Genomic DNA, 144,179 nt, shown 5'->3' with positions numbered 1-144,179 from the left:
GAACAAAAAACAATTTTTTGAAGAATAGCTTTACTTTGGAGTAAAGAAATCTTAAATTTTTGTAATTTTTCTTAAAAATGGAACGGCAACGTAGCTAGAATAGTATTTCATTACTGTGGATATGCAGGCTGCTAGAAATTGAACAAAAGTGCTCACATCTTCTTCAGGAAGAGCGATTTTTTTTTCTAAGTATTTACGAGCTCCACTGGGTCCTTTCCTACCACGCTCTGAATTCGGAATTCGTCAATTTTGAAACACCCTGTACACTGTAAATTTTGTACAAAATACTATTTTTTTTTGTTTTAACCTTTATCTAGCTTTTTTTTTAATAAGTTGATGTGTTGTACTTTCTTCAAGGCACTTTTGCTTTTTTTGAAAGAAATTTAACATTCTGTCGGCGATTTAATAAATGTTTTTTTCCTTTTTGTACCACGGTCTTATACACAATTTAACATTTGTAGCATGAATAACAGATTGTGTCAAGTAGGAATGTAAAATAAGAGAAAGCGAAATATTATTTTATCACCTTAGCAATTTCTTCTTTTTAAAATATAGTTTTTATTGAAAGCTATACCTAGGTGAAATTAAAATCGGATTTAATCTGTTTCAGCGTGTATATTAAACGAATTAGGGATAGAATTCATGTTACTTCCCAATTATCAGTCAATTAATATTTCAACAGAGCTCTGCTATAGTTACCCTTACCAAACACATTAAATCTTTACAGGCATAACCATCAACATCACTTGTCTCATGCCTAAGACGATAGTGTTTCCCCGTTCCGTACGTCTTGGATACAAGGAAGCGTCACTCCAGGACAAAGGGTGTGTTCCAAAGATGTGTCGTCTGGAGAACGCATATGTTACATCGTCTTAAAGCGTTAAAACATTTCACAACTTCCTTCCACCCTACGTTTAATATATCATTCATTGCTCCTGACGCCCCTTATTTTTATTTATGCTACGTATGACAGATAGCACCCCTTCATGTGAGCCGCCTCACATAAACAAAACCATTGTAAAAATAAATAATTCATGTCGACGGTTTAACTTTTATTATATCGTCGGAGTTATGGAACATTTTTGGGCAAATTGTGATGTCGCTAATATCCACCTCGGCAGCACCCCATAAAGTAAAAGTTTTTATTAAGGCCAGCCTGTTTGGGTATTCAGCTTGATCATAACATATTATTGCTTTGGTAGTGAGCCGTTGCGCTGTACTTTAAACTAGGAGTGAGGATTTCTGGCGTGAAATATTCGTAAAAAAGACTTCTAGTTCATGCCGAGGGTAGTCGAGTACTCAGTTTTTACAGCGAAGCTCAGTTTAAACAGTCGTAAACTGTTTTATAGGCTAGAGCTTTCAACGTGTGCACTTTAATGTGCTTTTCAACCATCTTCATAATTATACTTTGTCTCCAAGGAACTGTAAATTGCTCATGATTGTTAGCGTCGCTTTACTCGCGTATTCTGTCATTTAAGTCATTAGTGCTGTAAAGAAATTAGGAAGCGCAATTTAAACTATACATTTACTTAAGCTGACGTTTAATTTCATTGAGACTCTTTACAAATTAAATAAAAAGCCCTCTTTCGTCGATGGCTTTATTAAAAGGAGAACGATCTTTATTTTGAACGTTGAAAATCGTACGAAGATTGAATTAACGACTCTAATAATTTTTAACCGTCTTAACGAAGTTGTTGCTCTACAAAAGTGTCAGCTGATCATTTTATTTCAGAATAAAAAATGCTTATTCTTATTAGTTTTCAGCTGTTCTAGTTTATTAGGTGTAAACGTTGTTATATGGTCATAAAGGCAAATGAAGAGCAAGTTCTTTAAGAAATACTTACCCAAGAGACAAATAAAAGCTCTTATTATTGTCAAGAGAATATCTCGTTTAATGCTTTAAGTAATTTTATCTATAAATTACAATTAGGTGCCTCGTAGCAAAGTGTTGTAAATCTCTAGTTCCCATCCATACTGAATGACCTACACTGTGAGTCGCACCAGAATACTCTTTAGTTTCTTTTCTGCCATAAACGACATAAGAAATAAAATATTTTGTGGAAATTAATCCAATATACTTAAGTTAAAAGTGTATTTACTTCAAGAAGTTGTGCAAAATGTTGTTGATGATTAGTGCCCCTGAAAGAATTATTCGTTTATTTGTTCAATAAAGCAAAACAGTTTGAGATGGTAGTTTTATTTTTATTAAATCCAAGAACAAACCTGAGTGACAAAATATCTGAGAAATTATGTTGATGGAAACTAGCAAGACGAGGCGGAGTCAAGCAGTCATGTGGTATGATGTGATGGACAAAGGGCAATCGTAACAGCCATCGGCAAACTATTGGATAAAGTTAATGAGATAATACCAGTGAACGGAAGGGTTATTGCCGGTGCCGTATCAGCAAATTTAGGCCTACAATTCCATCAAAGTTTCGGAAGACAATGTACCATACAATTGGAACATCAACAATTTTAGCGTGGAGATAGAAAGGTTCTTCCTCTCTTTGATTAAATTGTACGTGCCAACTTTCGTAGCCACGATGTTAATAAAATTCCTTACACAACATTTAAATGTTCGTTTATTACTACGAGATATTCCGAAGTAAGTATCAAGGTGATGGTCCTGACGATTGGTCGAGAGAGCAGATGCGCAAAATAAAGTAACAATATTTTTCCGTTAGTGGCATTTTTATTTGACCATCAGTGAAACCGTGACTATGAATGAAAAACCCCATAAAAGCTCGTCTGATGGCGAAGCAGAGAGCAGGTTTCCCTCGTCTGTGTAAAATCGGCGCGTTCTGTATCGTTTCCCCTAGAAACCTCTCAATTATGACGATATATCAGAAACCCATAAGGAAGAAAATATACGTTTTAGCAGAGATCGCGAATAATATAAAGTGCAACGGCGTTGGGTGAGCGGGAAAGATTGATGGGCCAATCTAGAGAAAAGCATCAAAGCTTCCGCATAACGAGGACGCGCGGCGTATAGTTAGGGTAACGTGACAAGACAAGTGGTAAAGATGTCGGAGAATCGGTGATGTAGTGAGGTGAGGCGTTGATAGATCAGCCAGCAGCTATACAAGATCGACGTACATCACTTAACCCGTGTACGAATCTCGTCGGATTAGACCATCCTTCACTTATTTACCGAAGACGATAAACCCATTCCAGATACGAGATTATGTCGTTCAAGGATAAGGACGCACGAGGGCTGCAAGGACGTGTGTGTGATTTTTGTGCGAGCGCCAGCATCCGAACGACGCCACAATAACACTTAACACCGGAAATTCTATCGAATTTTCTGTATCAACAAATACGTTTCATTATTTTTTTTATGTGTCTTGAATGGAGCTAATTTGGTTTTTCATAAATCTAGTGAAAAATTTTGTAAATAGCGAAATAAATTCTATGGCAAGAAACGGTATTCGTACTGACGTAATCCTTTGGACATTTTAAACTTAATATTTTATTTTTTTGGTAATATCCGGCTCCTTCCTAGGGATTTGACCGGATGTACTTCCTTACGAAATTGTGCAGAAAAAAATTATTTTGAAGTTGAAATAAAAAATATTTTTTGAATTTCATGAAACACACAAGTTTCATTACGTTTTGTTCGTTTCTTTGGTCCTCCTGAACGCGATTTATTTATTATAGTGCTATAAAAAAAATTGAGTAAGCTACGATTATCAGTTGGCAGCGCTACTTTAAACATTGCTATCGTTAAAGATACATATTAAGATATCAAAATTTTCACGGCATAATTCGTCCCGTTTTTATTAGATCACAGGGTATGAGAGGAATTTAAAATATTTCGTTGTAATAGTGTGGATTCGGATTACTGTTTAGATATTTTTTATAAAGAAATGCCAGACACGAACCCACAGGATTTTGCTAATTCTTAGAAAAATGTTTTAGTGCGGGTGACATCGATTTAATAAAAATAAACTTTAGGGCAGCATACCAATTCTGAATAGTTTATATAAAAGCCTATTACATTAATGGAAAGTCATTTCAGAAAAAAATATAATATGAAACCATATTCAAAATGTAATGGATAAATAACAAATTAATCGAAACGATTACAACGCGCTGGCAATGAAGGAGAGAGAGGCTATCGTGAAATGTGAAGAAAAAAGTATTGTTAAAAACTTATGGCAATTAGGCAGCCAACAATGCTAGCTGTCCTATTTTTAAAAGCAACCTAATTCTTCCCGAAATGATTTTAGTTCGAGTAATGTTTTATTACATCTTATAGAAGCTTCATATTTCACATTTTAATTGACTTACGAGTACTAATTTAATTATTTTAAAATCAACAGTGGTCCATAATAACAAACATAAATATATAACATATTCATATTAATAACAACAATACGAATCACATTTTTCCAGTTAGGTATTGCAAGTTCTAAATAATTTTCCCGTTTTTAAAATTCGTCGTAGGTCGGATACTCAAAAGACAATAAAATTATTTCTCCTGAGTTGGTTCTTAAGAAGAGTAATTTTCTTTGTCCACTCTTTTGAAACGCGGCGACATACAAAACAATTCCTTGATAAATCAATGAAATTGTTCGGATAATTGAAATGTCTCAAAATATTTTCTTCCAAGTGTACCTAAGCACTGTAGATTCTAAAATGTATTTTTTCCATAACCACGATTGACATTGGAAAATTCTGCTATACCCTCATTGTCTCTCTTCTTATGAGCTGACAAATATTTTCTAAAATTGGTCGATTCATCCAACATTTCAAAACAAGACTCGACCTTATGGATAGACTTTGACGTAATGTTGAAAAATATTTTAACAATATGTTCAAATTTTCTATACAAAGTTTCTTCGTAATATTATGATTGCTTAAAAGTTGTTCAGGTTCTGATTCCTCACTTAGTTCTTTATAGGCGTAATTTTTGAGAATCTAATATAAATCCTTTAGATTTTGACGCTATATGTATTTCACTAATGGTTGAATTTAATTCTACAAGTTTGAACACTTACACACTTTGAACACTGTTCCCATCGAGATTTTCCAAGCTGGCCAAACAGGATCTAACCACTGGTTGTTGGAGTTTTGTCATTTTGTCCCATACCATATTGTGTAAATCTCCTTTCGTTTTACGCTTGACTTTGTGGCTGATAAGCAGTCTTAGGACAGAATAGTCCCGGACAAGTCGACCAGTACAACTTTGCGTAATACCCCGCTCACATATAAATACGATTTAGTTGGTTCGCTTTAAATAACAGGCGAACCAGCTGAATCGTGTTAATGTGCGAGCGAGGAATTACGCAAAATTGTACTGGTTGACTGTCCGGTGCTATTTTGTCATAGTCATAGTCATAGTTTTTTCAATTTGAAGATTCTCTTATGAGCAAATGTTTTATGAAAATTTAAGAAAAAATTAAAAAAATATTTCAAATTACCTTCTGCAAGAATTTCTATTACGATGCCTGATTTTAATGTTCATTCTTTTATATTTTTATTTTTTTAGATATAATTCCATTTTATAATCATTATGACCAAAATGATAAACAAACCGATTCGAATATTCAAACATTCCTTCGATATGGTTTATAATTTTCGATCATTCTTGTGATACTATGATTTCTGAAAAATTAAATAGAAAAAAATTCTAAATATTGTTCCGATTGTTTAAATTCAGTAGAACTGCTAGTTAAAAGATGATAAAAATATCTATCCTGACTTGGTTCTTAAAACGGAGTATTTGTCCTTGCCACTCCTCCCTAGAGGCATGACGACATTCAAGACAGTCCTTCAATAAATCAACCGCATTGCATGGTTCCTCGTGAGTTGAGTAATTGTAATATCTCAAAATTCCTCGTTTTAAAACAATGGAAAAAATCAACAACAATCTATTACTTCAAACTCATGCAACACGTTGAAATGAGATTTGTAGATGGTGCAGTTCTTACAGAAAAAATCGCTACTTTTGTATTGTTTTGCCTACAAAATTTGCCACACAAAAAAACACAGTGATATTAAATTCTAAGTATAGCTTGATATTAGAAATGTCAGTTGAACATAAATATCAGCTTTTCTTTTTCAAATTCAAAGAAGAATATTTCCATTTCAAGTGGCTCTTCATGAAATACATTGTTTGATGGGGACATACAGGGTGTCCCAGAACTCGCGGATCAAACTTACAGTGCGTTTTCCTTGGTGATAACTGAAAGCAATAGCGTTTTAAAAAAAGGACAGGGTATAACCGATTTTTTGTAATGAATAATTAAAGTTGACCAATCAGAAGGACGCTGTATATTTGAATTTCACGTGAATTTAACCAACGGTTTGAATTGCCTAGCAACATAATTCTAGTATGAATGGTATGGAATTTCAAGTAAATGTTTGGGCAACTGTGAAGATTTTGACAACGTCAAGTTATAATTTGATTCGAAATTGTCAAACTTCGTATTGAAATCATGTATACAGCTGCAGAGTATGCCGAAATGCTCATAATTTATGGAGACTGCCGGCGCAATGCACGTGAGGATGCAATACGTTTTCCACGACGTTTGCCAAATTATAACGTATTTCTATGGTTGGTGCACCGTGCTCGAGACACTGGGTCCTTGGTGCCTACCTGACAAGAAATTGGTGGTCTCCCGCGAGAAGTTAGAACGCCAGAGACTGAAGATGCTGTTCTTCAGTCCTTTGATGACGACGGTAGAAGAAGTATATTTGAAGAACTATATTTACCGCGAACCTATCAATATTTTAGAAGAACTAAATGATCAAATTCACGAAACACTGGCTACTGTTATTCCTAATGTGCTTAGACTGGCAAGGGAAAATTTAATAAAACGAGCTCGCCTATTCCTTCAGATGAAAGGTGGTCATTTTGAATACTTGTTATAAATTATTTTTTTTATTTTGCATGTTTTTTATTTTATTTGTTGCATTCTACATCATTTAGTTATAAAATTTGACCTTAAATTTTTACTAATAATGATGCTAAAATAAATAGGTTAGTTCAATCCAGTTTTGTCTTCTTTCTTTCAGAACTGCCACTATGCTTGATTTGTTGTTCAAAACCTACGTGTAACTTCAGCTTTTTTTGCAATGTCAAGAATGTTCCTAAAAGTCTTTTCTTTCATTTCGACGATGAAAAGTCCCGCTCGTGTAGCTGCGCTAATACGTTGCAGATGAAGAATGTATGCACAGGAGTCAGGATGAATTTCTTGTGATTCCGATTCACTTCACAGGCATATTTCACTTTTTACAAAGAGTTTTAAGGTAGTAATATTACTCACTTGACGCTACGTCGCCATTTTACCTTCCATCAACAAAGGTTCAATTCATCATATCCCTCCCGTCAATTTGCCATACCCCTCAAGGTTACAATTGCTCTGGAAATTTTCACTCATAACAAACCATATCATATTTCATTCAGTGCCGGAAGAAGAAACTTCTTGCGTTCTCTGATTTGGATTTTATACATTTGTTCACCTGCCTTTGGCGAAATTTCCCATTTTTGGTTATTTCAAAAGTAGCTGTCACTTTTGACGTCTGTTTCGACAAGTTGACCAGACAAATATTGAAAATAATTTTATTATTCATCGAATTATACGTTGCTTGGCAATTGAGGGAAGGTACTCAATTTTCTCATAAAGGGAAAATTAGATCGAGCTCTATTGGTCAATTTGATTAATTCATAACTAAAAAGCTGTTGCACCCTGAATATTTTTCTAAACGTTTTTTACCTTCATTACCATCAAGGAATATACAGTTTCAATTTGATCCGCGAGTTCTGGGACACCCTGTATAAAGTTGAGGATTTTGTAATTATTTTCTTACACTCGTTAGATATATTTTTATCATGTAGGATTATATTTTATTTTAAGTATCGTTTAAACGTACGAGGAATGAACGAATATGAGTGTAGGTGGATGCTTACATAAATACATGAAACCTTTTTATTTAGTCCGTGGGTAAAACCTTTTGATGCTTATTTTGAGTGGGCTATTTATTGGATTATCTACCGAATTTCCATCAAACATGATTTGGTTAATTTGTATCAGTTGTGGAACAATGGCTGCTTTGAAGACTCAACAGTGTAAGCACGTCCAATTTGAAAGCAAGAATTTAGCTGCTATGAAAAAAAAACTGAAATAATGTATATATACGGGGTGATCAAATAGGACTGTTTAAGTTGGTAACACTGAATTGTATTTTAAATTGTATAACAGGAGTAACTTTCGGTTGTTGATGGCTTGTCGTTGTTAATGCTATACCTACATCAGATATTTGTCAAATAAACCAACAAAACATACCCGGTTGCAGTGTTATAAATAACCGAAATATAAAATTTTCTTAATTGTACTGCCAACTTAAACAGTCCTTTTTGATCACCCGGTATATTTGAGAAAAGTCAGAAAGTAACAAGGATTGTCAATTAATGTCATTATTGATCATGATAATAATTTAAAAACTATTCGTCTAAGAACAAATTCTTGTAACTAGAAATGCCTTTTTAAATGTTGTTTTCATAAAATGTCAATTGGAAATTAGAAAGAAAGGATAAGCTAAACCGTTTTGAATGGCACACGTGCCTTATGTACAGTGTGGAATAAAATGATTTATTATCTGTTCACTTTGATTGTGACCACAACGAAAAACATAGTAGGCGCTGTTTAGCTGTGTGCTGCATACGTTTTACACTAAATATTTGTGTGGTGTGAACATGATGGTAAATGTCAGAATTGTCAAAACTTGACCATGGTAGTAAAGCAATGATTTTTATGTATTTATCAATATTAATAACGGAAATCAATATTTGAAGTAGGAGAAACTAAAAACGTCTGTCTGATTCTGTGATCACGTCTGTTGAAAAGTGGAGTTATATCCAGGTACAGATTATTTAACGTAAAAACTTCGAAATCACCTCATGCAATTCTCGATATTAATGAAGAACGAAGGAAATGGTAATTTGGCAGTAAGACAAACGCGAAAAATGCCTGGTATAAAGGTAATCAGAACTTTCAATTAGCATTGATTAATACAAATATTTTCAGATAAAAACTAATCAGACAGAAAGTTCAAAAAAATGATTTACAGGGGATGAAAAGGCAGAAGATATCAAACTACAACACTTACTAGCCAAAATGTACAACAAAAAAGCACAAATAGAGTTAACTTTATTGGTGATGTTCATTTTTGTGAGTTGTTTTCCCGTTGGCTTCAATAAATGTCTCGAAACAAGTCAATATTAACCGTTTGGTCCCAACTTTGAGAAGTCGACGTGTCATTTTCTTTTTGAGTTGTAAAATTTTGTACCAAAACTCAATTTTATAGATATGCGCACAGTGTACGTTGAAAAACGTTTGCGCAAGTCGTTCTCCGTTCTGTCTTCTGTGAGCGTGACGTTTCTGTCAAAATGGCGCCTCCGAGAGTTGCCAACTGCGACTGGATTTAGTGTTATCTAAAATTCCCTATCAATAACCTAGCAACTGAAAAGTTACTAGGGAGTGGTCACAATCAAAATGAATAGATTATACATCTAGTTACCTTTGCATTACCCTTGTAAAAATACGAAATGCCGCTCTACAAAAAATAGAAAGCCTAACCTCAAAATATATATCCAAATTACAAATGTGATTTATTGCGGAGGGATGATATGAATGCAAAGTTAAGATTGAAATTAAAAAGGAGCTAACAAAAGCAAGTCACAGCTAGTGTTGAAAGTGGCCACCAACGTTTGTTAATTCAATTTTGTAAATTGTAACAATTGCCAATTCGATTGATGACATTTATTGACAGAACTAATAGTTCGGACTTCGAAAAAAAAAGGTAGAGCGGTACAGGAAAATTTACATGTGCAAAAATTCTAAAGGTAACTAGATGTAAATCATTTTATTCCACACTGTACATAAATCGCTTGAGAAAGTACCTAAGCTTTCCTGGCGCGTCTCATGTGTAATATGTATAACATATTTGTACCATAAATAATTATTATTTTGGTAGTGTTAAAATAAATTTACAAAATCATTGTTTCAAATTCTTTAATAAAACTAGGATCGACATTGTAGATAAAATTTATTCGACTGTGGTAATAACTTAATAAGGTTACACTATTTTTTGGGTCCAGTCCAACAAATTTATGGCCGCGATTTAATGAATAAATTGAAGTTAAGTGGTTATCCAATTGAATTTGTCCACAATAAATTTAAGAGGTTATAAAGACCCTTGTAATTGATGCGCGAGGGCACAGGCAAATATAAGAAGAGTGCCTCCACCACCATACGTTGGTAGTTTCATTCAATTTGGTGCAGATGTATTTTTCCTTTTGTCCCGTTTGCTTGACTTTGGGGAAGACATTTATCTACGGCACGATAAATGGGGGAAACTTTTAACAAGGTTTTCATTACCGGACTCACCTTCAACTCTCGCTTATAATACGGATCGTACTTCTTACTTTATATTTAGTGCCCGAAAAACTCCCACTGATTTTTGCAAACTTCATCAGACTTCGATAATTCATCATGTCAATAGAGGGATCCGGGCGCAGATGAAAAATGTAAATAGGGGCTTTTTTGTACTGTACTGAGTGATTAAAACTATAATCCACTTTGAAAAAAACAATTTTGTTAGACGGCATTGAGTCGTAAATCACTTTATTGACAGTATTGACACCATTGGGAGAATGCAGTTGCAAATGTATTTATTATTACATCTCCAATATGCGCCTGCAAATAGTTCGTTTATAAAATAAATTGGTATAAATACAAGCGCAACAATGAAAATCCCAGGTGATGAGTTACAACGGCATAATTTATTTCGAAATGTCCGCTTACAGCACATATGTTATCCACATGTCAAATATTACCTTTTGTGTTTGACAATAAACAATAGCGAAACTACTAATTCCCAATTCGAATAACATAATCAATCAAACGTTGTTCTGGCAGTTATCGGTTCAACGAAATATTAGAATAAATGATGACAAAGCTGCTAAATGTGTAGCTGAAGGTTGCCTACCAATAAGTCACCTGGACGGATCTAAAGAAATTTCATAAACTACAATTTTATTGTTTTCGAACAGTGATAATTTAAACTTTCACATAGTTTTCTGTTAGTGTAAGATTCGATAAATTTGATGGTCAATTATTAAAGCAACTCTGCAGAACCCTAATATTGAATTAACTGATCGAAACCACAATTACAAGATCTTCCCACGATAATAGTCATTTTTGAACTCACTACCTTCACAATGACATTTCGCGACCGCAACAGTGAACCGCGAACGTAGATTTCGCGCACTAGTGCTTCAAAATCATCCAAAATAATTGCACTCTGAAAATAATTTGACTCGATAATAATAAAATCTGGTTTACAAAACGCCATTTATTCAATTTGGATGTTGAAAATTTCGGAAGAGTGAAAATAAGTCGCTATTAATTCGATTGACACTTTGGCAAGAGCCATCTATTTACAAAGGGTACACTACAAATCAGACATAATGTTCGTTTCAAAACATATTGTACAAACTTCGATGCGCGAAGACGTATTCGGTACATTCGCTCAAATGAAGAACTCGTTCCTTCGTCGCTTGTGCCTCAAATAATGCGCTCATGCGTAAAAAATGTCTTCACACTCGGTTCGTAAATAACTTTTATGCATAACGCAGTACTTGTTATCGCGAATAGAGTGTCTGACAGCACGAGCCGTAGGCGAGTGTGGCAGTCCCATTCATACATTATTTTTTCCACGACTGTCTGAATTTAAAAAGACAATCAAATCTAAAATTTGAAGCTTCTAATGCTAAGTTGGTCAGACAATTTCTATTTCTATTTTTTATCCATTAATTCATTTTTTTTACTCCACAACAATCTTCTTAAAGAAGATAATTTTGTTTTGGGTTGTTTAGTTTAACATACTTGTGAAGTTATTTGTAAAAAAAGATAATATAGTTCATATTCTTTCCCAAAATAGACATCAATGTAATCACTGCAACAGAGAGAATGTCAGATTTTCAATGCTTTGTGTTTGATCCGCCCTTCTTTGAAATATTCGTTTATGCTATAAGCGGTAAGGAAAATTTGAATAACTATTTTATACTAAAGCTCTGGAATTTTCTTGTTAAATTACATCAACAGGTAATTCTTAACCTTTATAAACCGCTTTAAACATTATTAATGATCGGTAAGTAAATAGAAATTTTCTATTAAAGTCGATTCAATGCCTGGGCGTGAGAAATTAATCATTTTGACTTTGATTACAAAATAAGAAACAAAGTTTTGGATAGACTAGTGCACTTTATAGGAAACAGTGTACCATGCGATAAGAAATTAAGAATTCCCAGGAAAATTGAAATTATCAATCCAATGCAGATTAGAGCTCAAAATTTGATTCTGATAATTTTAAGTAAGTAATTAAATATGAATTTAATTATAAGTTGTATTTAGATACGTGGGACACAAATATGTTGCTGAATCTAATCTAAGAATACCTTTGTTATTTTATTTCTATACAACATTCAATAACGTGCTTTCAAAAAATGTATGTAAGCGCAGATATTTTTGAAGGCACGTTACATTAACTGTGCCAATATATTGTCGTGATAATCTTCTTATCTTCTCATTAACTGGTTCTTTAAGTTGAATATTTCACAGCATTTTGTTTTAGATAATTATTATACGTACTTACACAGTGAAAGTATCTTTTTCTAAGAATACTATTTAGTTCAATTATTTCGTCAAATTACATATTTAAAGGTTTAGCCTTTGAAACCTTAGGCCCTTGCTGCAAAGAAGCCATCGATTTCATTAATGTCATCGGAGAGCGACTTATTGCGGAATCAGGCGATTCAAAATCAAAGAAATTCCTTTTCGAGAGGAAACGTGGAAACGCTGCAAGTATTCGGGCACTTTTCCAGATTCCGCATTATTGTCGAAAATTTTTGTTATGTGCTTAAGTTGATTAATATATTTCTGTTATTTAGGCGAAGATATTTTTTTTTGGAAATGTGGTTTAAATCTATAGACAAATAGAAAAAGAAAAATGCTCACATAATTCTCGATTTAGAATTTTCTGTTGAATTTTTTGAGTTTTTTAGTAAATTTTAATTTTACTACTATATTTTAAGAAATAATTCTAAGTGAAAAAGCTAAAATGGTTTATTATATTCTGAATTGTCAAAAAATTAAGGAATGCGAAAGAAATTTTGTAATTACTTATTATTTGTCCTACAGTTTTGCCATTACAATAAAATGGGTTAGTGGTAGGTTTTTATTTTGTTTGTTATGATGTACGTTCTGCAGGGCCAAAAATATAAAAATGTAGAAACCCTCTTAAAGTTTCTTGTTTAGAATAATTCTAAAATTGAAATTGATAGAAAGGCAGAAGTTTAACTAAACGGAATATGAAATTGTGTAATGAAAGTACCTACATAGGTACGTGACGAATTATTGGTATATTTCTAAAATCCCAGAAGAGCAATTTTTTGAGATCCCATAAATTATTCTTGTAATCTATCAACCCAACGAGATTTCTTCTCAATTCCGGAAAGCAAACTTATGAGAACTATCAGATGGAATTGCATTTGTGTTGGGCTAAATGTGACGTGCAGTGCCATCGATTCGGCGGAAGCCTTTGTGATCCGCTTCTACTTTAACCGTAAAATGCATTAAACATGTCCGCGTAGCGGTCAATAGTGGCCCGTATTACCGGCTCAAGTTTGCCAATAAAAACATACCCTCCCGAGAATACTAAATGTCAACCAGATTTGTTCACCCCCTAAAAGTATAGATAAGCCGAAATATAAAAGTTGACAGGGTTTTTAGCGTTGCTTTCACGCCGGAGATTCCGGTAAGTGGTCTTTTCGATAATTATTTGACAACAAAAGACTGCCTGGCAAGAATGCAGGAAGGACATAAACAATTGGGTACGTAAAGTGACAGGGCAATCTGTCCTGCTGACGGTGCACCGTCCTGCTGTTTACTACGGTTCAGGAATATCGTTGCCAACAGGAATCACTTTGCAGTGTTTTCTCGTCGAGACGAGTTTAGTGCATCCGGAATTGTTAAAAAATTCAGGCGAATGCACTTAAGATTATTAATGCGGAAAAACTCCTGGTTTTGACTGTTTTGAATTCAGGACCAGGTTTTTTTGCCTGCCGAAGAAATCAATAAAATAAATACATCAAAAAATTGTTATTTATGCACCATGTGTAAGTGTAATGCACTCACGGTTTTCAGCATTTGGAAATCTAAACGCACGAGCGCAACGAGTGTTGTAAGCTCACATCTGAAAAAGGTTTCGCACACAAGACAAATCAATCATTGTCAAATAAAATTATTACGCAAGAATATTTAATACATTTTCAAAATACGAATTAGGTAGTATTAATTTTCTACTCTCATTGCCTAGCTTAGGTAACGAGCTAAAAGTCCCTTACCATGTAGAATTTTACACAATTCAATTTTTTTATCTGCCATAAATATGTACATAACATCAAACTTTTTAACATTTATTTGAATGTCATAATGACATGCTTTACCGCATTAGTGTGATAAAGTGACACTTTGCCGCACTATTCTAGTAGTCCTGTCCTGCAAACTATAATTTTTGTATTGTATTTGTGATTCCGGCGGAATCAGAGTTGCAACAGCTGCATTTGTTGCAATCTCGATCTTTGAGGAAATACATTTTCGTCTGTGTCGTGTACGAGCTATATTTTCTCCCGTTGTGTCAGCAGCATGACAGAAATAGGAATTAACTCTACTATACTCTGTTTCTGAACCCGATGCCGCTAAGCCATCAAACGACCGAAGGGCTGACAGATTGCAGTGCGTCCAAAACATTTAATGAATAATTAATTATAAGCAGCCTAGGCCATTATATTGGTATGTTACAATGTTACAATTCACCTTTTTGGATTTCCTGCTCTAAAGGATTATTCCTTACCTGGCATCTTCCAAACATCATGTTTTCTCACTCTTACGCCCGCACACAGCTTTCAGAACGAGGATAGTCAATTTGTTAACGTGAGCCGAGCACAAGTATCTTCCCGACAAAAGAAACTTGCTTGTGCCTATGTTAAGAAGTGATTATTATTGATTTATGACACTCGGTTTTACGACTTACCAGCATCGAACTCAGAAACGGAGTGTACCGTTTAATTTGTGTAATATTATTTTCTCTCATTTTCTAATTATTTCTTATGATAATTGACACAAAATAAAACGTTGTACAACATTTTCATCGTAACTTCATATTAGGATACACTTTGGGTTATTTCATACTTATGTAGGAAATAACTATTTAATAAATAACTATCTTGTTTTCAATACCTCTGAGCAAAGTTAACGACGTTCCAGAACTCTTACAATTCAACCTTGTAAATATTTACATTTATTTAGATGAGAAAATCATATGAAAAATCGTAGCTTTAGATTCACCACCACAACCGTAGTTCTTACGTTGTTTGTGTCGCTTGATTTATCGCGCATAACGTTCCATTCATATTTCTGTCTCTTTATCAATTCTTATTTATGATTGTCGCACGTGTTGTTCACTACTACAACTTTATTGGACTATATGTTAGCCGTTATTTACAATGCTAGGTTGCATTTATTAATATTGCACCAAAACTTTTATTTATACAAGCGAACCGAGACAAAGCTGGGAAAACGTCTTGAAAATGAATCTCTGTCTCGTTCGCTTAGATTTTCTTGAGGGAAGATGGATTTAATCAAAGACAATTTCGCTTGGACTGTTTTATTGATGAGAATGTTAACACATGAAACAATTAGTTCATGCCGTGGAAACCCGTTGACAATATTACAGTTTTGATTAATTATAATGAGCGCGCAAAACACTGGTTCCTATCGAGCAAATCCTTCAAGGAACTAATATGTTTTACCTTAACATCAACAAAAGCAAGGAGTTCAAAGGAGGTTTAGTAAGAGGTACTTTTGCTGACAATTAATGTGCCACTCTCATTCTATCGGTCCTAAGTATATGTAAATTAAAAAGTAATTTTGAAAATAGTCAATGAAAGTCTTATTTTCAGAGGAGTCTCTACATTCGGTTATAAATTATTAGAAAATGAAGAAAAGTGGGGAACGCAATGAGAGCATAAAAAAAACTTCAAAAGAAACTTGAAATATACCTAATTCAATGTAGTTTCTTTATAACTAATAATTATTATATCATCATAAAGTAGTATTTTTTAATTAGGTAGATTAAAACTTCGGACACTTAAATAAATGAAGTGATATTCAAATTAAATGTTGTAAATTATTATTAAATAATATGTTTTCATATTCCATTTGACTGTTAATTTGTTAATTATAACAATTACTTATTTGTTTATTTTACTGTTTTTCCCACCTCAGTAGAAATGATTAACTGTTGTGTACCAAATAAATAACAACAAAAAATTGTGTATTTTAAAGAAAATCTCAATTAGTCTTGTAAAATTACATTAATTAATATACTTGTATTTTATTCCGTTATTCTTAAATGTTCCATTCTTTAACTTTTTATCTGATAACTTTCACTCGGTCAATTCAACTTTGCCTTGAAAGCTATGATAAAAGTCGCATTGCAGACTTGTCCTTAATTTTTATAAAAAGCTCTGCAATTAATGTTTCGCTTGGATATTATTGTATAAACTCTCATATAGTCATACAAATCTAGATCACACATACATAACATAAAAATAAAAATAATTGTAAGCAAAGAAAAGCTATCGAGACGCTCCTGCAACTCTCCAGGATCGGCACCTGTGTCGCTGACGGAGATGATGGAACTGAGAGAAATGACTACATTTTCGGTCAATCATATCTTCATATCTTCTTTCCGCTACTCGTTGTTCATCTTGGAGGCAACATTTCTGCGCAAAGAACCGTTCGACGCGAGTTTCACAGTCCTCCAGATTTTAATGTTTTCTCCCTCAAGAGAAGCAAATTCAATAAGCCATTAGCTTGCAAATTATATTTACATTTGTTAATATTTTAACAGTTGTGACAAAGATCTGCGTTCGCAAACATCATCAACTGTATATAACAGCTTGACAAAAAAAGTGTAGTTGAAAAACATAAAATAATTAACAAGATCATAAAACAAGCCAAACACTACCGTCATTTAGGGAGATAAATTCATATGTATTACATGCACCTGTTCAGTATGCAACGTGTGTTTAAAATGTAGTTAGCGAATGCAAAACGACACGCACGTTCACGCACAACTGTTCGTTATCGATACACGTTTGAATTTATCGAACCATTGAATCACATTTTAACAAAAAGGAAATTGCATTTTATTAATCAAAGTTACTAACATTATTACTAAGAGAATTTTTCTACATAATTAGTGACTGCAACAAAACATTTAATTAGTGACTGCGATAAAACATTACTGCATCACTAACATTTTAACTTATAACTAACACATTTTTGGTGTACAAAGCTGAAACAAAAAGAACAAAGTAAAAAAAAATACGTTGAAGTTTGGTATGTAGCAAACACTTCTTGAAACTTTTCTTGAGTATTTAACTTTTTTGAATTTTACATATGTAAATGATAATTAAAATCTTATTAAATTGACGTCAGCTTTTATGATTAGCAATTAACTAACGCATTTTTAAACCGGCATATTTTGATTTTAGTGCCCGGTTTCTGAAACGGCCGAATAACTAACTGTCCAGTTAAATCAAGCGTTGCTATAGAAACGCTAGAAAGTAACCAATCACATTACATGATTTTTGCATTTATCGGAGAGTTAACTAACTAGCCAGTTAAATTTGTTTCCAGAAACCGGGCCTAAGCTTGTTAGTTTCATAAGAAATAAGGGGAAATCCAGGGTGGCATTTAATTCTTTGATTACGCTTGTAATCAGGTCACCTAGGTACTACGTAATATATACAGGTAAGCTTTAACACAGGCATCTACTGTTACACAATATCTAGTTATTTTACAACTGAGTCATCCTTAAAGACGTTCCTCATCAACGTAAGACGTGCTGAAGTTCTACATCCTAATAAAACTAAAATTAACGCAGTTAAAAACGATTGGTTTATTATAAATGCTATTTTCTATTATTAGTTATTGGGATTGCTTTTGTCTGTACTTTCTGTCTAATTCTTAAACCATAAATGAAATTTATTAGGGCGGTGCATTTAAAGAAGATACATGCATAGTTTTAATTATACAGGGTGTTTCTGAAATACGTGTGTTAATTTTAACCAGTGGAAGAACTCGCCAATTTATGAAACTTTTTTCTATAACATTTTGTAAAATTCGTAAAAGTATTCCAAGATTTTTTGCCCCACAATTTTTACCAAACGAGTGGAACTTTTTAACAAAGCTCTGTTTCTATCACAACAGAAAAAATTTTCTCCCTTACCCATAGGCGGGTATACACTCTCATGGTTAATTTATTCCAAATTTTAAATCAATTTGTATTTTCGTAAAAATGTTATAGAGAAAAGTTCCATGATTTGGCGTGTTCTTCCACTGGTTAAAATTAACACACGTATTTCAGAAACACCCTGTATATTGCGAAATAATTTCAAATAGAAATTAGTTAGTAGCTAATAAGTTACAAGCTATGTTGTCACAGGTCGAAACTAAAGTTTGTGTAACTGAACAGTAAATTGCCAATGTTAATAATACATTTTGTGAACACTCATTGAAGAGTACGTGGAGTTGAGGTATTGCAGCCAGGTCTCGAGCACGTTCGCTAACTGGTCGGGAGATGGTAAGGTTCGAATCCCACTACCGCCTGCACTCGTGTTGGACTTTTTCTTGGGGTTTTCTAAACCTTAAGCCTTGGCTGCTTCACAACCTTAACAGGCGAATATCGGACCAATAGACAATTTCCACAGGAACACCCCCCAAACAGTGCCACCGGCGTCGAACTCGGAGTCGTTTAGATCAAAGACATACATAGTCCCCTCAAGTTTGGACGGCGTGAAGCTTCGCTTGTAGTTCCTTGGTGCGATTCGTCTGCTATACTGAAATTGCTATAATGAAAGTTGTCTGAAGAATTTAAAATATTTTAGAGATTTACTTTTCGTTAATTACAAAAACTCGACGAATTTTCTTTTTAAAGGAAAAATGAACAAATTAAAATGATTTTTATTAGTGATTGGTTTCTACTTGGACAGTTTTGTCAAATCTGATACATATCTGCAGGAGTGAGAGATATTGCTAGGACATAATTTATTCAGAAAATGTTGATTCAGTCAGTCAGTAAACAGTAAACACGACTCCAATATTATGTCAACAATAGGATTAACAATCATTAAAATAATCAATAATTAATAGGATGTAAACAAGTAGATATGAAAAAATAGAATATACATGCTGAAAACAGAAGAAAAGTGTCGTGACTGTTCTATTTATCTAGTAGAGAGGAGTGCGTGCTTCCATGTTTACATTTATTCTAATGAATTCACAATCCAATAAAACAGCGATCTGTGTCAAAAACCATTGATTTACGGTAAAGATCCATGTCGAACCGACTCTCCCATCTCTACGGCAATAAATTGAAAGTAACAATGTAAGAAGAGTCTAATCTAACGTGTTGACAACCGTTCGTCATGCTCCGATGTCAAGCGTTTGTTAACATCGGGGTCGGCGTGTTTGTCACGTCTGCACACCTGCTGTATAATGATGACATTTAGACATGCCAGTTTTAATAAATATTTGCTTTGTTGAACGCGTTCCCGCTGATTGCCGTTACAAAGCAATTTGTACAGATTTTCCGAAATAAACTTGTTAGAATAAATGACTTGATTGCATTTAAAAAAGCGAACCCTCTGTTCGCAATTCGGCGGCGGCTGCGGCCGTGTCGGCAACAATTTTAGTTTTGTATTTAAATTTCGTCGCGGGAGGATATCATGCTGATACGAAAATTATTCCGGAATAATTCCGTAATAACTGGATTAAAATTGGAACATTAGAGCGGTCTTACGACGCTCTAAAATATTTCTTAAGGACTTAAGTTTCTCTTCGCATGCTCGTAAACATTTAGAAAGAAAATGAATTTATTAGCGTGCCGTTCCGTGGAAAAAAAAATAATTAAGGGGAAGGGGATAGTGGTCGTTTTCCAGCAAGCGCAATGGTCATGTTACATGTTTTGTAGTGGTGAGAGATGGGTTTTTAATTATTGTGGTGGTCGAGACCGTGACGGTCCCAATTTGGAAGTCAAAACAGGCCGGGGAAATTAGAATAAAATTAATAAGGCATAAAGAAAGGTCGTTGAAGATTTTAGGTGTGGTTAATAGCGAGCTTTCAGTCGCAGGTGTCTCTGATTGGGTTCCTCGAAGTCAGGCTCTCCGATACAAAGTACTCGGAGTTGGTGGTATCAGCCCTGACAATTTGCATATTTAGACTGTAATGACACAGTAAAGTTCACACGATACTTGATCTCAGATAGGGATCTCTCGTGATGGTTGATTTATGGAAATAAAGCGGGGGCTAAATGATATGTTTGCAAAAGTGTGTTTTAAATCATCCACCGCCGTCCGAATTAAGACCTCTTCGTTGGCGACCTCGATGGAATAATTTACATGTCAAAGGTTGCCACATAATCTTGCTGCAGTGCGCTTTATTTATTTAAGGATTTGTTTCGGAACGAGGCACTCTGTTGGTCGTTTCGTCGACGAAAATTAAAATTTTAATTTGGGAGCTGCGGAAATGTGCATTCTGAATGGAATGTAAACTGCACTTGTTAAATTAAATCGGATTGCGGCCACAGGTGACACTTTGTTTCTGCAAATGGACACAGAATGCACTTTTGAGGGCTCCTTAAATGTTCTCATATTATTTGAAACATCGATTTGCGCATTCGTTTCAGTCCTTTCAAAGTTTTTAGATATTGATGGATGTGTAGTTTGTGGTTGTTGTTACAGAAATAATGCTTCTTAATTTCAATTTCCTTTCATTTCGTTTTTAAACGCCTTTAAATTTTTTATGATAAACAAATATGTAACTTTAAAAAATAATAACAATATAAATACATACTAGAAATAAAAAATTAAAACTAACCAAATAACAGGATTGGGAAAACACACATTTCCTTCCAATTTTTGCTTTCATGTTTTTCTTGCTTCCTTTGTATATTTATTTAAAATGCAACATCTTAAATCTTAAAACATTCTTAGTGAATTTTTTATCATCATTCTGATGATAACTGATAATGAAAAAAGTGGCACGTAAATGCTTTACGTGTCACTTTTTCTTACTTAAACTATTCCTTCCTTAAATCCTACTTGATCTTCACTCCTCCATATACATAGAATCTTAGTCAAGGAATTAAAAAAAAATCCGTACCTAGAACAAATTTAATTCCACAGCGATATTTCCATATCCGTTAGAAGTGTTCTAGTGATTTTACTCCTAAGAACATTTGTTTCAACGAGAAAATATTGATTTATTTATTTATCTACGATGAACTAAGCTTAGGATGTTTTTTAGGTAGCGTAAAAAAGGTAATAAATTAGGTTCAAAAATACTGCGTGCTGAAATAGTAGATTGATGGGACCAGTCACAGCCTTTTTACCGGCAGCCGCTTTGCGGACAGCCATTCCAGCGACAGCCTTTTTACCGATAGGCCTTTTAACCGACAGCCTTTTGACCGACAAAAATTATGGTCATTGAATTGAATGAAAACTGTTCTGAAAAGCGCGAACAAAACGTCATTAATATTAGAAGTGACCGTTTATAATGAATTAAAATTGGACATCCGCTTCAAAAAGGCACGATAATTTTTTTTCAAAGCTGCCTTGGCCCGACAATCATTTATAGATACCCTGTATATTCACTTGTGTGTCTGTTACGTTAATTTGTTCTGTGATTGGCTAATTTTAATTTTCTTATTTTAATAGTCAATTCAAACCGCTACGGTCAGGGGACAAATAAAACTGGGACACTTAAAATTTAATCTATGTAAATCAGACCATTGAATTGTCAATATATTTGTCAGTGTCTATGTAATATGTCATACCAAAGTTAACCTATTTGTGATAAAGCCGTAATTAAACGATGCAAATTTGTAAATTTTGACTTATGTGATTGCCATTTTTGTCCCAGTTTTATTTGTCAATCGACTGTACGTTAGTGTATTGTTCTTTCTATAAATTATCTTAATTTTTGTCGGTCAAAAAAAAGCTGTCGGTAAAAAGGCTGTCGGTAGAATAGCTGTCGACAAATCGACTGTCGGTAAAACGATCCACACCCAATGGGACCAAAGCAGATTTGTACTGGAGAGACGACTTTTTTGAAAAATTTTAGCTAATACTTTTGGAATTTTGACGAAATACTTTTGATTTGATTCTAAAGTGAAAATGCATTAATAAACTCTTGTGGTAATGGGTAATGATAATTAAAAAAATAACATCAGGTGGGTAATCAAATGAAATGGAATATAAAATTGTAATTTTCGTGTGGGAATTGAAGTGTCATCAAAGTTAAAATGTTTAATGTGGTGAACACATCACATTTTGTAATTTGGTAATGACCAATAATGTTATGCTATTGACGTGGTACTGAATATTTTATTACAGTAATTATCAAATGATTACAGTGCATAAGTTTCTACTATTTTTAATCAAAAAGTTATTTACATTAATTCCACAACGACACAACTAATGAAAATTTAACTCCGATAGATATTTGTTTTCCAAATACATATAAATTTTTAAATTACCTACTAGAATAAAATTTAAAAAATTGTTCCTGTATACCTACTTATACAGGCTGATTCACGTAGCCCGTTCATTAGAAACTTTCTGATTTCCCCAAATCATATTAATATGAAAATTGGTAGTTGACTATAATCGATTACTCCAAGTTCAAATGAAATATTTTCAAAATGGTGGCACTTCCGGAAACACCGGAAATCGACGCCATCTTAATTTTTTTAAATCTAAAGGCCTCATTTTGACTTCACATTTCGATTCTACGTTAAATTTTGAGTTTAGAGCGTCATTTTGTCAACACTTATCTGTCATCATTTTTGACCTATGTCATCTTTTTTGCAAAAAGCGAGGTTGCAGGGCTTCATTAACAAATTTATAACTCTTGAACCATCTGAAATAAATAATAGATTTTTTTTAGTTGAATTCCTAAAGACCTGGCCAATCTTTTCCGCCATTAATGAAATTTTTTTAATGTTTCATACGCCTACTGAAATTTTTCAAAATTGCTAACCAAAAAATTCAAAAACTTCATTTTTTTAAATGGCAACCACCATTTGTGACACTAGATATAAATGTAAAATTTAATTCTAAGCCTACTTTTATTAACATGGTGTATGCCTATTCCCAGCCGTTTTGGCGTAATTTCGATTTATTGAGTAAAATATTGTTTTTTTTTATTAAACAATTGTTTTATTTGAATTTTTATTCAAAAATCACATGCAATAAACAGTAAATAATAACGAAATAATAAAAAATAAGCAAATTAACAAAAAAATATTTTCATTGAATTCATTAACATTAAAATATTTTTTTGTTAATTTGCTTATTTTTTATTGTTTTGTTGTTATCTAATATTTATTGCAATGCTATTTTTGTATAAAAATTTAAATAAAACAATTGATTATAAAAAATAATATTTTATTCAAAAAATTGAAATTACGCCTAAACGGCTGCAAATAGGCATACATAATGTTAATAAAAATGGCCTTAAAATTTAATTTTACATTTATATCTAGTATCAGAAATGGTAGTTGCCATTTAAAAAAATGAAGTTTTCGACATTTTTTGATTATCAATTTTAAAAAATTGCAGTAGGCGTATGAAACATTAAAAAAATGTCGTTGATAGCGCAAAAAAGCGGCCAAATCTTTGGCAAGTCAGTAAAGTAAAAATAAATTATTTATTTCTGATAGTTCAGGAATTATAAATTTTTTAATGAAGCCCTGCAACCTCACTTTTTTGCAAAAAAGATAGCATAGGTCAAAAACGATGACAGATAAGTATTGACAAAAAGACGTACTAAACTGAAAAGTTAACGTAGAATCGAAATGTGAAGTCAAAATGGGGCCTTTCTATTTAAAAAAACACAGATGGCATCGATTTCCGGTATTTCCGGAAGTGCCGCCGTTTTGAAAATATTTCATTTGACCTTGGAGTAGTCGGTTATAGTCAACTACCAATTTTCATATTAATATGATTTTGGGAAATCAAAAAGTTTCTAACGAACGGGCTACGTGAATCAGCCTGTATATATTAATTCCTACTGATATCTCTTTTCTATTTACATCTTCATCTACAATGTGGATTTTATATATACATATAATTAAAATTTTTCCATAGATATTCATTTATATCCACTTTATTTTTTTTTTCTAATGTCTTGAGGCATACCTTTGGGTGAGAAGGTTAAAATACAATTCTTAATATGTGAAAAAATGTATGTCTTAGCAAAGTTGCTAAGTCAAAAGTGTAATAGTTATTAATTAACATTAGAGTACGGTAGGGGTGTTTTACGGTGCGAAAACTATATATTTAGACACTCGGCTTCGCTTCGTGCCTGATTATTTGGAGCGCTGTAAAATACCTACCGTACGACATTTGTATTAGACTTTTCGGCTTACCAAATATTTTATTTTGCACTTTTACAACATATTACCTATTTAAAACTATGTACTATAATAATGTGCTTATTATGAGTACGTGTTGGATAAAATATACTACATATATGCCATTCACGATATTTTGGCATAAGGGGAGGCCATGGAAAAAGTGCATTTAAGTTGGCAGTAAAGCTGTCTGTTGAATTAGGTTATGTTTTTCTAAGTTTGAGGTTATAAACTGCGTCATTGTCTAGTGCATTGTTGTCAGTTTTACTAGTTTGCTATATAAAATACTCACACATTTTTAATCCAATTTAACAAAACAGGAAACTGACTTGAACAGACTACAGAATAGTAGGGACCGGGACCGAAAGATGAAATGGCTCCTGTTAATTTATGCACCACTTAGATAACCCACCTATACAGTGTCTTAACCAACCAGTTAGTAACTTCTCAATGAATTTTTCATTTTAACCAAAACATTCCTAGAACTAGATTGTATAAAATCTTGTACCTACTTATTAAGCCTTACTTTATTCCAATGTTTCTGCAAAATATTTACACACCCATCGTCTATGACAAAAAAGAACAAAACTATTCAACTTCCATAATTTCATTAGAAAATTCTGAATCATCATTACCTGCATCAAAATCCCAATCAAATTCCGAGTCAGATTCTCCTAATGAAATTATTAAAGGAAGAACGTTTTCAAATGAAAGATTTCACATTAATTTTGCCCAATCTTCCGAAATAAGTTCTTTACAATATCTACAAAAATGTTGGCAAATTTCAGGAGTACGAGTACATTTCAAAATAGACTCAAGCCATAAATTCACAACTCTAGCGCGAAGTTGTAATAGGTCTTACAAAACCCCTGTGCCATTTCAATTGGGTCGTTGTTTCTTCCTTCACTATCCGTGCTACATATTTATCTTGTACTCACCTACGATTTAATTTATACAAAAAAAAAAACTTGACTTTATTGTAACTTACTGAAAATATGTTCTGCAGTCTAATACAAACACCATCAATACGTTTTAAAGTCGCTTAATTATGATTACGGTAAATTCGGCAACATGCTACTTTCATTTTGATAGGTCCGCATGTCAGGCACTCTAGTGACAGTAGAGATGACAGAAATCAAACATGTATCCAACGTTAAAAAATGAAATCATAGCCTCCCCTTATGCCAAAACATCGTGAATGGTAACTCTGTCCACTCATAGATTGCTTGACATAAATATTACTAAAAAAGTTCACTCTGCGCTACAACAAATAGATCTGGCGCGAAATTTAAAAAAATGGGAAGAGTAGGTTTACACGTGATGTTTTATTATTGTTCTGCATGTTTGCACTTAGGAAAGACGAAAGAAAACTTCAGTATAGTAAGAGTAATATATTAGGTTTTATTAATACAGTGTATTTCACGAGTGATAATAATGTGCCCGACGGAATTAAAAATGCAATCCACAATACATTTACGAATTCCGAAAAAAGCTGGCTAATGAAATTAAAATATCCTGCTTTTTTCGGAGATGGCTAAACACAAACAAGAGATTAATATTTAATGCATGAACAAAAATTACCTCGGTATCATTTTCCATGGTTATAATGTCACTTAAAGTGTTCATTATGCTAGATTCTTGAGGCACGCACTCACTCACAAAAAATCGCAACGGAACAGATCAAAACAGCAACACGATCAAAATTAATAATTTTTAAAACCAGAGAAATGCAAACCAAAGCTGTCAAGATGAAAAATCCCAAATCTAAATGCTTAAACCACTTGACAGCACTGACAGTTTCAAATTTGAAATGTCATATAATTTATTTTTCGCGTGGGTTTTATAACAACCAATGAGAATCAGTGGCGCGAATATTTCAAGATATTACCAACACAATCTATGATACTTTGTTAATATTTCAATGTTATGGTTTGGGGATTTTGTTATCTAAGGATATTTAAAAAACTGCATTCTATCAGTGGACGTAGTCTATATATTTATATTATTTAAAAAAAACAGAATGAATAATTCGACTTGAAAAATGTTGAAAGCAGCCGAATAGGCATTGCTCAACTTTGAAATTAACAATTTTAACGTTTGTGCTAGTTATTACGAATTTACTCTTGCGTCAACATGCTCCATTGAAAAATTAAACCACATTTCATGGTTCATTTGGTGGACCATTGTAGATCACTGACATCTTATTGACGTTATTTACACCTACATTATTGGCAGTGATGGATGTCTGAGCATGTCCAACTCATTTTTAAATGTTGAACAACCACAAACAGTGAGTTATTCATCGAAGGCGAGTGCTAAAGCTTGTTTCTACCAAGACAAAGAGGATCTTGTAACGCACAAACATCACTTTCATTTTTATTATTTAGTTTCTATTCTTTAAAACAAATATGACAACGGCTATGGCCACAAATTTTGCAGTATTTTAGAAACAACAAACATAAATGATGGAAAAATTCTTCCGTTACACAACGTATGTACAAATTAAACTTTTTGGTTGTATTGAACAGTTGTGCGGTGTAAACCAATGAATTGTCTGAGTTTCGTTATTTGAAAGGAAAATTTTACGTCGGGGAATATAAAATTGCCTCAGTTGCAGCTGCAGTACAATGAGCGCTGAGAAACCGATGTGACCAACCACTGTTAAATTTCTCTGCTTATGGTAACTTTATCTCATCTAACTAGTACTTACAATTGAATTCAGCACGTAATTTAACTGAGCTCAACTTTCGAGCGGACACCCCGTCAGGCAATTGCACAACCACTGCAACAAAATCGCCAACTTCACATATTCACGTTCAGCAAATTAAAACATTTAATTAACAACCCTTAACACGTGCTCCTTGCATAGAGCGCTTCTAACTTCACATCCCTGAACTCAATTAGGACCACGTCTTTTAGGTAAGAGTTTCTAGCTCTTCAGGTTCCAAGTTAAGTCAATATAGTTGACAATTCGATCTCAAACCGGACATTTCAATATTGTCCTGGAAGTTTCCTATCACCTAACATAATAATCTGAATAAGAAGCTTCCAGAACCCACGTGAGCTCTTCTAAGACCTAACTGATCGGAGTTTGCAGACACTCCAGTCTCATCCTGGCAGCATCACAGGGGTTTATAAATCTAAATTACAGAACTCCTGTTTACTGAACTCCGCTTAAGTGGTTGATACATCGATGACGCGGTGGTTAATTATTTGCGAGTGCTTAATTACCGAAACATGATAATCATCTCATCATACATCTTCCTCTGGGTGAATGATTGATCGTTATTTTGTCAGAAACTTGCGAATTAGCGATTAATAAAGACCATTTTCATCGATGTACGTCGCTCATTAATTTAAATGTGACAAAGATTAGCCGAAGAACGGTTTTCGACAATTAATGGGAGAGAAAGTGAGTTTTTACGGGAAATTTTCAACGACATCTTTAACGAGGTATTTGGACGCGGTGATGATGCCGTAATTAACATAGATTGACACGTGCAGCGTTACCGCGAAGCCAAAGTTAATCAAAGGAGGCATCATAAAAAATAAAAGGGTAATTAAATTGTGAATAAACAAACGCTAAAGATTAAATTGATTAAATTAACGAGTGGATACATAAAGACATATTTAAAAATGAACACTTTTAACAACATTATAAATTTGTGTCATTTTCACTGAGTGGAAAGCTGTTCATTAAATTTTAAGTTTTCTTAACAAGGCTCTGAGCAGGTGACTGGTTTTGATTTAGCTTAGTGACATCGTCTGTATTGTGATAATGAATGATAGTAATAAGAATGATACAGTGTCAAAAAAATCGAAATTGATAGTTGGTGACTGAATAGAAGTTAGAAACAATTTTTTTTCTAGTAAAAGTCTTTTTGTTTTCGAAATATAGAGCATTAAAATTTGCTCGAAATTTCCAGTACCTTTTTTCTTTTTTCTCAATTACTTCACCTCAGTAGCGTACTCTCAGTAGAGTACTCAGAGTAGAAGGTCTTTTTGTGCTTCGCCCAGTTGCCGACCTTGACTTCGTCTCTATCTTCAATCTCTGGGCTTAGCACAAAAAGTCTCACTTCTACTCTTAATGATATAATCTACAATTTTCTATTTATGAAATGCACATTAGCACATTTAGACTCACAATCTTTACAGTTAAATAGATCTTTGCAGCAAGCTAAAAAATTACGATTGTCGAAGTAAACAACAAACAAAAATATTTTCCCTTTCGGTAAAATTGTGTTTGTTAATTTTTTAACTGAAAACAAGCATTAGATTTTGTTTTGAAAGCTTTGCCGGTGAATATTGGATGTCACCATTTTCGGTTGTTTGTGGATCAGGATAAAATCATTTTCGAAATTCTGACATTCCTGGGGCGGGATTTTATATTTGTTGCCGCTTTGATGCAGGTTTGGGACAGAGTGGCCTGATATTAAACGCGACTTTCGTATTCCAAGTGTAGCGGACAATGTGACAATTTATTATATAAAATATATCCAAAATTGCAAACTAGTGGCAATTGTATTTGCATTTCCCCGTCGGTGGTTTTAATTCCGGTTGGCGTTTTCATAAATACAAATTAAAACCAACGATTTAGTGCCCACTTCGCGTTTTAATTGTAAACGAGGCCGTAATGAGACAAATTACAAACATTAAACTTCGAACGTTTTCTAACTGGAGACAGATTTATGCATCACAAAGCGGAATTATTGCCTAATTTTTCGGACATTTCCATCGACGGATTTGAACAGTGTCATCGATCTCGCGTTGACTTTTCGCTCAAACGAAGATGGAAAATTTGTGATGCGGATTCCACCAATGGGAAAATACATCTGTCACCGGAAGTGACGTATTTTTGTTACTGGCACGCCAAAATGAGAATATACACTCGGGTGAAATGCAGGAAGTTCGCTGTTTTATATGCGTTAACAATGAGTGCATATCTGGATTATCGCTGATCCCAGATCCTGCGGAGTTGGACGGCCTCCAGGGCCTGATATAACCAGGACTTGTTGATGAATTATCCTGCTAAATTAGAATTCTCTCTCAGACGCATTACGCAGAGCCTCCGCTTTTTATTCGTTTCACTTTTTTGGGTGGAGGCAAAACAATGCAAAAACATAATCCTCTTACAGGGAAATATAAATTTGGTCGGAGAATTTTTCGAATTTAATTTCGCTTAAGCACACTTGAAAAATCGCTAACGTTTCTCAACTTACAAACCGACTAAGCCGACCTCATACGTAATTTTTGCAAAAAACTTTCTTCACTCAAGAGTAGTTCGATCCAATCATTATTTATTTAAACTCAATCAATTGCTTTTATGGAACCTATAATTTTTCTGAAAGGTCATATTTTTTTAACTTTGTTTTTTGTTGTTTTGCGCGTTCAAGATGAATTTTCAAATGGAGCGTTATATTTTTTTTATAAAAGTCATATTCCCTTCGGTTATTTTTCCTGAAAATTGATTGGATAATTGAAAACAGCAATAAATTAATTTCTCTTGTTTATTTTCTCTTTTCCAATATTATTTCTATGCCAACATATCCAAACCACACCAGTTAATAAAAAACTTTATCCAAGAAATTTGTTCCTCCGATTTCTCTTCTTAAATTTTTGTCACGATGTTTTTGTTCTATTTACGATGTAGGTACATTCCAGAAGCTAAAACCCTTTCGCATAAAGAATCTTAAGACAGATTTTTTTAATTTAAAAAAGCGTGTACTTTTGTCATAGTAAATTTTACAACAAAAGCCTAAATGAATCTTTTCATGCCAAGTGTAAATTTATTTCACAAGCGCTTCGAGCGCAACAATTACACGAGGGATGAAATGGCACCTTAGTCCCGTGGTATGTACGCTATATTTTCCACGATCTAACAATTTATTAGTAAAAGAAATTTGTACAAAAATATACAGCAAAACAGGGCACACTAGAGTTTTCTTCTCGGTAAATGTAGTATGTACAGGGTTATTATAAATGATTGTAGTCGAAGTAGACCATTCCCATGTTATGAAATTTTTGCCGCTTTCATGTGAACTGTCAATTTTTGTCGCTGTTACTGTCATTTTTTAGGTGAAAAATATTGATTTGTTATGGACCCAATTTACCTCCTGTGTGTGAACTGTGTGTACTCACTTATTTTGCATTATTTTGATGTTTTTTATATGGAGCGGCAACCATAAATTTTACATTCAGATTTAGGCCTATTTACTTGGACTACAATCATTTATAATAACCCTTTATAACTGTCAATGTGACCATTATTCAATACAAATAGGTGCGCTAATTGTAAAGCAATATTCATTTTTGTTCTATCGAACATGTACTGTATGATATTTTTAATTTTCTTGTTTATACATTAATTTTTTGTAATGTCAACACATTATGTCAACGTAACAATCCCACGATCAATAAATTAACTTGTGTTGTGCTTTTACTCCCAAGGGACTAAAATTGCTACTTTGCCACCTCTTCTATTACTTATTTATTCAATTATTTATTTTATTATTACTTTACCGTTTGAGAAACATTCTTTATTGTTCTCATTTGCATTTAAATCATTTTATTTATTTTTTATATTGGTTAACACTGCTTATCTATTTATCTATTTTACTTGCGCCGAAAGCACAACCTCCACTGAAAGTGTAAAGTTGTTTCGATCTGAAATAAGCCGATTCTTTGACGTTGAGCTGCAAGACTAAAAATTTTGAAGTTCCTTTCAGCACCTCGTTCGGCTCACATATCTTTTCACCTTCGAAGGCGGAATGTCGTATAAATTCCATGTCACAACATCTAACGACAAGCTTTATCGTCAAAAAGCTCCTTCCTGGGGCAAAACTGATAACAACTAGGATCAAAACGTTCCGAAAAATTGTATTTCGACCCGACAATTTTACAGAAAATTAGAAACACGAGAGAGTGTGCTGACAAAAAGCTTTGATTTTATTATGTGAGGACAAACATGTTTTGAATAAACAAGTTCTGTATACATATTTTGTTTGTTTTATCGTTTTTAACTTTGTTTTTTGTTTAAACAGGATACAACAAAACCAATGACACTAGACGTAATTTTATCAAAATTAGAACATGTTGCGGTTTATTATTGTAAAGCAGTACATATTTGAATATTTTAGATGGAATCAAACATGGTGTCTCGGTTACATTCACATATTTATTCAAATCTTACTCACTATAGCCGATAAATACAGACAAATTTACGAGTTGTATTAAACATATTACAACTTTATTGCAGTGTGAAATGACTGTTATACATAAAATTTTCAAAATTTATTTGAAACAGGAAAGTTTATGATTGCTATTACCTGCAGGGAAAAAACAACTTACGGCCACATTAAAATTAATTTATTTTTTATTCTCTACATCTAAATTAATTCTTTTTTATTATTCACTGCTTTAACTACAAAGCAGAATATTCCACGATGATCAATATTTTTTATTCATGTAAACATAATAAACACCACACGCTCCTAGCCTTATTGATCATTCATATTCATAAATTATGTAAGACTGTATGTGTTACTGAAAGGATTAACTAGCTAGGTTTAAACGTTTCTCAAAGTATTCACTTCTAAATATTGACGCTTGTTACGTACATTATTTAATAACAAATTTCATACATTTTATTAAATTTAGAATTTACAATTGTTCTAATAGCACTAAACATCATAATACGCAAGTGTATATAATTCTTACAAAATAATTTACTCACGAGTGATGGCTATTGCACTCGTGTACACACTCGCAAACTTCATCATCGAAGCTAATAGCGGTCATTACACGCACATTGCGTAATATACTTTTACTTTTTGAACAAAGTACAAATTAAATATGTCAATAGATTGAATAAAATTACATCATTATTAGATGTTTCGGTTCAAATCTTTCACTAATTTCTGATTATCGTAATTATTTTATATTAAGGAGTTTTCGCAATTTTCTTGTTTTGGGTTAAATTATGTAAAATTAAGTGACTGTAATTTCAGACAGACTGGTAATCGCTTGCAACGCTTTCGAGACGTAATGAACCGCCTCATTTATATCGATTCATCGGCTCCTAAGAACAAACCTGACGTTCACGAAGACTTATGATAGACTTCAAGTTTAATTCTGGCTTCTATCTCTTCTACGTTTGAAACAGCACCACTGGCCAAAGGTTCATTTATCAAAGTCTGATAACTTACGAACCTACGTACTCCACACATTACGTGCCCTCGCTGTTAAAAACAAATAAATTCCAAACGAACGCAGTTTGTGGAATTGCTCCAAATAATCTTGTTCCATTATAGCAAAACACTAGATTTTTATTCAAAGTGGTGTGTTCCAAGAGTAATTAGGTCGCCGAACAAGACATTGCTTTTTCGGAAGTAGCAAAATAAAATTTTAAACGTCAGCAAATACGAGTATTTCAGCTAAACAAACTTTAAAGTTTAAGTATCTGAAATTGAAAGGAAATACTAATGTTTGCCGAAAACTTCATCAAAGAAATGATCATGAAACGTTGAGTATTTTATATTAATGCAAGTTTGGATTAAACGAAAATATTCGTTTTATTTAAAACTTTGTATCTCAATATCGAGCGACGATAAATTTCAGTTCAATTTGAGTAATTAAGAGAAAGAAAATAAGGTGAATTCGATTATACGAAAACAGTAAAATAACTAAAGAGTCGTGCTTAGGAGTAAAGGGAATCGTTGTTGACTCGTTTTATACCTTCCTCTTTTTTCCGGCTGTTCCTCTCCAAATTACTTCTCTGATCCTAAAACGCTTTTAAATGTATTCAAACAATTTATTTTACGGGCCCCATTTTAATCAAATTTCGTATCATCTAGACGTCAATTGGATCTTAACCGATAATCGTTAAAACAAAATTAATTTTAATAGTTTTCACCTATTTGTAGATTTATTATTCCTCTTTATGGTTAAAAGCACATTTTTACTCGAGACGCTCCTTCACTTAAAAACTCCTAAATAAAAATTTAATATTTACTAAAAATTATTTCTTATTAAAAATACCAGGTTGTGAAGTCTAGAAATTTCCGAGATGTTTCTGGTGATATTTACAACCTTCTTTAATTTAGTTCCCTCGACGTACAATAAATTACGTTACAATGAGACTGTTTATTTTTTATTAATTAAAACGGATCTTCTTTAAGCTTACTACGACTTACGGATCCTTATGTTGATTAAATGTTAAACAATTTTAATATTCTGCATTATGCACCAGTCTTAATTTCTATTATTTTATGACTTGTAGAGTACCTAGAAACCAACTCTATCTACGAAATGTTTATTTTATACTACAACAGTAGTCTATCCCCAAATTACCATAGTGTAGAGTTTCTGCAATCTTAAATAAACATATTCAATACATAACCAATTAAATTAAATAATTAATTCAATATTCAATCAAGGTTGTGTGTTCTTCATCCTTTGCAAAGCTTTGTATTCAAACAATAATTGAATAATATTAATGTCATTTGTGGTGAAATTGATTAAACTGTAAATTACAATTTAAATTAGTTATATGTAGACGTGATTAATTTTCAATTTATGAGTACACAAGAAGTAAATTAATATGTTTGCGTTAATAGATTATTATTATGAACATGTTGGTTTTGCAAGAGTTATATCTGCTATTTTACAAAAACTTGACGTCATGGAACTTATAAACACATGTTTCATTTTCCCCAAGAAACAATGTTGTTTTGTGGGGTCTTTTTAGAAAAAAGAAAACAAATCAGAGCAGGAGTTGTAAATGATATCGGTCATGTCGTAGTGGAATTCTATGCAAATCATCCCTCAATGCATGGGCGTAGACAATTTGTGGTCTCAAACGCTACTTTATAATGAATTTTACACGTTGCAATTGTAATTGTGCATTTCATTATTATTATTATTGTCTGATAATGGAGAAAATTTATAAAATAATCAAGAGCAACATTTTACATTCGTAAGAATGGCTAAATTTACCAGCTTTATTGCCAAACGCGACGCCACTGGTAAGCAGATTTTTCCCCGGAAATGTCAAAGTAACGTCCACAATGTATTGTTGTTAACCTAGAAATCAACTTTCCGATTTCGCCACAGTTTACAGGCGTTTACTGTAATTGTAAGCAACAGTTATCCCAAAATACTCGTACGTGGTAAAATGGCTTTTACTATTGAAGACAAAGCACTAATTATTATTAATAATAATTAATTACTTTTTAATAGATTTAAAGAGGCAACCCCTAGAGAGGCAGGCAACCAATAAAACGACTGTGCACTGCAAGTATATACAGGGCAAGTCACATAAGGCTTATTTGTGAATTTATTTTATACGCAACCAAAAATACTAATGACGCTGACTACTTGATACCGGTTATAATGTGATTTAATTCAGTAATCAACGTAGGTATGTAATTTGGCTAAAAATGTCAAAATGACAGTTGATGAATTTAATTTTTGATTTCATTAATCAGGACAGGATAACGTCATTTTGACATTTTTAGCCAAATTACATACCTACGTTGATTACTAAATTAAATCACATTATAAACGGTATCAAGTGGTCAGCGTCATTAGTATTTTTGGTTGCCTACAAAATAAATTCAGAAATAAGCCTTATGCGACTTGCCCTGTATATCCGTATACGTCAGTCTAAGACAAACGTTTCGATAAAACAAAAGATGAGGTAGGATAATTTGTTTTCTTTTTGATCACTCGGTATATATTTCCATTGTTTCATAAAAGTAAGTGCACTCATTATAGGTATTCTTTCTTGGCACGTGATGAACATTCATTTTCTATTTTTGATCATTACTTGATTATAGCATCTACAATGAAAATGATTCTGGCATGAATGCCGTGCGCGGGTACGTCTAGAGATAGAAGCGTGTCATGATGATAAGTAATAAAAGAAATTATAAGATAACATTATGAAACCCCAGTCGGCGAGGCAATGATGAGTTCGAGCCTGCAGCTTTCATTTGGAAAGAAATCGAAGAAAGGTTGAAACGTGGAAGCGCACATGCCAATAGTCATTACGTGTGTCTCATTACAGTTCACGTTGACTACAAGCTCAAGGTGGGGTTTCACGGGGATGGAATAATGCCATCAGCTGTCAGTGTGAGTGTGACAAGGGATGGAACACATTCAAGATGTGAGGTCGCGGCTTTGTGACACGATATCCTCGCCAGCGATAACAAAGTCCGGACCGAACACCTCGATCCAACTTAGTTCTACGATCACTTTCAGTAATCGCCAACCCGGTCAGTCGACCGCCAGTCTGATCAAGAGGGCGATGCTTGACATATTGTTCACTTAAATTCTTTATCGAACCCATCAATTTCACTTTTTGTCGCGAGATGAACTCTGGTGGTCGATTTTTTGAAGGGCGCTACCATTTTTATCAATCAGTTATTTAGCGGGTGGTTTGCCTATGTAATTTACATCACCCCCATTTTAGATCAGAATCAATACCGAGTGATCAAAAAGAAAACAAATCAAAAGGGCTACCTCATCTTTTGTTTTATCGAGAAGTTCGTCTTAGATTGAGTCATACGCATAGGTATACTTGCTATGCACAGTCGTTTTATTGGTTGTCTACCTCTCGAAAAATCTATTAAAAACTAATTAATTGATAATAATTGATATTTTATTTTTATTTATTCTTGAAATCGAAAAGTTGTTTTCCAGGTTAATAACAGCACATCGTTGACGTTTCTTTGACATTTCCGTGAAAAATCTGTGGCGTCGCGTTTGCAATAAAACTGTTAAATTATCTATTCTTGTTTATTTTATACACGTTTATAAAGCGAAACGTTTGAACAAATGCAAAATAAAGATCATTCCAATTTTCAAGAAAGTGAGCTTTTGTTGGTTAAATTAACGACTATTTCAGAAGAAAGCAAGGACTTCCAAATCATCGGAAATATGAAATCGTTAATAATTTATTGTCCTAAAAGATGAATAATTTAAATGTGCATCGTATGTACGAGTATACCAATAATACGTTAAACTTTTCGAGTTGTCAATAATTTAAAATACATTTAATATTTATAACAGTAATCTGCGATGCAATCCACTTGCTAGATTTTGATGGTTTCAACGTAATTACTTTATTCTTTGATAACATTTGAGAAATTATTACCAATTACACATTTTGATTGTATTCATTAGAAGTTCTTCATGCTCTCTGATATGATATTAAACAACAAGCCAGACAATGTGAAGTGTTGGACTAACATAACTCCTGCAACTTTTTGTTGTTTTATCAAATAAACACGCTTATTAACAAAACAAATTGGATAAAATTCCTGCAGCTCTGGAGAATCTATTTTAACTATTGTGGTTCCATAAATGTAGGACTAAAGTTACCTGAAACACGATAAATTTATTTTTTTGTAGTTTAAAACAACGTCCTCTAAAATTTAATGAGAAATATTTCATTATATTTTCCGTATAAAGCTATCTCTTAGTTTAAGGGAAACAATGTCTAGTGCACCAGTTTTTTTTATTTTGTTACAAGGTGTTGAGAGATTTTCTTACATTTTTGATCTGAAGAGGAAGAGTAAATCTGAGCTCTGTAGGACACACACTAGATCATCTTCAAGTCCATTTCTGAACTTTATTTTATTTGCAAAAATCGGCGTGTAGCTTAGTTACATGCACTACTCGACAAAAAGAAGCGAAGTACCTAGAAGGAATTGAAATACAAATTCAAAATTTACACAGTTTATTACTTTCGTTAAAATAAATTAAAATACAATCTTCGTCAGTAAATTAATAATGGTATCGGTTCTTACACGATTGTATCCATTTACGCGTCGTGACACGCTGGAAATAAGGTGATCGATTTCATCTTGTGGTATCTCATCCCAGGCAGTTTGAATTTTATGTTTTAGGTCTTCTAGATTGCCCGGAGAATTTGGTAGGCGCTGCAGTCTGCCTTCCATCATGTGCCGCACGTCACGCTGTCAAAAAGTTTGCGAATAGTCTTCAACAAACGCTAGAGAAGATGACCTGATTCTGGAACGCCAAAATAAAAATTCATATAAAAATAATAAACAACCAGTCTTTTAGAGAGCCTTTGGCATTATAACTTAGGAAATGTAACTTGTTTTTAATCTACTTTTCATATTTTCAGAAATCATTGACTAATAGAATACAAGAAGTGGTCAGTCCACACTTTAATCAATTGATTTTTCTTTCACTTTATTTTGGCCTCTAAATAATTTCTAGATGGGTTTAACCATCTAAAGTTTTGGAGAAGTTTTGAATCAGTGCCATTGTGTGTCGCTGCAACGTCCCAGCATGTAAAGGCTGTTTTTTAAAATTTGGCGTCGAAAGTGGCGTTGAAGAGTCGATTGTGAATGAACCACTCGTCTCAAAAACACTGATTTTTTAAATTGCAGATTTAAAACACAAACAACGCAAAAAGTGAGGTTAGATTTAAACAGCTGATCAGAGTTGTATTCCGGTAGTGCGTTCACAATCAACTCTGCAATGCCAAACCCGTTACAAGCGTTATACTTTTATTAGCATCTTTTGATAGACTTTAATAAAAATGTAATAACAATAAATTTGTAGATATGTATTTGTTCCTTGTTGCGTAAATTAGAGTCACATTACGTTTTGCATTTGGCTGTTCTGCTAATACGAAATAACTTAATCTTTCCGACATGATGCAGCAATTTGAAACTTTTCGGATTGTTCAGATTAGTTAAATTCGCTTGTCGGGAACCTTCCGATCTTTCCAAATCAACTTGTCATCCATCGATTCCAGACCGCATCTGACCGAGCCGCGACATAAAAATAATAAAATGTTCAATTCAATAAACTGGCAGATATATCCGAATCATGTTTCGGTGAGCAGTTGTTTTACGAGCAAGAGCGGCCAAGGGATTCATTACATAAATAAGTTTCACGGGTTTAGGACACGCCAGGATCAACATTCCTCACACGTATCCGTCTGCGCGATCGATTTTATATGACCAGTTGAAACAACGTTAAACGAAATTATCTTCTTTATCGCGAAACTAAATAGAATCCTCGATACGGTTTAGCAGGAATTCGCGTAAGGACGAATTTGCGAGGAGAGATATATCGGACGTCGATGGTCCAGGATTTGGCTTTGTTTGGCCAGTTTCGTCGCAATAAAAATTATTAATGCTGTTTATGCGTAGCAAATTGCATAAAAATGTTATCTCCCCTTTATTTCGACGATAAAAATTCCGTATATTGTTCTACAAAGCTTTGTCCTGCAAATGGTCAAAGCCTCTCTATACAGGCAAAAGGAAGCATTAAATTATACCCTTGGGTAGTTCCAAAAAACTTCGCAGTTTATGACAGTTATTAACGATATTTTATAACGTCTTTTCTCACATGGAGGTAGAGCGCTATCATAAATCTTGTTTTTAAATGTAAATATCTTACAAGTTATTTATGATTTTTATCGGATACTTCTCTTTGGAAAATCTCTAAAAACAATATCGCTTTTGTCGAATTTTTACGTCTTCACACCACAAAACATTAACACTAATGAAACCCCACCGTGATCATCGCTCAAATGCAACATGCATTCCTCCTCAATTACGCCCTAAATTAAATTCAAATTAGATGTGAAGAGACATTAAGTAGCAACTTTAGTGCGGTTCTTTATGAAAGAATTTTACATTTAAGTAAGACACGCCAATGGAATCACGCGATTCTTGAATATTTTATGCACTTACTATTTGAAACATATTTTTACAATATTCCGTTGCGGACAATATTTCGCCAACACGATATTTTAAATTTTAACACGTCGTCACGAATTTTATGGGCGCGAGAAAAGGGTGGGAAAAATCCGAAAATTTTTCATAAAGGGAGGAGCGATTCAGGTCAAGAACAAAAGATAAGAATAATCCTGAAAGCACGGCGATATTATTGTTTCAGCATCCTGTAATAATTATGCAAATTTAACGTTTCCTGCCAGCACTGGGCCAAGATTATGGTGCAGAATATGGTCTAAGTTTAGGAGAATCGTCGCTTATATTAAGCGACATCCATTTTCATAATGACACAACTAATAAATTTTCATTCGTTGCTAAAGTATGGGGAGTTTTGAAATCTGATTGGTGTGCCCTGCTTTAATGCCCTGTTATTAGCTTAATAGTCATGCGGGGAAAGCATGTTCTACATAAATATGACTTGCATTTCGCCCTCTTAAATTTTACTGAGCAAAAATTCATTTTTAAAATTACTTTGAATAACAGTGCTTACCAGGAAAAATCAAAAATAAGAGAGAGCTTTAACCTACTTTGCACTAAACGTAGTTCTAAATTCTTAAATTGTATCATTCATAAAGTTATTATCTCCGCTAACGAGCGGCAGATAAAGTAAACTAGCTACATGCTTTGGCTGGTTTGTCCGCCGCACTTCATTCGGCAGCCTCAGCACATAAAACTTCATTTTTGCTCTTAATAACATAATATACTATTGTGCCGAGTTTTTGTATTTTCATCATTAATTCTGTAAACACGTTATTTTTCTTTGCCTGTTATGGATCTTACTTCCGTTGAACGTACTAAATTATAATTATTAAAAATGTTATTATCTGAAGTTACAACGGAACGTGGCGACCACCCATCCAAATATTGACCGCACCCAGCGTTGCTTAACTTCTCTGACTGACCGATAAATTAGTGCTTTTAATGTGATTTATTATTAGAAAAATTATTATTATTATTATTATTAAACGTGAACACGGTATTCGGCATCGAGGCCGAACTTACTAAATGAACCTTTCATGACCAAAGTTCTGCATAATTCGTTGCACATTAGTTTACATAAAATGCTAAAATTTAAACATTTATTTAATAATCTAGATGAAGTGGTATTTTAGAGATAGTAAATTTGTGATTAACTGGACAATTAAATGAACGCTGTAGTAATTAAAAGTGCATTCTCGCATAAATCTGTAGCAGAACTCGATGCAAAAGCTCCACAAAAAGGATAAAATTGAGTCAGTAACGTTGTGCAAGTCGAAAAAAAAATCCATCAAGCTATATTAGCCCAAACGACCGTTTTGTTTCATTTTGGGTAGAAGTTGGAAAACAATATAAATTACATTTTTCTGCAGAGTCCTTATCGTGTTTTAAACATAAAGAATGTCAGTCTGGTGAGTTCTTAACGATAAACGGGACGTGCAATGAGCGGAAGTTCCTGATAGCACTTAATATTCTAGTTATTAGTTGTTCTCGCGAATTATGCAGTCAAGTGTATATTGGATGGGCTTTTCAAACTCTCATTAAAAGCCGTGCCTACTGGGATTTACGGTTTATGCTCAGTTATGCCTATTACTCATGTTCAGAAAACATCAAATGTTAGCCCCCTAAATCATTCGCGGTAAATACATAACCTACCCAAACAGAATTTGTTTGCCATAATTACACTTACCCAATTATGGAATATGTTCGCTCGGGACTAAAGGGGATAGTTCATTTTTTAATTAGCGTGTATACGAGTGCCGTTTTCGGTCTCCAGAGGAGAATACGGGTTTTGTCCCGTGTCGCATAAACTACCCCTATGTCGAGTCACTTTCAGAAATTATTAAACGGCATTTTTTAGGACTGGCGCACGCTGCGACTTTCATCCCCTTCGAGATGAAATATTTACCGAAAAAATGCTATCACTGTGAGCTGCTCTGGCAAAGAACAATGATTTCGGATAAGTGTAGTTTGATAACCAACAAAAACCAACCAACAATAGTGCAACAAACCAAATATAAATTACCAAAATAAAGAAATAAATTAAGAAGAGAAAATAAAAGGCAGTTATAAATGTTACGTCTTAAAGGTAAGTTGATGTGTGTGATTACTTGGTTGCTTAAAAGCGAGGGGCTCTAAGATAATGTAATTTAAAGCTAAGTGTAAGTTTTTCCTGGACTCTTTAAACTGTCTTCAATCCTTAACAGCTTCCCAAATACAAATCTGTTAACAACATCTTTAATATGGACTACCAAAGTCGTTTTCTGATTTAGAGTATTAATTCTTACAAAACAGCACTGAATAAGTCCACTTATCATTGTTAAAGATTTCAATAAAAAGGCATTACCTACAACAAATGTGTCCTATTCCAGGGAATAAAACATTTTCACTTTCATACTAAAAGTTTTAAGATTTACTACTTCCTATAGTAGTCTTGGAGAAAACCCTTTTGCTTCCTCTTCTCTCTATTCTCTATTCAGAATGTCTGAGTTGGTACTCTTGAAAATATCAAAACGATAAAAACTGCAAAGTATAACCTTATAATATAATCTAAAAACAGAGGCCATAAAGCAATTTTGAAAAGAAAGAAAAACAAACTTTTCACTTTTCCCCCTAAAAGATATCAATAAAATTCTAGCGATAAAATTTTCGCTATTCATTTACTTGAAAGTGTACAAGTTTAAACCCCATGCCCTTATTTATGACGAAAATTGTTCTTGTTGACTTTTATGTGTGATCGTTTGTTCAATTTCAGGTTGCAATTTTCTAAGTAAACGTAATTCATTGTGTCCCGTAAGTTAACACAACAGAGAGGGACGTCTGATTTATGAGCGTGCACTACAAGAAAACATAATGTACTCGTACATAAAACTGATCAAACTGCTTTGTATCTAAATGAAGTGAAGATCCTCGGTAATGGTTCGCTAATAAATCACTTTAAATATTAAATGGAGCAAGACTTAAAAAATTAGGATGTGTCTTTTGTACGTTTTGGAGCACATAAAAAAGTTGTGAAAATTTAAAAATACCACACTAACGAGAATAATACGGGGGGAAATAAATACAATTACTGTAACAATAAAATGAAATTTATGTTTTTGGTTATTAAAGTACCGCCGGTCTGTGTGGCGCGTTTAGGCGAGGTGTTTTACACAACCCCCAACGCTTTATCAGAGGATTTTATTAATTAAAAATTTAACACAACGAATTGCCTGGTTCGCATGTATGCTGTATAAATGGACGGGATTTGTCTCTAAATCTACACAAACCGACTACGGACATTTCGGTAACGTTTCTTGTTTTATTTACTCGGTGAATTATTAAGCGAATCGGCTTTTACGATAGCTTCCTTGCCAACATCGATCTTAATCGAGGGGTAAACAACGAGCTAACATCGCTTTCCGCCTAATTAAAAAAAATGTTCCAATTGAGAACGTAAAAATTTGAAGAAGGTGGCGAATAACGTTTCGGTGGCTCAACGTTACAAAATAAGTCCTGAAACAAAAAAATTCTCTCTTTTACTACGCACATCGTAAAATAATCAAATACACTCCAAGGATAAGTGTAATATATCTGATTAACAAATCTACTACCTAGTGTAGAATAATCATAGCCTGTCAGAAGTGTCCAAAATAAATTATTTTCTGTAAAGGGGTTACACTTAAAAAAGTTTTGTTAGTTGAGCTGTCTGATTATAAATAAGTAATTTTGTCTAGCTTATAGTGATTAGTATTTACTCTTGCAAATAACAACTTTCGTAGTACTGATTTCCTCATATTCTTTTTTGCTTGTTGCTTGTAATTTCTAATGGGTAGTACATTTGTTATTAGTTTCCTTGATTTTACTTGTTTTGGATTACTAATTAGTCCTTTTTGGTTCAAAATTTTCTGTACTTACTACTTGTACGAAAGAAAATTGTAGATTATATCGTAAAGTGAGTCTTTTTGTGCTAAGTCCAGAGATTGAAGACCGAGACCAAGCTGTTCACTTGTTGGTAAAAAAAAAGAAAAATGAACCTTCATTTTGTCATTATTTTTTTATTAAAATTTTTGGCTAAATATACAATTCTAAAAATATACCTGAGGAAACACATTTCTAATACAAAATCTTTAATGGGGATTTATTTAAAAATATAACCTATTGTTGTGTCTAAAATAAAAGAAAAAGAATATGTGCTTAGAATAAGAGTAGTGACAAATTTGTGCAAAACACAAATTTTACAATTTATGAAAGAAGAAAATTAAAGTTAACCAAGAATATCTAGATGACTGAACGTTTCCTACAATTATTACAAACATTTTGAAACTCTAAAAACAACAAGTTTTTAGAGCAAAAATATACATATACACATGCTTTGTTCGATTTGAAGAAACGAAGAAAACGATCACAAGTGTGACTTTATTATTAACAATAAACGCACACTATAAATTATTTATCAAGAAGATGAATACAAAACAATCAAGTTGAAAAACTAAGACTCTCCGTATACTGAATGCACAATTAATCTAGCTAGAATAAAGATGGATGTGTAAGAGTAAATGACGTTTAATCGAAAGGATTGAATATGTAAAAATTTTACACCCTCAAAAATCCGAAAGTACAAGCCATACATCAAAACTCGTGATGGGAAAGCTGTGAACAATCGGTAGGAAATATGTCACAGAATAGCCGACGGCCCTAAAGTTCATATGCTTCGGATTGTAGTCCTGGGATTCATACAAAACTCCAGTTAATATAAACAAGCTTATAGGTAAACAGGTGAACTTGCTAACAAGTTGTCGTAGAGAAACTTACAAAAGCAAACGAACGACTCTATTCATAAACTATGTAATACTGTTGCTGATGAGAAAACATTACAAAAAAGTTGTACTTTATCGTCGACTGAGTTAACAAAAGTTCTATTGTTACTACAATAAAAAAAATCAGTTCCAGCTTAATACTAAGAGCTTAACCCAAATATACAACTATTTACAACATTTTTTGGCCTCTGGAATGGGACGATGGGTAGCCAAGATGATCAACCGGACTCACCTCTTCTCTTCCACATGGTTCCGGTCAATACTCGGAGTTTTGCGGGGAAAAACTCACAGGAGCCAGGATCAAGTCAGGTCCTGAAAAATAAAAGCTCTGAATAATTCGCGCTTATTGAAATTGTTTTTTAATATCGATTCGTAGAGAAAATTCCTCGTCACAAGTTATAAAGTTTCACGCAAAATTTCATAATTTTGCGTTAGATTCGCCGAAGGAAAATAGAGCAAGACATCAACTTTTTTGTCTGAAAGGAACAAAGCGTTATTAGCAAGTGCTTAATTAATATTTTTTACGCGAATTGGTTTCTTATTGTTAACGCGCCTTTCGAGGATTTTTGATGATTACTTTGTACGGAATAGTTAAGTTGCAAGAGGCTTCAAGGACTAAATAAGTTCTCTTATTGTAAAGCAAACACTGTCGGCTGGTCGCACAATTGATTGGAATTAATCAATACAAAAGGAAGCTTTAGATCTCTTTGTATGCTAAAATGCGAACAATAGACGCTTTTATTTTTATACATTTTTTTGACTGCTAGCCCGGAATTTATGGAGCGTACCATGCTGCATTATAAATTGCTCTGTTCGCTGCAATAGATGAACACAAGTTCGTACTATTTTGTGTTACAATTTGGTATGAAAATTACTTCCGCAGAGAATTTTCAAAGCTATATCAAATGTGAAAAATCGTAACGTAAATAAATCACTTGGAAAAGAATTAGTTTTCATATGGAAAAATTATTGTTATTCATTTTTTTTCTCTTTTCTCTCAAATATATTGGCATCTGACGAGCAGACGAGCGACAGATAAACTTATTATCTCCGCTGACGAGCGGCAGATAAAGTAAACTAGCTAAATCATTTGAAATTCCTAAGTCAAATTTTAACTAATTCGTTTCTGAATCTGACATATTGAAAGCTGAACTCACTTCGTTTGGCAGCCAAACTACCAGCTTCAGCACATAAAACTTCATTTTTGCTCCTAATAACATAATATACTATTTCTCAAACTGTTACATAAAGTTAATTATTATTTAAAACTGTGGATACATCATAATCATTATTTACAGGATAGTCCATATTAAAAAAAGTCTTCTGTAATCAAGTTTGCAAAGGAACATAAACCATATAAAGTAAAAATAACATTTGTGCTAAATGCACACTACCACATAAATAAATACTTCGTTAAAGAATCTAACAAACCCTGACAACCGTAAGTATATAAATACCGACAGGGTAGAAAAAGTCATGACTCGATGCGACGAGGCAAAAACCTGTCTATTTCACAGGAATTCGGGCTTTCGCGATATTAATCCATAATAAAAGTCCCGGAAAATTTATATGCTACCCGAAGTATGTTGTTTTGAGATTTTACGACCTGAATCAATCCATTTATTTTAAAAAGCCTACTCAATGAGAAACGAAAAATATTGTAATTCGATTTTATATCACAGACTCATAAAAATCTGGGGTTTGATTCACTATAGCTGTAATGTGGAGACCATCAACTATCATTACTTAATATGTAAATATTTTTTGCTCCACGGAATTGAAGAACTAAAATGATATGACTCGTGAAACCGTAGCAGCACATCGTTGAGTCGCTGTAGAGCTCGATTTAACTTGTAGATATCAGCTATGATATTATCGCTGAAAACATCCTTGTAGAATTTTGTTGGGATCGTTGTTTAAAAAATTCTATTATCACAGCCTCTGTAGCAAATAAACATAAAAATGAGGAATGTGCTCAACGAGCTATCCCTTGAGTGGCTCATATAAAATTTCCATTTTGCTAGTAAATTGCGTTCTCCGATCACAAATCGTGGGAAGTAGACAGGACCATCTAAACAAACCATAAGTCTTGGTCCTGAAACGTGTCTGATTCCTCTGGGAACGAGAACAGTTATACCCTGTTCCCTTGTATCCCGCGGGTTCCTCTACATACGTAGAAACCGCAAGGAAACGCCAGAGATGCCCGAAGAACGCTCTTTCAATAAATCCGACGATTAATAATTTCGCATCAACTAATGCTTTTTCTGCTGGAAGAATTTAATATTCAGTTGTAGTGGTTGCGGTGCACGCCATTTAACGATTAATTAGGCGATTTTATTTACGTGCGAACTCTCAGCAGATCGAGCCATTCCAAATAAAGGAGGAGGATTTGACGACACTAACACAACACATGTACTGAAACAGACGAAATTCTTTAGTAAACCGAAAGCGAACTGCGGCGTATTCCGAATTAGCAGGATACAAAGCCGCAAAAGCCAACTGGATTCCTTCGATAAGGCTGAAAGATTTACCCTCGATCCATTTTGGTATAAACGTGCCCTTTCATTTGCTTCACTGGCAGCGCTTAAAGACCGTTTGATTTACCGACCAAATACGTAAATGTGAAATACATTCATTCTAGGAAAAAATTGTGCTATTGGATCTTGCCTCGTAGATAATAAAGGATCGCTGCACTTAAAAAAATAGGTTCCTTTCTCAACCGCAACTTTATTGACTGCCATAAATCACGAAAAAAATACAAGATTAATTAGGTTCGCTTTTCAAAAAAGGGCTCTCTCAACATATTGCATTTGCATGAGGAGGGAGTAATGGAAGAGATTTATACACGCGAGACCGACTAAGTTTATCCGTGAGGAAGTCTTTAAAACAAACACCACGAAATAAAAATTATCAAGATCTCGCTAAACAAGAACCAAAAGTCAACCACTAAAATTACGATTTTAGTAAATTTGATCAAGTTCAAATAACTTTATGATTCAAGAATACTCCGGGATCTTGGTTAGAGAGAGTCTTAAGAAAATAACGCAGTCAGGGGCAGTCTACATTTTTTCGATAAAATATTTCAAAGCAAAAGCATTTTGCCTTTGAGGTCTCTTTACAAAACAGCTTTAGAAAAAACTTAAGTGTCTTATTAAATATTTCTCTTTGTTTTTACATCAAAAATGCCTTGCCACGCTATCCATATGCTAATACCATGTACAATGGGCAGATAAGATACTCAGCAAATAAATTACAACTTGGCTTTTACAAGATAATAATAATTATTGTTGGCAAAATAATTTCAACTATATTTGAAAAAATAAAAATAATGTTTTGTCCACGTAAAACAACGCTTCCGTTTCAACGTTTGTTGTTGTTTATGAAACAACATTTAAAAAATTATTTGATTTTTATGTGTAAAAATACAATAAAAACAAAACCAGGAGATACCGTGAAGCTGCCGCTGATAGCTATTTTTATAAGCTGCAGAAACACACTTGAAAATATTTTGGAGAGCAACAAATATGAGTAGCGCCAAAATTGCCGACAATTTCATTCGCTCCAATAGTCTTTGTCATAAAAATTCATCGCAAAAAGAAAAATAATATCGTGTTATAGCCAAGTCAGAATAAATAGTCCAAAAAGAGTATTGTGGTCATGCAAGGCGGACCAAGTGAAAATAATGTATCTATATACAGAGTGATTGAGGAGTAATAATGAGCCTAACGAAATTTGTGATGCAGCCAACATTACATTTGCTCCGATTATGTGGATTTAAAAAACATAGCTTTCAGTGGTGGTTGTTCATAATTGACACGTATGAACAAGTTGTACCAGATATTTAAAATTAACAGGAGTGTAATTTCTGAATAACATTGAACAAAATATTGTAATATATATTATAATTCAGAATAAATGGCATCGCGGTAGGCGTTGGAAATTCAAATTTACGTTGGCAGCAAGACCCTTGCTAATAATACCCTAGTTTCAATGCTGTTATTGCTGTTGGTAACCTTCGCTTTTAATTTGGCCTTGATATTATCAATGGAATCGTTTTGTGTTTATTTTCTTGTTATAATATTTGGAATTTCCTTCTTTCATTTATGAAAAGTGTATTATTTTTCTGGGGGTATCTGTGCTGTGGGCGAAAACCATGTCAAAATGATGTAACGCATAACCTCAGAATAAAGTAATGACGGTTTCACATGTTTGCAAAATTTTTTGACATAACATAAAGCTCGCTTTAGAGAATCAACGCCTACCGCGATGCCACTTATTCTGAATTATACTATACCTAATATAAAGTAGTAAATATGTGAACATTTTAAGAGTATGCAGCCAGGAAAACAGGCGAGTCGGTGACGGTTGTGTGGTTTCACGAAGGTCATTATTCAAAATACTTCGACGACTCAAAAGGCAGCTTTGGAGATAACACAGTTTGTCTTTTCCGACTGATATGGTTAATAATTGTGGTATCTAAAGTTACGTTATTTGAAGACTTTGATACAATTAATATTACTTACTAAAATGTTACATTCCTAATATTTTAAACAGATGTCTATACTATATAGAAAGTGTAGTCTTTACAACATCTTGACGGTAATTTTGCTTCAGCTTCTTGATGAACATCGCGTTGTTACTTGAACCACGGCTGCACACACATTTGTACAAAATGTCAAGAAACAACTTCCTAACCTTACTTTCTTGCATTCTTGCGTTCGTGTTCTCGTGGTATTTACTTTAATTGACATAGTTTTAATCATAAGACCTCTTCGAGGACCTCTCCCTCACTTTTGTTTCTTTATTTTATTCAATCATCGACATTTTCAGGGCCAAATCGATAACAAAGTATCTTGATTACACGATTTCACCAAGGAATATATGACTTTCAGCTGGTTGCTTAAATTAAGACCGCAGAAAATGTGTGCTACCTAACTCATATTTTACGTTTTTATTTTATATTTTTTGTAATAATTTTATATCACAGAGACACTAGTGATGTTGGAAAAAAAAAGATGGTTGCCTCCGTACAGTGCGTTGTAAAAATTCCTCACATTCGTTGAGTTTTTGTAAGTGGGGCGTCTGCCGACGAATTCCTTGTGCGTCTCCGGTGGCGGACTAATTGGTTCATGGTCGCCGGCATGAAATGATCGAATGTCGGAAGGCAGGCATCGGTTTTTGGATTTGGTATTCCACCCTCGACCAGGTTAGTCGCAACGGTAATCAGAGAACTAAATGCCGCCGGTCGGGACTCGGCAGACACACACGTGTTCATAACTGCTTTCGCGTCAGCATCCCTTAATGCGTCGACTCGCGAGACCTCAGACGTATCCTGCATACAATGCGGATCGTCCTGGCTCCGACACACAACTATTAAACTATTAACGGTACTTATTTGCATACGTGTGCCTTTATCCTCCGCCCGACCGTTGTTCTTGTCATTCGACGATATTATTTCTATCGCTGTAATTGAGCGTGTTAGTTTAGGACTCGACATCTACCCCATTACCCTCGTCTGACGGCGGCTTTTCTGCGATTATTAAAGCCTCACACCACAATATTTAGCTCGTTTGATTAGATTTTTTTCAACTACGACCACATTATTTTCTTTCTGTCTGTCCAGAGTTTACATGTTTTACATCTATTTTTCGCTTGTTTATGTGGATGTAGACAATTCTTGCAAAAACACGAGGTGAATATTTCCACTTTTCAACACGTTTTTGCTCTGAGGCCACATGAAACCAGTAGTTATACCATCTACGGGATATGAAAGAAGTCTGGTCCACACAGATCGTTACAGCTTCCTACCTAGTTGGCCATGGTTGTAATAGAGAGAAGGTACTATCACAGAATTTATCTTTGGGAAAACGTGTTCGCGAAATTTAATTTCTTTAACAGTGGACAATTTAACCTAGAAAGTGTTCCGCACAAGACCCAAGATCTACAATAGGGAAGTTAGTACCGAATAGTACCTACCACATAAAATACAATAGTAGAAAAGTAAAACCAGTCATTTTAGGTATTCCAAAGCTGCAACGCACACAAAAAAAACCGTGTTGACCATATGGTGGGATTACAAAGAGTGTGAGTTGCTTCAAATAAATATTGTTCTTAATGGAATCGGCTAGAAGCGACCAAGAGAAGGACTTTTCGCTATATTCACCTAACTTATGTACGTTCTTCAAATTTTTATTTAGATCGGTCTTAAAAAAAAATGTTGTCTGAAAGATTTGAGAATACAAGGCGACAGATTTTTTTGTATAGAAACCACAGTTTTTCGAGAAAAGAATTTTTATGATATTTCGCAATAAATTATGAAAAAATGTTGTAAAATGTCGTAAAATTAACGTATTCCAAGTCGGGGGGTCATGTAGGGAAAAATCTCAGGAATCTCGAAAAAAATATAAAATGCAAAATATAGGGGGGTCTTTACAAAGATATATGGGTCGGAAGGTTCAAATTTTTCATCATGTTTTCTTCAAATAAAAAATATAAATGGTTGACATTCATTTTGAAATATGGTGAGGATGATTATGTAAAATATTAAAAAAAAGAAAATCTATATTAATAACATAATTACATAAACATTTTTGTTTTATAATACAAAAATTTCCGATAATATTGCGGAATCTGGAAAAGTGCCCCGAATGCTTGCAGCGTTTCCACGTTGAATGGCAAGGGAAATTCTCTCCAAAAGGAATTTCTTTGATTTTGAATCGCCTGATTCCGCGATAAGTCGGTTTCCGATGACATTAATGAAATCGATGGCTTCTTTGCACCAAGGGCCTAAGGTTTCAAATGCTAAACCTTATATTAAAATATAAATGAAAAGACATTTCTTGAAAAAACAGCTTTATCTCGAAAAAATAAAAGTTTTATTTTTCCAATTTTTGTTCAAAAGGGAAGTACAACATTGCTAGAATATTAATCAGGTACTTTTGAACAAATATTGGCAACTTTGATATTTTTTTCAAAGTGACAGCAATTTTTTTTTTCAACATTTTTACTTGGTCAACAGGATGTCCCCTACTAAGCCCTGAACTCGGAATACGATAATTTTAAGACACCTGTAGATCCAAAACATAGGAAATGCTAAAAATATAAAATAAAAGTTTGCAAAATTATACAGTGCAGCTCAACGAAAATTGTATTATTTGGATTATTTGGAAAACTACTGACTTACATGGAAAACACCAATTATGAAATTTATGATAATACAAATTATAGAAAACGCTGACAACCATAATGAAAATTATCTACACTTTTAGCAAGATACAGCTGCTCCATATAACACTACTGCGGAACAGTTTTTGCACACCTGAATTTCTGGTCAGTAGAGATAAATCCTTTAGATTTATTTGTTATGGCGACGCTTGAAAAATATATGTTATGCTAGACAGCGTGCCAGAATTGCAGAATTGCGTAAATGTGTGTCGTAGAATAACTTCCGAAGTACTGCAAAATGTTATAAATGCATTTGAGCGAACACATTATTTTTGTACTTGTGCAAGAGGTTTACGTTTTGAATGTTGAATAAAATAATATTGCATAACGAATAACTAGATTATGGTATCTCAGTTCAGAGAAGCGAAATTGTTTTAAAACGATGCATTACTCAAGCACTGTTCCCGATGCGATCTTTCTAATAAATATGAAGTAAAATCCAGCGATTTTGGTACCGTTGCAAAGAGAATTTAAAATTCTTCAAAGTGATATATCGCTCGATCTCCGGCCTGGAGTATGAAGCAGCGCTGCTGATTTTGTTACTATTATGTGTCATCCTCAATATCAAAAGAAACTTAAGTCTGTAATTTTCAAGATACCTAAGTGGATTCTTTTCATTGAGCTACTCTATATTAGGAAATTATAATGAACCTAAATAAAATTCCACTACCTTCTCTATAAGTAATGTTTATAATAAAAGTTAAATGAAACTTTCTCAAAATTAGAACATGTAGTAAGTACCGTAAGAGCAAAAAAAAAATGCCATCAAGGATAGCTGTGCTATGACACAGTCCATAATGCGCTTGTACACTGTAAGTTGCAGGAAAAAAAAGCAATAATACCTTTAATTGTTTATTTAAATAACCCATTTCAGGATTCCACAAATTAATGACGAATTTCTTAATCAAAGACACTGCACTTTCTTTTTCATAGCTATTCTTGATGACATTTTTTTGCTCTTACAGTACAATTGCCGATACAAAGGTTGTGTTTAAGAAACAGTTTATCTTTGAGAAACAGATTCCGCCAATGATCCTGAGCAAAATGCACTCACTAATAATAATAATTAGCAATTTATACTATTTTTAAAATGAGTTATTCAGCAACATATTATGGAACTTTATATTTTTTTTTGCAATTTGGTTTTTGTTAATTTAAAAAAATTAATTATCACCTTATATTTTCATTAATTAGACTCTTTGGTAGTACAAATAAGTAAAAACAACATTTTTATTAATAACCTTTGTTTCATATTCTTTTGTAAATATTACTTAATTGTCTGAATAACTTTTCATCTGAAAATGCTCTAGTGAATTGTCTAGCTCTATTGTGTTCCAGACTTCAGCACCGTTGAGCAACTGCATTCCATCTAAATAATGCTATAAACAACAAAAGCAGTGGTAATCTACTACGATGCCTTTAGAATTACAAATTCATGGTCTTCCAATCAAAAGCCTTTGCTATTTAATACAAAAAAGCATCTCAGTACGTAAACTCGAGTTGTTTACATGGTGTAAAATAACAATAACAAACCACACGTTAAATAAGGATAACACTTTCTTTCAGAAGAAATTCCAAATAATATAACATTGGATACTATAATACTATAAAGCTATAATATATACTATAGCTATAATATAATACTATAAAGCTTTTTCGCGGTTCTCTAAATGAGATTAAAAACAATGCATCCAAACTACAGAGTAAAAGGTTTACTCATGCTGCAGTTTAGTTGAGGTGATAAGCTGTTTCAAAATTCCGTGCTTTTCTTTATGGAGATCAACTTTGCATTTCAAGGTCAAATGCATGTTTGGTTGCCTGCCTATCTCACTGCATTTTTGGAACAGTTTTAGTGATTTCTTCATTTTAATGTCCTGAACTTTTTCTAATGTCGTCAGATATACGAAAAAATTGTATTTTCTTTATTAGTAAATCTTTATTAGTAATTTTACACTTGGCGTAAAAAATAGTATAGATTGAATAAGAGAGAAAGAAACATTTAAAAACCTTTTTGGTTTTGGTATGGAGACATCTTGCCAGAATCCTGGTTGGTTTCTCATGGAAATGTCTCAATCCCACCTTGGAAAATGATATCATCGAGTGGCACTATAACGGTATCGGGGATCGCGTTTATGTAATAACCGCAGATTGGCCGATAGTGTGTGGGTTATTTTGAAAGTAGAGACCGGTGCGAACATGCAAAGTCGAGGGTGTGCATATATATGGCGGTGCGAAATTATGAAATTACCCGTTTTTTCCTGGCACCCCTTAAATTAGATCACGAACGCATTTTGCCGCTTTCATCAGATCTGCATTACCTACCTGTTCGCAACTAGACGTCCTAAATTTATGCCGAACGAATTGGGAGATTTCATCCATTTTCATAACCCCACACAAAAAGCACGGGGCGAGGAGGAAACCAGCCCCGTCCTATTAAACAGCTACGTCAAATACACGAGAGAACGCGTCTGTTATCAGCTAATCTTATCGCCGTCTTCGTTCTGTGTTGATCATTTAGAACATTTGCCGAGGCTGAAGCGTCGAAATTTAAATGGGAATATTTAAGGGGGTAAAAGTGAACGGGATGAGGATTTTGCATAAGCGCCGCGCAATTGCTCTAAATACAAGCTCAAGTGTTTAGATTAGACGAAACATTCCTTTACATTTGTACATCGAGAAAATTATTCTCCATGAAATGTTTAACACATATGAAACGACTCCATCTCTGGAATTTTACATTTTCAAAAGAAGTAGTACCACTGTTGAAGAAGTTCAACGTGTTCAACAACCAACATTAGAGGAGCTTTTCGAAGATTTAAAAGCGTCTGAATATAATATGTGGATGCAGTTTTCTTGTGTTCTACTAAAGAAAAGTATCTAAGAAAATATTAATATTCGGAAAATACCATAATCATTAAAGTTCTTAGCAAAAAATGAAAACCCTTCGTTCCCGATTCTAGTAATCAAAATAAAAAAATGTACGAAAAAGTTGCCGAGCAATTTGTATTAAGCTTTAGTACTTTACTAATATACTACCAATAATTTCTGACACTTACTTATGCGAATTCCAAAAAGAAATTCTCAAATTAAGCTTCAACTTGATCCCGATCGTCTCGCGTTAGCTTCTGAAATAAGAATTCAAGAATTTGCACTAGACAATCGATCTAAAATCAATCACATGTGCTACAATTTTACAAAAGAATTCGAAGTTTTTTTTCTAACGACAAAACCTAGGTCTTTAAACTACGTGAAGATAAGATCCAAGCAAAAAACAAAATTGTCCCTTTACCAAAAATAAAACACTACACACCTACCTTCAATAAGTCTGGATATCCTGTCTTCAGTCTCTTGTAAAGCGTACATGCTCGCCCTGTATTGGGCGCTTCGTCTGTGGAACCCGTCACTGAACCCAGCTTCGGAAAGTTCCAAGTCGTCGGACGACTTCCTGGTAGTTGTCTGACGACGGACGACCACAGGAGTCTTCCTACAAGCGATAACACAGGCCGCTGCTACTATTCCCACAATGAGAAGCACTGCAGCTGCGGTCAGTGCCACTAATATTACGGTTAAATTCTGCCTAGACGAGGGATATCCTTCAGACCCTGGTCTTGTTGTTGTGTCTAAGGAACCGCAACAGATTGGTCATTAGTTTCTCCAGAGGGATGCATGTTTCTATTCTGCAACGCGTGCTTTTACCCGCTTAATATTAAATTATTCAGACCGAGTTATTATTGGGCCGCAGGATCAAGGGGAATGTTGAATTTCGGATCAGAAAAGCGATCGATTTGTTACGAGGGTCAACAAAGTAACCGTGTTAAATCAACTGATTTTTCCACTTAAAAAAACTAAATTTATTACAATAATTAATTTAATTTAAATAGTATCGGGCCTTCAAATAAATATATATTTAGAGTAGGCGTAGGCGACATTCTAATTCTGTTAACAGTGTAAAGTAACCAATTATTCTCCGGAGTTACACAGATAACATAGTAAGCTTTTTCCTAATTTCATATTGTCATATTCCGTGAAGGGGGAATAAGGAGAATGCACTACAAAAATTAAAAATATTTTCTAACCTAATTTTATTTCGTTAAAATGTCAGATGTTTCTTCATTTTCTACGCTGGAAAAATGTTGCAAAAAATTGCATTTCTAAATATAAATTTATTTGAAGGCCCGTTATAATTAAAAAATATATCATTTCAAACTGCACCGGACACTCTTTGTGAAGAAACAGCCCATTATTGCTAATATTGAGTCTTTCTCAAGACTACTTCCTCTAATTACTTTTGGATTTACAAGCCCCTTGATTGTAGGCAACCAATAAATCACCTTTTTTTAACAGTATAGGTACACACTACACCACAATTATAAATATTTTAAATTCTGTTTACCGATTTCGGCGATTTTATCTTTAAGCAAAACTGTTAAAATGTTAGTGCAATTTTAGTAGGAGGATGTTTCAAAGATCTTGCAATTAGACCGAGCAGCTAAAGTCATTACAGTTCCTAAATTAAAGGAACAATGTCTACATCACTCGATGATTTAGCGTCATATTAATGTTGATAAACAATGGATAAGATGGTGTATTGTACTTTGTCGTAAGACCAAAAGTTTCATAATAGCGTGTTATAGCAGATTGTGGCTTAGTAATTATAGTGTTTACAACTTGATAAACGTTATTAATTATGTGTACAATAGACGCCAATAATTAAGTGAGTAGTCCTACAAGAAACGTCGAAGAAATTTATTTAAATCTATTTACACTTAAAAGGGGAAAAACGTAATGATTCTATTCTTCAATCAATTGCGACTTTGAAGGAATGGTTTTTTAATAAGAGAAGATGAGACGCTAATAGCAAATAACTGGAATAACTAGAAAGTTCCCCAAGTCAGTGATGTACAAATTCCAAATAGTCTTACGTTGTCTGATGCAATAATCTCCAGCAAACAGGTACAAGACAATATCAGTCAAATCCTGAAACGATTACGTTCAACCTCAATAACCCTAAATAAGTTCAAAGCAGCTATCAGCAAACTTCATGTAACTTACTTGTGAACTAACTATTTCTAGTTTTAGTTTTTGGAGTTGAGATTTCACCAGTAGGAAGATTCCACAATCGAAATTGGTTTGTAATGTTTTACTTTCAAGTAGATTTATATCTCAATTCAATACAAAATATACCATATCAATAAATTAAAATTAATTGTTGCTTTTATTTAAAACTCAATTGAAAAAATTATAACAAATGGATGAAGAAAAAAATATTTTGGTTAGGATTACAAGTAAGTCTTAAAAGAAGATAACTATAGCGCCCTGTTAATTCAATTATGTATTAATAAATAAAAAAAAAAAAAAACTACTGTGCAATCCCCACTACCAGAGGTTGTTTTAAGTAAGTAAAATTTATAATTATATTTACAAGTTTTAAAACCTGAGCGGGTCAGGTCAGGTCAAGTCATTTCACTATTGTTAGAGGTATTGGATTCTCTCATGGGCTGTGACCTTGGAAATATCTGCGCGAAGGCGCATAAACCAATGAAACATCTGTAAATGAAAACTAAAAACGTCGACTACTTTACATGCAAACAGACGAAAGAGAGACGACACTAACATAACGAATGACGATGTTTTCCGGTCGGTTTGTAGCGCCTACTTGAGACCGACATTTGTCGTTTGCGCAGATATGACTCATAGCCCATGAGAAAATCGAACACCTATACAACTATATTTCTCAATATAAAAACTACTACTACTACTACTACTTCGGATTCACATTTGCTGGCGATCAGGTTATGATCCACTCCATTTTGAACAAATAAATTATAAAATCTGCACTCCATAACAATATTTTAGTACGTACTAGCAAAATCCACAGACTGAAGAACTTACTCTGAATGTCTCTCGGTTTCATGTTGCTGTAATCCCGGGCCGCATTACTGTTATGTTTAAAAGGGAAAACCGACATTCCGGAATTTATGCCACTACCTGTTAGGGTAAGTACAAGTAAAGTTCCCCGCAGCGTTTTCCATGTTAAATCTGAAGTTGGTTTTCTGCAAAAAGTGGGCCACAAAACTGTAAAACTCCTCTCTCATACGTCAGCCTTTTATGGAACATATAAATATAAAAAATAAGTTGGGATAAGGATCGTAAAAAGCAAGGGATTGAAATAATAGGAAGGAAAACGCCAACATCTTTATGATTAGGTGTATTCACTGACATAGGCTCAGAGTGCTAATCCCACTTCTTATTATGATCACATCAATAAAAATTCTCACTTTTTATTGCGATGTTGCTCACTGCTTGGCTAATGCAAAGTACGAGTGTCTCACGGAGATAATTTTTGCAAAAAATATTTTTGCTACACCTCTGTACATAAATTTACAATTTATGGAATACATTTAAGGGGGGATGTTCGAGAATTGTATAGCACAAATAACATCGTTATTCACTCTCGTTTATAATTATCGTATTCATTTGACTAATGTAATTTAAATGTAACCAGTAAATCAATATAATACGGACAAAATAAAAGTCATATTTGCCTTGCTGCAGCTGCGATCATTTTTCACAATGCTTCACGAGGCATTGTTGCCTTCCAAACGGCAAAAAGTATTAATTTTCAACCGAAAACGAAACAGTTTTAATTTGGGTTTGAACAGAAAAATTAATTTTTCGATTCGAGAGCAAACTTTCTGCGATGCCATATTTCAGTCGAGGTATTCACCTATTCGCAATAACAACGAAATATTCGTCTAAACACAGGAGAACATGTACCCATTTCGAAATATAATGCGACTTTTTCCAATTTATTTTGTTATTCTTCGCGGAAAAATGACATGCCAGCCAGTCTTGGTGTCTCGTCAGCTGAGTCCTAATATAAGCAGGACGTCACCAATTTGACGAAAGTCCTCGAGCTATGTGCGCGACATAAAAGTAATGTTCTTTGTTAATTTGATGAAGTTTTAGTGTTATAAAACAAATTTATGAGTGTAATCTACGGAGTTGGCGCCCATGGGACTCCCCTGAAATTACAGATGGCAAGGGTACGGTTTTATACCGAAATTGTCTTTGAGGACGGTCAAGGAGCAGTCTGTGGTTTAATTTGTCTTTGTATTATATTGAAAAATTGCCTAGTGTCTCCCAAGCTCGGGAGTTGCTACACTGTAATGAATCTTAAACAAATAGAAATTGCCTGGAGAGCCTACAATGTTAATAAAAATGCGAGGAATGATGTAATAAAATATTTAATTAAACACCGGAAATATATAAAGTTTGAAATAAGGAGATCCGGCCGTTTGTATAAAATGAGGTTATTAATTTTATACTTTTGTATTTTCACGAATAATCCCTACAATGAGCACCTCATTAAAATGATTAATTAATTAATTCGTTTATTTTGTAATTGGAAAACGTTTAAATTGTTTTGAATGTTAATTGAAAAATTCGGTGCAATTGTAATTTCCCTCAATCTTATCACTAAAATCCGGGTGAGATCTGATGGCAAAGAATTTCAATATCACCTCTGCCAAAAAGTGCCATTTGTCCTCGCCTGTTTTCAAGCCTCGACTGCGCCTCGGCCCAAAAACTCAGACTCCGACTTTTTGGCCTTGATACACAAATAACTATTCTTTCCTAAGAACATCAAAACACTTCAGTTTCGTCATCAAATTAATTAGTGTTTTAGGTTAATTTTTTAGATTTTTGTTTCTACGATAGCAACAATAAATGTTAAACCACCCTTTTATTTTGTTTGTCTTGTTTGTGATTTAAACGTTACCACCAGAAGTATTTTTTGGAGTGAATATTGTTGAGAAGCGAGCACAGACAAAGATTTTACATTGCCAATCAAAACTTCAACACAACGTGGAATAGTATCTCCTCCAGAAAATCATGACCCTAATAACAAGCACCGGAACCCTCCAGGGCCCGGCAATTTTAAACACGAGAAAACACGTGTAGGTCATTCCGTTTGAAATTAACCCTCGCAGTAGACATGCGGGAAGCACATTCCGTTATTGTTAGCGTCTTCGTTAATTAAATTAAGCCGATCCCGCGGGACTTACCGGTCTCATGAAGTGTATCAGCCGGAACTTCGACCTCCACCCTGACACTGGGCAGGAGCACAGGCGGCTGGCTCCTGCCCTTGGCATTCTCGGCATACACCACGATCTGGTACTCCTTGCCCGGTTCCAGGCTGTGCAGCCGGAACATGGGGCTCTCCCCCAGGACGCGGTACAGCGGCGTGGAGTGCTCCCCCTGGTCGCTGAGCGTCGTCACACCTGGCGGCAGGACCGGTATGGAAATGTCGCTAACTTCCAATACGAAACTTTGGTGGAGGCCGCCATCGTCGCCCGCCACACACGCCACTTCTAAGCCCCCATGTGTTGCGTTGCCGAGCATGCAGTGCTTCGGAGATTCCGGAGCCTCTGGAAACAAAGCGTCAAGTTTCAGACAACTTTCCTACACACATGCTTCTTTAACGGGTAATTCAAACTTATCAGGGAAATTTTGCAGTCTTGCAGACGGGATGGCTGCGTGAAAGACACAAGGACGAGGAAAGCGGGTCGGGGTTGCAGCGTGGGAATAAGAACTCGAGTGAATGTGGGAATGATTTTAGACAGGATAAATACATTAAAACGACTGGTAGACGAGTGTATCCCTGCTAAATGGAAACTTTATATAAATCGTCGGAATGTTGGCGTAAAACTTATTTAATAGGTTGTTGGTTTCATCAAAATTAATTTACAGTTACATCACTTCTGCAAATGGTACCAGCAACCCCCAAGAGGTCACATAGTAAACAGTTCAATCTAAAAAAATATTTCTAATATTTATTTAATTATAATTAAACGTGATCGTTTCAAATGGTACATTATATCATTAAGAGTAGAAGTGAGTCTTTTTGTGCTGAGCCCAGAAATTGAAGACCGAGACGAAGTTGAGGTTGCCAACTGGGCGAAGCACAAAAAGACCTACTCTGAATGAAGATCAACTTATTTGTATTAAATTTAGAGTTTTTTCAATAATAAAAAATTCGAAAGACAAATTACGTTCTTTCTCAATGGTTCATCAGCTACGTCTACCAATGTTGATTAAATTCGTTAAATTAGAAATAGTGAATTTTGTTGAATGATTTCTTCCACGACAAGAAAAAACTGTCTTGTTTGTAGATATATAATTTGCGTTTGGTAAATTACGCTCAGTAATTTGCAAGGTGCAATTGCGACTTCCTCCCCACATCTCCGCACTGACATTAACACTGTTTAATAATTAACATCCGATATGCATCATCCCCCGTGCAGCTGGCTGGAGTGGCAACAGCAAGTTTCAAGCAGTGCATATTGGAATTGCACCGGAGTAAGTTGTTTGCTAAATCCACCACACTCTCGTGCGGTTTCTTCGCATGATGTACGACCAACTTCACGTCGTCAACCGACTGTTGCTCTTGACGCTACAAAGCACAAAATATCACCACCACTGAAAACATTCCACATCTTTCGTAGAATTCCAGTGACGATTGCCTTATTTGTTATTGTTAACAACATTATTCCGGGACCGATCTACTGAAATTGCATCTCCCGTTGTAACCGGAATGGTTGAGTTAAGTGCACGAAATTGTTTCCTATATCTTACCGGAGAATTATATGCGCATTACCCGGAAACTTGATACAATGAATATAGAACTTGTCATTCCGGAGATTAACGGCTAGACAATGCATACTTGCGGGGATTTAACAACACCGCACGCGATTATTGTGCAAATACGAATTTTACGCTAAACGAGTTTATGAGGGTGGTTTTTATCCGCTATTATTAATTACCGTTTAAATGAGAAAACATAAACACCTCTAATGTAATTGAGCTTTTTTGTTTCACTTCCACGCTGCCCTAAAGTTCTTGTGATAACACTGGATTAAAGTCAGCGTCGACGTCATAATTATCTGCTGTTGGGGTGCAGGTGTTTTCACTATCTACCAGCTGGAATTCTGGTACTTAAATGCTAAATTAATTTCAAAATTAAGTTACAACTTAAAATTGTCCCTAATGGAGCAAATTAAATTTGACAACGGTTATTACAACAGTTACTATCCTAACTAATTTTTTACAAAGCATGTTTTGCAGACACTTCCTCATAATTTCCACGTGCCTCTAAAATAGACGTATCGACGACTTTAGCTTGAAAGAGCGTTAGAGACATAATTTAGAAACCTTACTCCTTGATTAAAGAAGCAGGTAATGAATATAAATAAGCAGATCGCTGTAAACCGGCTCTGCACTTTAAACGAGGAAGAAAAGTAGAGGTGTTGGATTTTCTCATGGGCTATGAGTCATATATGCGCAAACGACGAATATCGGTCTCAAGTAGGCGCTACAAACCGACTGGAAAACATCGTCATTCGTTACGTTAGTGTCGTCTCTCTCTCGTCCATTTGCATGTAAAATAGTCGACGTTTTCACTTTTCATTTACAGATTTTTCACTGGTTTATCGCTCCGCCTTCGCGCAGATATTTCCAAGGCCACACCCCATGAGAGAATCCAACACCTGTACTGTTGGACTAATTGATAACAATCCTCTTCTTTCTGAATCTAGTTAGAGTTCTTGGACGACTATATTTATTTTCTTATTTTTCAGATTAAATATAAAAATAAAAGGATTAGTGTTGGGGTTAGTTAAATCACATCACTGCTATTTTTAAAATAATTTATGTTCTGGTGTTTACATCATTTATTTAAAACTAATGAATATTTTAAACACAATGGTAGACTATTTCACACGTGAACACAGCTGTTCATTATCAATAAATAATTCAATTTCAATTTTTGTCCACTAAACAGGAAACAAGTTGTCGAATAAACATTCTGTCGAATATTGATTAATGTATCGAACAAAACTGATACAAACCTCATAGAAAACTAATCCAAAACAAATTTGTACATTAGTGGCCTTCAAGATGAATGTCGATACATGTGTTGTTAGCGTCTCAAGAATTATATCTCATGGAAGGGGTGAACGTAGAGGGTATATAATCCTCAATATCACATCGTTAGTAAACAAACAAATACATCAAAAGCTTGACTCTGAGTGGGTGACTTTGGTTGTCCAAATTTATTAATTAATCCAACTGAAAAAAATTGGTTTATATAACTGAAACAGTGAAAACTAAGAACCATCGAGGTGCGGATTCATATGTCCTTTTCTGATGTTGTTTTGTCGAATTCTCAACGATTGACGTTTTTACTACAAATAAAGTTTAATTTTTAAACAGTAGGTACAATATATATTTTTTGTGGGCCATCTCATTGATAGATGTTGCCAAATAACTTCTTCCAGCCATCAGTTCCCGCGCTCTTTTACTTAGGTATCTAATGTGGTTATGTTTCAGTCGACAATTTATGTCTCCCTTGCAGGTATAAAATAGAAATATTATTGCATAAATTCCGAGGTTCTTGTTACAATATATTATTTCTGTAGGAAACATCCAAAGAAATATTGTTCCCCTTTCAGACAATTTACAGCCAAGTAAAAAAAGAAGACGAAAAAATAACTCACGACTGTAACCTTTTTCGCATATTTGCTTTATTCATAAAGTTTGCAAAAGTGCAAAGTGATGGGGAAACCGGCAAGCCCTAACCTAACCCATCATTCTGTCATCACTCCCTGCCGGAATTTCTTACATGAAATAAACTCTGAATAATTTAAATAATCCCCTCATTAAGGATCACTTTCCGGGTTCCGTGAAGGATTAGGACGTAAGCTTTTAAAATCGGGGCGTAAATTAAGGGAGGTGCGATAATATGGGGCCAATTTCGTTGCGGTTGTGACGTTGTAACGAATCGTGTTTAGAATTGTATGAGACGGAGGTGCGAAAACAGGGGTTCGACGATCACATGATGAGTAATGGTGAGTTTTAACGGTCAATGGTTAGATGGACTGAGTGCGGATCCTTGTAAGAACCAGCAACTAAAAGCTCTTCCGCACGCGTATTACGTGCCAATATGCCTATTTTAGTTCGAATTTATACGCGATAAGCTCCTATTTTCACGGGATGGCCGCATTCAAAGGACGATCTCCTTTGTGTGCACGCTGGGAATATGTTTCCAATGGGGCGACCAACCTTAACATATATATCGCTTTCATTCTCGCAAAACAAGACAACATTTTCTTATTGAATACTGATCTTACTACATAACTAGAGCAAAGTTACTTAAACCGTACGTACACGTCATCAATTACTGATTCTCATTACCAAACATAAAGCAGAGATACTGACGAGGCTAACGCGGAAAAAAATATACTAGACCTGTCACAGTTTTTTTCAAGAAGCTCAACAGAAAAACTATTTATCTTATAACATAAATTAATAGTACATATATTATATGACAAGGAACTAAAGAGTATCTTTTCATCCTGAATATAAATACATAGGTATATTGCTTGAGCGCAGCGAGGTCAATAATTACACGAGGGGTTTTGCTAAATTTACAAGTTAATTATTTTAGAAGAACAATGATGTTGCAAAAATAAAGTACGTAACCTGTGTATAAAGTACGTTTTACGCGTGGAAGTAAAACACGTGCTACGATCGTGTGTGTAATCGTGCCACTTATTCATGTGTTTAGTACCCGTATTAAATGGATTTCATTGTGGCAGGACTCTAAATGTATGCGAGAAATGGAATAAATCAATTAGAAATAAGACAGTCTGTACCACATCCATTTTACGTTCTTAACGATGCCAATATCCACGTGTTCTCTCCCATTAAGATATCGAAGGATCTGGCGCTGAATAATTAATTGTTTCCCTTGAATTCAATTCGCGTTTTATACCGTCGCGAGTTCAGCGACAATGACGAAGTGGTACTTGTGTATAAATAATTGAGTTCTCACCCATAAAGGCTCCATAAACTCGATAGTTTTTCGGTAGATTTGCACCTAGAGGTTTTGAGTGCTTTCGTGAAGTAAGTAATTAACGGGTTAAGTAGTTTGAATATTCATAAGCCTGGATGAGACTTCGAGATGCGAATATGGTAATGAAATTTCTCCTAGTTATATTATCAAATTTTCGAGGTGTATAAACTTTGAAACATTACAGAAGATTTCCATTAAATATTTTTTAAACGACGTACGTTTTCTCACAGGTTTGTTTGCAAACGCTTTGAAAATATTTGCTCATTATTAATACATACAATAATTTGTATCTTACCTGCAGGTACAATGAAGAATAAGCACGGGGCTTCCTGCTTGCCCACATCGTTGGTGGCCCAGCAAGACAGCGACTCCAAGTCGTCGGTGGATGGGGTGAAGTGCAGCGTCGACACGCCCTCGATGTTTTGCATTTTAGCCCCTTGAACGCGAAAGACCCCCTTGCTGGTGTTGTAAGTCCAAGAGAAGCGAACCACTTCGGGGATGGCCTCCACGTGGCACTGGACGACCAGCGTCTCGTACGGGACCACCCCGACCCTCATTACCTCGTAACCCTTTTTGCAACGGGGAGCGTCTGAAAGTAATTATCCTTTTTTAGTTTCCTTTAAACAGGAAAATTCGCTCGCTCATCCAAAGTTTATAATGCAATTTTAAATATTCAAAAGCCATTTTGTAAATATTTGAGGCGCATACACCGCAACTGAAAGGATAAGCACTCATGAAAACATTATCAAAAGACAATGGACCTGAAAATTTCATGGGATGTATCGCTTTTTCTAAATTAAATACCAGCGACTCCGGAAATTTGTGCCCTGCTCCACAGCAAGAGTAACGCTTTGTGTTTCTCTTTTTTATTAATTATTTGTTCGAGGAAAAGTTGTTGTGTACAGAAAAGTAAATGAAAGAACTGCTAGAGCAATATTTTAGAATCAAAGTTTTAGATAAAGGAAAATGTAAAATAATATAATTGGGTTCTTTATCACTGATGGGTGAGAGTAAAAGAGAATAGAGTGAATAAAACCTAAAAAGTAATCATTGTACAGGGTTATTCTAAATGATTGTAGTCGAAGTAGGCCATGCCCATGTTATTACGTTTTTGCCGCTTTCATGTGAACTGTCAGTTGTGTCGCTGTCACTGTCATTTTTTAGGTGAAAAGTGCGGTGATGAGGATTTTATTTATTTTTGTTAAATTAACGATTGAATCCAGAAATACTGAGTTGTTCTACAATCAATTTTAAAAATATTGAGTTGTTTTGCACCCAATTTAACACATCATTTTGATGATTTTTTTATGTGTAGCGGCAACCATAAATTTTACATTCAGTTTTCACCCTACTTCGACTACAATCATTTAGAATAACCCTGTATATGCAATTTAATTAGCTGCTACCTTCATTAATGTAGGTTTCATTAAAGCCTGAATATTATAATGTTTATTAAAACTTAGCTAGAATTGTTTGTCTAAATAAAACATAAAGCATACAAAAATCTCTCTTTGCTAATTAAGACATTAACAAGCTTAAAATATGATTCTCGTTTTTACATATCACGCAAAGCTTGTTTTCATGACATAATTCATTTTTTAGTTTAATTTTCATATTTACATTATACTTCGAATGTAAAGCTGTTTACCATTTCAGAATGTAAGTTAAGGACAATGGGCTGTATCACGACACCGTTATTAAAGTTGCCGTTAACTAGAGTCGTGGTTAAAGTAAACATAAAACGATATAGATTTATGCAATTATAACCTGCCAGAAAGAGATGAATTCGTCACCTTGGTAATTAGAGTAATGATTAAATTTAATAAGGGTGTCGTGATACGGCCCATTATCATCAATCCAACGGAGCTACACCTAAATAATGTTGATTAATTTAAATCAGTTAAAGCTAATGGTTGTCAAGGACCTAATACAAGTCGTAAGTGTCAAACAAACAATCAGCTTTAAAAGGTGTTTGCTTTGAAGTAGGAAAAATATCGGGCCTTCAAATAAATATATATTTAGAGTAGGCGTAGGCGACATTCTAATTCTGTTAACAGTGTAAAATAATTTTTGTAGGTAACCAATTATTCTCCGGAGTTACACAGGTTACATATACTCCATTCTTTATCTTGGTGAGTGGTCGATGCAATCAAGCAAGCCATGGGTAGCTTTGTAAGTTTTACTTTTTTCACCAAATTTGTGTGTCGTGTAAATCAAGTATTAACTGTCATCGCTGTCATTCGAATTCAGAATCTTCGTCAAGCATTTATCTTCAAATCTCACAATCCTATGTCGCAAAATGTAAATATTTAAGCCGTACACATCGATTCTTAAATTTAATCGTTCCCGATATGAAAATTATCGGCGTCCGTCGTCGGTCAATCCGACCGTCGCCGTCGACCGAACATTATTCCCGTCCCGTGCCGGGCAATATTGCAAAGAAGTTTGGGTGTGAGAAATTAACCGGATTCTTAAACCATAAACCGGACCAAATTTGACCGGAAGTGTGTGGCCGGTCTGGAACATTTTGAAATTCCCAAGCAAGTTATTAAAATTTTAGAAAACGATGCGATATGAAGATGACACGTTTGAGGTTATGTGTCGGTGGTCTCGGTCCATATGAACCATGAGCAATTTAACCAGGAAAATAATAAATAGAAAGACTTTGCGGCGTCTCTGTATCTGTAAGTACATTATTGTAATATTTGAATATTTTTCAACAACTACCAACACACTTTTCCATTGGAATTTTCAAAAATCCCTAAATTCAACTTGACGGCTGAAAATTTCCCAAAGACCACTCACCAAGATAAAGAATGGAGTAAGCTTTTTCCCAATTTCATATTGTCATATTTCGTGGAGGGGGAATAGGGAGAAGGCACTACAAAAATTAAAAATATTTTCTAACCTAATTTTATTTCGTTAAAATGTCAGACGTTTCTTGTGTTATTTTCTACGCTGGAAAAATGTTGCAAACAATTGAATTTCCATAGGTTACTCTAAATATAAATTTATTTGAAGGCCCGTTATATCTATTAATGTAGTTGTTATTTTGATGATGGTTGGTATTCTTATTAAGAAATTTTCTAAAAAATATGTTTTTCTGCAATGCAATAAAAAAGAAAAAATACCCATAAAATGATAGTTGCGTTGAAGACAAGAATCCTGTAGAAACAAATTGTTATCGACCAACTACAAAAATGTACTCTTCAAACGTTTTTCAGGTAATTAAAGGAAATTGTTTTGCATGTAACGGATTTTTCATGTCTGCTTGAATCATCACGACATCGTTATTATGCAGCTGTTAATAAAACACAACAAAAATATTGTAATTTCGGTAATCTTCGTCATAATCAAATTTGAAAATTTTAAAAATAAATTGATGAAGCATCTAGAAAATTGTGGGGATTCTCGAGTAAAACTAGTAGTAAAGTGGTAAGACAAATACAGAAATGCTTCGAAAATATTATTCAGTATTTTAAATAAAACCTACAGAAATGCGACACGACATTGTAAACGCTGTAGTGAAAGCTCATAGAATTTTTGGTATGTAAGCTTCCTCTTTTAATATTGATATTTTCACTTTTTGTTTAAAAAAAACAGTTTAGGTCTGCCTGATTTCTTTTAGAAAATAAAATATTTTTATCGTCTGAAACTTTTATGACTTGGTAAATTGCATAATTGTAATAAATACTTTGTTGCGCCAATATTAACAATGTTGTTGTCTTTTAATTAGTACTATCAAGTGCTCTTTTTTACGGTAATATAGTAATTTATGCAACAAATACATAAAGTAGAACTTTTTTTGAAAGTAGAAAGTACAATGAGTTATCAACTTGAAGACTCCATCTGTCAATTCTTCCTTATCATCTCCACTCAGTTCTTCCTTTCTTTGGTTTTCAGAAAATTGCAATGAAGATTACTTAGTTTGACTATCTCATCTCATTATCTCATCACCTCATCTGTAATCTTCATTACTTGTCTTGTTGAAACCAGACCATTTCTTCATCTTTTCTAAATCTTTTCATATTTTTCAAAATTCACACTACCACGTCAAAAAACTCACTTCTTTATGTGGCGTTTCTCATTTCTCTAGAATTCATCAAATATGTATACTCCTGTATATAGTTTGTTATTCAAGTTCCTGAAAGAATCATGATCTAACAGTTTTCTCTATAATTTACTTGAGTAGGCCAAAATATTTTTGTTTTGTTTTGGTGGTAAAATAGTAATCAATTATTCAGGACGAAAGTGACAGATGGTCTGTTAATGCAGCGGTGACAAAATGCTCGACTATCCCATTCGTATTGTCATGTGACGATTTCCAGGACAATTCTCGGCATATCCTTAACGCGATCACAGACGTGTCCTCCGAGTTTTCTGGTTTCATAAATAAGTAGGATTTATTGCGACATGCACTTCGTGACTCCAGTTCTCAGCATCACTTCTCTGCAGATGATGAGACTTTGTCACACACCCACTTTTCCGGCATTTATCATTTCTTACAGGAAAAAAACGCAACACAGAAAGAAATATTGTCGGGAGCGCTACATCACTGGATGATAAAAGAAAAATAAGGAAAGAGATTCGGCGTGGACAGCGAAGAAACGAAAATTATTTCGTCGTAATAATATTTCCTGCAATTAAAGTATTTTCAATCTGATAGAAAACATGCAGTGCTTCCAGTCCTCGATTGTTGTTTTACGTTCAACACAAGATGGTGGCTGATAAGACGGGCGCAATCAAGCAAAACATCAGTAATTAACCAAACAACACGAGTCTGTAATTGTTTTAATGCGTGCTGGCCGGCAGAAGGTTCAACGGAACTCACCATCGAGGCAAGCGTGCAACCACCGGAAAAATACCGAACTGAAAAATGCATCGTGACCTTGACACGTAAGCCAATACGTTTCAGAAGAAATAATTTGGGTTGGCCACAAAAACCATCACCTTCTGAAAAACATAGAAGTTTAAAGTGCGAGACCCCTCGGTAATATTATCTAAACCTTACGTACTTCATTAAGTACTCCAATCTAGAAATTTGAAAAAAGAATTGCTGAAATCACGGCAGCTATTTGGAAACTTTTTTTGGGATGTATCTGGTAGTTTATAATATGTGATTCATTTCCAAGATATTTAGAAAATTTTAGAACTACTCGTAAATCTAAATTAAATTGTCATTTGCACTGACGGGATTTAAGTTTTCATTTGTGTAAGCATTGGTTAAGTCTTCATTAATATGGTAAGAGGGTAAAAGTTGTAGCAATATTAACCGCACTTGACAGGAACTAGAATATTCTAATCTCTAACTCTGTCATTCCAACGTGATTCCAACCTAATGTTTTCGTTGTTGCATAAATAGTTAAAACCAACTAATGGAAGCAATAAAACATGAAGACGAAAATGGAAATGTTAAACGAAATGTACTGGAAAATGAATTGGAAATCAGACAGGAGTAGTCGAAAGAATTAGAATTTAAATGCAAAAAATGGATCAATTTCTAAAATCTTCATTTCTTGTGCATTTGAATTTCCCGGTAAATTTGATGAGGGAATCCAAAATCTACTACATATTTCATGAATATTGTCGCTGCTGATTTCTCTATATTTACCCATATTATTAAAATACGTATAGAATAGTCTCATATTAATTATCATAAATTAAATACAGGGTTATTATAAATGATTGTCCCATCGCAGTTGGCGTTGAAAACCCACATAAATTTTGGATGTGCCGCTAGCCTCTCAATGTTAGACAAACTAGTAGACAGATTTCCACTACCGCCAGTATCGCCACCTATTGGCTAGTCTCACTCATGTTATGAGGCTTGCGGCACATTCAACTACGTCACCAACGCCAACTGCGATGGGACAATCATTTATAAATAACCCCGTTTAACCTATAAACAAAACAAAACAGAAACACGCTCCTAGTTCTTTATACGCATGTGCGAACCATTACTTACAATCAAGGTCTTACTTTAGGGCTTAAAGTTAAGTCATTCGTAACATGTTTAGGAAGAGAAATGGTAGCAGTACAAATGAAATCTACAACTTAAGATTAAGCATTGCTTGGTGCAAACGGGCATCAGGTTGGAACTTCCTTTCATATTCACATCAAAAGATTTTATTCAAGTGATTTAGGACCCTCTAAGAATGTTCTATTTTTGTTTTCCTTCAAGAATTCCATAAGCAACGACTTATATCATTAGGTACAGCATAAATATAAATAGGTGAGTTAATCTAAACACTTAAAATACTAAATATAAATTTAATTATTTTGACATTACGGGGCATTTAAACGAGAATGTGTGTAGCAGGTAATTGCAAAACTGTGTATTTGTTGCTCATATTGAACATTGCATTTAGAAGGACATTTTTGCAACAAACGCTCCGAATGTTTCGTCCTCTCCATATTTCCCAATTTTCCCATTTTATGGCCTATTATTTTTTTAAATCTTCCAAAGTTCTCTCCGGACGCCTCCCCGCGATCTACCACGCTTTGATGAATAAAGATTCCGCCGCCCGCTTATCTAAATCCGGGTTTGGCACGGTTCCGTTTCCAGTTATAGCGAGTGTATCGATGGTGTGTGAATTCCGGTGGCGCAACTAGAGCCATTTGGAAGACATGGGGAGAATCGAACGGTTGCGGCTGCCACACGCTGCCTAACACGCCACATGTATGGGGGCGGTTGGAGCCAAAGGGTGTGCAGCTGAACGGAGTGGACGGCCACCAAAATACATCGCGGTGTAACATATTGTACGTAAATGCGTATTTAACATAAAACCAGCCGTGTTGTTATCTCGCCGCATTTGTTCGGGAGGGATCCACAATGTTACTCCAATGGAGAAAAATTGCAATTTGGTGCAGCACTCGCGACATAATTAATAATTGTTAACATGTGTAGGTCAAAAGGAGTTCATCGGTAGTTGCTTTATTGACATAAGTAGAGAGCAGTTGTTATGTTTCGTGTCTGAGAGAGATCCTGCGGGAGGAAGCATAATAATAACAGAGCTTTTTCGAAGAATGTGAATATGATTACTTGAACCTAAGGTTTCGAAATGTACAAATACATAATATTGTTTTAAGTAAAAAATTGCAATAAAAATCTTTATTTCAGAGAGGCAACCACAGAGACAATCAAAATAACAATTTCGACGAAAGATATAGAATATCCGAATTAAACAGAAACTGATACGAAAGCAGCAAAATTTCATGAATATTAATATGGATCATGTTTCGCTCATTTCCGTCGTTACATTCGTTCATTAAAAACACTCGATTTTTTCGAATAATTGAATAACATTTTTGTTATTTATTTTGTTTTGATGTTGGCCATCATGGAAAATGGCTCCAAAACAAGAAATGTTTCATAATGTTTGAATAAAGCAGTTTTTGCCGTAAAATTTACTCTTTCACCTTTTACCTAATTTGGTAATTTTTTATTTGACCTAACTGAAAACAGACACATTTTCGAAAAAAATGTTTACTGGTTGTTTGTTGGAAAGCATAATCCAAACAACCTTTCTGTTGACCAAAATAGAAAAAAAAACATTTTGGTTTGCAATATTTACACGGTTTACAAATAAAGTTCTTATTAAATCAACAAACACAAACGTATAAACTTTGTGCTGTGTTTATCAAGCCAACAAGGAAGGTTATTTATTGTATCGTCGGGGTCTAGGTCAATTTATTATACAGCGTGATCCAGAAATAGTGGGCAATCTCTAAGAGTACATCTTGTCAAAGTAACATCATAAGTTCTTTCGAAGTAATCCTACGATATTCACTTTTGTGAATACTGTTGAATAAATTTTGATAATTTTTGGTGCGATGTCAAATCATTTGAAGGTATGTATTTGAGAGACTATATTCTCATCTTGAATAATATAGGTCCAATTACTAACACCATATAGATATTTTATTTGAAAATATTTTTCTCAAGAGCTGACAATTTATTTCTAGAATCTCGTGAGTACAGTCTATTTCCAAAATACAAAGAAATAGTAACGTAAATTAATTGATGACTCGAGGCGACATTTCGCCAAATGTAGAAGTGCCTTGGATGATTATGTCGAGAAATGAAATTGTTTCAATTTTTGCTTCTATGCCAAAGAGAAAAAGAGTTAACAAACACACTTGAATGTTTTCATAAAGCAACTGTTATTAGGAATCATAGTGGAAGATGTAACTTGTATAAAGATGCGAATGAAATATATTTTTGTCTGAGGGAATAAATTGAACAAACAAATTGGTCTAGTGTGGACACGTTTTCAGATTGAGATCGACGAATCCAAATAAGAAATTCTCCTTTTACGACTTCGATTGCCAATTACAGTCAATTAACCTCCATAGATGTTTCTGGCAATTTCGCGACTCAACGGCGGTAACAAACAAATACATTAGTGCAGAGCAGTCGACGTGGAAAGCGTTCAAATCAGAAAATTACAATATTCGTTCGGATGGTTTTCCGATCCGACTGCTTGATTGACACATTATTCTCGTTCAAAATGCGTTAGAATAGCAGTTTTATTGGCTCATCCAGCTGCTTAAGCAGTTGCTCTGTCGCCCAGAAAAAAAATGTGTAATTTCCGGTGAACTCGCAGCAATTTAAGATAAAGTTAATTTTTCTCGGTGAAAGGATGAGATGGTGTGTAATAAGCGGAAGATTGTGGCCCTTTTCTGGTGACCCTATTCAAGGTGAATTCAATTAAGGAAGTGCTGCTTTAATTCGTTATTTAGAATTATACCACACAAACAACACTAAGGAAATTTGATACACTTATACAGATCATATCATAATTACAATCCAGAATATAATTCATGCGTCATTCATTCATCATAATCTTCCATAAAATATGAATTTAATAATCGATGACATGACTCGTGAAACCGGAGGAGCATATTCAATACGACCTACGGAGGACTCGTGGGGCTGAAGATCGGTCGATCAGTTGAATTATCAAAACAGAAAATTATCTGAAGAAAAAAAGTTCTAGTGTAATTCGACGAGATAATTTTGTGAGTGTGGATTACAAAACATGAAATATTAATTTATTTCGAAATATTGATTTCTTCACTCGTTGCAACAATTGGTGCTGCTGCAGAATTTATCGCTCTCAAAAAGGAAGACCCGGGATAAATATTTTCGATTCCAGGTTATTGTTAGCCTGGATTGAAAATTAATTAAACCACTAGCAGTTCAGCGAGTACTTAAATTACCTTTATAGTATTGCCCCGGATGTTGGAGATAATGAAACGTCGACGTCTCGATATTCGACATCTGTTCTGTGATTAAAATCGACATCGTTATTGTTATTCGAGTATTACTCGAAATCGAACCATTGTAATCCAACTATGCAGACTATTGCTTGGCATTTAGAGTTTCTACACAGGTTGTAATTTACGTTTCTATGATCAGTTGAACCTCAAGCAGCTGCGCTCGATAAATCCCTTGTTGCTGTTTAATGACGACTGCCTTTTTTACTGTGCACTCAGTAATTATTGCTCCGGCTGTCTCCGCTTCTGCACACCTTTGTGACGACTTCCGGATGCCATCGTGGTCCGTCAGGGTTTTATCTCATTTTAATTAAGACTTTATTGCACGCAAACTGCGAAATTATACATGGTAACAAGGCACTAACCGTTTCGAGTAATTTACTGTGAACGTCGCTTAAATTTTCTAAATTTGCACCACTCCATCTCTACAGGCCTCAAATTACAAAAATACGACAACGCATACTTGTAATATTATACCGTGGAGTCCTCGGTTCTGCCTCCATCCTCGGGTGTCCTGTGAATTGTTTCATAATCTCCGCATCGCCCCTCATAACAATAAGATTTCGACTTTAAATCCGAAATTTCATAAAAGAAATAAAAACGAAAAATTATGTATTTTACGTTAAAAAGTTAATTGGATAAAACTCTTTTCACCCAAACAGTCGAAGCTAACATAGTTTGCAACATCAAATCTATGAAAAGTAGAGAACTCGGGTTGATTTAATTTTAAAAGCCAGCCCTGGTTGCAAGAGCTGACTAATTTTTACGAAAAACAACCAACAGAATTAAATAGAAGGTTAATACGTCAAAGTTGAATAAATTTAATTTTTCTAAAAATGAAGTGGTAAATTGTAAAGAGCGCAAAGAGGGACCCGAGTGCACTTTTATTGTTCTAACCAAACTTTTGTGTACTCCAAGTTCATAATTTATTTTGCCGCAGACTTCTGGAGTCCACAATATAAAAATGATGTGTGCTTTGGTAACACATATACAGCGGTTTTCAATGAAAAGTTTCCGACTCTAATGCCGCGGGAGTCATAAAAGATTTCAGGAATGGTTTGAAAATTATATTAAATTCTTATTGTTATTAGGGAGACACATAAAACCCCTTAGTGTTGCAACGGTTCCCTCTGTCTCTGAGCTTGCCATTCCAGCTGTAGAATTTCAAATTCCCTTTGTGATACATACAATAAATCTGAAACAAATGTTCAAATTGACGCTTCATCGTTTTCAAACATATCTTTGAGAAAACCAATTATTCGGGAATTTTGTAGCAAAATGGTGACGCCAGTCTTGCACAGACGGAGGTTAACACTCTGTAGCGTCAAGGTCATCTTTAGATACCTGCACAATGCTGATTGGACAAATTATTATAATCACGAGATCTCCAGAGATTCCTATTTAGCCATTTCCGAAATTAAAAGAGTGTCTCAAAAAATAAATATGTAAAAGATTTTTAAGCAACCAAAGCACTTCAATATCGTCACACCAGATTCTTAGAAAACGTTCTTGCCAAGACGACCTTTTCCAAAATAAATTTCAAGTAAGATGTTTCATTCATTATTTATTCCTTGGGGTTCTCGTAGTCGGGGAGTCTCCATCATACTCGAGTAGCTCTGGTCAGGCGCAGAGCACATGCCACCCTCAGCGGGAAAACGATCGTTGATTAACAGATTACACTCGAAAATGTTTTTCATAAGCCTGATGACATCATTCCATTTTGACCATCCCGATATGTATTATTATAGACCTGACCGAAACCAGACTGGATCAAAAGGTTCCATGAGGATTCACGAGCAATAAATTTAACAGAGGAGACAATTCAAATCTTTACAGGATCACATGTTTTACAATTAATTTTGCACTATGAATGAAATTTGAAGCATATACACAGTGTCGCTTAAAGAACAAGCTCGTCACGTGGTATAAATTTCCAATCATTTAAAAAATATCACAGACACTGAATTGGCAGAACGGTGAAATTTGTGGAACAAAATGTCTCGGCGACAAAATTTTATGAGACCATTATTTGAAACGTATCCAGTTATTCGAAAATTCCGCAGTGCGGTATGTCCGCCGATCGCACCTGAAATCTACGAGCCAATTATCTGATGACAAAACGGATACGCCAGATTTTAATAATTTTTTGGGCATACATGCGACCGGACAGCAATGTATCACAGTACGCGGCAATTAATATTGTCCCAACAAAAAAAAAAATTCTTGTGCGTCGGAGAACGTCCGCAGCGATGAAACCCCTCCGCCGATACGTCGCTTAAATCACGTTCGAAGTTGACAAATGCCGAAGAACAAAATGAAAAACACAAAGGAAATACATTCAGAAAAACTTTCAGGATTAAGTAAATCTAAATGCCTGCAATTTTTCACGGACCTCAGCCAAATTGCGTTGGGGAAGGTTTCTCCATTCGCGATCCTATATTTTTCCTTTCAGGCCAAATTTAATCATTGTGAGTATGAGCATTACTTAAATTTCATCCGCGGTTCTTCTCGCTGAAATTTGTTTACTTACATTGTACGATTAACTCGATGGGGGCGCTGTAAGTTTCTCCTTCGGTGTTCGCGGCGGAGCAGGCGTATTGACCCTGAGACTTCTTCTTCACGGACCTGAGAGTCAGGATGTGGCCAACGGGCTGGATTCCCCCGCTTTCATTAAACGCAATGAGATGTCCCTGGTAAAAAATTGCTTAATTAAATTAGCGAAACGATTTTTTTTAATTAGAAAATGACGACGCAATTATGTTGCTTGTGTTTGTAACGATGAAAAATATCATCCGACTACTTTTCTGTCACAAAATAGCTGCACTCTGTGGAAATTATTATAAATCACTTTTTTATTTTTCGCATTGTGGGAAATTGTACTTTAAATGCAATTTGGATTTGAACTAAGCGGAATATTTGTGCAAGTGAAGTATGCATGGAAATATTGAATGTTTGTCTATTTTTTGTACTTTTCAGTCGCTGGAAAGTCTGACAAAAATTCCAATTAATAAAATTAGAACGTTAAACGTTTTAAAGCTCATTAATTTGTGCTTCACAAAGTGAACATCAGCTCTGATCCGATCAATGAAGAGCTTTTAAGTATTAACGCGTAATAAGAAAAAATTGGGATTGCTTTCATGGCGAGAAAAATGCGACACTGCGATCGCTCGAAGATAAAATATAATTTTTTGAGTAATACCTAATAATGCTAAATGCTAAATAATAATATTGTTTCATAATAATAGTGTCATTTTAACAAATTTTAACTGAGGTGCACGAGTCAACAACTGTGAAAGCAGCATCATTTGATCAGTGAAGCAGCCTGAAACGCGGTCACTGTTTGGATGGATGGCCGCCGGGGAAACCGCCTTTCGTTGTAACTTCAATACTTTATAACTTCATTATTTCATTTCACTTTCACCTTCCAAATATTATAGAAAATCTCTTGTCTTGCGTTTAAAAAATTAAACATTTCTATACATATATTTATTCACATGTTTTTATTAGTTGATGAATTGTCTTAATGTTATTGATAAGTGATTTAAGTGAAGTAATTTAAGAAAAAATGTAATGACAACGGCAATATCTAGTGTGGTGCAGAAGATACGAGGCAGAACGTAGGAGGTGGAATGATAAAAGTGTAAAATAAAGAAAGTGTCCGACAATGAAAAAAATCGTCCGTAGAGACGCACTTTGGTTAATTATTTTAATCTGTATCTTTCGAGCTTTCCGTTCTTGTCGGATTATTTTGTCTCGGTACCGGCAAAATAAATTAGCTTTTCACAAATTGAAGTAAGAAAAGTTAATTACGAGTCCGACGAAGAAAAGGAAGGTGATCGAACTTGGTTATTTTATATTTCACGACGAGTAAAATTTGCTTTTGGCGTAGCTAGTGCTGTTATACCTGAGCCTGTTGGCGTTGTTGCTCGGGGAAATTCCTCGATATTGACGTCTTGTGGGCGCATTTAACTTGCCATTGCCGATTATTATCTCATTAATTCCGTCTGTGTGCTTTGTTATGATTTGCGGACAGACAGTCGGATGAAATTCTAAATTAACATTGCTGTACTAATTGCGAATTTAGTTTGAAGCAGTCACCGCAAGCCCGACGTTGAGATATTTCTGTTAATTATGAGATCCATCAAGTTCCGGTGTTTTCGACGGCGACCGCAAAATGGCGGAATATTTTTCCGGGCGTTATTTGATTGAAGCCGGAATCATCCTTGATGGTACTTTTGGAATCAAAAGTTTCTTTCAGACACGTAGTTATCTTGGAAGGCACACAATTCAGAAATGAAACCTTTGGTGTGCTCGTTTTACATCGATTCACCCGGCAGCTGTTATATACTCATCAGAATTGCTGCAAAGTTTGAAAACTTCGCGACCCTCTGTGACATTCATGTCACTAATGATTATATCATTTTGACTCTGTTAATCCCTCTCGTTTCTCACAGATAAAGCCCACCGATTTCGATTGTTTCAAAACTGCCTTATCATTCAGAAATTAATGTCAGCTTCCACTTGAGCAACTATTTATTATCGCGACGGCCATTGTTTGTTTTAATCATTCAGTTTGGGGTATTTACCAAATATCCTGTTTGTCGTATGGGGTACTTTATTGACAGTTGATTTTTAAGCCGATCAAGCTTTTACTCACGTTCAATTATTCCCACAATATTTACTCTTTTCGTTTTTTAAACATTATCGGCTTTAAATGCATCGATAACGCACAGAATATACACCGCGTGCCAATAAAAACGCACCGCCCAGAAGGGATCAAGTTACAAAGTTAAAATTTTCACAGATTATTTCTTTTATGTGGTAAACGATATGATCTGAAGTATGTAGTGTAAGAATAAATATTAAATTTATTCACATATTATATCCCAAGTGCAAAATTTCCAATATTAAAATTTTGCACGAGGGGTATACGGCTGATTATTTCCTGAATAGAGTGAAAGCAAACGCATTATTTCCAATCCTTTTTATTCAATATAATTTAAAAAAAATCATGTACCGACAATTTTTATAAGATTATTGCACATGTGCATTTTAGAGAAATTTTATCGGGTTATTTTTTGTTTTCTCGTTTTGATTGGTCAATATTTGTCACGCAATTGGTTGCTAAACACATAAAGGAAATAATCATTAGTAAATCATAAGTATAAGCAGACGAGGTGAAACTATTAAAAAAAACCTTCTGAAAAAATGGAACTGAAAAGGGTTCAAGTAGGAAAAACAAATACTTGCCAGTTGCAAATATATATACCTATTACAATAAAGCTAAAATTTTGCACGAGGGGTATACGGCTGATTATTAATTATTTCGTTTATGTAAATTAATAAAACATGTTAGTATTATTTGGTCGTGCATGAGTAAAAAAATAGTGGGTGCTTTCACAGCAAGCTTCCTCCTTGTTAAATCTAAAATCGTAATTTTCCTAAAACTTCAGATTGAAATTGTCTTAAATAATAAAGCGAAGCGAACTAAACTAGTATTTCATTATAACATATAACAATTGTCACTATGAAGTGACATTTAATCTGGCCCGCATTCTTCAACGAAGGCTTTGCAAACCAAAATTAAATTACTCCATTATTTGTAGAACTTTCCACCTAAACAATAGAATATGACGTTAGGTACGAAGTTATCTTCAGTCAGTTTATCCTGGTCTTTGTTTTAATAAAATACACCTATTGCAGCTTTCCCATTGTTGATTACAAATAAGATGCGGGAACAAATCTAAATTTTCTTAAAACATTTATACATTTCTTTTTTAAATAACCTTTCTCTCAGGTTAATCGGTTTAGATTAGTGTTAAATCTTAATTTAAAAATTACCTGTTAACTGTTTGACACTTCAATTTGTAGTTTTCGTACACACTGATTAATTATACATTTATATTAAGTATATTACTTGCTCCTGAACTTTGTTCTGTGCGATGTAAACAAACTTAACCTGAATCTTTCAAAAAACAACCAGACAGATTAATTACTTTGCTAGGGGGACATGTAATATGATTATTTCTGTTTACATACCTTCAACCCCAAATCAGGGGCGCACTTTACCCTTATAAGACCAAGAGGTATCAAAAGACACACCATTTGAAAGTCTTGATCATGCTTTACAACTGCGTTTTTATTTTTGTATTTTGAGCAACCGCTCTCTTGAAAATCCAGATCAAAACCATTAGGTACGCCATAGGAAGGATACCTCAGTGTTATTGCCACCTAAAACACCAGGCCTTAAATCAGACAGCGTGTGACGTCACGAGGAAGGCCAAACGTCAAAATTTGTTTACATTTTTAGAAAGTATCAAATACGGTGTTTTAATCATTCTTATGGAAAACTGAAAATTGTGAGATAAGCAAAAGCTTGGTGGCAAGTGTATATAATAATTTCAGTTTTTTTTTTTAAATTGCCATTCCCGTTTTTTGCCATACGGCTTTTTACGGTACCTTTCGGTCGGCCGTTTTTTCAATTCATTTTCCTTGTTCCTTTGCCTATATCCTTTCTTCGGGTGATGCGACGGGGCTCCGGGGCACTTTCCCCGGCCACCCACGCCCATTCCACGTCACATTCACAGACATACACAACAACATTTATACACCCATGGGCGCCTTTTCCCGACGGGACTCGAACCCGTGCTGACCTCGCGGTGGTGGCCGAAAGAGTGTTGATTCTTCCTTCCACCACCCTACCGTCAGCCCCGAGGAGACATACACACACATCCATGGCCCGGCGGAGGTTCTTTCCTTTGAAAAAATCTTAAGGCTTTGTGTTCTAGATGGCAATGTCAGTATACCACCGAAAATTGACTAGTGAGAGCATATTTAAGGGTTGAAGTTGATGTTTTTTGGTTTCTCGTTTACGTCTCGAAAACTAAAAGGCATTGCGAAAAAGTTACTATGGCAAAAAAATAAAAAGAGAACAAAATACATGAGAAGACGAAAAGTTCTTCCATGACAACTTTTTCGACATCTCTTTTAGATTTCGAGATACTACTACTACTACTAAAAGATGCGTTTTTTCAGACGACTCGCCCATTAAAAAGTAAAGTGGATCCCAATTTCGGGTTGATAATAATTATGTAAATAGAAATGCTATATTACATTTCCTGTTTCGTTTTCGTTGGCCCATCCTGTATACGACAATTAAAATCGTTTGAACCTCGAAATTGTACAGAGTGTCTATAAAAGAACATATATCAAGAGTGCTGTGGAATTGTGCGGCTCTATACTTTTTTTGACCGAACTATGTCAAGCCGTTGAAGCCGGTAAATTAGATCGTCGGTTTTTCAGTTTCGTTAAGTTGTGAGTTCCGTGTCTTAGTTGTTTTCCTTGTGATTTTCTTCAACAGTCTTTATCAAGACTAAAACGATTTTCCGCGTAAGCGTGAATTGTGAATAATACCACAAACAAGTTACGGAGTTGCGAAGGTAAGACAGTTATTTTCGTACGTTTACAGTAAGTAATAAGCAATCTTTTCAGTAAACCGCAATGGTTTTATCGCTAGAGCAAAACACCTTCATTGTAATGTCGTATTACCGAAATGGTACCCTGCAGAATGGAGAGTGGGTTTACTCGATAAACGCTTGCAAGGAAGAATTTTTTGCAAAATTTCCAAATTGCAACATCGTGGAAGCAAATTTAATTGCACACATTAGAAGGGTTGTGAATAGATTTGTGGCAACTGGAAGTGTTGAAAAGGGTAAAAGTGTAGGAAGACCACCAGTCAATGAAGAAATTGTTCAAGATTTACGCCAACGAATTGAACAAAGCCCAAAAACATCTCTCAGGAAGTTATCGCTTCAGGCTGATGTACCACTTTCCACTTGCCAAAAAATTGTTAGAAAAAACCTGAACTTATATCCGTACAAGATCACTACACTTCAAGAACTTCGACCAGGTGATTCTGAGAGGCACTTAGAATACTGCAATTGGTTTTTAAACAATTTGAATGATGACAGGTTTGTAATGATGAATTGAATTAAACACTTTTAATATTAACTTTGCTTGCAGATTATTAGACATCAGTTTTTTTTCGGACGAAGCATGGGTTAATTTATCTGGATATGTAAATTCACAAAACTATAGAATATGGAGTTCAGAAAATCCACATGCATTTGTAGAAACCCGATTGCATCCTGTAAAGGTTGGAGTGTGGATTGCTGTCTCACGAAGGCGTTTAATTGGACCGATATTTTTCCATGAAACTATAAATGCCACTAGATACCGGGAACAAATTTTAGAAATATTTATTAATCAGCTGGATGATGAAGAATTGCAGAATGGATACTTTCAACACGACGGTGCTACAGCTCACACAACACAAGAGAATTTGGTTCATCTTCAACAATTTTATGGCAATAGAATTATCAGTAATAGATTAAATCCTGAATTTCCCCCACGTTCTCCAGATTTAACACCGTTAGATTTTTGTATATTTGGCCATCTAAAAAATGAAGTTTTTAAAAGGAGAATGCACACTTTGGAGGAACTTATGGAGGAAATAAGAAACTGCTGCAATACTATAGACCAGCAGATGCTGCAGAATATCTTTGAAAATAAAAAGAAACGAATTAGGAAATATTTAGAACATAATGGGGGCCACTTTCAACAATTTCTGTAAAATTGGGTAGGTACTGTGACGATTTTATCGGTCGGTAAAACCACCCGCAAATTCGTCCCCACTAATTAGTGAAGAGCGCCGACGCAAAACCCGCAACGGATAACGGAAGAACTCGTTCTCTTTTCCGTGCAAAGGTCCACCGAACAACACGTAGTACCGTTTCGCCGAGTTAAAATTAGTGTCCGAGCGTTCAAAGGACCGATTAAATTAACCGGCGAAAAGACAGGCTCGCGACCATTTAGGGATCGGAACCGGAAACGTCGAAGACGGATAAATTTCGGTACTAGCGTCTCAAGTAAGTACGACCTCGAAACCAAAATGGCGGCTCTCGCAGCTAGAAAATTTTCACTGTTCCCACAGGCGACCAGCAGGACTCTCCTTTCCAGGACTCTATTTCAGTCTCAATCAACATTCCATCGAGACTCAATTTTCTCAACACCCACGACTCCCTCGAGTCGCTCAACTTCCACCACAGTTCTCCAGTCGCACCACCTCGTGGAGACATCCCTCAGTGAAGCCCAACCAGGGAGGAAGCGAGCCCCGACTCCGGAGGAGCTCCGTCGACGGCTACCACACACATTCCGACGAATTATTACTGTCCACCTTCGGCCCCACTGAACCACGCGACGTCATCCAAGCCCGAACGAGGAGTGACCAGTACTCGCAATATCGCACCCTGCGCGGTGCAGAGACCGGGCAAGCCGCCCGTGTAATTTCAAGACCCAATAAATGTTGTGATGTCTTTTGAACTTTGGTATCTCTTTCTCCCTTCCGAACTGCAATCAGGACACCAGAAATCTGTTTGTGGCCGGCCCGCCTTTTGGGTCGTAATAGTACCCTTGAAATCTTCATTATGAGGTGTCTGCAGAAGTTATGTTTTGAGAGTTTATACCTAATAAAAATGTGAATTATTGTTAGTCCATCGAGTATTACAAATTGGAAGTGATCATTCTTCAGACAACACTGTAATTAATGAAAGATAGATACAATGGCATGTGGTGTGTTCTGTACCTAACAGAAATTTATTTTAAAAATCGAAAAACCTGTCATTAATGAAGTTACATAACCTCTGTTTTTCTATTTGGTACCACAATATGCTACAAAGCGGCAAAAATCAAATATATTCGAGTTCCAAAGCACTCTTGATGTATGTTCTTTTATAGACACTCTGTATTTTACTTTGGTTCTAGACAAAAAAATTTTTCCAATGAATCTCATTTATGGTACTACACTCAGCAAAAAAATTAGAAACAGTAGTCTCGTTGAGCACAAAAGAATATTCCATTTTTATTTATTTAAGTTACATTAATGAGGCGATTTTTTGCGGTAAATGTTTAACATGCCCAGAGCACATTGTGGAAATATTTCTGCTCTAGGATATACGCTATTCTGTGTAGAACATACAATTTGGGTTTCTTCTTAGCTTCAACATACAAAGTTCTCATGTTTCGTTTCGTGTACACCCGCCAATAGGATGAATTTATCATTAATTTATCTTTTAGTGCGCTAATGGGTAATTAGTAATTACATAACTGAAACTGCTGCACATAAAATATTGTTATGATTAAAAATCTTCATTGATTTAGTTGAAAAATGTGTTATTACTGCCCAGTAGACGTTTTACTCTCTAATTTATCACGTATGACGAGACGAATTTACTCAATTCAACAATTTGAAAATTTGCTCGTAATTAAGCAACGTTCTACAGTTAGCAGAGTCAACTGCAAGTGCAACTTTATTAAACAAACTGTGCAGGCGCAAAGCCAATTTCAGAGCGAATCGATTCTATTTGTCATGAATTTGTACATTCTCAAAGAATAGTGTCGGTATAAGCAATTCGTTCTTTTCACGCTCAATAAAAAGCGTTCACTTTTTATTTAGCATACATTTATCCTGTTACCGCTTCAATCTATCACAATGACAGTGGATTTGTGTTATCTATGTCTGTCTTACTAGATATTTATCTCATTCCCCATATCCGTTTCACGTCATTTCTCTCATTCCTCACAGAGAGCTCGCCGAAGAAGTCGACCAGACAACGTGCATTAATAACAAAATCCTTGTCAAAGGTCTCGAAATCGTCGGAAAGGGAGAACACCGGCTTATTAAAATTTGGATAAGTTGTAGGATTTCCGAAGTTTAACTTGTGATTAATTGAGTGATGTTTAATTTTACACGAAAGAAACCTCCGCCAAATCCCAGAAACCAAAACTTTTAATTAATCTGAGCTGGAAAAAGAAACGACTTTGTGCATGTGCATAATTCTAAACCGAGAAGTTTGCAAAGAGGATCAGGTTTTTTTTGGAATAAGTAGAATATTAAAAATTCGTCCAATAAAAATGTTGGTATCTGCGTTAGCAACTGCACAACACAAGAGCGAATTAAAGTAATTTCAGCAAGCATGGATGCGAGTTTAACACTTCAATACTTGTAATCAAGAGATTATTTCATTACGACCCTATTTGTTGACTTGAATGCGTCATTACCAGCTTGCCATTATTCATTTGGTATCAGGCAAAATCGGCCATAATTACATTCAAAATGTCTTCTGGAAATTTAACATTTTTTATATACTTTCACATCGAGACCAAATTAACATGAGAATATGTGCCACTCAAAAAGTGACGCCTTCAATCACGTGTCAATCACGAGTCAAGCTTTAAAACTCTAATTTATGAAATTTTCACGGAAACTCTTTAATATTTATTTGAGTCGCCACCGCTTCAATCTGAAACGAAAGCAAATCGTTATTTCTCTCCATTGCGTTTCTTTGTTTGTTGGGGTAAAAGTCCTGTCCGGAGGCTGTTTCCTCAAAGATACCTAAATGTATCACATGACGGACAAAATTCGGTGAGTGAATAGGAGCGATATTTTTTCCAGGACCTTGGTAGATTTATTTTTCTGTTAGTGAACAAATATGTTGAAAGGAATCATTTTCTCGGTTGATTTAATGCTCTACCAGTTATGCAAATTACGCAGTGCATTTACAAACAAAAGCTAGAAATAAGTTCTCTCCTAAAAAAGGGACAGATTTTTTTAATGTAAATATGTAGAGTGTAGAGTACAATTCAGTGGAGATGGACCTGTGGGCGTGACCATTCTAACCGTCCAGTGGCGTACGTAACGTTGCTGGGGTCTAGGAGTTATTTGTTTGAAAATGATGGTGTCAAAGTAAATAAATCAATCGTTTATCGCAGTTTTAAATTAGTGAAAAGTTTTTGTTATTTTAGTTTTTTTGTTGTTATGATTTCATTAATGGCAAAATATGGTAATATTGACAGAAAAAATTAAACTGAGAGAGCAACTATGAAGCAGTTTTGAGAAAAAGCCAAAAATAGGTAAAAAGAAGAATGTCAACAAATGAATTTTTAATTGTGAAATTTTTACAGATTCTCAATTGAAAATTTAGAGGTATTTCCATTATGATAATTCTGTAAAAATGCGAAAACCTAATATGTAGATGTACATATGTCCGTATTAACTGTGCGTTTTCGAGAAAAAAGTTATATCTAGCTAGGTAGTCCTTTTGATCAGTAAATACAGTTCAGAACAAACAGTGAAGATTTTAACACAGTATGTATTAGGAATAACTAATAATAATGTGAACAAGTGTCATATCTGTCACACGCACCTGAAGTTTACACTATGAAGGTCTTGGTCGAGTTTGTGAAATTACTTAAGCGAGACAGTAATGTAGTGCTCTGTATAGTTGTTGGATTTTCTCATAAGCTATGAGTCACATCTGCGCAAACGACGTCTCAAGTAAGCCCTACAAACCAACCGGAAAACATCGTCATTCGTTATGTTAGTGTCGTCTCTCTTTCGTCTATTTGCATGTAAAGTAGTCGACGTTTTTAGTTTTCATTTAGAGAATTTTCACTGGATTATCGCTACGTCTTCGCGCAGATGTTTCCAAGGTCACAGTCCATGAGAGAATCCAATACTTCTACAACCGATCAGAAACTTTTAAATTTAAAAGATTTTTTATTGAATAAATTTCAATAAAACTACAACAGAAACTGGCGTTGATTGTTTTCACAAACACAGCAACGCCTTAGCCTTAGCTTAACTAGTTAAACTATGAAACAGTAAAATATAGATTTTCGTTTTTGTGAAAGTTAGCGAAGTGAGAACGAGTTTTTGTTCCTTCAAACATTAAGTAGCAGTGTCAGTTGTTATTTGCGGCCTTGTCTTTGAAAAATTACTAATCAAATATTTGCTTCTTTCGATTCCTTTAACGCTTTCTTCCATTTATTTTAGTGCACGGCGTGGGATAAAGTACGTCACTATCTGTGAAATGCGTGACATAAATAGGGTATATCGTAGGTGGTAAATAAAAGTACTTAATTATGTATCAAAAACCTTTTGGTATTACCGCATGACGTACGGTTATTATTTTATTATTATTATTATTTATTGGTGTTGGAACATAATCTTGTCCATAAAACCCCAACCTATAAAAGGTTATTTTAATTTGATGTGTGCGCATTCTGTCAAACTTGCAACGTAAGTGAACCCTTAAAAGTTTGAAGATAATGCGTCTAGAAATTTAATTAAAAGACAAAGTTTTCTTTACTCAAATACCCTTTTTCTTTGTCCATTGCGAATGTTACGTTTGCCTGAGACGGGCCAGTTTTTCCAGGAATTCACCCTCTTAAAGAGACGAAAAGTGCGTGAAACTTCCACAAAACAATTACAACTAAGTTCCAGTACTTTACAATTTCACCAACTTGAATGAATCTCTTTCAATCGTTGTGGCTGTTTTGAAAATAGCTCAAAATACAAAAGGAGCTACCTTTGCGGCTGAAATTTATTTAACTTATCGCATAGAGTCATCACAAAAGTGCGAAGCGCTCTTACAACTCGCTTCCACAACAATGAACCGCTTTGACACATTCGCAGATAGTTGCTATTTACTGAGCGTTTAATTATGTTTGTAGCGTGAACTGCCTACAAATCTACTATCCGCGTAAGCGCTCCGCCCCCAATTTATATAATAACCATATCTGTTTGGCGAAGTTATCGCAAAATAAACGTCAATTCGATTGAAGCCCGTTGAGGCAATAATATACAGCGTAGGCCACCAAAAACGATTAAGCATGTTGGATGGCACAGACTAAATTAATTTGCAAGGTGGACATGTATTTATGGATACTTCCATTTACCTCTCTTCAATCTGGACCTGGAGGTGCACCTTAATTTTTAAGTACCAAAAGGTATCAAAAGACTGCTTTTTCTTGGGAACATAAAAACACTGCTGTAAAGCGAATTCATTGGGCTTTAAGGGTAAAGTAAAGGTAAAAAAAAATGTCATTCCTTCTCTCGGTGTGGTGGGTATATGCCCTTCCTAGCCTTTCAGACATATTGCGTAGCAATTTTGGGTGGTTACGGTGAAGGGTAAGTTTGAAAGGTAGGTGTACTAGGCTACCAGGCATTTATTTGCGCCTATTTAAGTACATCAAGATTTATGGTGGTGGTAAAGCCCAGAAAAAACCCACCACACATGATCAGGCAGCTCTGGGATTCGAACCCAGGACCACCTAGTTGTAAAGTGAATGCGCTACACGATCGACCACAATGATCGGTTTCAAGCAATATGTTTATTGATATGTATTATCATTTCAAATTCTAATGGTGACCCTAGTTTTAAGATTAAGTGTAACACAATATCCCTGTTTCGTTTTCATTGGTCCACTCTGTAGTTTTGATAACACATGAGTATGCGTTTTCAGTTCCGCAAATAACGTTAGCTGTAAAGTGTAATATCTCAGTCTTGTTAGGGAATATTTTACAAAACTGGGACGCAATATCACGCCTTTATCGCACTGAAAAATAGAAAAATAACAGAAACAAGAAATTACGAATTTCCCTGGGGTGCGTGGAGGTTTCATAAAGAACGGGTCGGCAGAGAATGAGAGAGTTATGTGTTCTGTGTTCAAAGCCAGGCATTATCTCTTCGGCCTGTTTAGTTTTTAAGAGTGATGCAGTTTTAATGTGTTTTGCGAAGTGCGGGCGAGATTTGAGGTGTTGTTGAAGTGCTAAGTGGACTGACTAACGGAATGGACTGGAAGATGTAACTCTGCGTGCGCTCCATTCGGAGGAAAAACAGATAAAAAGGGCCCGGAATCTTTTATGATACTTGTCGGGGAAATAACTCGAAACGCCAGATGTTTTTTCATGAATGCAAAGATAAATGGTATTACTCGGACGTAACGAGTTTCCTCCCTTTAAGAAGAAGTTTTATCGGTTGAAAATACGACAATCGTCAGTGTTTAACTGGATTTGGGGTATCAATCGCTAAGAGGGCGAATTTAATGGAAAAAAATCGATTTTGTCAACACCGACACCATCTGGTTATTGTGGGGCCACGGGAAATGAGAATAATAGTTGGAAAAAATTGCGACGCAGTGTAGATCTATTTGTGTGCCTAGTGAGGAAAGGCAAACACATTCAAACCCCTTGAATAAACGAAAGACATCTGTTTATGTGGCCTAACAGAAAACATGACAGAGAGATGGATATCTCGTTGGAACGTGAAGAGTATGGAGAAATTGTGACGTCTGTATTTGATTTTGTTGTCGATGGATTCCCTAGGATATGTGTACAGGCGGTTTACCTTTGCAAATGCATATTTGACTGGTATTGAACGCTGTATCTCAAGAGCAGAAACATTAACAAACACTTTTAGAAAATTTTAACACCATTAACTAAATGTGTGATTTATACATGTTACACGTGCGACATATCTTATTTATCCCACTCCAAACAAGTAATAACTTACATTACCAGTGCGCTAATAAATGTGTTACCGCACGAGGTTCAGTAAAGTAAATAACCTTTTCTCTCTGCGCAAACTTTCATAAAAAGAGACTTATTGTTTATGTAGTTGCTAAGGTGTTCCTGTGATTAAGAAACCAATTGGCGTCTATTTTCATTTTGACTTTGTATTGTATTTTTAATCAAATAGAACTAAATCGCTTTGAAATTATTTAAGTTGTAAATGAATAACATTTTGAAGGCAACAGATGGGATGCTATATTATTATCACCCTGAGGTAATTTAATTACACAAACTCCACCATTGTGCAAACTTCACATGTGTGCGATAATAATGTCTGTATCTCACTTGTTGCATAAATAACTAAATTATATGTTAAACTGAGACTGTCAGTATTAGTCACTTATTATCACTTATTAGAATGACAATTACACTGAATATAGAAAAGTTTAATGTTTTTGACGAAAATATCTTTTAAGGTGGTTTGGACTCCGTCATCGCTTTTTTTTCTATCTTAGAGCAAAGAGTTGGAATGCCAATTAAAATGCAAAACATCCACTTCTTTTTGATTAACGTTCAACCAAAAATACATTTTAATAACTTTTTTATTTTATCCACCGTAATTACTGAAAATTATTTGACTTGTTTTTGAACAAATAACTATTGCTATTATTATTTTGTGTTATTAGATTTTATCTTTTGCGGTAATTTATCTTTACTTATTAATATATGTCACGCATAGAAATATATCCATCAACAGGAAATAATCCTTTTTTAAATATGCCTCTCATTTAAACTTCTGCTAAATCTCACATCCATGTAAACATTTCTCACAATTATTTAAAATCAGATGATCTCCGAGTATTTTTAAATCAAAACACGACTTCAAAGACACGTCAAAATAAATCAAATTTTCGTGTTCAAAAGAGGTATGCAGAGAAATCATAATTGTTACAAAAACAAATCCCAGGTATCATTTATCAATCACAGTTGACTTTATTAACAGAGAGAACTGAGTAAGCAAACGGCTACCACATATGTGATGTGGTGTGGGTGTCGCGAAAAATTTCGATAGAGTAATGTCACTTCAAAAGCATTTAAAGGAACAAGATTAACACGTAGATAATTCATAAATTTGACAATGAATTGAGAATTTACTTTCGTTATTCAGGGGAAATAAATTGTTTAGTTTTGGAATTGCAACAGAGATTTCTCTTTCTCAATCCGCAGAAGAGGGATTTGTGTGTAAAACCGATGGACACGGTATTTGCATGCTTTTTTCGCTAAAGTCCGTGTAACACGGACATTAATAATTTATAAATTCCTGTTAACTGGTAAGGCTTTAAAGGAGCACGCCATCTGTAATCTCGTTAAGACCGTAAAACTGTTTCGAAGCAAGAGTGCAGTGTAAGTAGCCAATTCAGGAGATACATATTTATGAGAAGAAAACACAGGCACAATGAAAATATTAGAGCAAAAATATAAATGGGGAGTTCAGTATGCGGCAAGTTAATTTCCATATTTCCTTCGATTTTTATTTATATTGGGAATTCAACAGACTTCAACGGGGTTTTTGCATAGCTTCCGCATATATTAGAATACTTTTACTTTGAACTCTAAAAATACAATGGACTGAATAACAATTGCACATTTTGTTTCGCTCCAGTATTCAATTAAGGGTTTGTTTATGTAAATAATGTTCCACTTACTTTAATTTCCCACCGCAGCCCCTTAGAGCAGTTCCATTTTTTCTCCACCCGAGATAAGAATGTTTGCTCGACAAACACTATATTTTAGCAGCAAACAAACAAAATTCCCTAGGAATCACAGGTCAAAGACAACACGCATCTCAATTTTATGTTGATAGACCTGTATTTGCTGTCACGGTTATTACAGTGTGCCACGTATAATTTCGGTGTACCTATACTACTAAAGATCATGTCATGTGATTACTTGGTTGCCTAAAGTCAAGGGGCTTTTAACTTATATTATTTAAAATCAGAGAATTGGAAGTAAACTTCTACTTGTCTCTTAAAACAATTACAACAGCTACGTGAAAATAAAATTTTACAATTAAAATATATTTATTTTCAAGCGGAAAGTTAAATACCGTGAAAAGTTATGCGAAAACAGGATGCACTGGTTGCTTCGCACCCTAAATAAAAGCGAATCTCTTTAGAACAGGGTCGTATCAAAGGAAATGTAACAGTAATCGCCTACTTACGTCGTGATACCAACTATAGCTGTAGGGACTAGGACGTGCCGAAGAATCGCAACGAAGGGTAACGTCTGTTCCCTCCTTAACGGGTAAATTTACCCTTGGGTCCATCGTCACCGCCACCTTGGGGGGATCTGAAACAATCGCACTTCAATTACCCTACATGTTAGCAGCGCTTTCTTCGACCGGCTTAGAGAGGTCCTCCCTTCTTATTAAGAGTCAAATCCCCCGAATGAATTTAGTTACCCCAGACCGATTATTATCACCAGAGAATGTTCATAAGCACAAATTTTTCGATAAAGATGTAATTTTGTTTGCTAAAAGTTTGTGTAGTATTGCAGAATGATTAGAGAGTTTTTGCAAACATTCAAAACTGAATAATAATTGTCTTCCTTTTACGCTTCAATTTGTTCCAATTCAAATCTGTGATGTATGCACAAAGAGGGAGAAAATTAAAAAAGCTTGTTCGGCAGTCTCACCACAAAAAATATGGAACAGCCTCTGATGCAAATATGAAAGATACCAAACCTTTGTAAATCAAAATGACAACATTTCAAATAAAAATAAAATTTATGCTCGTTACATTGAGTTGTCAATCAGTGATAAGAACAAAATAGACCGCGTTTCAAGAGCGGTTGGTGATTGACAGTGGTAAGAGAGAAGGTGGGGTTTAGGGAGCTGCAAGCGTGACCTTTATTTCCACATAATCCCAATATTTCGATTTGGGGTGGCAATTAGTGACCCATATACAGACAAGGGATTAGAATGTCAAAGTTGCCACAAACTTGAAGCGAAACAAACTCGAAAATATTAACAAGGGTTAATCAAAGTGTTGCATTTTTTATCAGAACGCCTGGGGTATGCTAATTTTATTTTGTTTCTCGGCTGAACTCAATAAATTTGTCGTCGGTTAAATACAAAATCCTGCAGCGATACTTTCGATTAAACATTGTTCAAGAACAACAGCGCATTCAGGGAAACTCGAATAACCAAATATAAAGAAATTGTAATTGAAAATTGTACCAGATTTTTTAGATAAAAATTTAAGATCAGGCGTCGCCGCCTTCATTGACAAATAAATAAAAATTAATTCATGACCCAGATCCTGTTCCCCCGTAGAAACTTGCAAAAGATTTCGTCAAGCTCTAGAGAATAATATGAAGTTTCATCTTGCAGTGTTAAATTATTGTGCCAGGTGCGGCAGGTTTAACTTCCAGCCCCAAAATTGCGACTTTTAATTAAACAAAAGCTGCCAAATTTGCTACACGTAATAGTTTAATCATTAGGAACATTATTAATTTTTTTCAAATTTTTCGTTATTAAATAAAGCTATTCTAAAAATAACTAACTTTAGTAAAAATCTTCTAATTGTGATTTTTACACTGATGTATGGAGGAGATTCACCCCGAATTTTCCGAAAAAAATGTTTTGGGTTATAAAATCAAAAGTAGCTCTTATTGATGATCTGCGTAATTAAATGGTCGTGAATTATGCATAATAAGATTTGTCTGGAGCTGGTAGCAGTATCCTAGAAGCGGGCTGGCTCGGTTCACATTTATAATGAAGCTGTAAATAAGAGGCTAAAAAGGTAATTGATGCATTTGTTGACAAATTATACCATTTTGTCATAAATCATTTGATCAACACAAAATAGTATATTATATATTGAGGGAGAGAAATGCATGAGCATTCTCTCCAGAAGTATATATACTATTTTTTTCACGGTAGGGAGTAGAAACAGCACAAAAATCTCAAATTTTAAGAATAAAAAAATGATGACAAATGAGTTGTCATCTTTCGATGAATTTAATGGAATTAGTAGTTGCCTTGACAACACAATTAGATTTTTGTCACAACAGTCAAAAAAAATGAAAACTCCCATTAGATTTTTGTCACAACTGTCAAAAAAATGAAAACTCCCTAGGGAGCAAATATTTGCAAATATTTGCTCCCTAGGGAGAAAATGCTCTACTTCTGTCACGATGTTGACATCCGAAAAGTTGATTTCTACTCCCGATCGTGAAAAAATGCAATTATTTAAGAAACTAACTTTTTTTTCTCAAAAATTTCTTTATGTAAAATAACAAAATTTTTATACTGGCGTTGAGACAATTAAAAAAGCTATCAGAATCAAGAAAAAAAATAAGGGGTTTTCCATTTAAAAACTATCGATGATGTCATCACTCGAAAACAAATGACTGCTTGGAATTTTCTTTGGTACTAAAACATGTATTTTTATAAACTAAAATTGATCTGTCCAAAGATTTTTGTAAAAAAAAATTTTGTTTAATTTTTAAGGAATTTATTCCATACTTTTGCCGCTCACTGTATACACTTTTGTGTATTATCAATTTTATTCAATTTTAATTATAAGCCGTGATTATTTGGGGGTTCCGCACCCGGTAGTTATTGAGATTTGTTTGTGGATCTTCAAATTTAAAACATGTTTTCGTTAAAAAATTCGGCACTGCAAACCTTGAAACTTCGACAAAATATGAAGGACTAGAGCAGTAATCGCGTTTTCTTACCGCCCACTTTCTATATTCATCGTGCTTTGTCGAGTTGACCGTGTGCTGCTGTTGATAAAACTTGGCGTTTTGTAAACTCCAACTTTCAGCCAAGTCCTTAGTCCAACACTAAAAAGAAAGTTTTATCAACAGAAGCATATGGTGGAGCCGGAAAAAGACACAACAATAACCGTGCGAAGCTATCAGACGGTAAATGTGCTTCTTGTAACTGAGTTGCAAGGTCTCATCAGTCTCCACTTATTACAAAGAAATTTTAGAATGATTTGTATTATAATTTATGATTATTAAAAATAGTAATTTATAAATAAGATTATTAAATTTATTAACTAATCTCTCAATTCCTTTAGAACCTGAACGTTTTCATTCTTCTGCAAGTCTTGAACGGTAAGTGAATGAATAAATCGGTACAATAAAAGTAGGTAGCTCTCTACACAACTAATTCTAGGCATCTTAAGGATATCGTTAAAAAGCATTTAGCATTGACAGAATTGACAATAAATATTCTTTTAAAACTCTACAGCATTTTCTGAACACAAAAATACCTTCACGTTTTGTTCTGTGACTGTAATAATTAAAATAAGTAAATAAAATGAATTTGAATTTGCGAGTACTCGCATTTGCAAGCCTCGGATGTCGCCTCGGCCCGCATATGCTTACTCGCACTCACAAACGTGCCGTTTCTGGCTTAGTGATACAATGTATGCAGCATTATATTTCTTTTAGAAGTAGGAACTTTACACGCACGAACGCAACGAGTGTAAAAAGTGTTTTATTTCTGTGTCAAATTTCGAGGTCATTCTTGTTCGGATCTAGTTCAGTAGAACGCCCGAGTGCTCCCTTCAAACAACGTCCAAGCTCGACCCGTGAGTCCTGTGACCCTCTCTTAAATGACGTGCAGTAATCCTAATGCGTTATAAGGAATAAGGTAAGCTCGGTGGTAGTTTAGTCCTTGCGGTTTCATTCGGATCTTGTGACAAATGTTAGGTCAGCCCGTGTCCTGAAATGGAAACCACAGCTAACTGGATTACTGGAGGTATACATTACGGTGCTCTTAGTCCCGATTTCGTGCATGACGAGTTTATTAAATAAATTAGTTAACTGCGTCCCAGCTAAATGTTGCCCGATTATGAACCGGTGTAAAAGTAATGCTTTTTGGAATTTCGGTTTCACAGCTCACCCATTTTTCTCGTATTTTTATCACGTTGTATCTCGAATAGGAGATATACTATTAATGGGGTCACAAAAATGTGACGTGACCAAACGACGTAATTAATTGCTGTCAATATTCATTATTCCGTGAAAGCACGTACGCACCAAAAGATTGATACTGTTCATAATGAAATATAAATTTTGATGTCGGGGAGGTTAATAAAATGATTTTGTTCCTATCGATTGACAGGAAAGTGGATTGAATTTGACCACCATCTCGTTATGGAAGTGCTTTAAATCTGCATTTACAGGCACGGGCGGTAAACGATGCTACACGTGGAATGCAAACCGATTTTTAAATAACTTTTCCAACCAAGTAGGGTCTATTTAAAGGTAGCAAAGCAAATGAAAAAATATTTTTTAGATGAAAATTTTAGAAAAATAAAAAAAATCGTAATACATAGGTATTACATTTTATTTGAAATGCCACCCACAATACATTTGCAAAGCAAATCTGGATATTTTCCGCGTTCGTATTCATATAAGAATTCTGCTATTTTGTTCTGTCGATAACAATCGACATGGACCCGGTAAATTGTTTTTACTGTACCTATTAACGAAACGGTAAACAAGCGAAAAGAGGTCGAGGAATACCATTTGATCGGTTTACAAAACTGAATTCTACAAACGAGAAACGTACATAATAGTTGACGAATTATTGTATTTGAGAGTCCGATTGTGTGAACAACAAAACCGCCCCCAAAATTAATGCAAGTGTAAATGTCTCTTCACTATTGATCCCATTTCTCCGCATCCTCCAACAAAAGAAACGTTTGAGCCTGTGCGACGTGCCGCCTCCTTCATCCGCGTTAAAGATGAAAATTTATTCAAATTTAAGGTGCCTTAAGTATGGCCCGCTCTAAATCAATTAAAGTGATGTTTCCGTCGTACTGTTGAACCCACCTCTAAAGTGATTACACACCATCTTGGAGTTAAGAAGATACAAAACTTTGGCGGACGAACGATCAGAATACAAACAGCCGTATTTGTGATGCTCGGTTTCCAAAACCAGGGTCATCCCGAATTCATTGCATGTCTCACGGGGAAAAAGCTCGAGTTAGCTTTGTTAAAGACATCCGCAACGTTACTCTTGCTACTACTAAACTGTTTTAATAGAAACCTCGTCCATTTTGCTGAGCTCTTTGCAAACTTTCATTAAATAGGGGAGTTATTTGGGCGACAGCCCCGACACGTTTAATTCGATGTCATTCGACGATTACAAAACATACCGCGGAGGGTTGCAGCCCTGACGTCTGCGGGGTTAACGATTGTGGTGTAACAGATTGCGAATGGGGCGAAAATATGGGACTCCCTCTGTCATTACGTAGTTTACTATTGGAAACCTCATCTCGGAATTATGAGTTTAGGCCGAGAACTTTAATTTAGTACTTGCATAAACCTCGGGAGTAATAAAATTCGATACTAGCCCAATTTGGTAATGAATCTGTGAGAATTATTCACGTAAAATGTTGCAACTTGAGCTGATACCACACTCCAAACTTAACGGAAATATTACTCTGCGATACTACTCCATCCAAACTTGCTACTTATGAAAAGTTAAAATGCGTCAACTCCACTTTCTTTGTTAAAAGTTCTTTTAATTAAAGGTAAATTTTGTCTTCCTACTTTGCCGGGAAGCGCATAATGTTGACAATAATTTCTTAGAAGGATATGACAAAAAATATTGTAAGTTTCCGTTCCAAATCATCTAATATTTATTTTGCCAAGGCATCAATTTTAAATAGTTTTGAATTTTTTATTTTTGAACTACAACTTTTCAGATAAGGAAGGACTTATTTATAAATTATCTATCATTCTGCAACTGCTTACAAAAAAACTTGAAACTGTTGCACTTACTCTTCAATTTATTGCCACAATATGTGCCAGAGCTACTTTATTTGAGAACTCAGTAAAATAAATAAAAATTTAGTCTATGTCAAAATATAGTAATATATTTATGAGACCAATCTTCCTGTCTTAAATTTATTTCTCTTAATTGAACGAATCCTAAGAATAAACATTTTTTAGACGGCCCAGTTTGGAAGAAATTATCTGTTTTAGAAAGAGATGCGCAGGACACTGCCCTGGAACTGCAATGGAACAATGGAACAATTTTATTGTGTGAAATAAATAGAACAACACCTTTATTCCATTGAACTGAGATGTCTTGTGCTAAGCAAAAACCAAGCTGTTTGAACAGGTGGTAACCGATCGAGAGCGAGAAAAATAAAAAGTCTTACATGCAACATGTATCTGTCGCTTGTCTTCGAGATATCCTCCAGGGAATCGAGGATTGTCCGCCCGGCATACGAGATCCTTGCCGTCGTCGTCAGCCACCACATTCATGGATATGACGCTAGAGGAATCAGTTGCTTTCTGCAACATGAAACAGATGCACCAATAAAAATAAATCAGCAATGTTTAATCGACAATAATGAAAAGTCCGCAGCTGCATCTGAATTATTTTTACCAAACTGGTAAACAAGAATTTATGACAACAACTGCGGAATCATACAATAAATTATTGAATTGTTAATGTGAGTGTGTGGGAATTTCGAGTGCAAAAGCTCGATGAAAAAGTGTTTCCATCTTCGCAACTTGATTTTCAAATCTATAGTTCTATGCAAAAATATACTTATTATTACGTATCCTTATTTAAACTTTTTGATATCTCTCAACAGCAGAAAATTTTCAATTTTATTTTAGAAACTTCTCTAACAAGGAGACGAAATAGGATAACAGAACTATGATAAAGTTTTAGAACTGTCCGGTGCAAAGTCAATTAATTTCAACTGATCACATTTTTAATATTTCATTGTGAAACTAAGTAGTAACCATGAAATTTAATCTTATAAAAAACAGTACATCTACAGTTAATTAAATAATTCAGTGTCCACTAAAAAAAACTCTTAGAAATTAAGGGAAATTAATTAATTAACAAGCTCGAAGCATCTTCAATAGTTGTAGACCTCAAAATGTAAAAGTAAAACTATTAAGTAGGTAGAGGTGTTGGATTTTCTCATGGGCTATGAGTCACATCTCCGCAAACGACGAATTTCGGTCTCAAGTAGGCGCTACAAACCGACCGGAAAACATTGTAATTCGTTACGTTAGTTTCCTCTCTTTCTCTCTCGTTAATTTGTATTTCAATTTGAAAGTAGTCGATGTTTTCGGTTTTCATTTACAGATTTTTCGCTGCGCCTTCGCGCAGATATTTCCAAGGTCACAGCCCATGAGAGAATTTTCAATTTCATTACTTGTTGTCTCAATTAACGAGTATTTATAATCAATAATAAAGAAACACAATGAATTTTTGTGGTACAAGTAATTGTTGACTGGCATGTGTAATTGTTAGATATTCACAGCAATTTAAGTATACATAATATCCAGAGTACCTACTTAAGATTGGGTCGTAATCATTTTGTACTTTGAAACACTATTTCAACCCTTTTTAATTCTGTTACATCTGACACATTCAACAATTTCGCTGCGAAGCTTTAAGCTGAAATCCTTTTAAGCTAGAAGTGCAACATACTTGTTGCAAGTTGTTCGAAAGTCGACTTAGATGCAACACGCTTATCTAATTAACGTTGTTGGGCGTCTAAACTTCCTTACCGTAACAGCATTCCTAATAGGTTTTCCATCTAGTAGCCACGTTAATTTTGCAGTCGGGAAAGAACCGGAAGTCTCGCATTTAACATCGTGGGACTCGCGTATCGACAGCAGATCGTTGGGGCTGACTATTTTAACCTTGTTCGGTTTCACTGGAACGAAAAAACACCTGTTTCACTCCATAAAACACTGGTTTCATTGTGTTTTCCACATTTAAATAACAAACTTATCCTCGGTGAGTTTTCGATGTTGATTATTTTTAAGGGCAAAATTCAAGATAAATTTGTCACATTGAGAATTTTATTCGTTTCCACCCCTGAAGCTTTCGCTGCGATGTTGATACCAAACTGTACCGCTGGGAAATGAAACAATGTGAAATTTACGTTTATTGCATTTGTTGAAGTTTTGAAGTTAAATATTATATTTGCCTCTGTTTTATTCACTAATCGATACACTTTTATTTCCCAGGCTTGAATAATCATTTCAACGATAGTGGATGCACAGGTGGATTACGCACATAAAGCCATCCAATTTTTGAAAAGTGCATTCGACAGGAAACGATAAATTTTCATTGACAATTTCCATGATTTGTTTAAATTTTCGTACTTACAAAAAACTGTGATTGGGACGATTCTCACTATGTCGCCTGCAATGTCGGACGATGATGCTCTACATTCGAAGTGAGCTTTTTTGTATGATCTGGGGACACGCGGAATTACTAATTGGTTAACAGTGATGGGAGAATCCTTGCGGGAGTCCACTACGCTATCGAGGATCGTGTTGTTGTACCACCAAATTAATGAAGGTCGTGGATTGCCTGAAACAGTAAAACCCTGTAAGAAAAATTGTCTTTCTTAAAAACGTTACAAGTTCTATCAATATTCACTCAACAGTTGAAGTTTATATTGGCAAATTGTTGGTTACATCAAATTTCTTTTTGAGCATATTTAGTTTTCTTTAATAATTAATAATAATAATATCAAGTAACGTACATACTTTTACGATTCCGAAATGTGAAATATTATAAACATACAATAAATTGCGAAACATTTAATAAATTACGAAGTGCTTTTATTTAATAGCGCTTTAATATAAAAATTCATTAGAAAATTTATACATTCTGAATGCTTTTTAATAATATGTAATAATGACACTTTCTTCATTTACAATATAACTAATTGCTGGGGTGATTTTCATTATAAAAAATATGTAGATACTCTTAAATAAAATAGAATGCGTTTAATGTTTCGATATTTTAAATGTCCTTTGTTTATTTTTATTTTTAATTAAATTCGGGTTACGTCAAATCGACAAAGTAAACAAAAATAAAAAAAATGTTTTGCAAATTTCATCCTTAAGGTTCAATAGATCACAATGGGTTTTAAATCCGCATTGAACAAGTTTCTTAAACACAAACCTACCCCCTCTGACTTGACACTCCAAGAAAAGCTCTTGATCCTCAAAAAACGGTCCTGCATCTTTGTCTTGTCTAATTTCGTGACCTTCAGCATCAAAGATTCTGGGTGCAGATGGCTGCTCTAAAACGCAACCACAAAACTTAGATAAACATTTGTTCTTCCACCTAATTCCTAATGGGAGTGGGGCCATCCAAATAAACCAGTGACGTGCACATAAAATTAATGTACTGATTTAATACCACGTAAAACAACCAAATTAATCTCTTTCAGAAAGAATGACCAGTGGTGGCTAGTACCAGGGACCATAGGAAATAAGTAAATAGAAAGCAAATCTTTATTTCGAGCATGCCGTGAAATAATTTGATGCCGCCAGCCACAAAGTTGCAGAAGCACCACCATATAACGCGTCATTGAGAACGTTATGTTTACAACGTTACCACGGCAACGGGACGTTCACACAGCCGAATTAAGCCAGTCTTGGGACACACTTCGTGCCGTGTCCTTATTCCGGCTGTGAAGGTGTTTATCTCTTCCATGACAAATAAAAACTTGCAAGAAGGCTTGTTCAGTTTTAGATGTATTTTCTATTTCTAGTACACCAATGACAACTATATAAACTGAGACGTTTCATGTAAATTTTCTAAATTAGTGTATTTTTATTTATGTGGCATCTGATTTCTAGAAATTAGCTCTGCCTCCATTTACCACTGGCACGAGTCGCCACTGGGAATGACCCCAGAAATAAATAAGTTTTTCTTTAATAGATACAAGTCTGACCTACTAATGTCAGATTGACTTGGAAATTCCTGGTGGGGGAGTTGTCGAAGTCCACCCTGCATCTGAAAACACCCGCATCGTGTATGGTAACGTTGCGTATCTTGAGTCTTGCTTTGGAGGGTTGATCGCCCTTGATAAAGTAGGAGCGGGAGCCGAGGTCATCACTCATTGCCAGCTGAGAGGCTTCACGGAGCGGCCCGCCCCGGGCATCTAAGCTGCAAGCAAAAACCACATTGATAAAAAGATAAATAGCAAATGTCGAGTTACGAGCAAATAAAAACTCGCTACTTTATATTTAATTTACTTTTTCGGCAAGGGAAGTAAATTAACGGCCAAACTTCATGACAAATAATTTTTAACGAAAGCTCCACCAAAAAATTGCGCAATTCCTCTTCATTAGCATCTTATCATTTTCAATATTGTCAAAACACAACGTAAAACTCGTATCAGTTTTTGCGGACAGCGTCGAGGGACAAAAGACTGGAAGGGTGCAGATTGTGCTTCTATCAGTGACAAATGTGACATTGTGAGTTATAGTTTTGACTGATCCTTGACGCGTTTGCTCGCATACGTGCGCTTTTCCATAAAGTACGGTGCAGTGGCGGACGCTTTACGATGAAAATTTGATGCAACTGTGCTTTTAGCCTAATGCATCCGAACTGTCTGGAGAAGATCAGATAAATTTTCAACTCGATATGACACGTCATCCAGACTTCGGTTTGATAGTGTGAGAATAGGGAAACATTCTGCAAGTTGATTCGGCTAAAGTCCCCCAAGTCCATATTTCAAATACCCACTGGTGGGTGATTTATACTCAATCGTATAAATATTGCGGCGGATGCTTTACTTTCTTTTAAGATGTGGTAAAGAAACTGTCATAAACTCCAAGATCAGAACTATGACTTACAGAAGGCAAAGAATTCGTATTTTTCTTTTTACTGTCCTCTCCCAGACAGAAGTCAAAAGGAAAGTGTGAAACTTACAGCATAATAATAGTACTTCTGATACATATTTTTTACTATTGAATCATTATGTGGTGCGTCTTGTACTGTTAACTAAGATAAATGCAATCTCGTGGTACAATTCCTCAAGTTCCATTCATAGAATTGTCACAAATCCATGAATTTACAGATGTGAAGTATGCACAACGAGGGTGAGCATATTGATGTAAAATCGTATTGCATTTTATCCATGACCACTAATGTAAAATCAACATAAATGTGGACAATGATTGGTTTCAAAAGCATATCAACGTCTTAGCAACGATCTAAATACAGAGTAAAATTTAGATTTTCGTTATTGAAAGTTTGCGAATAGTGAAGTAGTAAATAGTAATACTTAGATCAAAATCCGCTTTCAGACATAGTAAAAAAATCAGCAGATAAATATTAATTACATTGTTTCTTCTATTATTTACTTTACCGTACAGCGTACTGTAAAGCAATTCATTATACGGCTGAAATGAGTGGGATAAGTGAGATTTATGTCACAGTTGTGGATAAAAAAATACTAAAAATATCTACAAAGACGCTGATTTCAAAGTGAGCACATTGTTTTTATGTGAATTAAGTAATTATAGAACTTAATAAATATTTCTAAATTTTGTTATGATTTCTCCCGCTGATTATCATTTACGAGAAGACAATTTATGTACTCTGAAGATATCCTGATAAACAATCTAAAAGTAGATAAAAAGAAGTTGCAAGTTGCAGAAGATAAATTAACCATACTCGATTTAAAAAGCTTCGATTCATCTTGTGCCCTATTTTGCTTTTTAATAAAAAACCACAATTACAGCTATTTTCATTTGTAGCTATTTATAAGTCCGGGAAAACCCGGAATCGAGTCTTTACGAAAAACGACAACGATGTTTTAGTTGTTGGCCAAGATGAAAGAAACCTGGAAAAGTCAGCATCGACAGGAACTCGGGTTTAAAAATAAATCGTTTCCCCATCCTCATCCACGTTTTATTCTGGCTGCACTGATTTAGACCATATTTTAAAGTTTTACACATAACCGTCACAGTTACTTCTGCAACCATCATAAATTTCGGACATAAAACACCGACAATCAAACCGTGGTAAGTGCAGCTTAAAAATTGCGTTAAATTCGCAAAATGAAAACGGTAAAGTAAAATTTCGCAGGTATTTAATGAAACCAAGAACGATTCAATTTACAAGCTTTAGAGTAATAAATTTGTAAAAAAACACGCAGACTGCTCGACTATTTGTGAAACCACAGAAAGTATTTAACTGTGGTGCGAACGAAGTGTAAAATGCTTGCAATTGACGTGCACCTGTGCATTTTAATATTAATGGTTTTTCGTACATTTTCATCAATAAAGACCACCAACGATTTCATTCGATGCTTTTTTTCAATTGGCGTTCTATTTTCAACACATTTCGTAAATATAAATGGCTTAATAGAAAGAGAAGTAATGTCTTCGCTTTTCTAAAAATATATTTATAGGTCCTAAAACATCCTGTAAGAGCACTTTACGAGTGATTCGAAATAACTAAAATTTTCTCAGTTGCTTCTTCGGAGTCGTATATGTCCAATGTGGTAGACAAGCTAAAAATAAATTACGGATCGTAAGGTAGAAAATACATCTACAGAAACAAACTGAAGCACGAAACTACCCCCATGAGGTAATTTTGTTATCGAAGCATCATTTCATCGAAAATACAAATCCCAATAGATGCATGATTGTTTTTTTTTATTTGGAGTAATAACGAAAATTTTCGGGAAAAATTATGTACTTAATATCAAATTTGAACATCTACAACTTTTACAATTCAACGAATAATTTCAAATTTTCTAACACCATTTTAAAGAATTTTTCCCATGATCATTTTGCTCACTAGTGAGAAAAAATATTTTCTCACTAGTGAGCAAAGTGAATGTTTTGCGAGTTTGTCGGTAGAGGGCGCCAAATATGTTGTACTGAAAGTTTTTTTTAATCTGTTTTTAAGATACTTTCTGAATATTAATAACTAAAGCTTGTCTTCTTTTTGACTTACATTTTTAACCTGTTATTTATATTTCAATTGACGAAAAAACGTGAAATTGCTTGGGGTAAACTTCTGGAAAAATTCATGCATTATGTGTTGGTATCACTGATTAAACTAAAATCAGTAAACCAATCACAAATACACAACGCCTAACAACATAACCTCTTTTGTTTGGGATTTTGTTGATCCACGTTTTGTTGTGAAAAACTGTTTTCTTGAATTCCCTGTTGGGCTAATTTTGTAGAAGTATTTCAGTGATTTTAATAGTTATGAAAAATAATGATGCAGTATGTACAGTTTACCTTAATATAACCTCATTTTTTACACTTGTCATGTTTTATCATTGTATATACAGGGTGTCCCCAAAAAAAAAAGACGAGCCCATAGCTCCCTTATTTATCGGAGGATTTTAATTATTTATGCACCAAATTAAATGGTTGTTAATAGGCTACAAAACGGCTCAATAAATTCACGTATAGCTCCAAGGGCTTCAAGACTAAACTGTCAAAATATTTTTTTTCAAACGGGATTATATACTTTTTTTTAGTAATTCTGATTGAGATTTTAATTCTGAATACAACAATGTATCACAAGTATAACTTCACATAAAAAAAATAACACTGACTTTTGAAACAAATGACGAACACCAAGCGAGAGGCTATCAAAATGCATTGCGTTACAATGTAATAACCAAATTAAGGTAGCTCGGAAGACAAATGACAAATAATAACATGTGGGATTGCGCAGAAATGCCGCCAATGTTTAGCGCAAAATGGAACATAGACGATAGTAGCGTTTGTTTACATTTTTTTTTGTGAATGTTTGGTATTTAAGTGTATACTTGTGATACATTTTTGTTTTCAGAATAAAAATCTCTATCAGAATTATTAAAAAAATATATGTAATCCCATTTGAAAAAAAATATTTTGACAGTTTACCCTTGAAGCCCATGGGGCTATACTAGAATTTATTAGGCCATTTTGTAGCCTATTAACAACCATTTAATTTGGTGTACAGATAATTAAAATCTTCCGATAAATAACGGAGTTATGGACTCGTCTTCTTTTTTGGGGACACTCTGTATATATATATTCGTATGAAGGAAAATTACAATTAAAATTCGAAATTCATAAAATAATTATGGTAAATTATATGTTTTTAATTTGTTGTAGCCAATTTAGGGCGTCTTCGGTAAGTAGATGGAGTTTGGAGAAACCTTGCTGGAATTTAGTAAGGGGACATTCTTCCACAATGTGTTGGATGGTTTCTTTTTCTGCACCGCATTCACAAGAAGGGTTTTCACGAATGTTCCAGTGAAACAGCATATTATTGCATTTGCCATGGCCGGTTCTAAAACGATTTAATTTACACCAGATTTTCCTAGGTAGGTCAAATCCCCGAATTTGTTTTGTAGGATCCTCAATTAGATTTTTATTGAAAATATCTACATCTTGCCAGGCTGCTTTCCAGTAGTCAGATTTGGAAAATGGTTCCATGAGAAATTCTTCTTTCCAAAGTGGTTTACGCGATTTTAATCTAAAGGGTGGTAAATTTGCCATGTCTTGTGTTATGGAGTACATGTTCGGTGAATTTTGAAATTTATCCCAAATTCGTTTTGTTACGTATTTTCTTCTAATATCGTACGGAATAATGTGCGCTAAGACATGTAGCCATGGTGGTGGAGTAGATTTTAAAGTACCCGTTATTATTCGAAGTGTGGTATTCAATTGAGCATCTATTTTGTTCACGTGTGCACTGTTCTTCCAGACAGGGCAACAATATTCTGCCGTTGAATATACTAGAGCTAGTCCTGTGATACGTAAAGTGTGTGCATTCGCTCCCCAACTTGTGCCTGCGAGTTTATGTGATTTACATATTTACATTAAAAAATAGTGATTTGAGGCATAATAAGGGGTAGGCAGCAGGTGAAAGCGATGATTTAAATACACTCACTGCAATTAACTGAACATTCAAAAGGTGACAAAAAAATGCTGCCCGAAATTTCAATTCCGCGATTCTATTTTATGATCATGGAAAAAATCAGATTCAACACACATGAGCAAATGTGCATTTAATTACTTGTCCGGTTGGGACCCTCGCCTACGGCTCGGACGCCCAACTTCCGTCCTCGTGATTAAATGCACTACTTTGCTCACTTGTACTGAAAATAGCTATTATTCACTACACAATTATGTGCCAAAAATTTAAAATCTAACCAGACAATTTCAACTGTGTGGCGATATTTGGATGGTTTTGTCGTGAGTTGCGCCATCACATTTTCCAACAACTTTATATTGAAAAATATTAGTCCTACATGAATTTTGGAAATAACCAAATTTGTTCAGAATTTAATAAGGTATAAAAAATATTGGAATCAGTTTCACGTAGGACGAACAAAAATCAGTAATATCTAAAAACTTTCTCTTTGACGTTTCGACTCCCTAGGAGGTGTAGGTGTGTAGCACTTACTAAATTGATGAAAAAAAACTTTATCTTTAGAATTTTTTTAACCAGAATTCTGTCTCGACTGGACTAGTTTCCAATAAAAAAATTGACTTGTGGAATTATTAATAAGGTAATACATTAAAGCGAGTAAACTTTATATTTTGGAATGGTGTTAATATTTAACTGCTTAATGGTTTCTCTTTTAGTACTTACTCGGATTATGAGAAAAGTTTTGTTTGCAATAATTTAAGAGGAAAACCGATAAATTATGAAAATTGCGCAAAGATGAACGAGAATTTTCGCTTAAATTTCTTTAATCATAAATTCGTGTACTTCAAATAAATACAAATTCAATGAAAAAAATTGTAGATTATATCATTAAGAGTAGAAGTGAGTCTTTTTGTGCTAAGCCCAAAGATTGAAGACCGAGACAAAGTCGAGATCGCAACTGAGCGAAGCACAAAAGGACCTTCTACTAGGCATGATAATATAAATAATATAAATAATAAACATTTGAGAATGCCTTTTTTCTTCCTTTCTTGAAGCAAGCGTGGTATTTGAATTGAGCAAAAATATTTACATATTAAATAATGCCAACTATAGCTAATCAAACCCTAGATTTATGTGTTCTTTGTGATATTTCTTAATTTTAAATTGTGTTTATTTAATGTGGCTTGTTTTTAGGCAACCAAGTAATCATCAATGTACATTAAATAGTATAGGTCCACCAGAATTATAGGTGGCAAATTTCCCTTGCAGCGTTAGAAACATTTATAATAACCGCGCTTCCAAGTGCAAGCTTGAGCAGTTGTGTACATGATGAACTGTTTCGAAAGTGTGCTTCAGGATGATGTGTCTAGGCCGCCAAAATCAACGTCATACAGAGATGAAATAATAAGAAAAGCTCGGTTGTCTCGTTAGCTGTTGCGTTTTGACAACCGCAAGGGCCAGGTTTCTTATGATAATAAGCCATCAGAATCAGTGCAGCTGCAAGGGAAGCGGATGGGGGTTATATCAAGGAAAACAGCCCCGATGCCGTATCCTGTACCTCGCAGCAGTTGTAGTACGAAAGTAGTGAAGTCAGCAATTTGCTCTACTGGCCCGGGACTTTGATTTATACATCCGGAGCCGCGTTAAATATTCCGGATCCTCCACAGCTCGCTTCCGTGGCAGGATCGATTTTTCATTTTCAGAAATAAATTCTCAACACAATGCTAATATTGATCAGCGACAGATTTCATGTGTATGAAAATTGAGGGAACGGTGTATCGCACATATAAATTCAATTCGATTCACTTGTCGGTGCGATTCGAAACGTTGACATCTGCAATAATTACAACGCATTTGTCATGCAAATTCGAAAATTTGTTACTTGTCGAACGCGCCGGAAGCCGACATGGATTCTCGGCCGAAAAAAATTCTCCGTCAATTCGCGGCATCAAAATTCAAATGTAATGGATTATTTAATAGCACAATAAAACATTCGCGTTTATTGGCTGCTGTCAGGAGACTGCGTTTGGTAATTTGCTGAACTCGCAAAAGCCATCATTGTAGGCGGCACATCAAATATTGAGAGCCGTTTCATCACTTTTCGCATTGTTGGAAGGCGAAGAATTCGCCACATTGTAACGAATATCGGTGTCTGGCCAGCGGTTGAATATTAAAACAAAGGAGGACGGGAAATGCATAATAAAAATGCACATAAAACCAATTTCCCTCTTAATAAAATCGACGAACTATCACACACGTGTTAAACTGTAGACGAGAGGATTCATTAAATTTTAATCCGATCGGAAGTATGAACGACACTCGTGGGGGCAACCAATACAATATCGAGCACATAGTTCAAGTCCATTGTAAGGTAATTGCGCGAGGACTCAGCATGGCCGGTTTGATGGATGTGTCAACCGTGTCATGCGAAATGGTTCAATGTTCAATGTGTTTATCTTGATCAGCAGTAGATCTCATCTCATCGGAACACCGTTACAATACCTAATAATTCATTCACACTCATGTCAAGTTATCGATGGCAATATTATAGACATCACTTTATTTAGCACATTTGAAAATATTTAAACGTTTCAGCCACACGAAAATGAAGATGAAAAAATATATTTTAAGGAAAAATAAAGAACCATTAGGCTCAAAGCGAAAGAAAAATTTTTAATGTGACTAACGTAAAAAAAATATTTTTTCTATGCCAAATTCTTAATTACCGATTAATTTATTTGTTTCATTCAAGTCTCTATGTGTTGTTAGACTAATACAGAAAAATAGTAGATTACACACCAAGGGAGTAAAATTCCTACACTCCCGAGGTGTATATACTATTTATTGCACGACCCAACGATTTTAATTGAAAAAAACCCGAATGTTTTAAAATGATTTTTAACTGTCAACATGACACTTGTTTTATGAACACAAAAATCATTTCTGTTCTGATGGATTTTGGTTATTTTGTGTTCACAAAAAGTTGGGTTGGCTATCCTTTTTTCCCAACGGAGAAAAAGAACCACTTTACTCTCTAGAATCAGGGATTAAAGTTGCTCATTAGGTAGAGCTCGTGTTGGTCAGAACAAATTTTTATTTATTCAACACAATCCCTTTGTATGTATTAGGAGTATGACAGTGTACACATTGTCCGTCTTGGTGTAGAAAACACTTAATTCATTGCCAAATACAAAATTTCGGGAACTTGGTTGGCCAATTAATTTTAAACCTATAATCTGTTTCAAAATCAAAAATCCACCAACAGTGCATTCTACCTCGAAAATACATCCGACAACGTCGCCGATTTTTGTTTTTAGTGTGTCTGCAAGTGTCAGAAAAAAGTGGGGTTATGAGAGAAAACTGTTGGACAGTCGTTTTGGTCGTAGTTCATCGTGTTTTTTATTCTCATTTTATTATTTCACTCAAAAAGTATGATATGGTAGCTAAAACCTTTTTGTACATAATAATTCTTTTGTATTACGTAAATAAACTCAACAGTTCAATGTCAAATTTTGGCGGGAGGTTGGGCCAATCCAAAAAATGCAACTTATTCTAGGGATTTCTTTTTTTCTGCCAACATAATTCAACAGGTGGTGGATTTTTGATTTTGAAACAGATTATAATTCCTTTATTCTCAATTTGGGACTAGTCCCGCAAGAAGAGCACACGTTTGCAAAAAGTTTTCACATTCCTCAGCAATGAAGAATACTTTATTTAGTCCGGTTACGGATTTACCTTGTTCTGACAGATTATTTCATCTTTATTAAAAAAATAGTGTTCTGACCACTAAACTTCTTTGGACAGGAGATTCGTCACACGAAAGGTCGTCCTCAAAACAGGTGGATTTGAATTTTGTCTCTCTTATTCGTCTTAGAGCATTCGAGGATCCATTTAACAGATTTTTCCCCAACTGTAAGACAGGACATCCCCATTTTCTAGAGTGGACACAGAAACTAAAATGTATTTAAACTGGATTCATTTGTGTCGTCCGTTCTTCTCTTCTTAAAACTCACAAAACACTGTGGTGTAGAAGGGACATCGACCTGCATAAATTTGCTTATCTTATCAGGTAATCCTTTCAAAAATAAGTGCTTTGTAACCAACTGATACTTATTTATCGAAATTTAAATTTTTGTGTCGTTTCTTGTAAAATTACCAATAAATAACTGATTAAACTTTGCATTTCCAAACTTGGCATACCTAACCACTTGTCAAACATCATACTCGTTCATTACAGCCACATTTACTTTTGTACATGACCAATGTTCTAGAGACTCACTATTGCAGATATCAGTATCAATTAGAAGGAATGTACATGATTTTTTTACTCATTTGTTTTATTGTACGTACTTAAAGAATGTGTCATTAAATTATACATTTTCCAACATTTTCAATTTGTTCACTTTTTTTTAAGATTCACAAAACTAAGTCTGTTTGAATTTAAACCAAAATTCCTTCAGAAATATTTATTTATTTTTTTGTCGCAATAATAATTTATACCGGGTGGGGCATCGTATACGCGCACGCGAGAAATCGCGACTTCTAATTAAATAAAATTATCGAAATTTTTCAGACTTACCTGGCTCTTGGTAAGGTACATTTCATAATTTTTTGATAATTTTTCACTTACAAACAAAGCCAAAAAAAATTAGAATGTAAATTTCAACCAGAAAGTCAAATTCTGATTTTTATACTAACCTACCCAGATTCACTTCCTATAATTATTTACGAAATCTACGGAAAAAAATACCAATTAGATTTTGAATTAAACGCAGTTTTACATTTCAACTTTCAAAATCATTTTTATCGTCGTCGTAAATTTAGGTGACAATGGAAACTGTCAATTTTATGGCAAAAAGGTTTAAAACGGTCGGCTATACCTTTGTTGGGAAATTATACCATTGTGCCGTAAATCACCCGTCTGGTTTACGTTTAAATAAAAAAGCGAATTATTTAACTAACCAAGTCAAAATTTGTAATTGTGCCACCAGGGTTTGATGGGCTAGCAGATACAGATTCATTTAGTATAAAAACTTTGTAAGTAAATTAACAGTTAATTTCAGAAAACTAATAAAACTGTTACGGCCTTATTTATTAACAAAAAAAAATTAAAAAGTTCTCAAATATACCTTATCAATAATTAGTCAGGTATATAAAATTTCGCCAATTTTATTTAATTAGAAGTCGCGATTTCTGGCGTGCGCGTATACGATGCCCCACCCGGTACTTACGAAAACAAATATTTTTCCTAAACTCACTGAGAGTTATTGTAGTATTAATAATATCAATAGTATCAATTTAAAATTGATAGAGCCATTAATGATTCATGTACAGGGTTATTATAAATGGTTGTCCCATCGCAGTTGGCGTTGAAAACCCACACAAATTTTGTATATGCCGCTAACCTCGCAACGTTAGACAAATTAGTAAATAGATTTCTACTACTACCAGTACCGCCACCTTTTGGCGATACTAGTCTCACTCATGTTCGGCACATTCAAGTACCAACTTCGATGGGACAATCATTTATAATAAACCTGTGTCCTGTGTTACTTTATATGGAATATTTGACAGAAAACTTATGTTCCTGGAGGAAGGTTATCCTTCCTCTCCTACTAATTAAGATCTTACTTGTGATGTTTTTGTATATTACAAAAATTACATACATCATTTACGCTTTCTGATATTAATAATAATTAATAATATTAACCTAGATTAATTATTTCTTAGAATTATTGTGTATTTGGAACTGGAACACTTGAATTTCAAGAAGGTAACGTGACACATTGTAAAACTTCTGAACTGATCTAGGCATTAATAATAATCACTTTAGTTAGGAAACCCTTTAGTAATTAGATAACTACCATATACAAACTACAAAATTTGTGGGTTAAATTATTGATGTACTAACAGAAATTTGTGTTAAAACATCATCCACCATTCTGCTAGCATCAAACCATGGCCAATTAACAAGACATTCTGAAACTGTTCCTTGTTCTCTATAATTGATTCTGTGTAATAATATGATTCGTTGTTTGTAATGTTTCTTCCTTTGCCTTGACAATATTACGATACGTTCCAGCCTCTACAATTCTAGAAGTGGAATATATCGCTTGATAGAAAAATATTTTTTTCTTAAACATGCCTCTTCAAGTTGCTTAAATAAATTCTGTCGTAAAAATTATTGAGGCTGCTTGCAAACTGTAACTTTTGAAACAAATACCCAAATTGTATGAAGAAATTAAAAATTCAAAAATCCAACGCTAAGTTGTTTTCGAATATACAAAATCTTATTATTGTACTCTTATAAATAAGAAACAATGAACAAATAAGAGAGAATCGTGCAGTACATCGTAACAAGACATACCAAAAAAAAAATTCTGACAGCGTAAATGTAATAGAAACATAGTTACATACTCGAGCAGTAGGGTCTAAATATAACAGATCTATTTTTAACGAGCAATGTCAGTGACGCTGTCATTTGTTACTTTTTATTTGAAGAAGAGTCACTGGAAAACAATTTCGTAATAAATATAACAAAAAAATCTTTGAAAGTTAACGTAAAACATGTTAATATAATAACATCAGAGTCCCCAAAGTACTGTGATTAGTGTAGTCGTGTATTTCTACGTAATCATAGTACTGCAGTATTATTGCACAGTAGAGATGATTTTCTTGTTTTTCCTGTTAGTAGAATAGTGTGGTGACCTGTATTACACCGAACTGATCCAGATAAATTGCATAATCAGTCCAGTGGTTTACGTTTTCACTGTAGAGATAAATATCGAAAAGTCACGAATTTGTGGCGTGTTTGGCCAATATTTTCCTAGATTTGCTGGAATCCTCTCACATGAAATATTGAAAGTTGCGTGAAAAACTCACCTATATAACGGCATCCCGTTCGTATCCTTAAACCAAAACACCATCTTGACGTTATCGTTGGGTACAGGAGGAGTCACATCGCAGGGTAATTCAGCTTCCTTACCTAAAACTGCCCATATTACTTTCGCCGGCACTGAAATAAGAACAAATGGAAGTTACAATCAGTTGTGATTTTCGGTAACCATAACAATGTAAATTTTTTTCAAAAATTGTTTAGTATATACCTAGCAACGAGAATTGTTTCGTTTAATATATTAATTATACAGGGTTATTATAAATGACTGTCCCATCGCAGTTGGTGTTGGTGACGTAGCTGAATGTGCCGCAAGCCTTATAACATGAGTGAAACTAGTATCGCCAATAGGTAGCGATACTGGCGCTAGTGGAAATCTGTATATTAGTTACAATACAATTTATGTATTAATAAATTAATGCTCTAGAAGCCATTGATTCTACTCCAACGGGTTGGTAGCAAATAATTAATACAAAACACAACAGACTGTTTTCTAAAACTTAGTTAGGGACATTAACCCCCCAAATTTATTTATAAAATTGTCTGTGCCTCTAGTTGCAAGTGATGTTAATACGGTAGAATAGTTATGGAAGGGCCACGTGGAAAACGAAATTGTGTTAAAGAAGAGTCGAAGTTGTGTCGAGCTTTATCGAATCCTGTGAAGCGTTTATAAATATCAAATTATTTTTATGTCCGCATAACTGTAAAGATTGTCATCGTGATAGTATTCTGTGCTTACAATATGTTACTTATTCAACAGAATTGAATTGTTTTGAATATTCTAACTAGCTAAAAGTATCCAGTCTTGAATCTCAGAAACTTTAATTTTTCATGAAAAATTATCGGCTCTCTGACACTTGAAAAACTTCAAGACAAGCACTATAATCACGAATTTTTTCAAAGTCATAAAAACAAGATAAAATTATCGTTTAATAACAGCAAACAGCTCGAGCTCATTCCCTTCGCGGCGTCTTATAATAATAAAGCAAGGCCTGCAAATGAGTACAACTTTGTTTAATTAAAATTCTTCGTAAACCAACAAAGATTATTTCTAAATTTTTTAGAAGCGCCTTTCAAATATCACCACCTATTTATTTTATTTTACGCATATTAATAGAAAAAATCTTGAGCTTTCTCTGTAATTAAATACGTGATTAATTAATGTTTTTTAAATTAGTTAATGGAGCTCGTATGCAACCTTTGGGCGAAATGAAAAAATCACGTAATTAAACATAATACATTTGTTTGTTAAGAGATAATAAATCCTTGCAAACGAGTTGCTTTAACATTAATAAAATTAAATCATCACGAGCTGCTGATCGCAAGAAACGTAGTTTCTCATTTGCTTTCACACTCTAGTGCTCTGTTACAGCCTTACACGAAAATTACTTGGAATAAATCGCTGTTCCAAAGCGCTGCAATTCTGGGGGTTGGTCATTTTAAATTGATAAATTTAAATTGTAACTAGTGGCGACAGACGAGGAGATACTCGTGGCTCAGACTGAAGTCATCTGCATCAGAGCTTTTGACCCTCATGCGGGCAACCCCCAATTATCCGTACTAGAACAAGTTCAAGGATAATAGCCAGGATTATCTATTAATTGTCCCAAGATCTCCGAGTAACTGGTTTTTATTCTGTGTTGAATAATTAAACCAAACCGAGGTTTCCAAAGTTTCGTTTCCAACATTGGAAATAGTTGTAGTTTGTGTTAAAAGCTCTCATTAATTTTTCATCAGTGTTTGTTTATTTTTTATTAATTTACCAGGCCACAGATTTCGTTAAAATTCATTTCAGATATCTGCAGTTGAACATTTTAATGGGTGAGCGATAATTATTTGTGAATTTGTCAGAATTGTCTGCGGAATCGCACTGTTAATTGACTGATTATTGTGAAAAAGTCTGAAATAATGGGGACGTATATTTGTTTCAGGCCATTTCCAGATGACTAATTGGATTATTTCGCTGCGTAACACACATAAAATGCAATCTGTAATTTGGAAAGCCTTTTGTTTCGCATATAACATTCCACACTGTTTAACCATAAATTTCCACTTTTCGAATCCCATTCTCGTTTTGCAAACATAAACTCCTGTTTTGCTTTTTTGCCGGTATAATGTATTTTGTTTTATTTATATTTACATCACACATCTATCGATCCCGTAACGGACTTCGGCGGGATTCGTAAAAAAAACACGCACGCACGCAAAAAAAATTTTTCAGTAAACCTTTAAAGATATCTCCGTGGAAGTTGAAAGAGGAAAAGTGACAGCACGTGTCGTTCTTCCGGTACGCATTTGCATCCACGGTGTTTTTATTTTAGATCGAAGTGTATTGCGCGATATAATTGGAAAGTGATGGAGCGAAAAGGAACGTCAGCACTCATTAGGGTGTTCTTAGTTTACAAGTTCTTAAATACTTTTCATTGAAAGGGGTATTTTTAGAGGAGATGAATTATATTCCTTGCATTTGAAGCTTTGACAAGGGATTTAAAACGGTTTAGGGAATTTCGTTTAGTTTATTATTTTCACAGTACCTAAACCTAAAATTCGCGTCGTTCATTATTTTTCAACTATATTTATTGTCAAAGTTTCCAAAGGTCAGACGATAATCTTATTTATTAAGAAAAAAATGTAAGAGGAAAACACATTATTGTTTAAAAAGTTAAAGGTTAAGTAGCATTTTGTGGCAAGAGAGTTCTAATACAAATATATTTTATTTGGACATTCCATAAAAAACAACAATAAAAAAATGTTATACAGGTGTCCCAGAGTTGCGAAAAAGCTCCATAACTTGTTTGTTATTAAAGATATCAACTTTTACTTTTTTCTAGATCATAGCTACGCTTCTACTGCACATTCGGAAAATATTGCGGTATATATACAGTGTGTCTCAATATTATAAAAACACTAAAGTTATGTTTTTTTAAACGGAACCTACCCAGTTTGATTTTATTTTTGAATTCTAGGCTAAATTATGAATCAAATTTATGCAGGTCGTTTTTACTTATCTGCCATCGTTTTTGATCAGTGGCGTTTTTTTTTACCAGAATTTCGAATTGCAGAGGTCCCTTCGAAAATTCGTATCTTCCAAATCGTTGCACATAAATTAAAATAATTGGCGCTGTTTGATTTCTGAATGTTTGCCGCATCTGCTGAGTGTTGACTCAACAACCTGCTCAGTCGCATATGTCTACTGCGATTTTTTAAATATAACGAAATAAAAATGTCAAAAACTCATTTTTTTTCAAATGGCACCCCGTATGTATTATTGCACTTGTCGAAAGCTTTTTTGACAAGCTTTTGAACAATATAAGGTTTGTATAGTCGAATCTGAAAATCTAGGGTGCTATCCTGAAATCGCTAAATTTGGTGCAATTTTTCCGTTAAAAAGACAATACAAAAATCTAATAGGTCTAACAAAAGATAATCACACAATATGGTCACTCCATAAAGATGAATCAACCAACAAAACAGTGTTTAACAATTAAACATTTAATTATTTTAGTGATTTTAAGATAGCACCCTAGATTTTCACATTTGACTATACAAACCCTATACCGTTGGAAAGTTTGTCAAAAAAGCTTTCGACCAGTGCAATAATAAATGCGAGGTGCCATTTGAAAAAACTGAGTTTTTGACATTTTTAGTTTGTTATATGTAAAAAATCGCAGTAGGCATATGCAACTAAGCACGTTATTGAGTAAACACTTTAGCAGATGCGGCAAACATTCAGGAATCAAACAGCGTCAATTATTTTAATTTATGTGCAAGGATTTGGAAGGTACGAATTTTCGAAGGGACCCCTGCAAATCGGAATTCTGGTAAAAAAAGCGCCACTGATCAAAAACAATGGCAGATAAGTAAAAACGACCTGTGTAGATTTGATTCATAATTTAGCGTAGAATCCAAAAATGAAATCAAACTGGGTAGGTTCCATTTAAAAAAACATACCTTTAGTGTTTTTATAATATTGGGACACCTGTATATATAACGCAATATTTTCCGAATATGCAGTAGAAGCGTAGCTATCATCTAGGAAAAACAAAAAATTGATATCTTTAATAATAATAACAAACAAGTTATGGAGCTTTTTCTCAACTTTGGGACCCTGTATGTTCAGCACTCAGCATTCAAAATATTTTGTTGTAAATTTTAAAAGCATCTACACGTCCGATGAAATGGGAATTGCACAGGATTTTTCTCATTAATAGTTAATCTACTAAAGGGGGCCGTTGTTACATTTTTCTGAATTTTTTCGAGGGGCCAGCTACTGGAAACATTTCCAAAATTTTCTGCGTTAAGGCCCCTGCTGTAAGATGAACTAATAAATACCGGTACATCACGGTGTCCCCATTTCCCATAACATATATTATATTGAAAGGGGAGCACAATATTTTCATATAAAATTGCATTATTTGAAAGTATGTAGGTACATATTTTATAAAACAATGCAGTTTTTTGGTGGTTTTAACCTAATTTTAAAATAATTAGCTTGGTAAAAATTTGTCGTAAATTCTGTAGTCAGGAAGGAGATACGATGGTGGAATTTAATCATACTCCCTTTCAACACCATGAAGCCCTTATCCAGAAATATTTACAGCACAAGACTTGAAGATGTTGACGTTACGTTACTTTCATGACCTGAACGATTCCCGGATGTGTTGTCAATCAAACGTGTTTCGAATATAATCAACACCTTTTCCCAGATTACTCTTTAAATGTTTTACGTCCGGTTCGAGCAAGAGCTAATTTTAAAGTGGTAAGTAAGTTTATACTTCAGTTTATTTGTTCATGAGTTTAGTACACTAGTCTAATACCCTATTTTATTTCTAATGTTTTAAATCTTTACAATTAATATAATACACTGTTTTTCTTTTGGCTTTCCTCTTTTGTCAATTGTATTTCACTATTTCTCAAAACTATTTCATATTTACGTCACTTTGACATTTGATAGAGATAGGAAATAGTTTTGAGAAATAGTGAAATACAATTGACAAAAGAGGAGAACCAAAAGAAAAACTACGAATTTCCGAGCATGGCACAGAAAGATTTCATTTCCTAATTTATATAACTTTATCGACTATCCATACATAATATCTTCAAAACTCTGTGAATTTTATTTGAATGACATAATAGTGTACTTAACGGCGCTAGTGTGGTAAAGTGACATTTTACCAAACAATTTAATAAAATAAACTCCAATGTGTAAGCGAATTTTAAAAACGCAACATAAAAATTACGTTTTCTACCCAAACAAGTTGATCATAAATTATATACGAAAAGGTTCTTGGCTTGGAAATTCTGAAGTGTTAGAAATAAAACTTTGAAAACAACTTAGGATAATGGGTTACAATATGTAAAAAATCGAAAGAGTCAAAGAGTCAAATCATACACGTGCGTTATTCTTTATGTAAATGTCGGACTCCTAAAATTGTAGTTTAGTTTAGATTTCCTAACATTAATGTGATCTATTAATAATACAGAGGTATTTGTCAACAAACTCATATAAACGCTTAAAATGACGTTTTGAGAAACATTCAAAATTAAACAAACAGCGTTTCAATTAATTAAAGAAAAAATATTTGTTTTTTGAGATTTTTTGGTTTTGGTTCAGTAGAGACAAATTAATTTTGCTAAGGACAACAAGATGGTCTAAACTCTAATGTATGCAATCATACAAGCATACGCTAATGATAAAGTAAAGAAATTGGTTTAGTTTTCATTTAAAAATGTTGCTTTTTTGTTGGTTCATTTGGAAAGAAAACAGATTTTTTTCTATTCCCGTTGTCGATAAGACAACATAGGAGTGTATTGTTGTCGCAATTAACAAATTAGTCTCGTTTATAACTGTCCAAGGTTCTAGACGTAAACTTTTAGGACGAGGAAAACATGGCAGGATGCCTTTAAGGTATTTCTTAAAATACTGTGCGGCATCCTTCTGGCGCCACTGTTACCTAATAACTCAAAAGTTTGGCGGATTAATTTTGGAGCAGGTAGATATCCCTTCAGTTCCTTACCTTCATGAGAAATATTTTTAACCGGTGGCGATAAATACCCACGCGACAAATTTAATAAAGGTTGTTGCACTTGAATTATTGTCACGCATCCAAATGCATTAACTCGCCTGAAAGTGACAGGCCAACGCTTTTTTCAGGTGGTGAAACGGTTACATCAGCAGCGCGAACACGAGCCCGGATCACATGATGACAAATTCCTCCGGTACGAATCAACTTTTATTGTAGACAAAAATCCTCACATGTTCATGTAAAATCTCGAGGCTAACCATTTTGCACCCACACAGATATTTTAGTCTCTCCTGAGTCCCCTAAAGTTGGCACGGCTCCAGGGCCGGCACACGACACGTTTCACGACGAAAACTTCGCAGGGGTCCGACATTTGTTTTTCCACTAATTACGACTTCATCGCAGATTCAGCCGAGTGCATCTCCGATTTAGTCCGGGGTGGTTTTTGCCCTCGGCTGCGTCACCTATTCAGATGCTGAATTAATATCTCGTCCCGGAAGTGCACCGTGGCCTTCGGAAAACCTAGCATGGCGAATTTAATTTAGCCGGGAGAGCTCATTGTAATTTAGTAATAAAGTCCAATTATACCTAGTGTAATTTTCGAGTGATATAATCCGGGAGACACCAGGTCTGCAATCGTCTCCCGGCCGGTCACAGTTTAGCAGGTATTATTTAATTTAGATTATCTTGTTTCAGACCACGGGGCCACTTAAGGGTTCTAATTAACGAGGATTGAGAGATTATATAATCTCATTTGCCGCGTGACCTGTAAGCTGTTGCAAGACATTTCATCGGACTCGCTCAGTCGTTCCTCTCGCCCGTTGGATTACATTCGCAAAATCTTTGTTGCCATAAATGGATAATTAAATCACCAAGCGAAAATTACAGGATTACAATAAAAATCGTTGTTTCGGGGCTGAACGCCGCTTCCCCAAGATATGTGCCAGGAAAACACTTTATTACGAAAACATTAATAAAAGAGATATTTCAGTCACATTACTTCATGCTTAGAATAATAGTCACCAAGTTTTATTTATGACAATTTTCAGTACATTATATGTATAACCGCATGATGATAATTTCCTCACTCGTCTTCACAATCTTCAAAACTCTTCAAACAATGTTTAACAAGAGTTGTCCAATTTTGATATATTGATGAACTAAGCTAAAAGGTAATTAATCAACTTAAGTACATAACATTTTTGTTTTACAATACAAAAATTTCCGATAATACTGCGGAATCTGGAAAAGTGCCCCGAATGCTTGCAGCGTTTCCACGTTGAATGGCAAGGGAAATCCTCTCAAAAACGAATTTCTTTGACTTTGAATCGCCTGATTAGGCAATAAGTTGACGAGATGGTGAAGGATGCTTTTTTTTAATTCTTCAGCAACATCTTCATTGAATGAAACTAATGAGTCATCCGAGGACAATAATTTTACAGCTCCTTTGATATCAAAATCGGCTACTTTTGCTTCCACTTTCTTAGCTAATGATAAATTTGTACGTTTCTTAGAAACAGTTCGTATTTGAGGAACTTCAAAATTAAAAAGATTTTCTTTTATATGCTTATTCAAGGACTTATCAGATTTCTCTGCTACAGTGAAAGCTCTATGGGAGAAAAGCAAAAGATTCTCAAAGGATTGATTTGGTCGAAAGACAATTATTAATAATCGAGCTTAATTTATCGGCAGCTAAATGTCTACAAGCTTTTGGTAATCTTCTAATAGTTGGTAACTGAAGTTTTAAATTAATAAGCAATTTTGTGATTGAATCGGTTGAAGAAAAAGTAGAAGAATTTGATAGATTATTATCGATATAATATTTATCTACGTGAATTTTCAATCTGTTATTATCTTTAAAAGATTTTCCAGGACATAGAGTACAAGGTAATCTTTGATATCCACTAAAATGACTACTTTGAGATCCGAATTGCTTCTCATAATCCATGGAATTAGATGGAGTGTTATTAATTGCTTCATTTTTTCTTCTTGTGCTATTATTTTTTTAACAAAATAATTTATTAGTTATTAATTATTCTTCATAACTTAGCAATTGTTGACTTCACAAATCACTGTCAAAGATATCCAGGATAGTTTTCAAAATTTTTATACACGTCTACCAAGGATCATGGAAATCAGAAATAATTAGGCAATCTACAAGTGTGTTTCTTTTTAAATTCCTTTATTTCCGTTGCTACAATTAATTTTTAAAAATCTCCAAATCGACCAAATTTTGAGACTTTTGTTTGCAAAAAAATTAATGTTCTCACCCATCCGTTGAAATAATAAATTTAGTATTTTTTAAATTAGGGAAACATCCTTGCTATTTACTTTCACAATGACAGCACGAACTGCACAATCACTCATCACAGATTCTGAAACATTTTTGATTGGTTTTATTTTAAATGTGGTTAGTGAAAATGACACATAAAATTTGTAATCGTGGATAAAATATCTTAATTTTTCAATTAGAGACACAATCACACAAAAATTTAAAATTATTATTAAAACCACGTAAGCACAATTTCAGTTAATCATAAAATTATAGCTTTCAATAATCAAAAGGCAATATTAAAAATAACTAAATTAATAATTAGAACCGTGGTAATGTGCAGAATAAAGAATTAATAATGGATCCAAAACGATGAGTATCGATATTGCTACGAGGTGCAACAAATGTTGCAGGTAAACCCGACACGATCATTGCATTTAAATGTGTGTTTATCATACAAAAACAAATTCAAATCCCACATTAGAAAAAATTGTTGTGGACCCACGATTTTGTGCTTACTGACCAGATATCGGAATTTTTAAACCGCCTTTATTGTATCAAAAATAGCCGGTGCGTGTTCAATTAACTCTAACATGCGTGTTCACAGAAGTAAAAACAAAATTCGACGAATTTATTAACATGCCAAAACTCTAACTAAATTGATAATTACACCAGTTAAGGCCAGAAATTAATATGAGCAAGTTTTAATTTTCGCAGATCTGGTGTGCCGATACACAGAAAATAATTAGCGACCGCCTCAATAAATAAAATACAATTAGCGGTCATTATTTCTCGAGCTTGTATACTTCAAAGTAGTGTCAAAATTATACAGTACCGGCGATAAAATCTCATTTTCACGACTGCTCCACGTACACGAAAATGTGTGTATTTTACGATGCAATTGTAACATTCTTTATGTTTTTGCGTCCTTTATAAAGCCGTATCGTCTTGGTAATTAAAACGCCGTTTTGCACATGGTAGATGTGGAATAGCGAATTCGTGTTGTCTAAAATGTTGAATTTTATCGCTCCACAAAACTTAGCGGACTGCTCACTTCTTATTAAAACGTTATGCAGATTTTACTAAGTTGGGATAAAGTATTTTGACCGTGTTACGTCCGACTATCTGTGTTTCAATGTAAGACCATAAACTTGTAAATCATGCGATAAAACTCCGACTTGATGGAGCTGAAGCGTGCGGCAATTGCTGAATTCAGGAGCAAAATAAGGAATCACAGTTTAAGAGACTTTCACTGAAAAAGTGTGTTACAAATTAATAAGTAAATTCTATTTTTACATCATAACAATGATTCAGTGGATTCTGTAGCAGTCTTTTGGATATTCCTTGTTTTTACAGCTCTTTTTTTCAATTTTTTTTATCTAGTACTGATAAGATAGTATGACATTATAGATCCCATGTCACTCCTGGATTAATGAGTTATTCAATATTGAAAGTCCTGTCGAAATCAGTTCAATATTTATGACTGCAGAGGCGAACAAACATACAAACATTCATACATTACCTCTCCTCCGGACCAAAAACGAATTTTCTCAACCACATTTCTGTAAATTCTACGTGGCGAATCTATTATTGTCTAAGAAACTAATATAAGCAACACATTTTAAAGGATTTACTGAACTATTAATCTCTGAATAAAAGACTATGATACGATGTAAATGTTTTAACCGGAACTGAAACTGAATTCGTCCATTTTCAAGTCAAATATTATTTGAAATAATCGCGTTTTTTATGCAACAAGCGGTTTTTTCCTGAACAAATGTTGACTTTTGCATACGATCCGAAGCACTGATTTAGACTTTGTAGACCCACGCGCGAAAACAAACATTCCTAATGTTATTTTGTCTTTGTGAGATTAAAGGATTTAGCGTGGTGTTTGGAATGGCATAAATTTGTGATTAATCCGGAGGCAGTTATAAAATTCTTGAGCAGTCTTCCCCTTTTGGTGATGCAGATCTTGTCTCGCATTAATCAAACGAACAGCATTACTGAGCCAAAGTAATTTGGATGGAAACACACCAGCACGTACTACGGAAAGGAATGTGAAGTTTCACAAATAAATCTTATTGTTGCGAGTTGGCGCCATTGTTTGCACATCCTTTGACCAACGGCCCCGTGCCAAAGCCACTTATGCCACATCTGGTCTCACTTTCATTGATGAGGAAGGTTTAAATCGTGCTTTGTAAAAATAGACACGCCCCGACACTTGGGGAATTTCAACGATGTCGACGAAAGGACATTTTGGGTGCTCGATTTAACGTGTTGTTTGTTGTCTGGGAAATGTGCAACTGGTTTCAGTTGGCTCGGGTGGGCAACATTGTCTTCTTACACTATATTTAGATCTTGCAGTAGACACCGTGTTATACAATTTTTGTTTAAAAAAGGCTACAGAGTTCATATATTTCTGCAGTGTATTTTATGCAGATTACCATAATGTTATTCTTTAAAACATCAAAGAAATGAAAACTCAGTAATGGAATACGGCCGCCTAAAGATATATTTAAATTGAAAAAATACATAAAATTAAAAATAAACTCATCTAAATCAGAACATCTACTCAGACTCTCCAAAACTGCTGACATGATGAACCTCAAATTAGATTTTACTAGGTAATGATAATTTCCGATCTAATAACTGTCTTTCATACAAAAATATAATAAGAATAATAACAGAAATTAATTATAGAAGTTCACAAGTTTTTATATTTTTGTTCTCTATCTCTATCGCTATGTTCTCGTTTCCAAGTTTTTAAATAACTAAAGATGCTTCAATTCTCGAACGGAGGATCCAAGAAAATTCTGCAAACGCTACACCAAATACAATACTAGGAACATGCTTTGGAGCAGAAATGTTAATTACAATTGTGACCCTCTACCTGCTACGTGAATTCTTGAATGATTAAGCTCCAAATAAATTAAATTTTCCATTTTATCTTTCCTAATACCAGGTAATAATTGTTTTCAATTTTCAAAAATAAAAAATGGAAACATTTTCTGTTTTTCAATGAAAAATTAAAAGATGGATCTTTAAAACTTGTTAGTGGCCACAAATTTGTCAAACGCCACCGAACTTGGGTTAGGCAAATATAATCATGGATATAATTAGTACCGTATTCTGAAACTAATTAAATATTTGCCAGTATTAAGTCACACCTTTGTTGATAATGCGCTGAATTTTCTATTAGTCATAAATCACGTTTGGAATAACTTTGGGGTATCGGTAATAGTTGGTACGACAAGCATCTCTTCTTCGTACCAATTAGTCGGTACTATTGATAATTTGTAGCTGACCGCGGGTCACTTGTGGAATGCATTGTGCGAATGCACAAATGTCTCTTAATGTCCACACTAATTAATCGGTGCCCTAGTTGAATTAACACTACTGTTTATATCCCTTTCTTGTACTCAGAAGCTGAAGAGAATATAACACCATGATTTTCTTTGCCTCGATTGCATCTAACATTACTGACCTATTAGTCACCCATTTTGTTTCCTTACGGATTTAATTCAGATAAATTAATTTTAATTAAGAAATTCTCAATACACCATAATTTTTTTAATGACAAAAATGTAAACAAAATTATTTATATTATAATTACACATTAATATCGAACAACTCTACTCTGCAATTTTTTATACCTACCCTTTAATTAAATATTTTTCAACTGCAATTAAATGCAGATGTATAGACATATTTGTGCAATTTAACTCTTACATAAATGGCAGATTTTTTGGATAGAACACTATGACTTAAGTGACTGAGTTTATTTTGCAATAAACTTTATAAAAAATTTCATGAAAGTACTTCTGTTGCCAGGTAGCATTGTTGTCACTACTACCGCGCGTTCAAATGAAATCCTGGACTGGGAGGGCGTTGGAAACCGTCAATTGTTGTGCTTTTTTGAAGAGTAGATTAATTGGAGCATGTTGACAGCTAATCTAAAATTTAGAGCCAAAAAATTATTTCTTTTTTTCTTTCTTTGCAATGTTTGACATTAAAAATAGAATAACTTAACGATTCCTATTCTCGAAGCATATATTTAAGGGCATCCTTTGCTAAAAACAAACATGTTCAATTATGTCCCGCTTAAACATAAACAAATGTCATTTGTGTCAAACGGCGGGAAATTCGAACTTTACACTGTTCTAAACGGTTTCATTTGAACGCGCGATATAACACACTTGTAGTAAAAATTACAGATTATTATTGGTGATAAAATTTTATGTACTCTTTGAATATGTGTATATGTATCTGTATCTACGAGTAGATAAATAAATCACTCAGTCATAAAAATTCCTCACTACTGACTTCTCCTACAGGTTTTGTGAAAACTGGGAATAATATTTTCATCATGTTCAAAATACAAAAATTTTATAATTGTGTCAAAGTGTACTTAATTAGCTAACTCTCAAACATCCTTATGTTTTATCAAATTAATTACAATGAAAATGGAATTAAAATTAAAGGGCATTGTCCAAAAATTTTTTTTTTGCTGTTTTTTGTGAATGAAATAATATATGCACAAATACTTTTACATTTTTTTATTTTCGTGGAAAACTTTTTGAACAAGTTAATACAAGTTTGGAAAATATAACACCATTATTATTATTATTTTCACCTCATGACAGATATTTTCAATTATTTTACTCTTTACTCTTTAGGAAGATTATCTAGTTAATCCAAGATTTTTTTGACAAGTGCATACTTATCTTATGACACTTAAGCTCCAATTTATTTGTCGTAAAAATAAAAAACGCATTCTGTCTAAGCTAATTGCAATAAGTTGTTAGCCGATTTGAGCAGCGTAAGTGTCGTGATTGTGAACCTGTTCAAAATATCCATTTATAAAAATAATACCTCGATATTCCAAAGCTGAATCATGTAAATCAATAAGTCGTCCCATTTTAGAGAGGGAAACGTTATAGTCCTGTATCTAGGCAATTTCCATCCCTACAAGGCCGTTTAAATCTGGGTGTTTGCGAGGAAAGCTCTCCGGCTTTGGAAAAACTTTTTCCCTGAGGAAATTGTAACGCTTATTTGCTCTAGTGAGATAATTAAGCTCGTGACGTAATCTGTTTATGATATTAAAATAAACGTTTCTATAGCGTATGTGTGCGATACAATACGTCGCGGTGTTCGTGGATGTTCCTAAGCCATTGTTCCGGAGCTTAAACGGCACAATGCAGACGTTTTGCGCTTTGTTCCCTCTGATGACTTATGACGTTTTAACATACGTTCCAAATGCTAACAAAAACCAACTTATCTGATGCTACCTACATTTATGAATGGTGTTTTACTTCAATTACAACAACAAGCGACTTGATAACGCGCCGAGAATATTAACAACGACGATGTTGTTGCTCTAGTCTAGTCGGACAAAGATGTAAGAAACGCAACAAAAATTACAAGGATTGGAGAGAGGATCGTAAACCGTGCAAAATATTATTCTAAAACCGTAAAGTTTATTTAACGCTGCACATATTGTACATTTCGCTATGAAATTACAATTTCCGGGCTAGGTAAGCAGTTTATTATTCCATGACTCAGATCGGGATAAATGTGGAATCGGGAAACGTTTCGTCTTGGTTCAAATCGTTTTGTTAAGTGATGGTGTACAAGACATTTCAACGGAATGTCAACGATATCTGACATCTAGCTTCAATCAAGATAAAATTATCCACGTGTAAATGTTTTGTTTTCGAAATGCGACATAAAAATAAACACGAAGCATTTGAATAAAATCTAGGTTGTACTAGTTTGCTGACACATAATTTATATAGTTTTCTTTGTTTTGTAGTTCTTAATTAAAATATAACCTGCGCAAACACTCATATTTTCATATTATGTAATTTAATTATCGTGGATTTATTTAGAGATTTTGGAAACTTGTATTTCAAATACATTCGAATTTAGAAACCTCAGGTACAATGATCAAATTACAATAATGTCTTCAGCACTCTTTGACACTAATGTCTTCAGCACTCTTTGACACCGTCTTGGTTTCCTTGATCATACTTACAGTAAAACGCTACTGCATAGTAGAAGTCTTGGATTTTCTCATGGGCTATGAGTCATATCTGCGTAAACGACAAATATCGGTCTAGAGTAGGCGCTACAAAGCGACCGGAAAACATAGACATTCGTTACGTTAGTTTCGTCTCTCTCATGTCTGTTTTCAGTTTTCGATTACAGATTTTTTACTCGTTTATCGCTCCGCCTTCGCGCAGATATTTTCAAGGTCACAGCCCAAGAGAGAATCCAAGACATCTAACAGAGAAAACACATACAAGATTTATGTCTACGTAAACTTATTACAAGACCAAAAATTTTCATTAAACTAAAACCGTCAATAAAGAAAAGTATTGGTCAGTTTCAATTAATTTAATTTTTTCTTGTTCTTTTCCTGTTTTTTGACATTTGTGTTCTATTCCTAGTATCTCATTGATGTTTCAATAAAATATGTGTAGATAATATGTTTTCAAATGTGTATCAAATATTTTTTGAAGCAACAAAGTTCAACTAAGAAATAATAATTTCACGAATCATCAAGCTAAAATTTTTATGTAAAACTGTCAAAGAAACAAAAGAAATGCCAACATTATTTTATTCGCAATATGACATTAAATATGTACTTTAAACTAAAAACACATTACACAATGAGTTCTATTATTTTATTCACATGTTACATATCTGTTATTACACGAATTGTTATTAGACAAATTGTGTCCATTTATGTTGCTTAGATTTGTCTATACCCATAAATGGTAATGTAATGTCATGTTACACGATGGAGCTTTTATTAAGTAAAAACAAACACAATAAACAACATTTTTTTATAACTTTTTTAAAGCTTTTTGTTATTTCATTTAATATTTAAGTTACATTGTACGAGAATAATAAAATCTGAATTTATGTTGCAGCAATGTTTCCTCCCGTTGCGCTGGAACGTTAACGAAGTTTAACTTGTCGTTTCATTTAGCTGATGGACAAGCCAAAAATAATCCCACCTTTGTGCAAGTCGATTGAGAATCCATGAATCACACCGTTGCCGTGGTTTGAAATATTATGTTTGCCATAGCTCACAAATGTGTATCCGGTGTGGTACTATTGAAGCCATATGAGAGGCAGTCTCAGACAAAAAGCTAAAAAGCACATCAAAGAAATAAAATTTATGGATTACTCGGGCATTTTTTCGGGCTTCACCACCATGTGAGGTTAGTGTAACGTAACGAAAATCGTTTTGGTACAACAATTACTCACAAATTCAACAACAAAGAGATATAATATTATTTCATCCAAAGGCTGTTCAAAAGGGAATCTAATACAAGCACTCAAAGCGTACTAGTGTTATTTGTGGAATTTGCAATTAGTCGGGGTCAAAGGGTTACTAAATGAATTATTAACATCTTCTTACAATCGCTATAATCATTTAAATAAACAACCCCAACTATTCTAATAAAAACTGCATAGTACAGGACCGTCTCCAAAGAGTTATAAATTTTCCAAAGGTTTACCCTACAAACAACAATGACTCCCTTCATTGTCGCACATTTAAATCTTCTTTCTTACTGCATTGTCAGATCGTTAAAACTAAATTACTCTTGTTACACCAACTCCACTTTATTACCGTAAAAACTTGCAATTACACTGTCGTTTAGTAATAAAAAACTTGAAACGCTTCCTCACTTCTCTTTGACGTTATTTATTACACACCCAGATAATTAACAAAAATAGAAAAGAAGAATACAATAAATAATCGTTTTCAACTCAGCGTTTGTGACTAATTGTTAATGTCATAAAAATAAATCTACATAAACAATTTCAAGGACAATTAAAATTTGTATGTTGAATACTGACTCTTAAAAAAGAACTACCGGTAATAAAAAACCGAAACCTACTTCAAAACACCTGTTAATGTTGTCGTTTTGCTAAAAATACCAGCACAATTTTAAGAACTTGTTAGAGGTGAGTCTGGGAGAACCATCCTGGGAATTATTACTTTGAAATTGATAACAGAGAAGTGGACGAGTGCGCTTGTGCCAGGTACGCCACTGACAGACCAATTTCCCTTACTCTAGACTTGGACTCGTCCAACTGCCCATCTTTACTGTAGGCTCATTTCTAGAGACGACTAAGAAGGTTTCTATAGATGCAGACATTTTTCGTAAAATATAAGCGTTTAGAAAAAAAAATAATCTGATTTAATAGTTTTTAAATGAAATAATAACTTCTCGAATTTTTACACAAAGTTAACGAAAACATTTTCATTAATAAAAATTTTGAAAGAATTTGAACGCCACTCTGCCTTAGTTAAATTATTCATTTTTCTGGATTTTTCGTTTCTGCGTATATACACAATAAGTGTTTTTAACGTCAGGATACGAGTATTACTACCACGTTTACAATTATTCATGCCGTCTAATAATAAAGTCAAAATGCACATAAATTTTGTTACATAGAGCATCTGTTTGACTGTGACATCATCTTGGGTCAACGTTTTTAAAACACTTCCTTTCAAATTAAAAAAATATATTTCTCAACAAATCAGTGGGAGAGATTATAAGAAAAAATTCAAACCCAAAGCTGTGTAGTATTTTCTTCCGTTACACCAATTTTATAAAAGTATGGAAAAATAAAAAAAAAAATCTTGTTTAAAAATAGGCCACCTGTTTTACACTATCGTAAAGAATTAAACAGGTGCTCCAGCGGAGCTCGAAATAGCATAATAGTAATTTCAATTACTACAAAAAATGTTGGAACTTTTCCAAATTTAAATCGAAATTTAGGATTCAAAGTTCATAAAGAATATTTGTTGGTGCGTTTTCCGAAAGGAGGTCATGGTCACCTCACCGGTCCGATCACGTGAAAATACCTCCACATTATTTTTTCAACATTCTAATTTTGTCTCAGGCGCAATAATTATTTTTGATCGGCACATTTTCAATACAGTCCGAAGCAATATTCGCTACCAATTAGAAAACCATTTCCAAGGTTAGTGTGGCAGGTCAACCCTAGGAGCTTTATTTATAAAATCTAGCTAACGTAAATACATTCTGTAATGGTAAACAGTGCAAAATCCTTAGAGCTGCTGCTCCAGTGTACACCAAACCCCGGTGTTAACGATCCTTGGAAAAATAAATAATTTCTTCCTCGCAGTAACCCAATCTGAGCAATTTACATGTCATAAATAATCGATTAAAAACCGTTACACTTCCCCTATAAATATTTAAACTTTTAGCTTGACGACCCTTCCCTAAATAACTTAGATGACCATTTAAACAGCTTTAATGCCCCACAAACCTCAGTCGTAATTGATTTGATAGTACGACTTAAATCACGCAGAGGTGAGCTTGTATATTGCCAATTTCCTTGATGTTTGGCCAGTTATATCGAAACAAGTTTGTACATACTCGCTTATTATTAGAACACTTCACTCTACCAAATCTACAAAATATGTATTTTATTTTTTTGTGGCTTTGTTGTGGATGCTGAAGGTGTAGGAAGTGGAAGTTCACTCAACTTTTTCCACGTCGGAATGTCGAGCTTGGAAAATTTCAGCCAGATGTGTCCTTCAGGGTGGGCTTTGCCAAATGACCAAATTCAGGAAACCCGGCTCAACTACGTAGGCAAATTAATCGGGTTTAACAATCTAGATTGAGATTAAAATAGCGCCTGCCCATTTATTTTCATCTCTTTTGTATCAAGGTGCGCTTTCGCCGTCCTCGGGGGAGGAAAGTATAAAAAACATTTATTGCTAGGATATCGTGCACAAAACGGTGGCTTTTGGTAAAACTTTATTAAAGGAAATTTTAACTGTTCATAATTCCAGCTGCTGCTCTGGGTTCTTAACACTACGATGTACTTTTCAAACCTATTCATAAAGGTCAGATGGCAGACTTAGTTCAATCCTTTCATACATCTCATCTGAAAGGTGTGTTACGTAAATTGAGTGGTATTGAAGATTTGTAAAAATATGAGCAATTATTGTAAAATTAGATGGTAGTTAAATGCCAAACTGCGTACACCACACTGGTAGTACTAATGCCAACACTTTTTTTAAATGCGAATTTACGGGTGTGTTTCTACAAATTCGTTTTAAAAATAGAAGTCAGAATAAAAACTGTTTTGTTTAATTTTTTATTCTTGGTAAGCAGATGTTATTTTATCAAATGCAAGCATCAGAGACACATTTGATGCGAAACATTTCACAGTGTGCTATTATTTTTACTCGACTACCAAAGGGAGATGTGGGTAAAATGTATGTTCGTTCACCTCTGTAGTCTTAAATATCAAACAGATATCAATGGCACTTTCACCGCTAGATAGCTTATTTATTCAGGAATGACATAACATATAAAGTATCACAGTATTTTTTCAGTAGTAGGTACAAAATTTAAGTACATAGAGAGTTGTAAATATATTTTCTTGCATCTAAGCGTGAATATCTCCAGGCTGATAGATAAACAATTTGTAAACAGAATTAATCTGCACATAGGGTACGAGTAAAATTCAATGGATTACTAAGAAAAAATACAAAAATATTGTAGTTTGTTAACATAATTTTTAGAATCTGCGTCTCTAATAGGTCTATTATTGTATTCAATTTGGAGTCGTTTATGGCTATCTCTTAAAGCACTCGTAGTTTAATAGATCTGTAGGAACATTTTTATCAATATTTCAGTGTATTCTTGTCATTTACACCAAAAAACTTCCAATATTAATGTTCAAACTCTACTTTTTAAGATATGTTGTAGATGTAGTTGCATCCGTTACCTTGAATTACCAATTAATACAAAATTCTCTAGAATTTTAAAATTTAATTTTTTATTTAAAAATTAAAACAAGGGTGCAAATTCTAAAAAATAACAAACACTCGTTTTATAAGGGCATTGGCGCACTCGTCCCATACAAAACTCCCCTAGGGGTCGTTTTCTACACTTGGACTCGTGCGCTAAATCAACCCTTATAAAACTCGTTCTTTAATATACTATTAATTAACGCGAGATTAAGATCGGTTGCGCTGATTTGGTAGGTGCTAGGTATATAAAATAAAATAAATATTTATTGTTTATGTAAGACAATAACTAGTTTAAAACCCAGTCTTCATTTCCAATTATTACAGTGTTAACGAGAATTCTAAAATTTATTTTAAAAAAAATATATTTCAATGAGCCAATAAAATTGAGAAATTGGCTGTAGGTAATATTTTATTATTTATGTACATTAGAAGTGATTTATTTGGTTCAGCAAAGAATTATTTATGTTAGAAATACTAGACAACTTTTGGAAAAAACATAAAAAATTTTCTTTAAAATGGGTACGGCCTGTTGAAACTTTTTTTTTCAAACAATCATATTATTATAAACGGTGTGTGGTACGGTGTAATAAATACAAATTGCCTTTCAAAAGTTAAAACCACAATTGTATATATCTCCCATCTTCAGTTGTGTTGTAATAAAATTGGCAATAAAACGTTACCCTTCACTGTTTATTATGATACAATATCTACGCAATAAAAAAGAGCATCAGGTTCTGAAAAATACGTATATAAAATCGAAAATCAGTCTAAAATGTAAACGTAAATCGATAATAAAATGTATGATATGTCCATCAAAATTCCAATTGTGTTTGTAATTTTTATAATTCATGGCATTAAATTGTATAGAAAAAAAAAATGAAATTACAGGTTTTAGGAGTATAAACACATTATTGTGTTACTCCTTTCACAATAAATTTATTATATGTCAGCCCACATCACTGCTAAAAAAAACTTTAATAGTCTAATTGCCATTTCCGTTGAAATAAAAATTCTAAAATTCGGGTTTTATAAACGTGTGCTGTGTATCTACAGGTTTCAGATAACTACAGACTTTTAATAAAAGAGAGTATAGAATCGCTTAATGTAGATGTAGCAAATGACCTGACAAATTTAGTGTGCATTTAGATTTTAGAGTATTAATCACCAGATAGGGCAGTTTGAAAGCAACGAGCTTGTTAAGCAGTTCTGCGATTTTAGCCGCGAAATTAGCAAAAGTGTCTTCGGGCGATGCTTCCTCATAACGACAATAATTCACGGACAAAAACCAGGAACACGTTGCTTGTAAATTGCAACTATCTGGATGCAACAATGTTCCGGATAATTAGTTCGCTGCTGTTGCACTTAACTACCTCCATTAATGCAACGCAATAAATCCCCCGAATCAAAGTGGTTAATATCTGGCACACTTACAGTTCCTCTGGAACTCCCGGCTGTCCAGGCATGTGACGGCACTGGCGCAAAACCAGAAAACGTAAACAAACACGATCTCGGTCGATTCGCCAAAAAACATATCCCTCGGGCGCATCCTGCACTGGGCCTAGCGACATCCGAAAAGTCCTAACCCATGCTTCGACGCGAGGAATCCGACTTTGTCCGCACCACAAATACTCTTGGAGAACGGTGTCTGTGACATTCTGCTCGACACATGTGACTTAAACTAGCTCGCGCCGATGTGGATCTAAAACTAAACTTTAACCCTACTTACACACGCGTTTGGCTTTTTACAGAATTCACTCCTACTCTTTGGATTTATTTTTTTTGCGAGTGCCTGTATTTATAGCGCGGATCTTCTTAGTATTTATCATTCTATTTGGAGGCGGCGGATTTATTGCTTTGTACTTCATCGTGCCGTTCGCATCGGGAATGTTTGTTTTAAGTAATCTTAACAGATGCATTTTAACGTTAAATACGTAAACATTCACTCGCATATGTCTGCGCTTGCACGGCCAAATTGCCTGCTGCGACTTGGGATTATTAATTATTATTGCAGTGCTTCCGTAACAAGCCAAGATGACTGTACTATGAGTAAATGTGGGGCTATTTCAATCACCGGGTCCTATTGTGCCGGAATAAAATTGTCACGAAAGTGCGTTTATTATGAGCTATTTTAAAATTCACAGGTGTTGGACAGGAAGATTAGGAAAAAAAAGTGAGCGCCCAACGTGGGGCTCGAACCCACGACCCTGAGATTAAGAGTCTCATGCTCTACCGACTGAGCTAGCCGGGCTTACTTCTGCCTTCTCAAAAACAAGAAAGTAACCGCTCTCTACCTTATTTATTTCTTTTTGAATCTAATGAAGTTAGTTATTAATATTAAGGGTCAGTTTACAAAAGCGAAATTAAGTTGATCGTAATCAAATGCGAGATTAATTGAACACGTGACTAGATTGAACGAATCGAAGTTGCGGATTCATGGGTTAATCGCGCATTAAAATTTAATTCGAATTAAATATTTAATTCTCTTTCTATAAACTGGCCCTTAATCTCTTAATTAATTTTAAAAAATCTACTACCAGAATCTTCTTTCAGTTATTACAGCACCACACAATCCACACCGCTCTGCGGTGTCAGCTGTCAGCGTTGAACGTAACCTAACTTTTTTAACGTAACTTATCTGATTATCTTAAGGAAATTAATGTGTTGTCTAAGGGAAATGTATTTGGTGGAGTTGTATATTACATCCTCATGTTTCGACACCGAAAGCGATATTGGTAAGATGATAACGTTAACTATTTTCATATATTCTTAGATTTCCAAATTGTTGAGGAAGAATAGTAGAAAACAGTGCAAAGATCTTTAAATGCATTAACTACACATTTTGAAATTGATTCGAAATTATCAAATAATATGTTTACAACTAATAGCAAAACTACCAAAGTAAAATTACATACTTAGGTACCTATTTAGTTTCAAATATTTTATAGATTGAAGTACCTATACAAAGTGTAACAAAATTCACGGATAAAGTCAACAGTAGGTACCTACCTACCTAACTTAAATACAGATAAAAGAACAGTAAGGAACCACAGAAGTATCAAAATTCATAAAATAATAAGTGAAACACAAAAATTATTTGTCAGTGCTGATCTCCGCAAACGTGAATTCTTTAAACACCAGTAATTTGTACTCGTTAAAATATTTGCTCATTTACAAAGTGAGTTGTTTCTATTCACAGATGTAATGTGATCCCACAAAAAAAAAATGTGGGTGAGATCGGTGGTCTGCGACCAACAACTTTCCTATATCTATTTATCAACCTTTCAGCAAACTCCTCATTCAAAGAATTCTTTCCTGGCACTGCATGAGCTGTGACACCATCCATTTCTAAAAAGATATTTTGAATCACCACCAACGGAACTTCGTGAAACTATATTTTGGAAGCTGTTTATCCACAATTCAAAAAAATTCTTTCAAGCAAGGACATTGTAAGGCTTAAATGATCTAATTAAAGAAATACCAAATATTCACACCAAACCTGTGCTGCAAACTAAACTGCAACCTCTAAACTAAGCATTTTCTCCTAACGAATTCAAAACAGCAGGTTCTCTTTGAGGTGTCTTTGAAGTCATTGGACAACCTCTATCCCCATAAAATGCACCCATGGGTGCTACGCTTCCTGTTTCTCTTATTCTTCGGTCCAGTCATTTAAAAACATCACATCTTAGAGGTCTTCGCTTTGGTTCTTAGCAGCAGATTCTTGTCCATGTATTGTTGCTTGAGGACATTTTATTACTCCTATAAAATTTCAAAAAAACTTACAATCATAAACGAGACTAGAAATAACAATTGTGAATCAAAGGAAGAATTTAAAATACAAAAGCAACGGAAATTAAGACAAACCTTGAAATTAATTGGATAATGATAATGGTATTGTATGTACATTATAAGCAAATTTAATTTTGATTCATTTACCTTGATATATTTTATAATTATAAGTGACTATATTCAGATAAAATCGACACAAAATTCGTTGTTGGAAATGCTGAAAAGTTAAAATTGTTATTACACTAACCCCTTAATAACTAATCAAAATAGATGGAGTCAAAAGTGCAACTTTTGGAACTTTGTAGCTTCAAAATTAAAGGACATGAAACTTTTTAAAACATTTTGCTAATGATCTTCTAGCATTAGTTACCAGCATACCGTTGAGCTGTTTCGCGAATTGAGAATACCACATCTTCAGGTTATTGTCATCCTTATTGCGTATGAATAAAGTCGTAATATTTGCAGCATTAGTGGGTATCTAAATGGGGTAACTTACCAAAAATAGAGACACTCACAAGCTAGCAATTACAATCTAAGTTTAAACAAAGCACATTACATATTATATAATTTTTTATAGTTGTGCGTAGAATTTAATAATAGCGTTTAAGCAGCTCGGCGGCCTGTTTCAGGAAATTTATGACAATAGTAACCCCTCATTGTTGCTTAAACTTAGCAATTTAAGAATTTTACATAACAATAGCGCACCAGGTTAATTAAAAAGCAAGACCCTTTTTATAAGACAACGTTTCGACAAAATTCACGCTCGAAAATAAATCATAATAAATCAAAACGTAAACATGGAGAGATGTTGCGAATATTTGGCTTAAAATCAGTATAATATATTAATTTTAAAGCAGTCAGCTGTTATCTTCTATTTCTATTCTTACTATTTGGGAGCGCGCCGTTTTCACTCGACCATTCTAATAATAACTCCACAACAAACTAACCTCGTTCTCTTTTAAGGGCAATGGAAACAATCTTCGGGTGCGTTTTTCGTTTTGGATTAAATTTTCCTCGCGACCATAAATAATAGTGTTTTGCGATGTTTCTTGCGAGACGTCGGCAACAACTCGAAACACTTTTTTTGGGGAAAAAATCGTGTTTACAAAGGATAACAAACGACTTCCGAGGACATACAACTTCCGTGACTAGCCCCATATCTCTTATATACCATCTATGGCGGCTTATCTCCGTGTAAATTAGACAGAAAACGATAGGATTCGTAAACGCTCGCTCCGCATTTTCCTCAAATTTTCGCCGATAATTATATCGATAAGGTCACACAGGAAAGGACGAGGGCCGACCGAACTCGCCTGAATTATTTCTGAAGACGAAGTTTGTCGGTTCGGAATGGAGCGTTTACACTTTATTAAAAAAGAAGCGCAGCCATGTTGGAAATTTACGATTTCCCTTACACGTAAATCCCGAAGTTGTTGGCTTGGAACGCAGGAGTTTTTAACAGATAGCTCATTTGTCATTGATATCTATACTCGTTCGGGCTGCAGCTATCAAACACCAAAGTAATTTCGACAATTTTCCTGCAAAATACGACTCTTACTGCCTTACACCGACTTTGTGTATTGATTGTGGTGAAACGGGCGCCACTGCTCCCTTTTTACAGCACCGACAGCTTTGTCTCTCTTAAATGCGATAATTACTCCAGCGGTAAACGCATTTACCACCAATTCTACACGTTCACAGGGTCTCACTCGAAAATTCCCAGAAATATTCATGATAATCTCAATGTAAACAAACTATTGTTAAACATAATAAACCAACACATGCAAATAGGCCATAAAATATGTACTTCTTCTCTGTACAAAAATTAAAATAAACACAACTTCCGGAAACTAAAATGATGAATATGAATATCCACTACTTACCTTATTATCTATTCGGAAAGGTTTGCATATTCAATAACTATCATCAACAAAACTCTAATTCCAAATGAGTGGTGACAACTCGCAGGTAAAATTTCATGTGTTTATTTAGAAGACAATTCAGAATAATACAACTACAAACTCGGTCGAGCCGTCTGTGGACATTTCAACTCCTAGGATTTGAAGTGTTTCAAGTCCGGTTACAAAAAACCTTCAACCGTTTCTATAAACACAAAGTACTACAGTCAAACTTTTAATTCTTGTTCTTGGTAGATAGGTATATCTTTTTTTCTATTAAGTAGAGTATGTCTACCTACCTACAATTTTCCAATGTATAAATTTGTCACTTGTTTAACAAGTGTTGAATTGGGGCATTAAAACTTTCTACATCTTAGGTATAGTACACAAACATTTTCCACTTCGAAACTTAGCTATGTAAAAAAGTTATCACATTATAGATATTTATTTTTAAGGAAAAGGGAGTTTATGTTATTATAATGCACATCATACGTCAGAAAGTAAAGCTTTTTCTTCTTCGTATTGTCTACAGTGTCAACTAAATCTGAATAACACGAGGACTTCTCGTCTTCGTACGTAGCTCCCTGTGGAAACAGACAAAGCGTAAGAACTCCGTCTAATTTGCTTCAAAATATTTTAGAATCAAGTTAAATTTAAACTCTCAAATTTGTTATTATTTTTAAATTTGGTTGTCTTCATTATATCAGTTCAAAGATATTTTACTGTTTCAAAAAAATCACTTTTTCATGCCGCCGGCCGTTATCGACGGTTTTGCATGATTCAAAATCCGCCGAGAACGTAAAATTCCCGGCCTAGTACTTACAAAAGTGACCTTGACTAAAAATTCGCTAGAGAATAGGCAGGCAGCATTGAATATAGCCAACGGACTCCGTTTCGGCTCAGGAACGCGAGGGTCGCGGGTTCGATTCCGCTTGTGAAACAAATTTTTTACTTTTTAAAAATGATTTAAATTTGTCGGCATGAAAAATTTTGTGCATTACACGTCCAGAAAATGTTTTGCTAGTGCTCGTGTTGCTTCGCCTCGGCTACGCAATATCACTCACACTCGCAAAATATCATTTTCTGGACTTGTGATCCAAATAACTATAGTTGCGCTACAATGTCTCAAGAAAGACTGATTAGATTGGCACAACAATAAGGATATTGCTGGAAGATGGACTTCTCAGAAAGTATTAAAATAAAGCAGAGGAAAGCTCACAAAGCCAATATCGTTGTATTTATGTTGTTAAATATTTACCTTTACCTTCATCTCTTTAATTTCTCGCGTTTCGTTATTATATTTTTGTAGCTTTACGGCCTTCCGCTACGTAAAAAAATAACAAAGACAGTAGTGAGAAAATAAATAACTTTCCAAATATTAACACGCTGATTTGAGTTTGAGTCATGTTACTGCTTCTTCCGAATGTGTTTATTTGTTTTGATTAGTAGACTAACATTGTAAATTAACCATACCTAATACTCGAACAGAAGCATGTTTATAAAACTTGATTGTCATTTAAAGTTAGGAAAACCTGTTAATAATTTAGGACACCTCCTCGATAGAATTTTGTATTTAAACGTATTAAAAACTATTACTAATTGGAATTATCTTTTCCATTTTCAAAGAAAATTTAAAATAATATTTTTAGCAGGGTACAACAACGGATATGAATAGAATTTGACAATGGTTATGACATTTTCCCACCTTTTCCCAGTCACTTGAAAAACGAATTATTTTAAAAATTTGGCGTTTGGCACCAACGATAGATGTGGCATCTACTTGCCAGCGAATATTATTAATATCGCGAATATAAATTTCGCGAAGAATTTCAAGATCAGTTAAGTTATGAAAACATTAACCTCGCATAAAGTCCTGCATGTCTTAAGTGGGTAAGTAAACCAAATCTAAATGCACTGAAGTCAACATTAATGGAGGGTAAGTAACGAAGACATCTCTAGAGCCCAGACGTAAATAATTTGGTTCTATAAAGTAAATGAAGATTACGCAAAACTTCTCGCAAGAATTCAGTGAAAGAACCAAATCCCAGGACTATTAATACAGCAAGTGCAGGCGCCTAATGAAAATGATGTTTAAAGGAAATCTGTTTTCTGTGTCGTGTTTATCATCTGAAATGCTTCGTTGAAACGAAACAAAAATAAATCTTACTTAAATCTTTCACAACTGTTTAGATCATTCCGGCAAATATCGCTTTATTGCCGTGTAATAGCCCCATAACGTAATTTTTGGTTATAACCGGCGGACATTATACCTAAACAAAAACCCAACACTATCTTTATGTGAATCGGCAGAATCTAACTCTAATTGCTTTCGGTTATGTAAAATCGAGTACCTCGCAGGGAAAACGTATGATTTGCGTTTTCCAATGCAAATTTATTCTTTATTGCTAAAACTATTACTGTCATTAAAACACCTTACAGCCGTTTTTATGTTCCACCAATGGTGCCGGCCTTGCATGCAAAATTGCACGCGAGATATTTTCGTTCTCTTGCAAGTTGGGCGGTTTATTAAGTTTTATTAGTTTGGATTTTTTCTCCGGAAGTGACTTGCTCTTCCACACGTTAACAACGGATTCCTCTGACAACTGGAAAAAGTTTTATTATAATGGATGCTCAAACTGTGTACACCACCATTAGTATAAATGACACTTTTTTATCTTTACAACGGACCCTATTGCCTCATGAAAATGCAATTTGTTGGCTGTGGTGGGTTCTTAAGTGTTATTTTAGATTTATGTCGTCTTTATGGGAACTTCCACAGTCAATGCGGGTGACTTTAATACAAATTTTCACTGTAATTTGTGAAGTTCACGACGGAGACTGTAGAGTGAAAGAATTTTTTAGTATTCAATTATGTTTGCTCTCAAAACATTCTAGCAAGACACCTGACTTGACTGAAGGATTTAACTCCAATTTGGATGTTTCTTTTGCAGGATACTTGTAAACAATAACACTATAGGTATAATACTCGAATAATAGTTATTTGTGGTACAAGTGTGTTATGTTGACTATAAGTCACGCGAGGAAAAGTTTAGACCTCGAGGCCGTAGGTCGATTTTTCTCAAGTGACTTATACAGGGGTCATTATAAATGATTGTCGCAGTTGGCGTTGAAAACCCACACAAATTTTGAATGTCGCCAGCCTCGCACGTTAGACAAACTAGTACCCGGTAGCGCCACTTATCGGCGATACTAGTCTCACTCATGTTATGAGGCTTGCGGCACATTCAACTACGTCACCAACGCCTACTGCAATGGGACAATAATTTATACTGACCCTGTAGAAGATAACACATGAGTGGCATACAAAATTGTATCCAACAACTGCAAAAATTACAGTTAAGTATAATTCACACGTGAGTTATGACACCCCCGTGACTTATAGACCACTTTTCTAGTCTGAAATGAGAATAATTATGACTCTACAAGTGGCAGGTGTTGGATAAAATATATTTATGACATTACTAATCTGAATTTAGTTCCTATTTCCGGCTGATAATATTTAAAATAGAATAAAATTTACAGTTTAAGTTTTACCTCTTGGTATACCTTTTTCTTCCTAAGTCTCCGTTTCATTATAAAAATATAAAATTAGAAACGTAAATTTGTCCTACATTGTGTTGCTGACCACAGGTTTTTTGAGATCGTACAGTTCGGAGAATTATTAAATAAAACGATTACGTATTTTTGAAAAATTATTTCAAATCAAATATAAATTAATGACGAAAATGAAAACAATAAAAAATCAGTTCCTAGTGGATTGGAATTTTATGTAAACCAAAGTTTCTCTGTTTTTTGATAGGTACAGTGAAAATTAGAACAGAAATAAACCACTATATGGGTATAAAATCCTGGAATAATTTCCATCATCGCCTCTTTAGATTAATTCCATTTGCAGAGTACAAATGATTTTTTTGACTTGTCAGATGAATACAAAACGACTATTTTTATATTTAAACCTGGGAACTTGCATAAATTGGATACTACACAGCCCTTAGAAGTAATGCTTTTCAAAAAGAGAAAAAAGACATTTACATTTTTAAAGAATCGGCTTAGTGACAACACGTTTCCCTTTCCGTTCGCTTCAAAATTCCGCTGAAGTAAATTTAGAATAAGAGTAAAGAAAAAAACGGAAAGAGTGTTTTTAACGTGTTTTCAAGAACGATAATCTATCAAAATGAGCTTTCGTTGCATTAAAGAAAGTAATGAAATAATCACGAAATTGTATGTTTTATAAAACAGAAAGTGAGTTTTTAATTTCGAGAGTGAAGTCGAACAAAAAAACGTTGTATTCAACTCATTCGTGTGTAAATTGGGCTGTTTTTGGGGCATGAGCACAAGCGTTTTAAACTGGCCCACTCATGCCAAAAAAAGCCCAATTTACGCACGAACTTGTTAAATAAATTAACTTGAGCCGGTATTGGTTTTCAGAGATTACGTTCTTCAGAGGGTTGTTATGTTGTGTTTTGCTTATTACACTATCTACTTTAGAGCAGGTAATTATTGATTATATAAAATCAGATTCTGCACACGAAAATGTTATCTGCAAGATGCTATCTCAAGTCAATCAACTTCTACATAATGTAACGTGTTATAAGTTTATCATGATGAACTACTTCAGCTTTATCCCCCCTGTTAAAATATTCGCGAGCACAACTCCGATTTAGACAATAATAAATATGACAGCACATTCTTGTTGTGACATTCCTGACAAATTAGTGTGGAAATATTTTCCTTTTTGTCTGTGGACCAGCAATTTCGGATGAAACCGAACAATGCAAGCATTCTGTTTTGATAAAGTTCCAATTCCCTTTGTCTGCAGTTTAGGTATAATGAGAATGCATAATATTGCACCAACACAGTTTTCAATTAGTCGTAAATTGCAACTTAATAAGCGCACATGAATTAATTAAATCGAAATGGGTTCGTCAAATCCGGTTTTCGCGGCGAATCTTCACCGGAGCCGTATAAAATCCCGGAAATTTTGGTTCCAAGAGAACCAAATCGTCCGGTTCTGGCCTGCGGCTCGATTTATAATGTCGACGTATATTGCTCTGTCATATTAGGAACGGTAAATGAAACTTCCATGAAGGAGGAATACGCAAAATCTTTATGCGGAGTGTATGCAGACCAGATATGTAGGTGGGCATATGCGATTTAACAAATTTACATATGTAGAATACCTCGGATGATAAAATAGGATCCCAGAATGCAGTAGTCCGTAAATTCACAAAACATTTGACATATGTTTGGCGTTAATTCGCCGGCTCCCAACAACCGTATTTGGTTACATTAGTGTTAAGCTCGAATACCACGGGTTAACGCTAGGATATGTGAGAACCTAATTAAGAGTTACAACCGTACAAAACGTATACCACCCAGAGAATTCTGTAAAAAGCTTTTTAACGGTACAAATGGACGGTATTTTTATATCCGCGGCCCGTACTCTTTAAATGAACTATTTATATGTGCGAAAGGATTTTTCAATAGGTCCAATTCTTGTCCAGTTACAAGAGTTACAGAATTAAATAGTAGGTATTTATGCAACGTGTGTATAAATTACTGTTTTTTTAGAAGTGGGAAATTTACACAAACGACCGCAGCGGGTTTAAAAAAGTGATTTAGGCCGGGTTTCCACATGCAAAGATTATTGGCGCGCCACTCGATTGGCGCCAATTTAGATGCTTGGGGAGATACGCAAATCCACCTGGCGCCAATTTGTTGACACCACTAATAATCATTGCATATGTATTTAATAAATCGTAATTTGTGTTCGTTTTAAGTACGTAATTGTTATGTGGGATTTATTATGTCTACCAAATATGTAAGGACATAAATGCATATTTTATGCTTTGGTTTTTTTTTTAAGATGTTCTGCAGCTCCAAAAATACAATACAATAGCGGTTAACTCCATGTCGAATACTAATCCAGTTGAAAACTGATTGCGACTTTGTGGAAACACTTACTGGTGCTACTAATATTGGCGCCGTGAAACCGACACATTCCTGGCGCCAATAATCTATGCATGTGGAAACTTGGCATTATGCACAAGTTGCATACAAAAAAAAAAAACTGTCACCGTATTAAAGTGTGCACATTTAGAGTCATTTTAATTTCCAAATGAGTGAATACGGCGGTGAAAATGGTAATGACATTCGACTTTAATTTGGTTTTTATCTAGCTTGGGAAACCAGTTTCTAAAATATCCGTATTTTAAGTTTGTTGTAGATACGTTTCAGAAGCTGGTTACTATTTTATTTCTTTTTAAACTCGTTAATTCTCAAAAGAAATAGGTGTTTTACGTTTGGGTAACAATATATTGAAACGAGCTACCGGTGCATTAGTTGTGCCACTTAAAGCGTAACTAATTAGGGATTCAAATTTTTACGAACCCCATTAGGTTTCGGAAGGCTACGCTTGAGAAATTTAAAAATAATTTCTTGGTTGGACCATTTATCTCAATGACTATTTTCAGCTAGTTAGGTATATTGGATAATTATTATTTATTCGATTTTATCAGACATTTTACAAAGATTCGATGCCTTAGCCTTTCAATACCTAATGAATTTTTGTCTTTTCAATGACATATTTAGTAGTGTGTGTATTTTTACACTTACAATACAGGTCTATTGATAATTTCTATACTTCCTTATTCTGGTTAAAAAAACAATGAACCATTTAAATACTGCAACTTTTTTTGTTTGTAAACAGAATAACAATTACCTTTATTATTTTATCCAACACCTGTTCATTATGAAGTCATAATTCATAATAATGCCGATTTTGAATATACTGGGTGCCCCAAAATTCGCGGAACAACGTAGTAGCACGTT

At 34.4% G+C, this 144,179-nt stretch overlaps 2 protein-coding genes, 1 long non-coding RNA gene and 1 other non-coding gene across 10 annotated transcripts; 2 read left to right on the top strand and 2 right to left on the bottom strand.

The window, feature by feature from the left end:
• The first annotated feature begins 8,601 nt into the window (after positions 1-8,601).
• Positions 8,602-9,163, top strand: LOC138124624 (uncharacterized). The gene is made up of 2 exons (XR_011157225.1): positions 8,602-8,978; positions 9,033-9,163. It is a non-coding gene; the product is annotated as an uncharacterized lncRNA (long non-coding RNA).
• Positions 9,164-43,336: 34,173 nt separating this feature from the next.
• Positions 43,337-133,372, bottom strand: side (sidestep). 7 transcript variants are annotated; one of them, XM_069038075.1, is made up of 14 exons: positions 133,075-133,372; positions 112,520-112,652; positions 100,692-100,906; positions 99,918-100,034; positions 99,107-99,313; positions 98,500-98,648; positions 97,125-97,260; positions 91,154-91,281; positions 76,051-76,210; positions 64,537-64,830; positions 59,395-59,757; positions 54,643-54,812; positions 54,385-54,453; positions 43,337-44,416 (listed from the first exon to the last, which is right to left on the bottom strand). In XM_069038075.1, the coding sequence occupies exons 1-13, from the start codon at positions 133,187-133,189 to the stop codon at positions 54,415-54,417; spliced, it is 2,226 nt and encodes a 741-aa protein (XP_068894176.1). In that variant the 5' UTR covers positions 133,190-133,372; the 3' UTR covers positions 43,337-44,416; positions 54,385-54,414. The 7 variants fall into 7 exon arrangements, with proteins under 7 accessions (XP_068894176.1, XP_068894175.1, XP_068894177.1 ...); XM_069038074.1 differs by having other exon boundaries at positions 43,338-44,416; positions 54,643-54,948; positions 133,075-133,371; XM_069038076.1 differs by lacking the exon at positions 54,385-54,453 and having other exon boundaries at positions 43,338-44,416; positions 133,075-133,371.
• Positions 80,835-82,152, top strand: LOC138124895 (histone-lysine N-methyltransferase SETMAR-like). The gene is made up of 3 exons (XM_069040077.1): positions 80,835-80,959; positions 81,012-81,490; positions 81,543-82,152. Exons 2-3 carry the CDS (start codon positions 81,021-81,023, stop codon positions 82,150-82,152), a joined length of 1,080 nt encoding a protein of 359 aa, XP_068896178.1. The 5' UTR covers positions 80,835-80,959; positions 81,012-81,020.
• A 446-nt stretch (positions 133,373-133,818) lies between the features above and the next one.
• On the bottom strand, positions 133,819-133,891 carry TRNAK-CUU (transfer RNA lysine (anticodon CUU)). Its single transcript has one exon. It is a non-coding gene; the product is annotated as a tRNA-Lys (tRNA).
• Positions 133,892-144,179: the final 10,288 nt, after the last annotated feature.

The sequence above is a fragment of the Tenebrio molitor genome, chromosome 2 (genome assembly GCF_963966145.1).
Source record: "Tenebrio molitor chromosome 2, icTenMoli1.1, whole genome shotgun sequence".
Classification (NCBI taxonomy): Eukaryota; Metazoa; Arthropoda; class Insecta; order Coleoptera; family Tenebrionidae; genus Tenebrio; species Tenebrio molitor.
This window is presented reverse-complemented; position numbering and strand designations above follow the sequence as displayed.

What these genes read in the sequence shown, in the direction of transcription:
- LOC138124895 (XM_069040077.1), top strand. Translation starts at nt 81,021, where the DNA reads ATGGTTTTATCGCTAGAGCAAAACACCTTCATTGTAATGTCGTATTAC. An exon ending in AACAATTTGAATGATGACAG is followed by an intron (nt 81,491 to 81,542) that starts GTTTGTAATGAT and finishes CTTTGCTTGCAG; the next exon opens with ATTATTAGACATCAGTTTTT.
- side (XM_069038072.1), bottom strand. Translation starts at nt 133,189, where the DNA reads ATGCGCCCGAGGGATATGTTTTTTGGCGAATCGACCGAGATCGTGTTT. An exon ending in AACGGGATGCCGTTATATAG is followed by an intron (nt 100,907 to 112,519) that starts GTGAGTTTTTCA and finishes TTTTGCTTGCAG; the next exon opens with CTTAGATGCCCGGGGCGGGC. An exon ending in GATATCCAGACTTATTGAAG is followed by an intron (nt 44,417 to 54,642) that starts GTAGGTGTGTAG and finishes TTTATTTTTCAG; the next exon opens with GACCTGACTTGATCCTGGCT.